Source organism: Pongo pygmaeus, chromosome X, assembly GCF_028885625.2.
Source record: "Pongo pygmaeus isolate AG05252 chromosome X, NHGRI_mPonPyg2-v2.0_pri, whole genome shotgun sequence".
Lineage (NCBI taxonomy): Eukaryota > Metazoa > Chordata > Mammalia > Primates > Hominidae > Pongo > Pongo pygmaeus.
In genome coordinates, this window is record NC_072396.2 from 74,247,751 (window position 1) to 74,364,697 (window position 116,947).

Genomic DNA, 116,947 nt, shown 5'->3' on the forward strand with positions numbered 1-116,947 from the left:
ATGTTGGCCAGGCTGGTCTCAAACTCCTGACCTCAAGTGATCCGCCTGCTTCGACCTCCCAAAGTGCTAGTATTACAGGCGTGAGCCACTGCACCCGGCTGATCCTACAATTTAAATGCAGTTATAAATAGGTCTTGAACTGGGATTTGGATGTAGAAAGTTACGGAGATGAAGAGGTAATGGGTAATTACCTCTAAGCTGCTGCTTGGAGCTTGGGAGACTGGGTAGATCAGGACAAATTCAGAGCCAAATTCAGAGATAAGGGTAGCCAGAGGATAGGGGTGTGTGTGCAGGAACAGATAATGAGTTTGGGACCTGTTGAATGAGAAGTGAAGCCGTTGGAGATGTGAACCTGGAGAATATCAGTGTTGAAGGGAAAGCCAGAAGAGCCAGTGGAGGAAACTGATTGGTAAGTGAGACCTCACTGTCAGTGGGAACTGCATATGGCGGGGATGAAGGCGGGTGGAGGGAGGAGGAAGGGGGTGAGGAGGAACACCACCGTGGGCTAACCATTTGTTTATGTTACACAAGCCCCCAACCCAACTCTCCAACGTGCATACATCCTATTTTCTAGTCAGTTCCTTGCTTCTTGCTTCTTGGTCTCCTGCATCTTGAAGAGAAGAATTTTTTCCCTTTTGCCCTCTCCTAAATGAAGGAGGGAAAGGGCTAGCACCTCTCAATCTGGTCACGTAGGCGACTCCGAATCACAAGGGAGACGATGGAAAGGGGGAAAGGGCGAAAAACGATTCTTAAGAAAAGAAAGAGTCCGCGACGACTTCTAATAATTAAAGTTCCACCTCGTTATATCCTGCCACGCCGCTCTCCTGCCGCCGTATCGGGCTCCTGGCCGCGAAGCAGGACGGGAGATGTAGTCCTCAAGAGTGACCAGGGTGGCACGACTGCAGAACTCGGTTTCCCAACTGGCTTTCGAGGCGCGTGCGCAGATGGCTGCCCCGGCGAGTGGTAAACAGAGACGTCAGGAGGGAGCTGCTGCTTGGAGCAAAACAAAAGGGAAACCCGGGGGGCGGGGGGTGGGGGGGGTTGATAGGGGAATCGGTGCGGGAATAAGGGAGGCCGCAGCCGCGGGGACCCGGACCCTATTAAGAGTGGCTAGAAGGGAAGAGGCGGGGGAAGGGGGAGTCAGGGGAGGGGCAAGTGACGCGGGGGAGCGGGGCGTGGGGGAGGGCAGCAATCCGGGTGGAGGAAATTTGGGAGGAGTGTCCGGGGGGCAGCAACTTAAAAGGGGGAGGGAACTGCGGCTAAGGAGACGTTCGGTGATGGGAGCGCAATGTATGAGGGGATACCCTGCCTCAGGTTTAAAAGAGCAGGAAGCTGAGTGAAAGGTTGCAGAAAAAGTGTCTTCGCTCGGCAGAGGTTACAGGTGGCATCTCGGAAAGAGCTTTGAGGCTGCAGGCTGTAGTCGGGAAGGGGATCGGAGAACTGTGTGAAGGGACAGCTTAGGGACTAGCGTCCTGGGACTAGGGGGAAGTTCGCGACTTTCTGAAGACTGGCAGGAATGTGCCTCCTGGCCCTCGATGCTTCCCCCCTGAGGGGAGGCATCGTGAGGGACTGTGGCAGGCTTCACTGAACGCTGAGCCGGGGAGGTCCAACTCCACGTATGGATCCGGGGAATGAGAATTCAGCCACAGAGGCTGCCGCGATCATAGACCTCGATCCCGACTTCGAACCCCAGAGCCGTCCTCGCTCCTGCACCTGGCCCCTTCCCCGACCAGAGATCGCTAACCAGCCGTCCGAGCCGCCCGAGGTGGAGCCAGGTCTGGGGGAAAAGGTACACACGGAGGGGCGCTCAGAGCCGATCCTGTTGCCCTCTCGGCTCCCAGAGCCGGCCGGGGGCCCCCAGCCCGGAATCCTGGGGGCTGTAACAGGTCCTCGGAAGGGAGGCTCCCGCCGGAATGCCTGGGGAAATCAGTCATATGCAGAACTCATCAGCCAGGCCATTGAAAGCGCCCCGGAGAAGCGACTGACACTTGCCCAGATCTACGAGTGGATGGTCCGTACTGTACCCTACTTCAAGGACAAGGGTGACAGCAACAGCTCAGCAGGATGGAAGGTAATTATGACCCTCTTACCTTCTTCCCAACACCATCTACCCCCTGGACCCCCTAGCCTCCCTTACTTCTACTCTGGGGCCCCTTTTACTACCTCCCACCCCCACCCCCTTTGGAAAGCCCAGAGATCCACCTTCAATCTCCAGTTAGACAAACATTTACTTAGTACATAGTATATGCCACACTCGGTGCTTGATGCTGAAGGATCACAGATGAATAAGACACTGTCCCTGCCCTGGAGAAAATTGAATTCTCTGCTCACTGCTCAACACTCGCAGCACTTTGGCTTGGGCTGCCCCAAACACTTATTCCCACAGAGAAGTCTTTATCCTATGTACAGCAGGAACTGTGTGGATTCCCCACATGAACCTACCCTTCCCTCCTCCCCCACCTCCCACCCCAACACCTTTTCTCCCATTCCTGTGGGATTACTTGGATTCCCTGCTTGCCTCCCAATACCTCAGTGTAGTGGTACTGTTCTAGCACTGCTCTACCCAGGAGGAGGGAGTGCAGTGGCAAAGGGTAAAAATAATAATATTCATGGGGAAAGGTAGCTGATCTTATGCACTAAGAAGAAAAAGGGCTGTGAGCTGCCACCTGTCTCAGTTTACCCTGTGCTGCCAAGAAACTCTCCCTTGTAAGGGGCTATCCAAGTTTTGGGGGGAAGTCATCCTTTACTGTTAAGGAATATTAGTCATGAAGAAGGAGGTAGGGCTCTGACTTTAGAGCACAAAGTTGGGAGTTCCCTTGGCCTTCTGTGAAGAAACTGTGAGGGAATATCTCAAAGGATACTCTGAAAAACTTGTCCTGAGAAATATGGGGCTGTAATCACAAAACTGGGGAGCTTCAAGCCCTATTGCTGGCTTGTACCTCTGTAGGTGGTGAGGTCAGCATATAAGCAAGTACAGAAGGTTGGATGAGCAGAGGAACTTCCCCTAGGTATAGGAGACTGAGGGATCAGATCTGTGCTATCCCTAGGGGCTGGGCAGAACAGAAGATAGGACAGCTGACTGAGACCCTTGGCACTATTTCTGGGTAGACTGCCACGCCACAGTCTCAGCTCATAAAAAGCTCCCCTCCTTGGACCCAGCCTACACAGCTGTTTTTCTTTTCCCTTAGGTTCATTTTCCAGGGTAGAGGAAATAACAAGTTGTTAGTTATATTGTGGGAGTATAGTCCGTCCTTATAATCTACACTTATGTGGGGCTTTAGAGTTTACAAAGTAGTTTTTAAAGTTTTTATTTTATTAATCTTTACAGCAATTCTGAGATTCCACATTTTACACATTAGGAAACTAGGTACCAAAAGATTAGGAAACTCACCTAATAACAGCAGGGTGAGGACTTGAACTCAGGTCTAACTATAAATCATATTCTCTAAAAAGAGCCTGGCTTGCTCTAATTGGAATGATGGCAAAATCAAATCAGGCTGAGCCTGGGACTTCAAGGCCCCCCCGCCCCTCTCTGAGGGGAAGTCTCATGCCTGAACTGGCCTCCCTGATGATATGCCAAGGTTACTCCCACCCCACCAGGGGGCGGCACTCACTTAGAACAAGAAAGTTTAGATTAGGTGGCTTAGGGAGCAATTAGCAGTCACCCCCACCACCCTGCCCTCCAACATGTAAGAGTTATGGGCTTTTGGGAAACTGACCTCTCCAATTAAGAGTCTGTATACCACTTGCTAGTTCCAAGGCCTAAAGAAGAGGAGACAAATGGGCCTTGTGGCTATTAAGTAGTAGGGAAAGGAATGGACCTTCTCAAGTAGATCCAGAATTAGAGGATAAAAAGAGGAGAAATCATAGTGCCAGGTCATGGTCATTGTGGTCCTTAGTTACTATGAGGTGAGGCCGGATGGACAAGTGCCACTCCTTGAAGGAACATCAGCACAGTTGAAATGCCATTACCTCAGGGTCCCAGGAACACAAGGAGTTCTTTGGCTAAAGAGCCCTGGAACAAGAAGCATCATTCCCCAGGCAAAGGGTCTCCTTATCTTAAGAGCACCAGTCAGAGAAACAAGTAGTTTCTGACCGTCCCATGGCCTCAGCCTCCTAGTTGCTCTAAGCACTTCTGGGCTCCTCCTGAATTTCTAAACTAAAGAGCTCCATGTGGGAGGTCAAATGCCCCCATGGTTGAAGAGTTTATGCACAAATTCCTGAGAAATGGGGGAAAGGCACTGGGAAGGAGGTAGGGAAAAGAAGGCAGGTTTCGGGAAGGGGGGTGGCCAGGGGAGGGCCAAACCCCTTGTGTAACTAGCCTGCCCCGCGGCAATCAGTAAATATAAGCTGCACTGGGGGCTGAAGAAGCTGCCAATCTCAGCTCCCTGGGCCACTGGAAAGCATCGTTTCCCTAGTAGAATGTCACCAGCGAGGGAGGAAGGGAAAACATACAGCTTCCAATACCCAAGGCACTGAAGAGCTGGCAGAGCCTCAAGGGGAGCCTCACCATTGTCAACCCAGGGGCAACCCACCAATCAGGTACAAATATTGATTATGTACTGTGAGCTTGAGTAGGTATAGAGTATGTGCTGTGAGCTTGGTGCTCTGGGAGGGCTCTGTTGGGGGATGTGGGACTGGAGGACATTACACTTGGCACTTACACTCGAGATGAATTACATGAAACCATAAGCCACACAATATAAATTGGGTGAAATTGTGTGGCGCAGATTTTAAAAATACTATACTAGAAATTTGGCTGCCAAAGTCAAGCAGCCGCTTTATAAAAGAGGTGGAACTGAAGCTTGGTCTTGACGGAACTAGTAAAACTTAGAGAGGGGAGATCCCTCCTCGGAAAAGAGAGGAGAGGAAGATTGCACCTCACGTATTTGAGGCACAGCAAGAAGCCTGAACCTGAACTGAATGTAGTTGAGGATGTGTGTTGTGGATTGGAAGAAATAAGGCTGGGATTCAGGGAGGGGGAAAAAAGGAATCTTTAAATTCTATAGAGAGCTGGGTGGCCCAAATGCTCTGTGGGGAATGGAGCACCTGCTGTGCTGAGATTCCAGCCCTTCAGCCTATTCAGAGAACTGGCTCCGGGCAGGGCGGGTCCATCCTGGGCTGGTGCTGTACCACTGTCCCGTAAACTCCACCCAAACCTGCACTCAAGGAAAGGGGTGCAATGCTCTTTCCCACCTGAACCTAGTTCTTGCTGGGCAAGGAGCACGTCTCCCCAATGCCCACCAGCCCCAGGTACCGCCCCCCCACCCCCCTCAAAACACACACCAAGCCCTGGGAGGAGCAGAGTACCAGGAGCTTTTCCAGGGTGGGCACCCCCGTGCCCTCTGCAGTGGATTATTACATGTTATCTCCCACCCGCTGTACAGAGAAGTCTGGAGCAGAGGCTGAGCAGCTTGTCTGGGAGCGGGAAATGTGTGTGGTCTTCCCTCACACCCCACCCCCACCCCTACTTCTACCAGTTTTCCCCCCTGGATTCAACTTTCTTTGAGTCACCAGGAATACCCCTGCTGTGTTCCAGCATCCTTTTATCTTTTATCTTTTTCTCTTTTTTTGTAAATTATTTAAAGTTTTTCTTAAACTTTAATGACCTGGGAAATGAAGCCCCGAAATAAACCCTGCTGCGGTGGTGGCGCCAAACCCTAACCCCTAGATCATCGGGGCCCAGCATCTCTTAGACTTGACCGCTGGCCACTGACCTCCCCTACAGTACCTCACGCCCCTTTCCTGCCATCTCTGCCCCTCCAGAACTCGATCCGCCACAACCTGTCCCTGCACAGCAAGTTCATCAAGGTTCACAACGAGGCCACCGGCAAAAGCTCTTGGTGGATGCTGAACCCTGAGGGAGGCAAGAGCGGCAAAGCCCCCCGCCGCCGGGCCGCCTCCATGGATAGCAGCAGCAAGCTGCTCCGGGGCCGCAGTAAAGCCCCCAAGAAGAAACCACCTGTTCTGCCAGCTCCACCCGAAGGTGCCACTCCGACGAGCCCTGTCGGCCACTTTGCCAAGTGGTCAGGCAGCCCTTGCTCTCGAAACCGTGAAGAAGCCGATATGTGGACCACCTTCCGTCCACGAAGCAGTTCAAATGCCAGCAGTGTCAGCACCCGGCTGTCCCCCTTGAGGCCAGAGTCTGAGGTGCTGGCAGAGGAAATACCAGCTTCAGTCAGCAGCTATGCAGGGGGTGTCCCTCCCACCCTCAATGAAGGTCTAGAGCTGTTAGATGGGCTCAATCTCACCTCTTCCCATTCGCTGCTATCTCGGAGTGGTCTCTCTGGCTTCTCTTTGCAGCATCCTGGGGTTACCGGCCCCTTACACACCTACAGCAGCTCCCTTTTCAGCCCAGCAGAGGGGCCCCTGTCAGCAGGAGAAGGGTGCTTCTCCAGCTCCCAGGCTCTGGAGGCCCTGCTCACCTCTGATACGCCACCACCCCCTGCTGATGTCCTCATGACCCAGGTAGATCCCATTCTGTCCCAGGCTCCGACTCTTCTGTTGCTGGGGGGGCTTCCTTCCTCTAGTAAGCTGGCCACGGGCGTTGGCCTGTGTCCCAAGCCCCTAGAAGCTCCAGGCCCCAGCAGTCTGGTTCCCACCCTTTCTATGATAGCACCACCTCCAGTCATGGCAAGTGCCCCCATCCCCAAGGCTCTGGGGACTCCTGTGCTCACACCCCCTACTGAAGCTGCAAGCCAAGACAGAATGCCTCAGGATCTAGATCTTGATATGTATATGGAGAACCTGGAGTGTGACATGGATAACATCATCAGTGACCTCATGGATGAGGGCGAGGGACTGGACTTCAACTTTGAGCCAGGTACAGTACCCCCTAATCACCACAGCACCTCATAGCCTGTGACCACTCCTAGATGCCCAGCTAGTCCCATGATCTGGGCGAAGGGGAGATTTAGGACAAGTGGTAGCCAGAGCTCGTGGGGAACTGGAGGGAAGATGTCATATTACAGTAGCATAGTTTCCAGATGGGACCTCCAGGCCCCTTAGCTGTGCCCACCCCTGCAAGGTAGCACAGAAAAGGTATGTGTGTGGAAGCAGGGTAGGTGCCACCATCTTCTTTGGTGGGAATCTGGATGATAGAATGTTGGCAAGCCCCAGATAAGCCTCTTACCTTGTTCTCCGTTTCTTCTTCCCACAGATCCCTGAGTCATGGCTGGAAGCTTTGTCCCCTGCTTCAGAGGTGGAGCCAGGCGTGTTCATATCTACTCTTTACCCTTGAGCCCTCCCCAGGAATTTGGGACCCTGCTTTAGAGCTAGGGTGGGGTCTGGTCACACACAGGTGTTGAAGAAATTATAAAGATAAAGCTGCCCCATCTGGGGACGATATGGGGAAGGAGATGGGAGGGGAAAGGGGAGAGGGTTTTTCTCACTGTGCCAATTAGGGGGTAAGGCCCCCTCTCAGGAGCCATCATCGGCTTTCCCCATTCCTACCCCCTTAGGCTTTGTAGCAAGATGAGCAATGCTGTTGGAAATGTGAAGTCACCAGTGGCCTTACCCCTGCCTTTGGGAGCAGGATTTTTTGTAGAGAGTCTTATCTGAGCTGAGCCAGGCTAGCTGGAGCCTGGGATTTCTATGCAGTGGCCCCTTAGGCCAGTGATGTGGGGTGGGTGGGCGGTTTAGGGGATCTGGAAGGGCCAAGGTCTGAGCACTGGAGTGGCTCGCCAGGCCAAATCACCCTTAGAAGGCTGCAGATAACAGAAAGGCTTTTTATAAACTTTTAAAGAAATATAAACACAAATATAGAGATTTTTTAACCATGGCAGGGTGCTAGTGGTGGGCAGAATGCTTTTTTTCTTTCTGAAGGCTTTGTGATAGTGACATGATACAAACACTACAGACAATAAATACTAGGAGAGACACAGGGAAGTGGGGAGACATGGGGAGTAATAGTAAACACAGGGAAGAGCTCCCCTATGGACCAGGTATAGAGAAAGGTCTATGCAGAAATAGGTTGGAGTTTCCCTAAGAAAAAAGCTAACCCAGGTCCCCTCATTCCTTCAACTTGTGCCTGGGAGTGTGTGGTGTTGGGGTGCAGCCACACTCTTCTATGACCCAGCATGGGTTAGTGCTATGGTGGGAGAGTACATTGAAGGCCTGGAATTAGCTTGGGGCCAGGGAAGGGACTGGGAGGGGAGAGAAGAGAAGGAGGGAAGGATTTAGGATGGTAAAGTTAGGTACAGAGACCTCCCTGTTCAAGGCCCCTGACAGCTGTCCCTGCCCTTCTTCCCCTTCCCTGACTGCAGGGGTTATGTGGAAGTGTGTGTGGCAGCAGGCAGCGGGGAGGGGAGGAACAGGGAAGGGGGAGCTGGGGAGCTTGGCTGAGGGTCTGGGAAATGAGCAGGGATGGGGGGGAATGTGGATCAGGTTTACTAGCACCTGCCAGGGAGGCCATCTGGGGCTCCTTCTCCATCCCAGCCCCCAAAGCAGCCCTTCCCCCAGTGCCCTTTGCATCGTCCCCTCCCCCACCCCTGCTGTGGGTTCCCATCATTTCCTGTGTCAGCGCCTGGCCTACCCAGATTGTATCATGTGCTAGATTGGAGTGGGGAAGTGTGTCAAATCAATAAATGAATAAATTCAATAAATGCCTATAACCAGCTCTGGTTTCTGCTGCCTTGCTTCTCCCCTTGGATAAGGGGGAGGGACGGGGAAAGGCAAAGAGCGGGAGGAAGAAACTGCCCAGAGGCAGAGACATGGAGGAGGGTGGGGGAATTTCAGCCCGGGGAGGTGGTGGAGTGTGGGGGTGGAGGGACACCTAACCCCTGCAGGAGTAGGCGGGCTGTGAGATAGGCCTCCCAAGGGGAGGTAGTCTGGTTTGAGAAGACCCCACCCCCTACTCCGTCCCTCAAAGGCTCATTGTACTAGACTTCACAGCCTTCCTCACCCCCACCCATGTGCTTGCCCCAGCCCTCTCCTGCTGCTCCCATCCACCCTCAGAGCCTCCTCGGTGCCTAGGGCGTACGTACTCAAGCCTTAGTGCAGATATTGGGAGAAGGAGTCTTTCTACAAAAAGAAATCTCACGTTAAATTCCAGTAATTTCACACCCAGTATTACTTCTTTTGCTTTGTGGTTTTATTGAGTTGGCGACCTTTATTCTTCCTGAAGTCTGGTCTGTTCCTAAAGGTCGGAGACTTTCGAGTGGACTTCTTTTTGTCTGATCGTCCTGATTGCTTGGACTAGAAAAAGAAAGTAAGTAAACAAAGAGGCCCCTACAGGGAAGGTTTCTACAACCCAGGGCCAAAGGAAGGAAAAAAGAAATTGGAGGCAGGAAATTCATCTCAGAGGGCTGGGGTGTAGGAACATTCAGTCGGCTAGTAGGGAAAGGGGGGTGCTGGGGCAGATCACATTTGGCAAGTCTTACCGGGACACTCGCAGGGGGTTCAATTATAACGACCTTCTTGGCTTCTTTCATTTTAAGCATCTGAATTCGTCTCCTTTCCAGGGCATCACATTGTATGCGCAGTGCAACTAAGAACAAGGAAAAGGCACCTGCACCTCTGAGAACTAGAGACCTTACCCTTCCTGGTGCTCCCATTCATTGTTCAAACCATCAGCTGGAGCCCCACTTGGCCTAAGATGGAAATGATGGAATGGTGATAGGGAGATATACGGAGAAGATGGCCAAGAAATGGGGGAAGTGGGGAGTAACGCATGCACATTCCACCTGGTGTGAGCTAAACGTCCCTCCTAAAGTGGACCTGGACCCTGCCCCCCTTTTCCTAGGCTCCTATCATCTGACCTACCATATCACGCTAGTCCCACCCTACATTCTCCATCACACAGCTATATACTGTACCCTTCATGTTCTTCCCTCCCCCATCTCACTTCTTACCAAGCAGCCGAGGCTCCGGATTCTTGAGGAGAGGCACAAAAGCTCTGTAAGCATTCTCCAGCCTGGTTCCTGTGAACATAGCCGTGTGCTATCTCCAGCCCCTGTCATCCAGTCTCCACCCTTCAGAAGCCCAAGATTCCAGGACCTAACACTAAAGACTACCCGCCAGACGCGGTGGCTCACGCCTGTAATCCCAGCATTTTGGGAGGCCGAGGTGGGCAGATCACTTGAGGTCAGGAGTTCCAGACTAGCCTGGCCAATTCAAGACTAGCCTGGCCAATTTGGTGAAACCCCATCTCTACCAAAAAAATAAAAAATAAAAAAAAATTAGCTGGGCATGGTGGTAGGCGCCTGTAATCCCAGCTACTCCGGAGGCTGAGGCAGGAGAATCGCTTGAACCCAGGAGGTGGAGGTTGCAGTGAGCCAAGATCATGCCACTGTTTCAGCCTGGGTGACAGAGCAAGACTCCATCACAAAAAATAAAAATAAAAATAAAAATAAAGACTACCTTGCCGGGCACAGTGGCTCACGCCTGTAATCCCAGCACTTTGGGAGGCTGAGGTGGGTGGATCACCTGAGGTCAGGAGTTCAAGACCAGCTTGGCCAACATGGTGAAACCCCGTCTGCACTAAAAAATTAGTTGGGCCTGGTGGCGGGCGCCTGTAGTCCCAGCTACTCAGGAGGCTAAGACAGGAGAATCGCTTGAACCTGGGTGGCAGAGATTGCAGTGAGCTGAGATCGCGCCATCGCACTCCAGCCTGGACAACTGGACAACAAGAGCGAAACTCTGTCTCCAAAAAAAAAAAAAAAAAAAAAAACCTACCTTGAGCTGGTGGATATTTCTTCCCCTTAGGTATGGACCTAGGGGAGAGTATGTGTGAGGTAACCTATTATTATAGAGGCAGTGCCCTTCCTTAGGCTGACTAGAGATGGTCAATTTGGATCTGGTTGAGGGTGTTCTGTTGTTTGAGGGTGTTCTGTTTTTTGTTTTAATTTGGTTTTGGTTGTTTTTGGTTTTGGTTTTGGAGGCAGAGTCTTTGTTATGTTGCCCAGGCTGGTCTCAAACTCCCGCCCTCTATCGATTCTCCCGCCTTGGCCTCTCAAAGTGCTGAGATTACAAGCATGAGCCACTGTGCCCAGCCTTGGATGCCTTGTTTTAAAGATAAGGTTCATAATCTATCTTGAAGGCCTTATTCTATTTCTGGGGAACACTCCTGAGCCTCTACCTGGCGGCCCACGCTCCACCTTACAAATGTAGTAGGTGCTTCGAGCTGTAAGGTATTTGCTGGCATACTCTGCATGGTTGGGCTTCATCAGGAAAAGCATCTTCATTTTCCCCGTTTGTTCACACAAATCGATGGTGTCTGGAGGGAGATCGGAGATCACAGGGTAATTGGGGCAGCTAAGGAAAGAGAGTGGGAGCAAAAGGGGCCAGTGATCCTATACAGAATGGGTTGGAGGAAGCTGTAAGGATATGAGAAACTCCATTCTTGCCAGGAGGAGGGCTTGGGGGTTAGAGATGACCCAACTCCTTCTGACCTTTGGCCATTAGTCCCCTCCCCAAGCTCCTCACTTGTTTTAGGCAACTTTACTTTGCTGCGGATGTAATACAGCAACACGACGACAGCACAGTTGGTATTGACCAGAAACTGCTGATTATCTGAGAAGAGATAGGATGGGACACATGGGCCCATTTCTGTGATCTCCACTGCCCTCAGATCCCTCCACCCCCTTCCACAGACTCTAGTTCTGTGCTGCCCCTCACCTCCATGTTTGATGAAGATGAACATGCCCTCAAGATCGCCTCACTCTTCACAAAGTGCCCTGATGAGTCATGCAGAAGGAGGGTGTTCTAGAGGCCTTGTGTGGGGCAAATAGGCCTATAGGGTTGGTGGACTGGAGAGGAAGATGGATTTCATAGGCTGAGAATGCCCAGGCTGGACAGGCAGGAGAGAGCTGTTGATAGTTGTGGATAACCAGTATCCCCAGGGGTGGGGCCTGAGGCTGCAGTTAAGGGATTATGAGGTCAGAAGTGGCAGGTGTGGCCAAAAAGTGGAGTAAGGATAAGGAGAGAAAAACTCGGGTGGGGTATGTTAAAGATTAGTTGGAAAGGAGGGGCAACATGGTAAGTCTAACTTTTTTTATTTTTTTAGACGGAGTCTCCCTCTGTCGCCCAGGCTGGAGTGCAGTGGCACAATCTTGGCTCACTGCAACCTCCACCTCCTGGGTTCAAGCGATTCTCCTGCCTCAGCCTCCAGAGTAGCTGGAATTACAGGAGCACACCACCACGCCTGGCTAAGTTTTGTATTTTTAGTAGAGACGGGGTTTCACCATGTTGGCCAGGCTGGTCTCGATCTCCTGACCTCGTGATCCACCCGCCTTGGCCTCCCAAAGTGCTGGGATTACAGGCGTGAGCCACCACACCCAGCCCATTGTAAGTCTAACTCTAAACTAAACCCTGGAATGAGTGCAGGGCACCTGGAAAAAAGTCAGTTTCCAGAACAGTACTCTTTTTCTAGCGAATTGGTAATACTTCTGCCTCCATAGCATGAATGTACTACTCCTTTTTCTTCCCCTCCCACCCTCATTGTATCCCAGGCTTCCCCTGCTCCCCACCCCCAAGACAGACATTTTTGATGATTATCAACAGAAACTTTATTTCTCATCGGTTCAGGAATAATTGGAGGGTAGACGGAAAGAGGAAGGGAGGGAAAGAGGGAGGGAGGAAGAATCCTGCGAAAAGGAAGGGCCAGACTGAGGGAGAAGAAAAACATGTACAGGGCAAAAGCGTAATTCTCAAGTGGGGAATGCCAAATGAAGGCGCTTACATGGGGGCACAAAATTCCAAATCAGCCACAGTGGAGTGAGGTGAGTATGAGACGCAGATGGGTTGAACGAAGGAAAGTTAGTGCCACTTAGGGCTACAGGACCCTGGGGTTCTTCTGTCAGAGGATTGGGGTTCAGGTTTCAGGCTTCAGGGTGTAACATGGGGGGGCCCAGTAGGGGCTATGCTGGTTGCATGGGGAGGCCCCAGGCCCCTCCCCGAGGACCCCTCCTTTTGGGGGAATCTCACTGACGAGGCAGAGTCGTTCACTGTAGTCTGGCTGCAGACTCTCAGCCAGTCCCTTAGACACACCACTCCAGGCCTAAAGACAGATATGTCCAGGTCAGGGGTCAATTAGGGGCAGGAAGTAAAAGACCGAGCTCTGTGCCAAAGGAGTACTCATGATGTCTGCAACCACTGTAATTGATTACAGAAGGGATACACAGGCTCCTGGGCCCCCAATACCAGTTGCCATCTGCCTCATTCAATCTATAATCTGCACTTCTGTGTGTGTCTCTCTCTGTATAGTCCATCCCCCATTTGGTCGGCCACATCCTGACAGTTAGTGCAGGGCCTCCTTCCCTCTCCTCTCTGCCCCCACCCCCACACTCTGTCTGTGTTGCTGGCAGGCAGTTGGCAGTTGATAGACTGCAGCATGCTTATGACAGCGTTCTCACCGAAAAGTTCCCGTGGTATTCAGTAACAAGATCCTCTAGGTTCTTCAGGGTGGGAATTCGGGGCATCGTCCTGACAGGGAAGAAAGAGGGAGCAGGAGCACATAGGTTAAAGCTTTTTTATCACCCTTCTCCCAGTTGTCCCATATGAAATAAAGTGATTCTGTGTTCTCTGTGCCTGTGGCTTCCTTCCATCACCAAACCCTCTTGGGTAATCTCTCATTCTTTACTGTCTCATCCTTTACCCTAAAGACCCTGCAAAACCCTCCTCTGCTATTCTCAGCTACCGTTCCCCTCATTCTTCTGGGCTTCTCCAAATCTCACCGTTCCAGCCAGAAATACACACAGAGAAGGCTGATAATCAATCCCATGGAGCCAACGGAGATAACCACGGCTTCCAACGCAAACAGGAAAGGATTCTCTATAGAAAAAAGAAAAGCAAAGTGGACCTTATATTTGTTGTGCACCTACTACAATGCCAGGCACTGGTGCCAGGCACTGCGCTAAAGACGTACTCTCTGTTTAATCCTCACAACAGCTCCTGTGAGGCAGGAACAATTACCTCCATCTTACATCTCAGGAAACAGAATCCAAGAGTTTAGTGATGTGCCCAAGGCCAAAGAGGTAGTATGTGGCAGAGCCTAGATCCAGCTGGTTCCAAAGCCATCTTCACCTTGCAGGCTCTCTAGGAATGCTTCAGGGAAATCCTATACATTCTATAGCCCCCTTGAGTACCCCTCAACCTCCTTCTCAATCCACCCCCCCTACTCTAACAACACACTAACCCAATCCTACACAGAAAAACCTTGATTTCTAGAGGTTGGGGTTAGACAGTGTGGGGAGATGGGGCACCAAGTTTGGGGGCTTTAGTGATAGGGAAGTGGAGCAAAGGACAGTGGTGTTAGAAAGGCTGGGGTGTTGGGCTCATGGATTGGGTCATGTGGGCCCATTTTACCTTTTGAAGTATTGCTCCCCCAGTGGATTGGGTGGCTCCATTCACTCCAATGCTGAGCACTTCCACAGAGTGGGTTAAAGCGGCTCCGAACACGAAACGTGTAGCGTTTCTGCCCATCCACACTAGGCAGGGAGAACTTATGTCTATAATCCACTGATTGTTCCTTGAGGAGAAAGAGGATGAGGGAAAGTGGGTGTCTATGAGAGAAGGGAGAATTAAAACATACTCCTGAACACCCACCAGTGTCATCTCTGCTACTGCCCAGTTTCTCTCTCGTCTCTTGACTACTCAAGCCACACTGCTCCCTTCACTGACTTGAATCTAATGCCTCCCCTCTGGATCCCCTTAATGGCTTCCTTTTGTTTACTTGTCTATCTGGTATCAGGAAGAGTATGGGTAGGGAATCCCTAATGAAAACTCACTGGTGTCAGGCATGGTGGCTCACGCCTGTAATCCCAGCACTTTGGGAGGTCGAGGTGGGCAGATCACCTGAGGTCAGGAGTTCAAGACCAGCCTGGCCAACATGGCAAAACCCTGTCTTTACTAAAAATACAAAAATTAGCCAGGCATGGTTGTGCATGCTCCCAGCTACTTGGGAGGCTGAAGCAGGAGAATCACTTGAACCAGGGAGACAGAGGTTGCAGTGAGCCCAAGATCGCCCCACTGCACTCAAACCTGGGCAACAGAGTGAGGCTCTGTCTCAAAAGAAAAAAAGAAAGAAAGAAAGAAAAGAAAAGAAAAAAAGAAAACTCACTGGAGAAAATAGGGGGGAAAGGAGTCGGAGGAGGGAGCGTAGGGGGTAAGCAGAGAAGCTGGGAGGCAGAGAATAGGAGCTTGATATTAGGTCCTCCTATCTGTCTGGTTGAATCCTTTAGCCCTACTTGCTTGGCCTTAGCTGCTACATTCATGTCCCTAGTCACTCACAGTCCAGCTGTGGTCCCAGTCAGTCCGGTACTGCACCAAGTGCTCCAAACAGTGGTTCAAGAATCTGTTGTTCCAGTTCAGTTCTAGCTGGGATTCACTCAGTTTGTGAAGTGTTAGGTTCTCTGGAGCCCAGGGGATCACTGGAGATATGTGTGCATATGTGGTCATTCCCCTGGCCTAGACAAGTCAGGATCCTGAAGGTAGTGCCCCTAATACCTCCTCCCTTCCCATCCTGATCCCCTACCTCCTTTTTCTGCCCATGTACCCTTATGATAAAAGAACACTACTCCGTAGACTCCAATGTCCCACAGTATCCCTGGTCTCTTGACCCTTTCTTTCCAAATTACCCAGATTCTGCAGTTTTAGCATCTGTGTGGCCTGTCTCCTGGGTTCCCGTGGGTCCTGGAGCTGAACAACAAATGTTTGGTAGAGGTGGATCTCCTTTTTTTGCAACTGACAGCCAGAAGTGATTTCTTCAGAGAATAGATAGTGGCTGCACTTCTGGACTTTATCATTATCTGAGTTCTTGTACCTAGAGGAGAAGGGTTGGAAGGAAGAGGAACAGTGGGGCCAATCTGGGTACTGCAGATATCCAGAGCCTAGCCTCATCTCCCCTCAACCGACTTGTGACTTACGCCAGGAGAAAACAGTGGGGCACCTGGGAGACTTGCTACCCTCTTTCTTGGTCTCTGATCCAACCCACCTCTTCTTCTTCCCCTCCCCTTCTTCCCTTCTCATACCAATAATGCAGAGTGAGGTTGGTAGGCTGGGGCTCAGAGCTGCTGTTCCAAGTGCAATTCATGTACTCGACATTGAACACAAAACACTGAACCTCTGGGAGGGGCAGAGTGGAAACACTGAGGGAGTCAGCGGGCATAGAGGTCAGGAAGAAATCTAGATTGGGGAGAAAATGAAGGCAGGGAGGGAAAGAGAAATGATGGTCAGAAGGAGGAGGCCAAGCACGGTGGCTCATGTCTGTAATCCTGGTGCTTTGAAAGGCTGAGGCAGGAGGATCTTTAGAGGCCAGGAGTTTGAGACCAGCCTAGGCAACATAGTGAGATCCTGCCTCAAAAGAAAGAAAGAAACAAACAAACAAGAAAGAAAGAAAGAAAAAGTAGCATGAGGCAGGGAACCCTTCCCCTTGCCCTTCCCACTCTACTTTTCAATTCTGCCCACATGACTGTAATGGCCAGTGGCAGGTACCAGATTTCTGTACGGCCCTTTCACACAGCCACCCTTCTCACCAGCCCCCTCCAGTCCCAGATTTCCCACCAGCTGTGGTGTCTTCATTCCCATTGGGCGTCAGAATTGTCGTGTTCAGCCCCACTCCCAGCAGGGGCAGCTGCAGGAATAAGAGGGATCTGAATGGTAATGATGGCTTCAACATGGCGCTTGCTCTTCATTCCCTGGGTGTAGTCTGTCTGTGTCAGGAACCTGGGTCCCTCACCCACTACCCCTCCCCACCCACACATTTCCTCTGTCATAGCTTCCGGTGGAAAGAACCTTATAAACCAGGGCTTTACAGAGGGTGTGGCAAATGTGTGCTGTGCGACACGGGCTAAGTCCTCTAGGAGATTAGGTGCTGCTGTAAGGTGGTAAGCAGAAACTAAAGCTGGATATACAATAGTGTCACAGACTCAAAAATCCTCAGCCCACCTAGATCCTGGGAAGGATCTGTTTACTACCACTAGCACCATTCTCAACCACCTTCTCCTCTAAATCATTACCTTCTATAATGGAAGTTCCGAACCCCCACCCCCGACATCACCGTTCTATGCCATGCCTCCTCCTTGACTCGGTCACCCTTAAATCTCTGTCAAAGCTCTACTGTTTTGGGAGGATGGAAAATACCGTCTTGGCTCTGTGGGCACATATACAGCTGTCTTTCCTCTGATCTAATCCAAACCAGAATACCCACCCTTAGCTGCTGCCTGAGCTGGGTCCCTGTTGAGACTGGCGAGGAAGTGTGACTTATAATACAAAAATATTCTAGAAATGGAGGAACAACAATACTAGCTTCAAGCTTCCCATCTTCCCCCAACTCTGCTTCTCTTCCTGCCTTCCCCACCTCAGTCAATGGTATCGTCACCCTCTCAGTTACCCAGACTTGAAACCCCAGATTCAGCTTCAATTTCTCCCCCTCTCTCACCCAGAGAATATAACCCACTCCGCTTCTGTGGTGTTTCTCCCAACAGTTTCCTCCTTTCCATTACCACAGCCACTCTGCTAAATCAGTCTTTCATTAGCTCTAGTCATGATTCTTTCTAGACTTCACCAACTGGCCTCCCTTTCTAAAGGCCCTCTGCTCTCTAATCCATTCTTCATCCTGTTGCCAGTTTTACCTTCCCCCAAAACACAGAGCTGATTGGAGAAGCCACTTACAGAAACTATTTATTCAGCAAACATTTATTAAGTTTTTAATATGTGCCAGGCACCGTGCTTATGTTCTGGAAATAGACCAACAAGACATCCTCATATTTCTAGATGCTCACGGAAAAGTGGGGAAGACATAAACAAGTAACACAACATAGTGTAACAAGTCCTATGGCATAAATGTAGAGATACTACAAAATATGTGAGCACAGAAGAGGAAGTAACTAAATTTACCAAGATGGAGAGGGGGATAGTTTAGTGAAGGCTGTGCTGAAGAGGTGCTATTTCAGTGGCATCTTAAAGAATTAGTGTAATTTTACCAGACAGAAAGTGGGGTAGGATATCAAGCAAAGAAAAACAGCACTTGCCTGGGAGTCTCAGGAAAACTGGACTATACGGCCCAGCTTAGTATTTAGTATGTATCTTTAGTATGTATTAGTTTGCTAGGGCTGCCATAAGTTATCCCCAAACTGAGTGGCTTAAACCAACAGAAATTTATTCTCTCGGCCGGGTGCAGTGACTCACGCCTGTAATCCTAGCACTTTGGGAGGCCAAGGCAGGTGGATTGCTTGAGGAGTTCGAGACCAGCCTGGCCAACCTGGTGAAACCCCGTCTCTACTAAAAATACAAAAATTAGCCAGACATGGTGGCGCACACCTGTAATCCCAGCTACTCGGGAGGCTGAAACACGAGAATTGCTTGAATCTAGGAGGCAGAGGTTACAGTGAGCCAAAATTGTGCCACTGCACTCTAGCCTGGGCAACAGAGTGAGACTCCGTCTCAAATAAATAAATAAATAAATAAATAAATAAAAATTTTACAAAAAGGAAAAAAAAGACATTTATTCTCTCACAGTTCTGGAGCCCGGAAGTCCGAAATCAGTGTGGCCAGGGTTGGTCCCTTCTGGAGGCGCTGAGGAAGAAGTTGTTCCATGCCTCTCTTCTAGCTTCTGGTGGCTGCCGTCAATCCTTGGTGCTCCTTGGCTTGTAGACACATCATTCCAATCTCTGCCTCCATCTTTGCATTACCTCTTCTTCTTCTCTGCATCTCCTTTATCCTTCTCTTCTCTTACAGGGACACTTGTCATTGGATTTATGGCCCACCCTAATCCAGGGTGTTCTCTCCTAGGAGCTTTGCCTTAATTATAGCTGCTAAAAGCCTTTTGTCAAAGAAGGTGACATCCACAGGTTCCAAGTGAACATATCTTTTTGGAGGCCACATTCAACCCACTACAGATGGCATTCTCCAACTCAAAAGTCTTCAAAAGCTACTCACGGCCTTCAGAATAAAGTCCAAGCTCTAATGATCAATTCCAGCCACACTGGATATGTCATACGCATTTACTTTCTCTGGAATTAGCCTCTTCCTAACTTTCTGTAGGCTAAAATCCTTCAGAAGGCAAAACCCCGTCTCTACCAAAAATACAAAAATTAGCCACGTTTGGTAGCACTCACCTGTAGTCCCAGCTACTCAGGTGGCTGAGGCACAAGAATCGCTTGAACCCAGGAGGCAGAGGTTGCAGTGAACTGAGATCGCACACTGCACTCCAGCCAGAGTGACAGAGCAAGACTCTGCCTAAAAAAAAAAAAAAAAAAAAAAATCCTTCAGGGTTACATGCCTATTAGAATAGCCAAAATGGGCTGGGCAAGGTGGCTCACACCTTGCCTGAAATCCCAGCACTTTGGGAGGCTGAGGCAAGTGGATTGCTTGAGCCCAGGAGTTGGAGACCAGCCTGGGCAACACAGCAAGATCCCATCTCTTGTTTAAAAATAAAAAAAAAATGAGGCCGGGCACGGTGGCTCACGCCTGTAATCCCAGCACTTTGGAAGGCCAAGGTGAGTGGATCATTTGAGGTCAGGAGTTCAAGACCAGCCTGGCCTACATGGTGAAACCCCATCTCTACTAAAAAATACAAAAATTAGCCAGGCAGTAGTGGCACATTCCTGTAATCCCAGCTACTTGAGAGGCTAAGGCAGGAGAATTGCTTGAGCCTGGGAGGCGGAGGTTGCAGTGAGCCGAGATTGCACCACTGCACTCCAGTCTGGGTGACAGAGTGAGACCCTGTCTCAAAAAAAAAAAAAAAAAAAAAAAATTGCCCAAATCCAGAACACGGACTACACCAAATGCTGGCAAGGATGTGGAGCAACAGGAACAACTCTCATTTGTTGCTGGTGGAAATGCAAAAATGGTACAGCCTCTTGGGAAGACAGTTTGGCAGTTTCCTATAAAACTAAACATACTCTTTCAGCAATCATGTTTCTTGGTATTAACAAAGGAGTGGAAGACTTGTGTTCACATAAAAACCTGCAGACGGATGTTTATAGCAGTTTCATTCATAATTGCCCAAACTTGGAAGCAACGAAGGTGTCTTTCAGTAGGTTTATGGATAAACTGTGGTACATCATGAAAGTGAAATATTATTCGGTGCAAAAAGAAATGAGCTATTAAGGCCGTGAAGAGACATGGGAGAAAACTTAGATACATATGACTAAGTGAAAGAAGCCATGCAGAAAAGACCACCTACTATAGGATTCCAACTATATGACATTCTAGAAAGGGTGAAACTATGGAGACAGTAAAAAGATCAGCGGTTGCCAGGGGTTGTCGGAGAGGGAAGGATGAATAGGTGGAGCAGAAAAAGTTTTTAGGTCGGTGAAAATATTCTGTAAGATACTACAATGGTGGATACATGTTACTCTTTTGTCCAAACTCACAGACTGTATAAAATAACATCAAGAGTGAACTCTAACGTAAACCATGAACTTTGGGTAATGATGTTCAAGGTAGGTCCATCAACTGTAATGAATATACCATTCTGGTGGGTTTGTTGTTGTTGTTGTTGTTTTGTTTTGTTTTGTTTTGAGACAGAGTTTCACTCTGTTGCCCAGGCTGAAGTGCAGTGGGGTCATCATGGCTTACTGCAGCATCCACCTCCTGAGATCGAGTGATTCTCTCCCCTCGGCCTCCAGAGTAGCTGGGACTACAGGCGCCCGCCCGTAAACCCCACTAATTTTTTATTTTGTTTTTGGAGAGATAGAGGTTCCACCATGTTGCCCAGGCTGGTCTAGAACTCCTGGGCTCAAGCAATCCACCCAATTCGGCCTCCCAAAGTGCTGGGATTACAGGCATGAGCCACCATGCCTGGCCCACTGTGGTGGGGGATGTCATACACAGGTTATCTATGTGTGAGGGCAGACAGTATATAGGAATTCTCCATACCTTCCTCTCAATTTTGCTGTGAATCTAAAACTGCTCTAAAAAATTATTTTAGGCTGGGTGCTGGCTCACGCCTGTAATCTCAGCACTTTCAGAGGCCGAGTTGGGTGGATCACTAGAGACCAGGAGTTTGAGACCAGCCTGGGCAACATAGCAAAACCCTGTCTCCACCAAAAAAAAAAAAAAAAAAAAATTAACCGGGTGTGGTGGCCAGCGCCTGTGGTCCTAGATACTTCGGAGGCTGAGGTGGGAGGTTTGCTTGAGCCCAGGAGGTGGAGGTTGCAGTGAAGTGAGATTGCATCACTGCACTCTAGCCTGGGCCACTGAGTGAGACCCTGTCAAAAAAAAAAAAAAAAAGAAAAAAAAAAGAAAGAAAGAAAAGAAAAATTATCTTTTAAAAATATCCTACAGGTTGGTGGCTCACGCCTGTAATCCCAACACTTTGAGAGGTGGAGGCAGGTGGATCACCTGAGGTCGGGAGTTCGAGACCAGCCTGACCAACATGGAGAAACCCCGTCTTTATTAAAAATACAACAACAAAAAAATATTTAGCTGGGCATGGTGGTGCATGCCTGTAATCCCAGCTACTCGGGAGGCTGAGGCAGGAGAATCGCTTGAACCAGGGAGGCAGAGGTTGCAGTAAGCCGAGATGGCGCCATTGCACTCCAGCCTGGGCAACAAGAGCGAAACTCAGTCTCAAAATAAATAAATAAATAAATAAATAAATAAATAAATAAAATATCATTCAGGCTGAGCATGGTGGCTCACGCCTGTAATCTCAGCACTTTGGGAGGCCGAGGTGGGCAGATCACTTGAGGTCACGAGTTGGACACCAGCCTGGCCAACATGGAGAAACCCCGTCTCTACTAAAAATACAGAAATTAGCTAGGCGTGATGGCGCAAGCCTGTAATCCCAGCTACTGGGGAGGCTGAGGCAGGAGAATCACTTGAACCTGGGAGGCGGAGGTTGCAGTGAACCGAGATCACGCCACTGCACTCCAGCCTGGGCAACAAGAGTGAGACTCCGTCTCAAAACAATAAATAAAATAAAAAATAAAATAAACAAAAATAAAAATATCCTTCAGAGTTAGTTCAAATGTTACCTCAGCCTCCCGAGCAGCTGGCATTACAGGCGCCTGCCACCACACCAGCTAATTTTTGTATTTTTAGTAGAGATGGGATTTCACCACGTTGGCCAGGCTGATCTTGAATTCCTGACCTCAGGTGATTCGCCCGCCTTGGCCTTCCAAAGTGCTGGGATTACAGACGTGAGCCACCGCTCCCCGCCTTGAATTACTTTTTCTTTCCATTGTGATTAAATAGCATTTTGTTATTTTTGTTACTGGTGTTATTTTTGTTTATTGTTATTTGTTACTTTTGTTATAGCACATTGGCTGTCTTTTCTCTAAAAGGCAATACGAGGCCGGCACAGTGGCGCACGCCTGTAGTCCGGGCTACTGGGAGGCTGAGGCGGGAGGATCGCTGGAGTCCAGGAGGTTGATGCTGCAGTGAGCCGTGATCGCGCCACTGCACTCCAGCCTAGGCGACAGAGGGAGAACCTGCCTCAAAATAAATAAACAAATAGCAATACGACAATAGGATATTGGCTCTGGAATTGAGAATCTTAATGCCAGCTCTGTTACTCAGTAGCTGTATAATACTGGGTAAGTGAATTTTCACACTTTGAAAACCAGCTTCCTCATCCGCAAAATCGAGCCAATAATAATCCCTAACTCATGAGGCTGTGAGCAGATTGAAGGAGATAGTGTCTGAAAAGCATCTGACACAGTAGGTGCCTCTTTAGCTAGACCAAGGGTTCTTAACCTGGAGTTCATGGACCCTTAGGGGATACATTGATGAACTTCAGGGGATCTAAGAATCTAAAGTAACATTTTGCATGTCAATATATGCATATTATTATTATTATTATTATTTCTGGGAAGAAGGTCCATAGCTTTCATCAGCACCTTTAAGGGTTTGTGAATCAAAAACGTTAGTCTGCGGTACCCTTGGGCAGAAAAAACAAACAAGAAAAGGTTAGACAACTCGATGGTAGACCTTGAGGGATTAGAGCCAGCCTTTCAGGGTTTAATAGGTTCTTTCTCATGCATACATAGTTTCTAATGTTCACAATAGCCCCTTGAAGGAGGTGTTAGCGCACCTATTTTTCAGATGCCGGAACTAAGAAAAGAACTGATCTGTAATAGACGGAGTTCCTAACCAATGCAAATATTATTGAAGACTTTTCTAGGCCAAAACCGAGCTAGGCTCTGGGAACCGAATTCCTGTCAGAACTCAGCACCGCAGAGGCCTCCCTCTTCCCTGGTTTGCATCCCCAGCTCACTCTGCGTCTCCGGAACGTTTCATAGATTTTTGCTGAGTGAAATCGACTTGCCGCCGCCACCACCGAAAAACTCCCGGGGCACAGAGCTCCGCCCCCACCGGGCCAGGCCCCACCCCCTCTGCGGTCGGTATTGTCCGATGGTTCCCGGCGTCCTTCGGCTTCCCTCGGTAGTTTCCGGCAATGGTCGAGAGTTTCTAACGTGCCCCCTTGTTGTCTCTCGGCCGCCGTCCTCTCAACCACCGCCCCCCTTTTCGGCTCCCTCTCCCCCTTCCCGTTCCCCCAGTCAGCCTGGCCCTGCTGGCGCCTCCGGCGCTACGGGCTGGGCAAGATGGCGGCCTTCGGGATCTTGAGCTACGAACACCGGCCCCTGAAGCGGCCGCGGCTGGGGCCTCCCGATGTTTACCCTCAGGACCCCAAACAGAAGGAGGTGCGTTCCACAATCGGGGCTCTGGAGGGGCCGGGGGCACGCGGTCAGCCTAGGAGGAGGCATTGACGGCTGGGAATGGGGGGCGGGGCGGTTCGGTGAGAGCAAAAGTCCCGAAAGGGGGAAGAGTAAAGTGGGCTGGCGTGGGAGGGCAGGACGGGGGGCGGTGGGGGGTTCCAAGGTATGAATAGGGGGTGGTGTAGGGGCCGCACCAGAGACGCCCTCCTCCACACACACCTCAGAAAGTTGTCTGAGACAGCTTGGTGGGGTACGGCTGCTCGGCTGTTCGCAAGAGAAGAGTGATGTTTGAGGGCGCGCTGGGTGGCTGGGAATCCTAGTGACCATGGGAGTGAGGGTGGGGTCCAAGTGAATGTAAGGGCCCAGCTTTAAGTAACGATCTGTTCTACACGGAACCCTCCTCCTGCCCTTTCACCTTGTTCCTTCTTTTCTCCTGCCCTACTCTCCCACCCCTTCCCCCTTCCCCTAAGGAAAAAACAACTAAACGCCGCTTTCCTGCCTCAGGATGAACTGACGGCCTTGAATGTAAAACAAGGTTTCAATAACCAGCCTGCTGTCTCTGGGGATGAACATGGCAGTGCCAAGAACGTCAGCTTCAATCCTGCCAAGGTGAGACGACTCTGCCAGGCTGAAGGAAAAGGCTGGAAGAATCTGAGAAGGAGCAAAGGCCCTGGGTTGGGAAGACTTATAGGGACAACCTAAGTGGCTGAGTTTGCCTTCATGACCTAATGCTATCTCATTGGCATTTGCCCAGCAAAAGGCAGGACCACCTGTCTGCCCCTTCTTCCCACCCTGAGGTACAGTTTTCTTCCCTCAGATCAGTTCCAACTTCAGCAGCATTATTGCAGAGAAATTACGTTGTAATACCCTCCCTGACACTGGTCGCAGGAAGCCCCAAGTGAACCAGAAGGACAACTTCTGGCTAGTGACTGCACGATCCCAGAGTGCCATTAACACTTGGTTCACTGACTTGGCTGGCACCAAGCCACTCACGCAACTAGCCAAAAAGGTAAGGTACTGTTTCCTGTCCTTCAGGCCAAGGAGGGAGCATGGGGTACCAAGTACCCTCCTATTCCCATGTTAAGCTACATGGGTGTCAGCTCATGGGGATAATAGAGACCTCACTATTTGCAATGTCCATCCAGGTCCCTATTTTCAGTAAGAAGGAAGAAGTGTTTGGGTACTTAGCCAAATATACAGTGCCTGTGATGCGGGCTGCCTGGCTCATTAAGATGACCTGTGCCTACTATGCAGCAATCTCTGAGACCAAGGTTAAGAAGAGACATGTTGACCCCTTCATGGGTGAGTAACTCCTAACACCAGGTGTACTGCTGATGGCTTCAAGGAGTGATAGAGACACCCTTGGAACCATCCTCCTTCTTAATCTAGATTCCTTGTTCCTGCTTGTTTCTTGCATTTGCTTGATCAGTAAACTGAGAAATTTGAGTGTCTACTGTGCGCATATACTGGGCTACAAAGACGTCCGGTGCATAATCTCTGCCCCTAGGATACTAGTAGTCTAACAGGGCTGCTAAGGTGTATGTACAAATAACATAATTAAATATAGAAAGTGGTGAATGTCAAGCTACGAGCAGAAGGTTCTTTGAGTGGACAAAAGATTACTTTCTTATGGGGATACCCAGAAAGGCTTTAGGAAGGTGGGATTTGACTAGAGACTAAAAGGATGAACTGAATTTACAAATATGGTGATTAGGGGTGGGGGTAAGGTATTCTAAGTAGAAGGATTTTTTTTTTTTTTGAGACAGAGTCTTGCTCTGTCACCCAGGCTAGAGTGCAGTGGCAGGATCTTGGCTTACTGCAACCTCCACCTCCCAGGTTAAAGTGATTCTCCTGTCTCAGCCTCCCGAGTAGCTGGGATTACAGGCGCCCACCACCGCGCCCAGCTAATTTTTGTATTTTTACTAGAGACGGGGTTTCACCATCTTGGCCAGGCTCGTCTCGAACTCCTAACCTCGTGATGCACTCGCCTCAGCCTCCCAAAGTGCTGGGATTACAGGCGTGAGCCACCACACCTGGCCAGTAGAAGGATATTCTAAGCAGAAGGATAGTATCAAATAGCCCTTTTTCCCTCTTTCCTCCAGAATGGACTCAGATCATCACCAAGTACTTATGGGAGCAGTTACAGAAGATGGCTGAATACTACCGGCCAGGGCCTGCAGGAAGTGGGGGCTGTGGTTCCACGATAGGGCCCTTGCCCCATGATGTAGAGGTGGCAATTCGGCAGTGGGATTACACCGAGAAGCTGGCCATGTTCATGTTTCAGGTAGGGAGTAGGGCATGCTGTGTGGGGCATTGGGTTGAGCCTGAACTTGTACTCTGCCAGTAGAGAACAGAATCTGCCTGCCACCTTGCCCCAGTTGTGGTTCTCTTCATCTTTTCATTTACTTTATCTACTTCATTCTAATAGTCCCCTCTTCCCTCCCCTGGTACCCATAGGATGGAATGCTGGACAGACATGAGTTCCTAACCTGGGTGCTTGAGTGTTTTGAGAAGATCCGCCCTGGAGAGGATGAGTTGCTTAAACTGCTGCTGCCTCTGCTTCTCCGAGTAAGGCTTGGAATTTTGGTGGTGGTGGGGCAGGGGGAGTCTAAGAAGGATTTGAGGAAGAATAAAATGTTAGAGCAGGGTCCCCTGGAGAGAACTAGGGGCTCTGATGGTCGTGTCTTCACAGTACTCTGGGGAATTTGTTCAGTCTGCATACCTGTCCCGCCGGCTTGCCTACTTCTGTACACGGAGACTGGCCCTGCAGCTGGATGGTGTGAGCAGTCACTCATCTCATGTTATATCTGCTCAGTCAACAAGCACGCTACCCACCACCCCTGCTCCTCAGCCCCCAACTAGCAGCACACCCTCGACTCCCTTTAGTGACCTGCTTATGTGCCCTCAGCACCGGCCCCTGGTTTTTGGCCTCAGCTGTATCCTACAGGTAGGTACTAGGTGGGCCCAAGGAAGCATTGAGAGATGGCCTGAGAAGAATCAGGTGCCCATCCCAGAGAATGGGGTAATTCCAAATTGGATGTGGGAGTAGGTGCTGAGTACTTGCTTGGAGGTTGTTGTTTCTTGGTAATGGGGTGTTAGTCCCCTTTGGGGGTTTTGACCAGCCTCTCTCTCCCTTCCAAGGCTAAATAGTGGGCCCAAAGCCTTTTAGGAAAGTGAGTGAAGGGAGGGGATCAGGGGTGGAGTGATGCCTTTCTTGGGGACCCAGACAGAATAACTTTGGATCTGGAATCTACGGGTTGGGTCTTAGAATGGGATTCCAGAGGGGTAGCCATGGTGAATGAGTTGGACTTAGCTGTTTCTATCTGGCAGACCATCCTCCTGTGCTGTCCTAGTGCCTTGGTTTGGCACTACTCACTGACTGATAGCAGAATTAAGACCGGCTCACCACTTGACCACTTGCCTATTGCCCCATCCAACCTGCCCATGCCAGAGGGTAACAGTGCTTTCACTCAGCAGGTATGTCTGACCACTAGCCTGGTACTCTCAGATTGGGCTATGAGGCTAAATTACTCTTTCAGAAGTAGTGATTTGGAGTCTGGTACTGTTCTTCTGGCCTGGGGCTCTGGCCTTTTATATGCCTTGGTACGTCCTTATAGCCTTCCTTTTTAACATTGCAGGTCCGTGCAAAGTTGCGGGAGATCGAGCAGCAGATCAAGGAGCGGGGACAGGCAGTTGAAGTTCGCTGGTCTTTCGATAAATGCCAGGAAGCTACTGCAGGTATGTGTCAGAGAACAGATAATAGGAAGTATGTTTGAAGAAAGGATGGGGATAGTAAGGACATGTAGATCTGAGAGCCAGAATGTACCGGGCCTCTGGTTCAGTCCCCTTTACCACTTTTCCTCCTTAGGCTTCACCATTGGACGGGTACTTCATACTTTGGAAGTGCTGGACAGCCATAGTTTTGAGCGCTCTGACTTCAGCAACTCTCTTGATTCCCTTTGTAACCGAATCTTTGGATTGGGGCCTAGCAAGGATGGGCATGAGGTAAGTGAGAAGGGGACTAGAAGGAGCGAAAAACATTGCAAGAGCAATAATATGTCTGAGGGGAAAGTCATGGTGAGGCATTGAAAGCAGAGCATATCTGCAGAAATGATCTTACTGGGCCCAGAATGTTTTATGATAGAGCCCAGTCTTTAGGAAATTGGAACTCATTTCTTTGTCCCCACCCCTACCTTACTCCTCCTTCTCTTCCTTTGGTCTCCAGATCTCCTCAGATGATGATGCTGTGGTGTCATTGCTATGTGAATGGGCTGTCAGCTGCAAGCGTTCTGGTCGGCATCGTGCTATGGTGGTAGCCAAGCTCCTGGAGAAGAGACAGGCGGAGATTGAGGCTGAGGTTAGAGGGCAGAGATAAGAGAACAAGATTGGCCAATGGGAAGGAATTTGTTGGGGTTGGAGACCGAGAGATGCAGGTGGTGGAGGGACCAGAGTTGAAGGTGTGAGAACAGAGTAAAGAAGTGGAAGAGAACCTAAAGGCAAAGTTACGGACGTGAGGCGAAAGTAGAGAAGAGTGGATTGTTGTAAGAGTTAGAGATAACATCAAGGCTTCAGTTGGGAGGTGGTAAAGAACATGGAGGTCAGCAGGGGAATGAAAGAGAAAAGCATGGGGTAGAGGTCAAGCAGGTGGTAGTTTAAGGCCTACACATTGAGGAGTGAAGAATCAGGTAAAAGTCAGTTCTACAATTTGTTTTGTCATCTTGCAGCGTTGTGGAGAATCAGAAGCTGCAGATGAGAAGGGTTCCATCGCCTCTGGCTCCCTTTCTGCTCCCAGTGCTCCCATTTTCCAGGATGTCCTCCTGCAGTTTCTGGATACACAGGCTCCCATGCTGAGTACGGACCCCTACCACTCTCTAGTTACCTCTGCCTAGACTCAGTTACCCGCCACTGTCATCAGAAAGCATAATCAACAGCCCTCTGGTCTATATTTCTCTCTTGGGCTCTATGCAGAATGACTTTTAGATGTAGTTCTAGTGATCCTCTTTAACTGATCATCTTACAGTTAAACAGAGTAGAGAAATACAGAGAAGGATAAAAACAAGAGCTTGTGATTGAAGCATTTTCGCTGCATAAATCGCAACAAAGATGTTACATTCCTTTCTGAGATGGTGTGTGGGGCAGCATGTGGGGTAACCAACCACACTTTGTCCCTCAACAATTTCTGGGATTTCTATTTGATCACTTTTATTATTGCCTTAGGTGTGTCCCTCTCTCTTTTGGCCCACCTTTTTGTGTTCTCCTAACTCATGTTTCCTCATTCCCTTCCTCCAGCGGACCCTCGAAGTGAGAGTGAGCGGGTGGAATTCTTTAACTTAGTACTGCTGTTCTGTGAACTGATTCGACATGATGTTTTCTCCCACAACATGTATACTTGCACTCTCATCTCCCGAGGGGACCTTGCCTTTGGAGCCCCTGGTCCCCGGCCTCCCTCTCCCTTTGATGATCCTGCCGATGACCCAGAGCACAAGGAGGCTGAAGGCAGCAGTAGCAGCAAGCTGGAAGTGAGCGGGCTTTTCCTTGCCCTAGATGGTTTCTTCTGACGTTTCCGTCTTCATGGCTCCCAGAGGCCTCTAAGAGCCTCTTTTGCCTGGGGCAGGGGGATCGTATTTTCTTAGCACTTGGTGATTGACCAAGCACTCTCACATCAATTGCTTCATTGATTCCTCCCATCAGCCTTGTGAGGTACTCTTACCCCATTTTCAAGCTGAAGAAAACAGAGGCCTATACTGGTTAAGTGATTGGATGAGGCTTGACTCCAGATTCTGTGCTTTCCCCAATCTGGTCTTCTCTCTCCAGTTCCCCCGTGAAGTTTTCTAGATGGTGGGAGCCACTCCCTAGGGCTAAAGCAACTTCGCTTATGTTCTATACCCTCAGGATCCAGGGCTCTCAGAATCTATGGACATTGACCCTAGTTCCAGTGTGCTCTTTGAGGACATGGAGAAGCCTGATTTCTCAGTAAGTTCAATCCTGAGCGTGGCAGAATCTGGCTCCTTGGATCTTCCCATTATGTCTGCTTTTGGCATTTCTTTATGCCCCCTCATCCCCTTTCCTTCTTCTCATGTTCTGCTTTCTCACCTTTCTCTCAGTTGTTCTCCCCTACTATGCCCTGTGAGGGGAAGGGCAGTCCATCCCCTGAGAAGCCAGATGTCGAGAAGGAGGTGAAGCCCCCACCCAAGGAGAAGATTGAAGGGACCCTTGGGGTTCTTTACGACCAGCCACGACACGTGCAGTACGCCACCCATTTTCCCATCCCCCAGGTACTGTTCCCCAGCACCTTGTGATGATCTGTTTTGAACCCAGATTGCTGTCCAAGGAATTTGCTGAGGGATTGGAGCTGTTCCTGAGGATGTGGGTTGGGAAAGGGAAGGGCTTTAGCATGTGGATGCTGAGGGGTGTGGAGCATGCTTTCAAGAGGAGGGAAGGAGATCGGTGCTGGAGTCTGATGGTGCTGCTGGGATGCAGGAGGAGTCATGCAGCCATGAGTGCAACCAGCGGTTGGTCGTACTGTTTGGGGTGGGAAAGCAACGAGATGATGCCCGCCATGCCATCAAGAAAATCACCAAGGATATCCTGAAGGTTCTGAACCGCAAGGGGACAGCAGAAACTGGTGGGTTTGAGGCTCCTTAAACAGATCTCCCCCAAAGAGTGCCCTAGTCAGTCTTCCCTTCCCCAGTATAGGGAACTCCCCAGTCATGTCCCAATGTCCTGTCTCTTGGAGTCTCCTGAGAGCTCTAGTCCTTTTGAAACTTCCCCCCTCATTCCCCCCCTCTACAGACCAGCTTGCTCCTATTGTGCCTCTGAATCCTGGAGACCTGACATTCTTAGGTACCTCACAGTAAGCCCCATACTGCCCTCCCTCCCTCTCCCTTCCCTCCCTGAACCTAGCACCTCCCTGTACATATTCCTTTAAGGTCCACATAGTCTGTGGTCCTCTAAACCTTTGCTTCACTGTCCCCTTCCCTTCATTCCTCCCCCATCCCTTCCTTGACCCTCCCTTCCCTGTTTCCCTCTTCCTTCCTTCCCTCCCTCCTTCCCTCTCTCCCTACCTCCCTCCCATAGCCTTCTCTCCATACCCTACTCCCCACCCCTAGTCAACTAGTTATCTTCCCTGTCTTGACTAGTCCCTTTCAACTGTCCCCTCAGGTGGGGAGGATGGGCAGAAGCGGCGACGCAACCGGCCTGAAGCCTTCCCCACTGCTGAAGATATCTTTGCTAAGTTCCAGCACCTTTCACATTATGACCAACACCAGGTCACGGCTCAGGTGTGGGCCTAAGCCCAGCCCCTTTCCCACATTCTGGCCTCCTGTCCTGTTTTCCTTTTCTTCCCTATCTTCTCCCCGCTAGGCAGGCTAAGCCTCCTGGTCTCATCCCCTTCCAGTGTCATCCTTTCCTCCTTCCCTGGTTCTTTCCTCTCTCCACTCCCGTCTCACTCCCACTGCCCTTATCAGGTCTCCCGGAATGTTCTGGAGCAGATCACGAGCTTTGCCCTTGGCATGTCATACCACTTGCCTCTGGTGCAGCATGTGCAGTTCATCTTCGACCTCATGGAATATTCACTCAGCATCAGTGGCCTCATCGACTTTGCCATTCAGGTGGGGAAGTTGGGGAGATGAGGGTGGAGGAAGGAGTTCATGCCATATAGCGGCTACGGAGGGTCATAAGGACAGGGGTAGAGGCTCCAGCCAGTTTCCCAAGCTATTTGAAGGGGCAGAAAGACTAGCACGGGGGGAGTGGCACATGAGCTAAGACTGCAGGAATAGAGACTTAAGTGCTCCCTGGGGAGGCCAAGAGGCCGATTAGAGCACTGGGCACAGACCATCCTCCCACTGTGGAGTTCATAGAACTGTATCCTGGACACTGGTTAGAGGCGTTGTTGACAGAATAAACTATCAACAATAAACTATCAATATAGGTGTTGTTGATAGACTGTGGCATAGGATAACGAGCCCTTCTATCCTGAGGTGGCTCCAGCAGGAAGGGGCTCAGGCCCAGCCTTGCCAGCGTCCCCACAGGAAGGTGGGTTCTATGTAACACAAGGGGCCTCTTTGCATTTCTCACTCCCGTTTACTCTGCTAGCTGCTGAATGAACTGAGTGTAGTTGAGGCTGAGCTGCTTCTCAAATCCTCGGATCTGGTGGGCAGCTACACTACTAGCCTGTGCCTGTGCATCGTGGCTGTCCTGCGGCACTATCATGCCTGCCTCATCCTCAACCAGGACCAGATGGCACAGGTCTTTGAGGGGTAAGCAGAGCTTCGAAATAACTGAAACAAAGCTCTGGCGAATGCTGGTGGAAGTGGCCTGGGAAGAGCATGCACTTCCTCACACTCTGGGGAAGTGCCTGCTGCTCAGGTGGGAAAGGAATGGTATTTCCCAGAGGCTTGAATCTGTTTGGAGGAGCCCGCATACCATCTGCTGACCCTCCCAACCTTGCTTCTTCATGCAGGCTGTGTGGTGTCGTGAAGCATGGAATGAACCGGTCCGATGGCTCCTCTGCAGAGCGCTGTATCCTTGCTTATCTCTATGATCTGTACACCTCCTGTAGCCATTTAAAGAACAAATTTGGGGAGCTCTTCAGGTAAGAGAGGTGGAAGGTAAGGGGTAGCGAGTGGGGCCTACTCCCTTCTTCCCATGACCACCCAACTCAGGAGGAGAGGATGGCCCGGGACCCTGCTGCCTGTCTAGGGTCATTTGTGGACTGTGTCCTCCACATACTGTTGTGTTACCAGGAGTGGGCCCTCTTCCTCAGCAGGCTTGCCCCCCGCCTATATCTGTGGGGCCCACCCTCTTCCCCCTCTTCCTCACTGCCTTCAGAGGCCCCAGTTCCTTATTCCCATGTGGTTCCTTTCCTGCCCAGTCTATTTTGTCCCATCTCCCTTTTCTTGTCCCAAGATCCTTCATCCCTCACTTTGTCCTTTTTTTCTTTTCTCCCCTTTCCTGACCATCCCTCGACCTCAGCAGACCTTCTTCAACACTACTGTCTCCTTTCCTCCATCCCTGCAGCGACTTTTGCTCAAAGGTGAAGAACACCATCTACTGCAACGTGGAGCCATCGGAATCAAATATGCGCTGGGCACCTGAGTTCATGATTGACACTCTAGAGAACCCTGCAGCTCACACCTTCACCTACACGGGGCTAGGCAAGAGTCTTAGTGAGAACCCTGCTAACCGCTACAGCTTTGTCTGCAATGCCCTTATGCACGTCTGTGTGGGGCACCATGATCCCGATAGGTATGGGGTGTACTGAGTGAGGAAGGGCACCATGCCCCCATCTGAGATAGGGAGGGCTGAGGTACCCGGGAGGTACTACAACCTTGATTATTTAGTGGGGCAGAGATGAGAAGTTAATGGGTCTGAGGTTTTGTGGAGCAAGGTTTTTCCTGAGGGCATTTGTACTTTTCCCTAGGGTGAATGACATCGCAATCCTGTGTGCAGAGCTGACCGGCTATTGCAAGTCACTGAGTGCAGAATGGCTAGGAGTGCTTAAGGCCTTGTGCTGCTCCTCTAACAATGGCACTTGTGGTTTCAACGATCTCCTCTGCAATGTTGATGTGAGACTTGGGGTGGAGTTTTGCTAGTGGGGCAGTGACCAGGGCAGGGGGCTGGTTGTGATCCTCTGACCAGGGACAGAGTTCCGTAGAGTGGAGGCACACCACTTTGAGTGGGCCTCCACACTGAGTCGTGGTGTCTGTCTGATTTTTCCTCCAGGTCAGTGACCTGTCTTTTCATGACTCGCTGGCTACTTTTGTTGCCATCCTCATCGCTCGGCAGTGTTTGCTCCTGGAAGATCTGATTCGCTGTGCTGCTATCCCTTCACTCCTTAATGCTGGTGAACTACCAATCTGTAACCCCTAGCATTTCTAGACCTCAAATTTCAATACACACTGGACGGCCATCCTCTCATTGTTCACTGTGGGAGACCTTGCTGCGGCTCCCTGGCCTTCCCCAGAAGGCCAGTCCTTTGGTATGCTGAAGGCTAGAAGAAACCTGTTTTTTAGCCCTGGATTTGCAGCCCTGACCTTTCCAATTTCTGACCCTTCAACTGCATAACAGTTCTCTGCTCTACCTCGCTTTCAATATTATCTTGCTTCTTCTCCTTTCACTTTACCTCATCTTCTCTCCCATGCCCCTGCCATACACTTGCATGCATGCAGGCACGCACACACATAAACCCACATACAGTTTAACTTCATCCCTTCCAGATCTGTTTTGTCTTCCTTTTAGCTTGTAGTGAACAGGACTCTGAGCCAGGGGCCCGGCTTACCTGCCGCATCCTCCTTCACCTTTTCAAGACACCGCAGCTCAATCCTTGCCAGTCTGATGGAAGTAAGTGACCCTGATCTGAACCAGCCAACAGTAGAAAGTGTGGTTCCCCTGCCTCCGTGGATCCTACTTTTGCTTCCCCTGACTTCATCGCCTTCCCCAGACAAGCCTACAGTAGGAATCCGCTCCTCCTGTGACCGCCACCTGCTGGCTGCCTCCCAGAACCGCATCGTGGATGGAGCTGTGTTTGCTGTTCTCAAGGCTGTGTTTGTACTTGGTACGGGGGTAGGAAGGGAGTGGTGCCAGAAGTGTGTATAGGGTGGAGTGCCAGCTAAACTACAAGGGACAGTCTTTCTCCCTTCTGAAGGTGGTCTCTCTGACCTTTGGGGAGGAGGAGAGGGAGAGAAGTATATTTCTGTCCCATAGGGCAGGATTTGGGGTGTTTCTGCCTCTGTGGGCCCAGGGTGGGTCTCCACACAGTGTTCCAATCTCACTCTGCCCTCCCTATCTCCCACCCGTGAACCACAGGGGATGCGGAACTGAAAGGTTCAGGCTTCACTGTGACAGGAGGAACAGAAGAACTTCCAGAGGAGGAGGGAGGAGGTGGCAGTGGTGGTCGGAGGCAGGGTGGCCGCAACATCTCTGTGGAGACAGCCAGTCTGGATGTCTATGCCAAGTACGTGCTGCGCAGCATCTGCCAACAGGTCAGTTTCACCTTCCTCCCACACCTCCTAAATGCCTCTGTGTAATATAGTTCTGTTTCCAGCCCGTGATCACAGCAGCTCCCTACTATACATTGTGTTCCTTACCAACTCCAGTCCATCCCCCATATTCCTAACCCCCTCACTAGTTGTTCCCAGTCCCTGATTGTCAGCTTCCTCAGGAATGGGTAGGAGAACGTTGCCTTAAGTCTCTGTGTGAGGACAGCAATGACCTGCAAGACCCAGTGTTGAGTAGTGCCCAGGCGCAGCGCCTCATGCAGCTCATTTGCTACCCACATCGACTGCTGGACAATGAGGATGGGGAAAACCCCCAGCGGCAGCGCATAAAGCGCATTCTCCAGGTAGGCCAAGGCCGTGGGGGCTGTGGAGGAAGCAGTGGGCCCAGTCTGTGGAGAAACAATAGGAACCTTGAGAAAAGGAGAGGGGGAGTTAAGTAGAGAGGAAGACAAACAAGGATATAGGGGAGGGGAGAGGTAGCGAGAGAAACAGCTCCAACATGGGCTGAGGAGTAAGTCCAATATGGTCTAGACTCCAGTGTAAGAGTATTAGGTAAGGGCATAGCTATCTGGAGTGAATCTAGCTTATCAATGGGATGCATAGCATCTGGGAGGCCTAGGTGTGGGCCGTGTGTGTTTGGCATTTTGGCCATGGCTCAGGAACTGAATAGTAATAGCTACTACTTGCTGAGCATGTGCTTTGTGCCAGGTACTGTGCTAGGCACTCTGCACACATATCCTCATTTAATCTTTATGACCCTATGAAGTAGGTGAGCCTCCCTGTTTGACCGATGAGGAAACTGAGGCTTGAAGAGGTTAAGTAACTTGTCTAAGGCCACATAGCCGATAAGTTTAGAGTCAATATGTGAACCCAGACATGTCTGTGCACTTTCCACTTCACATTGCTTCACACCTTCAGATGACCAGAGAGTGGAAAAATAAAGTCGTTGAGGAAAAGCTAAAGGAATAAGGTCTCTTCAGCCCAGAAGAGATAGTGTTGAAGAGAGATTAGCTAACAGTAGCTTTCTGGTCTCTACAGGACTTTGAGAGATTGTCTTATAAAGGTCCTGTCAGGGACTTTGAGCAGCTGGTCTAAAACAAGAGAAGCAGGCTTCAACTTTAACATCAAGGGTTTCAAGGTTAAGCATTAAGCAGAACTTCCTGATATGAAGGGATGGGAAAGATGTGAAATCTTTCCTGAACTATTTTAAAAATTGGAAAGATTTTTAACTGGTTTGGACTATGTAAATGTAGTCTTTTTTTTTTTTTTTTGAGACAGAGCCTCGCTCTTGTCACCCAGGCTGGAGTACAGTGGTGCGATCTCAGCTCACTGCAACCTCTGCCTCCCAAGTTCAAACGATTCTCCTGCCTCAGCCTCCCGAGTAACTGGGATTACAGGCGCCCATCACCAGCCCAGCTAATTTTTGTATTTTTAGTAGAGACGGGGTTTTGCCATGTTGGCCAGGCTGGTCTCGAACTCCTGACCTCAGGTGATCCGCCTGCCTCAGCCTCCCTAAATGTAGTCTTTATTAAAGATGGGGACATAGAGGTCCCTTTCAGACCTCCAGGAGTCTGTGATTCAATGTTGCAGGAGATCAGGAATTGGCCTCAGATTGTTGGGTAGCTGGGGGTAACACGATGATGACTAGCCTGGGTGTGGGGCCTCTATCACAGAACTTGGACCAGTGGACCATGCGCCAGTCTTCCTTGGAGCTGCAGCTCATGATCAAGCAGACCCCTAACAATGTGAGTAGTGCCTGGACCCTCCCTCTCCTGTGCTCATGTTCAGCTCCATGTGTCAGGGAGGCGGTCCACCACAGAAGAACCTAGATCCTACCCTTGGGCTCTTGAGCTGAGAGATAAGAGGGGATGGGAAAATGGTGAACAAGTGGAGCTGATGATAAGGGAAATGGGTTGAGAGTGTTGGAGCTCTGAGCTGTGGGGAAGCTTGGTGGTGGTGGTGGAGCCTGTTTCTCTGGCCATAGATGTAAGGAGGTATGTAAAGGAGAAGATAGTGAGGAATTGGAGAAATATGGAGGTACTAGAGGGCATGATTCCCAACAGAGTTGGGTTCCTATCTCCCCATCAATCTCCGCCAGTGTTGTCCTTCTCCCTCATCTCCGATCTCTCCTACCATCTGCGTTCCTTCACCCTTAGCTATCTATTTTAGCACTTCTGTGCCTTTCATCCTCCCCAGGAGATGAACTCCCTCCTGGAGAACATTGCCAAGGCCACAATCGAGGTTTTCCAGCAGTCAGCAGAGACAGGGTCATCTTCTGGAAGTACTGCAAGCAACATGCCCAGCAGCAGCAAGACCAAGCCTGTGCTCAGGTCGGATAGAAACATGTTAGGACCCATCCCCTTAGGAGTTTCTCTGCTGGTAGCATGAGTGATGTCAGATGCGTGAAGATGCCAGCATGTCCATCAGGGAAAGGAGAGGATGGATTGTTCCAGCATTGCCTGGCTCCCCTGTGACCCTGTGTCCTCTGTCTGTTCTCCAGCTCTCTAGAGCGCTCTGGTGTATGGCTGGTGGCCCCCCTCATTGCTAAACTGCCCACCTCAGTCCAGGGTCATGTGTTAAAGGCTGCTGGGGAAGAATTGGAGAAGGGTCAGCATCTGGGTTCCTCTTCACGCAAAGAACGTGATCGACAAAAGCAGAAGAGGTAAAGAGGCTTAGGGAGTGGACCAAGGAGAAGAGGCAGGCCCGGGGAAGAATAAAATGGGCCAAGGAGAAGCATCATAGGAAAGTGGAAAATCAGAGGATAAGAGTGGGCATGGCTGAGCAAGAGGCTAGATCTTAAGAGAGTAGTCTGGAGAATGAGGTTGGAAGTTGACTCCCAACCCACAGTCTCCCTTTTCTCCTCGCCTCTTCTCCCCTCTCCTCCCCTCCCCTCCCCTCCCCTCCCCTCTTCTCCTCTTCTCTTCTTTCTCTTGTCTCTAGCATGTCCCTGTTGAGCCAGCAGCCCTTCTTATCGCTGGTGCTAACATGTCTGAAAGGGCAGGATGAACAACGCGAGGGACTCCTTACCTCCCTCTACAGCCAGGTGCACCAGGTACAGATCTCTGGGCCATGGAGGTGGGCAGGAGGTCAGGGAAGTATGCACCTGAGGGGTGACTCTGTACTTGGAAACTTCAGTACTTTCTGATAAACATATTGGCTGCTGTGAGATGGAAACACGAAGATCCCTGAGCTGCATATTTTATTTGTTTCTATTCTAGATTGTGAATAATTGGCGAGATGACCAGTACTTAGATGACTGCAAACCAAAGCAGCTTATGCATGAGGCACTCAAACTGCGGCTCAACCTGGTGAGAAGGCCAGCTGGGGAGAAGAAGGAAGAGGGTAGGGCTGGAGATGTGGAGTGCGAAAGCCTCAGGTTGGAGAGAATGGGGGTAAGGATAGAGGCCCCAGGTTATTCTGAGTCTTGAAAAGTTTTTTTTTTTTTTTTTTTGGAGTCGGAGTCTCACTCTGTCACCCAAGCTGGAGTGCAGTGGCGCCATCTCAGCTCACTGCAACTTCCACCTCCTGGGTTCAAGTGATTCTCATGCCTCAACCTCCTGAGTAGCTGGGATTACAGGTGTGCACCACCACACCTGGCTAATTTTTGTATTTTTCATAGAGATGGGGTTTGACCATGCTGGCCAGGCTGGTCTTGAACTCCTTACCTCAAATGATCCATCTGTCTCGGCCTCCCAAAGTGCTGGGATTACAGGCATGAGCCACCGTGCCCAGCCTGAGTCTTGAAGTATTAACCTTGTTCTCTGAAAGGATGCAGGGACTGAAAGTGGTTAAGGGGGCTGGATCACTGTGGTCATGGTCCAATAGGTTATGTACCCTGGATCCTTGCAGGGCCTCTGCCTCAGTATCGTAGATTCTGACTGGGCCCTAGAAGCACTGGAAACCCATTGTGGAATGTTGAATGGAATCCTGGAAATCATTCCGTCCAATTCCCATCACTTTCTAAGTATGGAAACAGAGGCCCAGAGATGTCAAGAATTCGGTCATTGTCTTGAGATCATGTAGCAAATCATAGGCTCAACTCAAGCGTGGCCGGGAGCGGTGGCTCATGCCTGTAATCCCAGCACTTTGGGAGGCCGAGGCGGGCGGATCACGAGGTCAGGAGATCGAGACCATCCTGGTTAACACGATGAAACCCCGTCTCTACTAAAAATACAAAAAAAATTAGCCGGGCGTGATGGTGGGTGCCTGTAGTCTCAGCTACTCGGGAGGCTGAGGCAGGAGAATGGCGTGAACCCGGGAGGCGGAGCTTGCAGTGAGCCGAGGTCGCGCCACTGCACTGCAGCCTGGGTGACAGAGCGAGACTCCGTCTAAAAAAAAAAAAAAAAAAAACTCAGGCATGAACTCAGGCGTCCCAACTCAGATTGGAACTAAGCTTTCCTTAAACTCTGGCCTTTGTCCCTGAGCCATCTGACTGACTTGTTGTGGCCCTGGCAGGTGGGGGGCATGTTTGACACGGTGCAGCGCAGCACCCAGCAGACCACGGAGTGGGCCATGCTCCTCCTGGAGATCATCATCAGCGGCACTGTCGACATGCAGTCCAACAAGTAAAGCATCCCCACCCGCTCCCTGCAGTTTCATACCCAAGAAGCTCCCCCTACTCCCATGCCAGGTGCACCCACTGAGATTGGTGTGGCTGTTACTGTGGACTCCGTGGCCCTGGGCTCCCCATACAGTTTTGGTGCCCTTGGGATGACATATTAAGCACCTCTCCCTGCTTGTGTCCTCTGCTGAGGCCTTTTTCTATCTTCACCTCTTCTCTGGTTTTCTCTCTGGCTTCCTGTCTCAGTGAGCTCTTCACTACTGTGTTGGACATGCTGAGCGTGCTTATCAATGGGACATTGGCTGCAGACATGTCTAGCATCTCTCAAGGTAGCATGGAGGAAAACAAGCGTGCATACATGAACCTGGCAAAGAAGTTGCAGGTAAGCAGAGGCAGGGGCAAGGTTTGCGGTTACTGGAATCTGCTGTCCAGCCTCAGGAACTTGCTTCTGGCTGGAGCCCTCTACCTTTCCTTCTCACGTGTGTCTTTTCTTTGTTACTCATGCCGTGAGCATTTACTGAGTGGGGGTCTTCTCTGTGCCAGGTTCTGTGCTGTCCCCTGAGACTTCCCATCCCTGTTTTCTGTATCTCTGAACTCTTGTCCCATCCTCCTGTGCCTGCAGAAGGAGTTGGGGGAGCGCCAGTCAGACAGTCTGGAAAAGGTTCGCCAGCTGCTGCCGCTGCCCAAGCAGACCCGAGATGTCATCACGTGTGAGCCACAGGGCTCCCTTATCGATACCAAGGGCAACAAGATTGCTGGCTTCGATTCCATCTTCAAGAAGGAGGCATGTTCCATTGTCTGCCCATGTCCCTTGCTTTTTTTCCCCTTTGGGCAAGAACTTTCCCTGCATCAGCTTTGTTAGCTCCAACAGACTCATCAGATTCAGGAGCCCATCAGTCTCCGCCGGTGAACACCATCTCTGGGGTTTTGAGCAAATCACTTAACTTTCCTTACATTTCATCTCCATCTTTGAAGTCCCACCCTCTTTCCTTCACCCTGCCCTCACCTTTTAACATACCACCCATTTTTCAATACCCTACCCTCCTCTTTCCTCTGCTCCACCTGCCCCATGTCCTACCCCACCCATCTATCTGGCCGACAGCCCGTATCTCTTTTATTTCTGTGTTTCTCTCCCTACACCCACCCATCTCTGCACACTTTTATCTTTTCCCTCTCTGTCAGTTGCAGTATTTGTTGAGTAACCATAATTATTGTGTATAGTTTAAAACCCAAAGTCTAACTCCTTCATATATACATTCTCTTCATCTGTCTTCCTAGTCCATCTGTCTCTTTTCCTCCGTCTCTGTCTCTCTCACTGTCTGACTCGCTTGCCTTTCTTTGTCTCTCCACCTTTTTGTCTCTCTCTTCCTGTTTCTCTCTCTCTGACTCTTTCTCGGCCTGCCTTCCTCTCTCTCTTTCTCTGCCTTCCTTTTTCTGTCTTCCTCTGAATGTCAATCCCTCTCCCTCCCCGCTCCCTCTCTGGCTTTCTCCCCAACCCCTTTCTCTCCCGATCTCTCCCCACACGCCCCCCGCCCCGTTTGTTCACCTCTTCTCCTGCTCTGGGCTGGCTTCATCTTGCGCCTCCACACCTCTCCCTGTCCCCCACCCTTCACTCTCTCCCCGCATAACTCTCTTCTGCACGTATATGTGTATCCATGTCTGTCTGTCTGCTTCTCACCATCTCTCCTGAATCTACCTATGACTTCTTTCTACCCACTCCTACAAATGCTTGCAGCCTCTCTTCTGTTTTCTAAATCCCAGCAGCTTATTGTTTTTCATTTTCTGGAGCAGGGTCTACAGGTTTCCACCAAACAGAAGATCTCGCCCTGGGATCTTTTTGAGGGGTTGAAGCCATCAGCACCACTCTCTTGGGGCTGGTTTGGAACAGTCCGAGTGGACCGGCGAGTGGCTCGAGGAGAGGAGCAGCAGCGGTTGCTGCTCTACCACACACACCTGAGGCCCCGGCCCCGCGCCTATTACCTGGAGCCACTGCCACTGCCCCCAGAAGATGAGGAGCCGCCTGCTCCTACCCTGCTAGAGCCTGAGAAAAAGGCTCCAGAGCCCCCCAAAACTGACAAACCGGGGGCTGCTCCACCCAGTACTGAGGAACGCAAGAAGAAGTCCACCAAGGGCAAGAAACGCAGCCAGCCAGCTACCAAGACAGAGGTGAGCGCCTCCCCCGTGACAGTTCTCCCACAGCCTCTCACTTCATGATGCTCCAGTTTCTGGTTTGTGGGAGGGGTGGGGGCGCATAAGGAAGGGGTGCCATTAGAATCATAATAAAAATTAACCATATACGAATCCAGCTCCTCTTTACCTCATTCTCCCCCAGCTCCCCGACCCCATTCAGCTACAACCCACTCACCCTCTTCCTCTGCCACTCACACAGGACTATGGAATGGGCCCGGGTCGGAGCGGCCCTTATGGTGTGACAGTGCCTCCGGACCTCCTGCACCACCCAAACCCTGGTTCCATAACCCACCTTAACTACAGGCAAGGCTCCATAGGCCTGTACACCCAGAACCAGCCGCTACCTGCAGGTGAGTGCCAGCCACTAGGAATGCTGGAGGGACCTACCTGTACACTCCTCCTGCCCAAAGGATGATGCCATTCCCCTGAGGAGCTATGGATGTCAAGGACACTGAGCAAGAGACAGAGGGATGAGGAGCCTAGAGGTCAGCCCACTCTCCTTTCCAGGTGGCCCTCGTGTGGACCCATACCGCCCTGTGCGCTTACCAATGCAGAAGCTGCCCACCCGACCAACTTACCCTGGAGTGCTGCCCACAACCATGACTGGCGTCATGGGCTTAGAACCCTCCTCTTATAAGACCTCTGTGTACCGGCAGCAGCAACCTGCGGTGCCCCAAGGACAGCGCCTTCGCCAACAGCTCCAGGCAAAGATAGTGAGAGGGGCAGTAGGGAGGGCTGTCAGGGAGAGGGGCTTTTGAGGGTCACAGGACTGAGGAGACACTTGGGATCTTCACAAGGACACTCAGGGTGGGAGACACAAGAGATGAGATGGCAGCAAGCATTTCCTGAGTTTGAGTTGTTCTCTTTTCTCCCTTTAGCAGAGTCAGGGCATGTTGGGACAGTCATCTGTCCATCAGATGACTCCCAGCTCTTCCTACGGTTTGCAGACTTCCCAGGTAAGGGCCTGGGATTGTGAGACTAGAGGGATGAGGCAAGCTGCTCTGCATACTCTCGGCCCTGATTCCCTCTCTCCTTCTTCCCTCCAGGGCTATACTCCTTATGTTTCTCATGTGGGATTGCAGCAACACACAGGCCCTGCAGGTACCATGGTGCCCCCCAGCTACTCCAGCCAGCCTTACCAGAGCACCCACCCTTCTACCAATCCTACTCTTGTAGATCCTACCCGCCACCTGCAACAGCGGCCCAGTGGCTATGTGCACCAGCAGGCCCCCACCTATGGACATGGACTGACCTCCACTCAAAGGTACCCAAAGTAGTGGTGAGCTAGGAAGACATGCAGAGGTATAAGGGAGCATTTGACTTGGGAAAGCCTGTGCCTGAAAGTGATGGGACTGGTCAGAACTTTCGGAGACATCAAGAATACTTATCTGGCCACATAGCCCATAACCACAGAAGTCTCGAGCTGTAAGGGACCCTGGAGACCAATAGTTTCATGTCTACTTCCTTAACAGTTCTATGAGGCCCAGAGAGGGGAAATTGTTTATCTGACTCAAGGAAAAATCTGGGCTGGGTGTGATAGCTCACACTGGTAGTCCCAGCACTTGGGGGCCCAAGGTGGGAGAATCAGTTGAGTCCAGGAATTCGAGGCCAGCCTGGGCAACACAGGGAGATCCCATCTCTACAAAAAAAATACATATTTTTTTGAAACAGAGTCTCACTCCATTTGCCCAGGTTGGAGTGTCGTGGCATGATCATGGCTCACTGCAGCCTCGACCTCTGAGGCTCAGGTGATCCTCCTACCTCAGCCTCCCAAGTAGCTGGAACTATAGGCACACACCACCACGCCCAGCTAATTTTTTGGATTTTTAGTTGAGGTGGGGTTTCGCCATGTTGCCCAGGCTGGTCTTGAACTGAGCTACCACACCTGGCCAAAAAAAATTTTTTTTTAATTAGACAGGCGTGGTGGTGCATGCTTGTAGTCCCAGCTACTCAGGAGGCTGAGGTGGGAGGATTGCTTGAGCCTGGGAGTTTGAGGCTGCAGTGAGCTGTAATCGCACAATGAGCCGAGATTGCGCCACTGCACTCCAGTGGTGACAGAGTGAGACCCTGTCTCAAAAAAAAAAAAAAAAAAAAAGAAAAGAAAAGAAAAAGAAAAAAAATATCTGGAGTTGATAGATGAACTACATGATAAGGAGTCATAAAGCCAGTACCGGCTTTGAATACCAGGATGGACTAATGAATGAATCCTCCCACCATGGTTAACGTTAGTCAAGCCTTAGTTGAGGCCTTGTAACCATGTATAGAGACTCTGAAGCTTAGGATTAAGAACACTGGGGAGTGGGCTAACTGCCCATTGTGTGGCCAGCACTATACCAGGACTGGGTGAGGTGAAGAAAGATAGCAAAAAAAACCCACGATACATAGTTCCTCACTACAAAGAATCTTTACTATAGCTGGGGAGATGAGACTTACAGAAGAATATTGAGAGAACACTCTGAGCAAAGATATAATCAGGTATGCAGTTGTATGCTATGAGGTAAAATGTGGATTGAGAAAAAGTACGGGGTAATATCTGTGGGCCTGACTCATCAGAGAATGTTTCATGAAGGAGGTCAGACTTGAGTTGGCCTCTGAAAAATAGCTGTAATTGGGATTTGTAGAGAAGAGGAAAAGAAAGGGCATTCCAGGTAGAGGATGTAACATGAACAAAGACATGGGGACCAGAATGAGGATGGTGCCTGGGGAGAAGGGCCTGGATGGAGTGTAAAATCTGTGCTGGGGAAGTCACTGGGGCTAGGCTAGGAGGGGGCAGGCTGAGAGATGGCCTTGAATGCTCAGCCGAAGAATTGAGACAGTCCCAGAAAGGGCTCTTTTGATCAGAAGAGTGATAGGAGGAGTTGGGTGTGTTGCAAGTTTCCTTGGAATGAATGGATAAGATGCGTACTGGAAGGTGCAAGAAGACTTCAGGCCGGGCGCGGTGGCTCATGCCTGTAATCCCAGTACTTTGGGAGGCCCAGGCAGGCAGATCACCTAAGGTCAGGAGTTCGAGACCAGCCTGGTCAACATGGTGAAATCCCGTCTCTACTAAAAATACAAAAATTATCTGGGTGTGGTGGCATGTGCCTGTAATCCCAGCTACTCGGGAGGCTGAGGCAGGAGAATCACTTGAACCTGAGAGGTGGAGGTTGCAGTGAGCCGAGATCGCATCACTGCACTCCAGCCTGGGCAACAGAGTGAGACTCTGTCTCAAAAAAAAAGACTTGAGACGGGGAGCCTGGCCAGTAGACTCTTGAAGTGATATACACGTGTAGTAGAACAACTTGAAATGTTATTTGGGAACAACAAGAGCAACAGCAAAAAACCTCAATGAGTGTTTATAGAATGCCTATCTTGTGCTAAGACTGTTTTTTTCTTTTCTTTTCTTTTCTTTTTTTTTTTTGAGATGGAGTCTCGCTCTGTCATCCAGGCTGGAGTACAGTGGTGCAATCTTGGCTCACTGCAACTTCCACCTCCCAGGTTCAAGCAATTCTCCTGCCTCAGCCTCCCGAGTAGCTGGGATTACAGGCATCCACTACCACACTCAGCTAATTTTTTTTGTATTTTTGCTAGAGATGGGGTTTCACCATGTTGCCAGGCTGGTCTGGAACTCCTGACCTCAAGTGATCCACCCGCCTTAGCCTCCCAAAGTGCTGGGATTACAGGTGTGAGCCACCGCACCCAGCCCTGTTTTTCATTTTTGTAGGAGAAAAATAGCTAATGCAGAATTGAAAAATTCCTAACCATTAAGGTTATGAGACACTAAAATAGAGTATCATCTTATGCAACTTATTCCCCAGACTGGAAGTCTGGTTAGTGACACGAGGAATGAATGAAATAACCTGCTAACGTTTCTTTCAGGTCAGGGACCCAAGGTTTATACTGACCCCCTCTCTTCACCTCCCTCATGCCTTGACCTCTGACCCTCTTGTCTTTGGAGGTTTTCACACCAGACACTGCAGCAGACACCCATGATAAGTACCATGACTCCAATGAGTGCCCAGGGCGTCCAGGCAGGCGTCCGCTCAACAGCCATCCTACCTGAGCAGCAGCAGCAGCAGCAACAGCAGCAACAGCAACAGCAGCAGCAGCAGCAACAGCAACAGCAGCAGCAGCAGCAGCAGTACCACATCCGGCAGCAGCAGCAGCAGCAGATCCTGCGGGTAAGGCACTGGGATTTCATCTGGGACCTGGGAGCCCGGGGAGGAAGAGAGGCACAAGTTCTTCCCACACAGTTACTGAGACTAAACAAGGCAGTGTACCAAAACACCTAGCAGAGCGGCTGGCCTCTAGTGGTGCTGGAGAAGTTAGTTTTCTACCCTCCCCCTTTTTGTTTTCTGGGGATCATAGTGGGAGAGAGTTGGACATTGTCTGCTGGGTACCCTAGATTTGGTTTCTTTCTGGGCAGCTGTCTAAAAAGGGAAGGCAGTAGACCCCGAGCTCCCACCCTGCTTCCTCATCCCCTGCACTCAGCCCTCTAGTTCTGAGGCTTAGCTTCCTCCCTCTTCTCCTTCTGAAGTATCTTTTATGTTCTTATAGCAACAGCAGCAACAGCAGCAGCAGCAGCAGCAGCAGCAGCAGCAACAGCAACAGCAGCAGCAGCAACAGCAACAACAGCAACACCAGCAGCAACAGCAGCAACAGGCAGCTCCTCCCCAACCCCAGCCCCAGTCCCAGCCCCAGGTAGCTGCTGGACTACAGCCCCAGGCTCAGGGACAGCTGCCCAGGTTGGGCATGCAGCCAGTGAACTGGGCTGGAGACAGTATGGAATAGGGTAGAGGTGGGAGGCAGGGCATGGCACCCTGAAAATGGATTGGGAGACCAGGCGCAGTGGCTCACGCCTGTAATCCCAGCACTTTGGGAGGCCGAGGTGGGTGGATCACTTGAGGTCAGGAGTTTGAGACCAGCCTGGCCAAGGTGGTGAAACCCCATCTCTACTAAAAATACAAAAAATAATAATAATAAATAAGCCGGGCATGGTGGCAGGCGCCTGTAATCTCAGCTACTCAGGAGGCTGAGGCAGAGAATTGCTTGAACTCGGGAGGCAGAGGTTACAGTGAGCCGAGATCGCGCCACTGCACTCCAGCCTGGGGACAGAGCGAGACTCCGTCTCAAAAAAAAAAAAAAAAAAAAAAACGGATTGGGAAAGGAGGTTGAAGAAGGAGAAAAGTTCGACTTCAGTCTTCCACTTCCTATTTCCACCCAGTTCCAGCGCCAGGGGCTTCAGCAGACCCAGCAGCAGCAACAGACAGCAGCTTTGGTCCGGCAACTTCAACAACAGCTCTCCAGTAAGCCTGCCTGCCTTCCTGAGGAGAACCCCATGGAATAAATTTAGGGGGCGGGGTGGGCCAAAGTAGCTGAAACGATGGCTTCAGGCCCAGGTTATGAGAGGAGGCATTCCATTCCATCCCCTTCCCTTGATACCTGAACAGCTTTCCTCGTGCATACCCACACCCCTGCCTGGTCTTCCATCCCTGATAATCTCTGGTTTTTCACAGATACCCAGCCACAGCCCAGTACCAACATATTTGGACGCTACTGAGCCACCTGGAGGAACTGCTTGTGCACTGGATGTGGCCCCACCCTTTCTTCTTAATTCCCAATCCCGTTCCTGGGCTAGCACCAGTAGTGTTTGGGGCCCTCCCCTCAGGCTCCATTTTTAATAAGTTTTTAGTATTTTTGTTAATGTGAGGCATTGAGCTGTTGGGTTTTGTATATTATTTATATAGAGACCCCAGAGCTGTTGCACCCAATACACAGAGCTTCTTTGCAAAGGGAGTGTGCGAGTTCTGCATGTCTGGGAAGGGTGGTCTCTTGGGAGAATGCAGGGGGCTGGACCAACAAGTCAGAGTCTTCATTCTATTCCGACCATCTCCCCTGTTCACCTTACACTCTAAATTTATTTTTTTTCTTTTTCTTTTTTTTTTTTTTGAGACAGAGTCTTGCTGTGTCGCCCAGGCTGGAGTGCAGTGGTGCGATCTCGGCTCACTGCGACCTCCGCCTCCTGGGTTCCAGCAATTCTCCTCCCTCAGCCTCCGGAGCAGCTGGGATTACAGGCATGTACCATCACGCCCAGCTAATTTTTGTATTTTTTTTAGTAGAGACAGGGTTCCACCATATTGGCCAGGCTGGTCTCGAACTCCTGACCTCATGATCTACCTGCCTCAGCCTCCCAAAGTGCTGGGACTACAGGCGTGAGCCACCGTGCCTGGCCTAAATTTCTTAATTCTAATTGGATTGCTACCCTCTCTTCCTCTTCTTCAACATGGCAACACATTAAGGTATAGGCCCTTAGTCTCTTTTTATTTATTTTTGAGACGGAGTTTTGCCCTTGTCGCCCAGGCTAGAGTTCAGTGGCGCAGTCTCAGCTCACTGCAACCTCCACCTCCCAGGTTCAAGTGATTATCCTGCCTCAGCCTCTCAAGTAGCTGGGATTACAGGCATATGCCACCACGCCTGGCTAATTTTTGTATTTTTAGTAGAGATGGGGTTTCACCATGTTGGCCAGGCTGGTCTCGAACTCCTGACCACAGGTGATCTGCCTGCCTCGGCCTCCCAAAGTGCTGGGATTACAGGCATGAGCCACCACACCCGGTCCCTTAGTCTTTTAAGAAGGGGCAGTGAATGTTCTCAACTAAATGTTGGAGCTTCTTTACAGCTTTCCTCCATGGGGGATAGACCGCTGGGATTGAGGAGGGGCCGTTAGGCCAGGGGAAACATCAATAGAACCTGATCTTCTTCCACAACACCCCAGATGTTGGGCCTCAAACAAGCTGGGGAGGGTGGAGACGACAGACACTGCCTACCCTTCTTGTCATCTTGTGTGGTCCCATCATGCACCAAGTGGCATACCTTTCATAGGACAGAGAACTTCCCTGAGAGTCACATTCCTGGATGAAAAATTGCCCTCCATTGGCATGTGCCATCATAGACTAGGTCGTGGAAGGACCGTTTGGTTCTAGGAGGAAGAGAGACCAGTAAAAATAAGCACCCTTTCTCTCTCTGCCCTGCTGCCAGAACTGCCTGTTCTCACGTGACCCACCTTGGCAGTTACCCAGGATGACTTGCTCGCTCCCATTTTACAGTAGAGAAAACTCAAAACTGTTGCCCCAGAGTCACATTTGGAGCTGCGGCAGGGCCATTCTCGCCTTCTTGCTTTTCAGTTTGAGTTCTAGATCCAGGGCTGTCCAGGAGAGCCAACTGGTTTACTACAATGGAGTCTTGGAGTCTTCTGCCCTGCCTAGCTAGGGCTGGAAGAGGATCAGCCTCAGCCTTGTGAGTGGGTGGTACAGGATGATTTGACAACTTAAGGATAACATGCAAGCCATAGTTGCACCCTATTACTGGGAAGTGTCTAGTGTGCTGGCAAAACCAGGAGCACCAATCAGTACCCAAGTTATAAAAAATAAAATAGCCCTCTTTGAGGCCCACGAAGCCCTTGCTTATATGGGACTTACCAAGTTTAAGAGTTACGTGCACAAGGAATGGAACTCCCCGACAGTGTAAAGGCAAACATGACTGAAGCTTTCTTCTCACTTATTCTATCCTGACATAAACATTCTGAGGAGCCACAAGAGTACAGGCTTGGCTGGGATGAGGGACATTCAGAGGGGCTTGGGGGTTGCTAAACAAATGGCAGGTGCGCCACATAACAAAAACACCAGACACAAAGACACTGAACCTGGAGGGGAGAGACTGAAATAGACAACTGGCATGCTGACAGTCTGACATGCCCCAGCAGAAGCCCCAGAAGGGAACAGCATTGACCTTTGGGAGAGTGACAGGATGAGAGCAGAGTGGCCCCACTGGTTGCTGCTTGGGTAGTGCTGGCGCTGAGAAATAAGGGATGCTGATTGAGGTGGAGGTGTGTTTTTGTGTAGTATGACTGAGGGTTCCTGCAGGCAGTGCCTCAGTTTCTCCCTTTGGGACAAGGTCTCAAGCTTTGCAGGTAAAGTTTGAGCTAGCTGCCCTGGAAGATCACCTGTCTGATAGCTTGCAATCTGAGGTGTGTGTGTGTGCGCGCGCGTGAGAGAGAGGGAGCGGAACGTGCCTGAGCATGGGGGGAATTGGGCCATGCCCCAGGACTTGAGCCATCTCTGGCACAAAAGGAGTTAATGGCAGGGACCGCGCCCCCCCGTGTCCGGGCACGCGCAGCGCGCCCCCTCGGTGCGCGGGCACAGCAGCCAGGCTGCCGGAGAGCTGATCTCGGGGATTCGGGTGCGGAGCCCTTGGCCTGGAGGCGATATGGGTGGTCCGTGGCCCGGTTCAGTCGCTTGCAGCAGCCCGGGGAACAGGTGAGGCCGCCTGCCCCGGTCTCTCATCCTCTAGCTGCCCATACCTTGCCCCCATCCTAACCCCTCGCAATCCCAGGCTCCTCCACTCCCCAGCCAGTGGCCCCCATCCCTCTCAACCCCATGTTCTCCATCGGCACCCCTGACCCCCGATCCTCCCCCGCTTCTGTTCTCTCCTCTACCTCCTCCCTAAATCCCGCATCCCTATCATCCTCCCGCCCATGGTCCCTCTATTTCCACAGCCCATCCCGCATGCTCATCAAAATACCCCTATTGAGGGCCCCCAGCCCCATCCCGGGATTGCACATTGCCAGTCCCCCCTCCCCTGCAGTGCAGCCCCATCCCCCTTCCATCATAGCATCTCATAGCCAGGCTCCCTCCCCCACTCTCTGCAGCCCCCCCACCCAATGGAGGCCTTTATCCTATCCTCCCCCATTCCAGTGCAACTCCATCCCCCAATCCATTCCAAGCCCTCGTAGCCCCCAGTACTGCAGTTCTCAATATTGGTCCATTCCTGCACAATGCCCCGCGCCCAGCACCGCTGCAGCCCCAAAAGTACCCCCAGATGCCATTCTCATCCCCGGCATTGCTGCCTCCTCTTGTCTTCTCCCAAATTGCAAGTTGGACCAGGATGGAGATCTTGGCCTTGGGGATTCACAGTGGGTCCTAGGGTACAGAGGGCGTTTGGGGGTCGGTCCGATTGTCTAGGTGTTCACGGGGGAGGGGCTGCAGGGAATTGACTCAAAGGAGAATTTGGCATTTGGCGCCGAAGGGTTACTGGAGAGGGGGGCATCCCGAAAGGGTTAATGGAATTTGTGGGGTGGGGGCAGCACCGAGGGGGTTAATGTGGGGGGGTTGCTGGTGGGGAAGCTGTGTGAATGAGCGGTCTGTGCCCTGGAGTTGCCATGGAGACGGTGAATGGGGGGATTGTGTGAACTCAGCTGCGGACTATGCCCCCCCCAATACACACACCCACCCACTCCCTCCTGCCCCACCTCCCTACTCCTACCCCTTCCTTCCCCTTCCCCTCCTCCCCCCACCCGGGTGCATTCTGGGCAGTGTCTGGGATCTTACCCCCCATACTTTGCTCCCCATTTCCTCATTTCCTCTGAGCCCCCACCCCTTTAGCCACTTTACCCGCCCTCCCTCCTCTTCCTTTTTCTTCTCTCTCTCTCTCTCTTTCTCTCTCTCTCTCTCTCACACACACACACACACACACACAGACACACACACACACATTCTCATTCCCATCTCGTGGTGGCTGATTGCCGGGCGTTCCCAATCTCCCTCCCCCACCCCTTCAGCCAGTTCTTAAAGGAGCAGGCCTGCAATCTGGGAAGGCGGGAGAAATGGAGGAAAACTAAATGTGCATGTGGCGTGAGTGTGCGTGTGTGTGCGAGAGCATGCGGGAGTATCTGTGTGTGCCTGTGTCTATGTGTTGACTGTAACTGTGTCAGAAGGCCTATGTGTCTGAGTGTGTTGCTATTTCTGTTTCTGTCTCCACCTATGTGTCACCATTATGCTGCATGTGTCTGGATATTTACCTATGCGGGTATGTGTGATTATATTTCAGTAAGTCTCTGTGTGTGTCTCTGAATGTATCACTCTGTGAGACTCTGGCTGTGTGAGGTGATCTGTCTCAGAATGTGGGACTATATGAGGGGATCTCTGTGGGTTTGGAATGTATGTCTCTGTGAGTGAATATCGCAGTGTCTGTGATCCTGGCTTGGTCTCTCTCATTCCCTCTTTGAGTCTTTGTGAGTTTATTTCTATGAGTCTCTGAATATGTGTTCCCCATGCTCCGTTGTTTATTTTATAATACACCGGAAGAGCATCCACAATGCCTAGGGTGCTAGGCAGAACTCTTTCTGCCTCACTTCTGGAATTCGGTGTGAATTAAGAGAGAGCCAGCTGAAAGGACCAAGGCTTAAGGATTTGGGAGCAGTGAGGGCTGAGGAGAAATGTACAGGAGGGGCGCAGGAGGGTCCGAGGAGGACTCCGGTGAATGGCTGTCCTGCCCTTTGCCCTGCCTGAGGGTGAGAGAGTCTTTCTGTGGGACTCTGCCGATTTGCTGCTTTCTGTTCTTGTATCTTAGTGTCCCAGAGTGAGGTTGACAATCCCACCCTGTCCTGAAGTGGAGGTCCCTGTGTGGGCTTACCGGGTCCCAAGGGCTACACAGCTCTGTTCAAGCAGCATGCCCGGGGACCTGAGCTCCGTCTTTGTTTCTCCCCACCCCCTGGCTGTCACATGCTATTCTGGCTCCAGCCGACCCTGATGAACCCCTTTGGCTGTGGAGTTGAAGTTGGGCACCGGGAACTTGCAGTGGCAACAACTGTCACTGTCAAACCCCTTGGATTTTCCAGCCATGGCCAGGCACATAGAATAGTTCCGATTGGCAGTGGATCATCTGTGAGTCCCTGGGCCCCTGGGCATGTGAAACCTCTCCTACCTATAAGAGAATAGCCCAAGCCCAGCGGGGCCCCCAAAGACCAACTCTGTTGCCCTCCCAGACCATCTTGGATGACGCATACTTCCCTCTTTCCACAGGCCTGTCTGGCCCTGAGGGAGTCCCCTTTCTGAAGCTGTGGTGCTTGGACGACCTGCTCTCTACGTTGCTGGGCACCTGTAGGTGTCCCTCGAGAGCTCAGTTTTGAGGTTCAAGTCAGTGTGGCCATGAAGGGGCTGCCTGTTGGGCTGATGCTGTGACCCTGGAGTCTGCCTCTCCTGCCAGTCCCCCTGCCCGGAACATGTGGCTGCGGCTTGGCCCGCCCTCGCTGTCCCTGAGCCCCAATCCCACGGTTGGCAGGAGCCTGTGCCTCACCCTGTGGTTCCTCAGTTTGGCGCTGAGGGCCAGTACCCAGGCCCCAGCACCCACAGTCAACACTCACTTTGGGAAGCTAAGGGGTGCCCGAGTACCACTGCCCAGTGAGATCCTGGGGCCTGTGGACCAATACCTGGGGGTGCCCTACGCAGCTCCCCCGATCGGCGAGAAACGTTTCCTGCCCCCTGAACCACCCCCATCCTGGTCGGGCATCCGGAACGCCACACACTTTCCCCCAGTGTGCCCCCAGAACATCCACACAGCTGTGCCCGAAGTCATGCTGCCAGTCTGGTTCACTGCCAACTTGGATATCGTCGCTACTTACATCCAAGAACCCAACGAAGACTGTCTCTACCTGAACGTCTATGTGCCGACGGAGGATGGTGAGTGCTGCGGCCAGGCACTGTGCCCTCCCTGCCTCCTGCCTGCCCTGCTGTGTTTGTGGCTTGCATGTGGTTGTGTGCCCTGCAGCATGCGTCTGTCTGTCTGTGAAAATGCTTCTAACCATCACTCTGCTTGGCCTCCCACCCCCCTCCCTGTTCTTCCCTCTCCCAGCATTGTCCGAGCTCCCATGTGTGAGTGACACTGTTGCCAGGAGGGGCCTGGCCCGGCCTGAGAGCTCTGACGGGTCTAGGTCCAGTGCTGGATGGGGGTCCCCTGGGGGAGTATGGGTCACGGCTGGCAGCTGCCCGCGGGAGGATGCTGGCTCCACCAGGCCCCCCTGTTGCCATTCCACCTGCTTCGAAAGGTGGTAGGTGTGTGTGGCCAAGGGCACTGGGTGTGTGGGGGGCGGGGGGGCAAGCCTGGTGGGTGATGCTTAGGTGCCTCCTCTTTTACTAGCTGATGCCTCCTCCCGCGGGGGTCACACTAAGGTAAGTGACAGAAACAAGGAGATGGTGGGACAGGCTCTCTGCCATGTGCCGCCTGCAGAGCAGCTCAGCTCTTGGGGCCTGGGGGGTGGGGGGTGCATGCCCCTGGGCAGAGGCCTCCTGTTATTTTTTAGTTTTTTATTCATTTTACAGTAAAGCGGATTTCCAAGGAATGCGCCCGAAAGCCCAACAAGAAAATTTGTAGGAAAGGAGGTAGGTAGCGAGCCGGCGGGGAGGGAGAGAGAGAGAGAGGGAGGGCTGCCTGCCCACCTGCCCTTGCCCCCAGGACCCAGCCTTCCTCCAAGTAGCCCAGGCTCAGGGGGCAGTGAGCAGGCATAAGCGCCACCTCATCCGAGGGCCCTGGCTGCCTTGCAGGGAGGATTTGGTGGCCTAAGGCAGGCTCAGAGCAGAAGCAGCAACCCTATTTCTTCCAATCTTCCCAGCCCCAAATTCCACCCTAAAGTGTGTGCCAAAGGCAGAGCCAGTGGCTCTCTCGGTGACACCTCAGGAGAAACTCTAGGAAGCCAAGATGGTGCCAGAGGCTCCACCCTTTTCCTAGTGGGTGGAGCCAGAAGACCATCCCTTCTGTGTTCTTTCTCCTGGATTGAAGGTCTAAACTCAATTTTCCCACCCTGAAGCTTAGACCAAACGTGTACACAGGTTTAGTAACTCCTGCCATACACACCTCTGCCTCCCACCCCACTACCTCTGGCCAGAGTGTAGCTGATAGACCCAGGCTGCTCTGGTGGCAGAACTTGGGGATCTCTGGGAACTATGGACTTTAAAGAAGGCAAAAGATCCTAAATTTTAAATTTACCCTTATGCTGAGAGGAGTTTCTCCCCCTGTATAATAATTCTTCCTGTTGGAATATCACTTTATGTTTCCTGTAAAGTGCCTTGGCATTTACCTTAGAGAATCCTCCCTGTATCTCTGGAAGCGTCTAAGGCAGGAATCAGTATCCCAATTTTACAGATGAGGAAACAGGCCCAGGGGAGTGACTTGCTGCTGCTCAAGGCCCCCGTCGCTGGTCTGTGGCAGAGCTGGGACCAAAACCTGGGTCTCTTGACCCTCAGGGCGTGTTCTTTCCACTGTAGCACACAGAAGCGACTCCCATCTGCTCATTCCCATCTCCCCAATTCAAAAAAATGGTGAGATGTGGCTGGGCTGGGGAGAATTGGAACAGTAACAGCCTAAGGAACAGGTGGAAAAATCACAGCTTGATCCCTACAACCCTCTGGCAAGCTGGGAGTTTGTTTTCCTTTGATGTCCTAGGGCAGAGTTTCTCAGAATGGGGTTGTCAGGATTCCTGGGATGGGGTGCTCCTTACTGAATAAGAATTTCTGTGGGCAGAGCCTGGGAATCTATATGTTGAACATGAGCCCTGAGCGCTTCTAATGCCCACCCGAGCATGGAGTGAGACCCGCTGCTCTAGGGATAGTATTTCACCACAGCCCCAAACCCACCCAGGACCTCACACACCATAGGCAATTGATGTTTTTTGTGTAATTCAGAAGCATCATGGTGCTGCAGAAAGAGTACAGGTCTGGGAAGCACAAGGCCTGAGTCCCAGCTCTGCTGCCAACTCAGTGAGACCTTAGGCAAGTCTTTTCCTTCAAGAACCTCTGTTTCCACATCTGAGGTTGGTAGGGTACAGTTCTGGCCTTAGCATTCCATTAGCCTGTAAATGAATTCAAGAAGAAGGTCTCTTAAACCTGCAGGAGAGGCCGGGCGCGGTGGCTCACACCTGTAATCCCAGCACTTTGGGAGGCCGAGGTGGGTGGATCACGAGGTCAGGAGATCGAGACCATCCTGGCTAATATGGCAAAACCCTGTCTCTACTAAAAATACAAAAAATTAGCCAGGCGTGGTGGCGGGCGCCTGTAGTTCCAGCTACTTGGGAGGTTGAGGCAGGAGAATGGCATGAACCCGGGAGGCGGAGCTTGCAGTGAGCCAAGATCGTGCCACTGCACTCCAGCCTGGGCGACAGAGCGAGACTCCATCTCAAAAAAAAAACAAAAAAAAGAAGAAAAGAAAAGAAAAGAAAAAAACCTGCAGGACAGATGGCATTCACATTAACCATTTCTTAGGAAGAATGATCGCCCAGTAAGAGCCTTGGGCTGTCCAGTCCAGCCCTGAGAGTGTGGCCAGAGAGCAGACTGGAAGCCCTGGCTCAAACATGCACATTTACTGATCGTGATTGTTGACTGTGGGCAACGCCATGTGCTAGGTGTTGTTGGGATGTGGAGGGATGTGAGGTAGAGGAAAGATTTAGAAATGACTAAAGGCCTAATCACTGCTCTGAAGAAGCTCTTAGCCTTGTATTAAAACTCAGCTGGTTTGGCCGGGTGCGGTAGGTTATGCGTATAATTGCAGCACTTTGGGAGGCCAAGACGGGTGGATCACTTGAGTTCAGGAATTCGAGACCAGCCTGGCCAATATGGTGAAACCCCATCCCTACTAAAAATACAGGTGCATGGTGGCACGCACCTGTAGTCCCAGCTACTCGGGAGGCTGGGGCAGGAGAATCGCTTGAACCCGGGAGGTGGAGGTTGCAGTGAGCCGAGGTGGTGCCATTGCACTCCAGCCTGGGCAACAAGGGTGAAACTCCATCTAAAAAAAAAAAAAAAAAAAAAACTCAGCTGGTTTCCCTAAGTCCCATGGGCCAATCAGGAAGTGGGTTCCAGACAGTGCAAGGGAAGGCATTTGGTCATTTCACTGTTCAAATTAGTTCCCTACCCAGGACCTGGTGGCCATTTGGAAGAGTGACAAATCCCGCCTCTTGAGGGAGACCCATCCCCGGAGGTCGTTAGGGTTGTGGTGTGCAGAGGTCTGGGGACCGGCCTGGCTGGGATCCCTCAGCGGCGCAGGGTCTGGGAATGGTGGTCGGCAGTCAGGCTGGCCTGGGTGAGACGCATGGCAGCTAGGAGCTGCTCAGCAAGTGCTAGGCTGAAGAAGCAGAGGCATCTGTGTGAAGGAGGCTGGGACAATGCAGCAACCCAGGGACAGTTTCAGAGGGGTTCACAAGGGACGTATCTTCTAAGTCAGGGATGATGGGAAATGAAGGTTTTCCTGGCGAAGACCTGCCCCATCTCCCCAACACGCCACCCCATCAAGTTGGAAGGAATTCGTGTCTGGGGATGAGCAATTCCTTTCCGTTTGGTAGGCTGTCCACAGTGTGAGGGATGATGCCCATGTCCCATTAAGGTTTCTGAGGACAGCACTGGCAGGTGTTGAGCTAATGTGTTAAGACGGTAGGTGCCACCGGAAGTTCAGGGAGCCAGAGGCAATTTCTCCCCTAGCGCTGTGCTCTTGTCCTAGTTGAAAAGCCATTTTGTAGGATGAGGGCAGTTCCTGTTTTGATGAATGGCTGTAAGGAAATCTAGTCATCAGAGTCCAGACCGGCTGGGAAAGAGGGCTCTTTGCTCCCTCCAGGCTGAGGGTATCTGATGTCATAGATGCCTGGGGTGGCAGCACAGCCCCCTCTGTTTCCACACACTGACCAGCATCCAGACAGCCGGTCCTCTCCCTCCACAGCCATCGCCAGGATGCACTTCTAGCCTCCTTAGAACAGGAAGGAGAATTTGTGCCGGCTTAGCCCCAGATCCTAAATGTCTCCCTTCTCACCTCTAGTCTCTTCTTTTTTCTCTTCCCCTCCTTTCCCCTTCTCTCCCCTCCCCTACATGCCCCACTGCTTTTCTCATCTATTTCTTCCCTCCCTTCCCCTTTCCCCCACCCCAGAAAGGTGGCATGATGCAGTGGAAAGACCATGGGCTTTGGAGTCAAGCAGACCTGGGTGTGAATCGCACCTCTAGCACTTCCAAGCTGTGTGATCTTGAGCAAGTCACTTTACCCCTCTGAACCTCAGTTTCCCCATCAGTGAAACAGTAATAAGGATAGGACCTATCTCACTGGGGTGTAAGGATCAAACAATATGGCAGAAGTAGAGTGTCTGGCACATGGTGAATATTCAGTACATGGTTGGAGCTGTGACCATTATTCCTATCTCTTTGTTTCTCTTCTATTTTTTTTTCCCTCTCTCTCACCATCCCTTTCTCCTCTACCCCTTTCTTCTGTCCCTCTCTCCCTCTCTGGCTCTCTCTACATCTCAGAGCAATGCTTGCTGCTCTCAACACTGGTTCCTGTGGGCAGGAACCCCATTTGCCATTAACCAGAGCAGGGGCTCCAACAAGGAAGACCAGAGGGAAAGCTTCATCTCCCATTTTCTCCTGTGGGAATCAGGGTCAGCTGAGGCCCAGCTTGAGCCTGCCCACTGGGCCCCAGGAGCTCAGGCCTGGGGTCCCTGTACACGTCTCTGCCCTAAGTACCTCGTATCCACAACCTCCACACTTGCTGGCAATGTCATCCCTCACCCTTGGTACCTGACCCTGCTCTCCAGCTCGACCTGCCTGTGTACACACGAGCAGCCCCTTCCACCCAGAATGAATCCTTCCCCTGAGTGGGTCTCTGGCTCTGTGCCCTGGCCCACTTGCTGCTACCTCCTTCCTCACTGGAAAGGTAGTTGGTTGAGATGGGCTGCTGGGGACAAGGAGGCGGGGCAGGGCGGTGCAGAGAGGCCAGCACAGCAGGGGCCTGCAACACCATCATCCTGATGAAGGTCTGGGCCTCAGCCCACCCATTCCCTCAGTTCTTGCCATCCCTCCTGCCTGTCCTGGGCCCAGGCCCGGAGCTGGCTTGCTGGGCCACACTGCAGTCATGCTGTTTTTGAATTCTCTCTCTGTTTTGTTCTCTGTTCTGTGCTGTTGTGTCTCCCCGTGTCTGGTCCCCAGGATCCGGCGCTAAGAAACAGGGCGAGGACTTAGCGGATAATGACGGGGATGAAGATGAAGGTATTTGGGGGCTGCAGGGCGCGGCGGCTGGTGCATGGCACAGAGCCCCTCCCCTTCTCGATGGGGAGAAGCCCCGTCTGTCTGTCTGTCTGTCCGTTGGTGTGTTTCTGTTCCTGTACAAGGCCGTTGGGCTATTCATCTGTCTTTGGCCCTGTTGGCCACTGGGAGTTCCGGGGTGATGGACATGGCTGGCAGGAGCAGGGGACCACAAGCAGAGCCATGGGGAGGACATCCTCCTTGCCTGGGTCTCCCGCCTCTTCCCCATCTTCTGTGGTTCAGAGGCACCTGCCCCTACTGAGCAGCAGGGAGAGTGGAGAGAAAGCAGGACCACTGAGGGCGGGGAGAGGACAAAGGCAACGGAACGGCAAGGAGATTACCTGTGTTTCAGTGAAGAGACCCCTGTGTCTCACAGGGAGCCTGGCTTCTGAGAGAGGGGCCCCGCAGGATGGTGAACTGGGGAGTGAGGCAGTGACAACCAAAGGGCCTGGAAAAGCAGCACCAGAACCTCCCCAGACTTCTAGAAAAGAGAGAGATGGTCTCGCGGCTAAGGGCTGCAGTAGGTACAAGACAAGGCCAGAAAGACGGAGCTAAAATGCCAGGCTGAGGCCAGGACACCACAGCCATCAATAGATAGCATAAGATCCTTGGGCAATGATCGGACCAGCCTTCCTCCTTGGAGAAACAAGTTCTGTTTGCTCCGCAGCAGAGAGCATTCCCTTCCTCCTCCATGCCCCGGCCCTGCCCCTCTGCCCCAAAGGGGCCAGGCAGCTCAGGGGAGCCCAGTGGTGATGGGTAGGGCTGTGCTGGCATGGCAGAGAGTATTGGTCCAGTTCATGGACTGACAGGCTACAGGCAGAGGTGATCAGGCCTGGAGCCTTCTCTTGACTGCCCCAGCCCTGATGCCGTGCCGCCTGGGCTCGGGAGCAGCCGCTTGATGGTCCCTTGTTGAATGGCCTCTGGGGAGGCTCCATCTTCATCTTGGTGCTGACTGGGAGCAGGCTCTGTCATTGTTTGTTCTGCCCCATCCCCAGTGCTTCTGGTTAAGTCTGCCCAGGGAGAATGGGGAAATGGGCACATGGCTAAGAAACCATGTCAACAAGGTTCCCCCCACCCTATCTCTGCCATTCACTCCCCTTTCCCCACATCCTTCCTTGTTCTCTCCCTGTGCCACCCCTTATTCCCACACCTCTTGTCTCTGTCTGCACTGGGGGGCCAGCTGCTGCCAGTGGCCGTTTTTCCATGTAACTGGTCTAGTCTTGGGGGTTTCAGGGCTCCCCAGCTCCTGCTCTCTAAAGCCATGTCAGGTCCCAGGACTCCTGGGTGCCCAGGGCAGCGACTCACCTGATGTGGCTAAAGGACCAGCCCTTCCGCTTTCTGCTGCCCCCCACCCCCAGGGCCCAGCCATGGCCCACTGAGGCCTGGCTGTGTCACATGCCTGGCTGCCTTCAGCTGGGAGGCACTTGAAACCAGAGCCTTTAAAAATATCACTGAAGCCCCACTGTCTCGGGCTGATGCTTGAGCTCCAGATTGAGCAGCCCCATGAGTCCTGCCCTCAGGGATGGCGGTGGTGTCCTGGCACCTGGGATAGCTTTGCTGCCCGCACCCACCCCCCAGGCTGGCAGGGGTGGGGGAGGAAGGGCATCCCACCCAGCCTGTGTCTCACCCCTTCTCCTTGCAGACATCCGGGACAGTGGTGCTAAACCCGTCATGGTCTACATCCACGGAGGCTCTTACATGGAAGGGACAGGCAACATGATTGACGGCAGCGTCCTCGCCAGTTATGGCAATGTCATCGTCATCACCCTCAACTATCGGGTTGGAGTGCTAGGTATGGTTCCCTGCCTGGTGCCTGGAAGGAAGACTGGCTTCGCAAGGGGGGAGGAAAGAATGCTGGAGAATTTAAAAACAGATAGCCTTGCTTCTCTAGCTGGTCCTAATAACCACAGTCAAAATGGTGTTATCCTCTGGCCCCTACCCAAATGCTAGGGGCTTCCCCATATCCCCAGGCCCTTTCTTGGAAGGTTTAGATGCCACCGGAAATTCAATTCAAACTTCACACCTTCTCTCAGGTCCCAAGCCAGGTCTCTGCTTCCAGACTTTCACTTGGCTGAGTTTTGTAGGATGCTTCAATTTTCCACTGTCCTGTCTTCACCTCTACCCACCTGCCCCACATCTCTAAACACCCCACACATGCACAGATATTCCTTCCAGTCCACTCCATGGCCACACACCTATTTACCTTCATGTGTTTACACATCCACCCCGCCATGCACCTGCAGGAAGACGGTGCTTTCTCACTCACCCCCATAAAGTACACACACCTAGCCCCACATTCACATCTCCAGGCCCCTCACACGTAGACACATTCTCCCAGCACTCCAGGTAACTCCATTCACATAGTCTCTCCAGAACACATATCCACATACCCACACGGTCTGTGTACTCCACGTCTGCACCCCGCAGATGGCTCTCACCCTCCGCATATACACACACACATGCTCATATACTTCTCCCCATGTCTCTGTAGCCACATCTACACCCATACCCACGACGCATACACACCCACACTCACACTTTACCCCCATATTTACAGCCCACACAAAAACCTACACCCTGCACATCCATGTTCACACCCAAACTCCACACATATACACCTTAAATGTATATAAATATTCCTTCCACCCACCCCCCACAAATACCTACACATGCCCGTATCCCCCTGCACACCCCACTTCCACATCCACTTTACACACCCACCTACTACCACACACACCTGTCCCTCACTATCTCCTCAGAAACACAAACCAACATTCCCCTTCCCTACACACATATACTCTTACCTGTTTGTCCACACTGTCCCACCCCACACATACACAGATACTACACACACACCATATCCACATCTACATACATCCCACACACTGCCCTTATGTCATTCCCCTACACATACATTCCCCCACACAGACATCCACATATGCATGCACGCATATACATGCGCACACTCTTCCATACACAGCCTGCATATGTACACCCAGCACACACCCATGCACTTCTCCCCTCACCCCACCCCACAAATATATACACATCCGTGTACATGGGGCTGCACCTGTATCCATACATGCACACACACCTCTACCCAGGCCCAACCGCATCCCCCAAGTCCCCCCACACTTCCTTACCCCGTATATGCACATGTACACACTCTTTGTACTCTAAGCATGTCCCCTGCACACTCCCACCCATCACACACACACTCCCATGCATATGCACCCATTGCCCAAATGCCTCCTCATATGTACCCATACACCTCCCCACCCCCGCATTCTCTGCTCTGCACAAGCTTGTGTCAGTCATTTAGGCTGCCCTTGAACCCTGTACCTTCCTTGGTGACCGCCCATGCCTATCTATGGCCAAGGTCCTGAGGTAAACGAGTGCCTCAGAGAGGGTGACTAAGCACACAGGGCCCTGCTCATGCTCCCCCAAGCCCCGCATCCCTTTAGTGGCATGAAGAAGCCAACTTCTTCCTGGAGGAAGAGTTTCAGCGGGAGTGTAGGCTCTTGGTCAGGTCTGTAGGCATATGGGTGCTAAACCAGCAGTGAGGCATGGCTTATTCCATGACTACTTAGGGGACACGACCGTATTTTATTTCATTTCATTTCATTTTCATTTAATTTTTGAGACAGGGTCTCACTCTTGCCCAGGCCAGTTTTGAACTCCTGAGCTCAAGTGATCATCCTCCCACTTCAAGGGCCTTATTTTAATTTGCTTATTTATTTATTTATTTATTCACTTATTCATTTATTCATTTATTATTTTTATTTTGTTTTTGAGGCAGAGTCTCACTCTGTCGCCCAGGCTGGAGTGCAATGGCACCATCTCGGCTCACTGCAACCTCCGCCTCCCGGGTTCAAGTGATTCTCCTGCCTCAGCCTCCTGAGTAGCTGGGATTACAGGCACCCGCCACCATGCATGGCTAATTTTTGTATTTTTAGTAGAGACAGGGTTTCGCCATGTTGGCCAGGCTGGTCTCGAACTCCTGACCTTAGGTGATCTGCCTGCCTCAGCCTCCCAAAGTGCTGGGATTACAGGCATGAGCCACTGCGCCTGGCCCTTAATTTTCTCTTGACTATATTGCTTTGTCAGTTCCAATCTCAGAGGCTCCGGGGCTGTATTTCACTTCTGGGTGCAGTTGTATGCGCAGAACGGCAATCTTCTCTTGGTTTACAATTAATACTATGTGAGATAGGAAGACACCTTTTTGGGGTTCAAACTGCAGAAATGATGTTCCTTTAAAAAAGCAAAGTCTGTGTCCCCTTCAGTGGCGTCCGGGACACTGAATATGGAGCATGCAGGCCATTCACGCTGGTCTCCCCACGATCTGGTAGGCTTGGGATATTGGGATGTCATGGTTCTGCCCCCGCCGCTCTGTCTTTCTGCATCACCTCAGACACCATGGTGAGGCTCTTGTAAGCTGTTCTGTCCTGTTGAATCTCATGGTACCATGAAGGTGGCTGGAAACTCACACACTAGGGCTGCACACTTTCTTTTTTTAATTAATTAATTAATTAATTTTTTTTTGAGACAGAGTCTCACTCTGTCACCCAGGCTGGAGTGCAGTGGTGCAATCATGGCTCATTGCAGCCTCGACCTCCCAGGCTCAAGTGATCCTCCCACCTCAGCCTCCCAAGCAGCTGGGATTATGGATTACAGGTGTGCACCACCACACCCAGCTAATTTTTGTATTTTTAGTAGAGACAAGGTCTCACTATGTTGGCCAGGCTGGTCTGGAACTCCTGATCTCAAGTAATCCACTTGCCTTGGCCTCCCAAAGTGCTGGGATTACAGGCATGAGCCACGCGCCCAGCTGGGCTGCACAGTTTCTAGAGAGGAATGAACGCGCAAATGTAATCATAAACAGATATACAGACACATGTACACGGTAGTTCAAAGCCAAAAGTAATTTTGCTACTTTCTTTTCTTAGAGTGACAGAAAACATTCAACTCAGCTGCTTAAAAAAATATAAACACAATGCTCTATTCTATAAGGTTTATTGGAAAATACAGAGCAGCTAGGAATGAAGAAAGAGAGCACGGAAAAGAGGGCGAGAGAGAGGAGAAAGCAAGGAAGAGAAGAAAAGGAGAGGACAAGAGAGAGTCAGGGAAAGGAAGCAGAGAGGAGACAGAAGGAGAGACTTAGGATTTGGGGAGAGACTCGGCATTTCACGTAGGATGTGAAGTCTCCACAGTGTCAGTTGGGAACTGTGGGCCGCACAGAAGGCTGTTGCTGGTGAGCATTCCGTATGATATCCTGATTTGCTGATTACTTCACAGTCCTTCAGCTGCTCTAATCCTTAAGCTTCTACACCAGAAGTTCTTAACCTTTTGGGGGATCTTGGACCCTTTTGAGATTCTGATGAAAGCTATGGACTCTCCCCTGGAACAATGCACACATGCGTGCGCACACACACACACGCTTAACAATTTTACAGGGCCGGGTGTGGTGGCTCACGCCTGTAATCCCAACACTTTGGAAGAACGAGGTGGGCGGATCACCTGAGGTCAGGAGTTCAAGACCAGCCTGGCCAACTAAACCCTGTCTCTACTAAAAATACAAAAATGAGCTGGGTATGGTGGCACGCGCCTGTAGTCCCAGCTACTCAAGAGGCTGAGGCAGGAGAATTGCTTGAACCTGGGAGGCAGAAGTTGCAATGAGCCAAGATCGCGCCACTGCACTCTAGCCTGGGCAACAGAATGAGACTCCATCTCAAAAAAAAAAAAAAAAAAAGAAAAAAAAAGAAAAGAAAAGGAAAAAGAAAAAGAAAAGAAAGAAAGAAAAAACAATTTTACAGATCCCCCTTAAGTTCATCCATGAAAGTCAGGTTAAGAACTCGCACTTGACAGCCCCCTGTCATTTGGATAACCAGAACAGCACATCTAGGGGGCAGGAACATTCTTCTTTGGGCTTAAGCAGTTGATGATGAAATATTACCGAAAATTCAGAAGGAGTCCTACACTGAGATTTGCTCAGAAGTTCCTCACCACTTCCTGCATACCCTTCAGTTCCTGTTCTGGAACACAAATGTAATCAATAAGCCCGTATTGGATCCTGGGTACATATAAGATGTTTTTGTCTCTTGACACCAGATGTAGAACATGGGTTTGTCCCTGATGCTTGGGAATTTTCTTTTTCTTTTTTTTTTTTTTTTTAATTGAGACAGTCTTGCTCTGTCACCCAGGCTGGAGTGCAGTGGCACAATCTCAGCTCACTGCCAACCTCTGCCGCCGGGTTCAAGCGATTCTCATGCCTCAGCCTCTGGAGTATCTGGGATTACAGGCGCGCACCACCAGACCCAGCTATTTTTTTTTTTTTTTTAAGTAGAGACGGGGGTTTCGCCATGTTGGCCAGGCTGGTCTTGAACTCCTGACCTCGGGTGATCTGCCCGCCTCAGCCTCCCAAAGTGCTGGGATTACAGGTGTGAGCCACCGCGCCCGGCGGGGAATTTTCCTGTGTAGTGGGGCCTTTGTTGTTTTGTTGCCCAAAGCATCCCAGAACAGGTGGTTCGTTTTGGACCCCAGTCACAGGTATTCATTCACTCTCCTTCCCATCAGCTTTCCTGAGCACTGAACCCGTCAGGCAGTTCACTCTAAGGTGCTTATCTTTTTTCTTTCTTTCTTTCTTTTTTTTTTTTTTTCTTTTTGAGACAGAGTCTTGCTCTGTCGCTCAGGCTGGAGTGCAGTGGTGTGATCTCAGCTCACTGCAACCTCCGCCTCCCGGGTTAAAGCAATTCTCCTGCCTCAGCCTCCCAAGTAGCTGGGATTACAGGCGCCTGCCACCACGCCCGGCATATTTTTGTATTTTTAGTAGAGACGGGGTTTCACCATGTTGGCCAGGCTGGCCTTGAACTCCTGACCTCAGGTGGTCCACCTGCCTCGGCCTCCCAAAGTGCTGGGATTACAGGCATCAGCCATCACGCCCGGCCTCTAAGGTGCTTTTCTAGATATTTTGGGTGATTCATCCATGTTGAGAATGTCACAGGCTAATCCATGGATCCTCTCCAAGGCAGAGGGGTAGCTATTATTTGAGAAGGCCCCACTGGGCTTGAGGCCAACAAAGAAAGGGACTCCAGCAGGATATAGGATGTGGAAATCCCTGAGGCTGAGGAAGCAGGCACTTGCCAAGTTTTACTCCAGGTTCCAGAATTGAATCCTACATGCTTGCTCAGGTACCCTGCAGGCAAACCGAAAACCCAGTAAACATCAAGCCTTGAGTGACACAAATATCTGGTTTTGTTATAGTCTGCCAGATTCCCCCATCTTCTGTTGACGAGCAGTTTACCGTGAACTGCAGTATAAACTTGGGCCCAGGGAGACTGGCTCCGATTTATTCTGACAGTTTATGGAGTTTGGTATTTCAGCCTTCATTCTTACATGGTTTCTGTGGATGATTGAGTTACTGGGGAACTAGCAGTGAGTGACCTCTCCCAGAATGCCAGATTTTGTGTGCTTGTGGTTGGTCAGGTTTGCTGTCATCTTCCTGAGCCTGTTGGAGATAGTATTTCTTTTTTCTTTCTTTCTTTCTTTTTTTTTGAGATGGAGTTTCATTCTTATTGCCCCAGGCTGGAGTGCAACGGCACTATCTCGGCTCACTGCAACCTCCGCCTCCCAGGTTCAAGCGATTCTCCGGCCTCAGCCTCCCTAGTAGCTGAGATTACAGTCATGTGCCACCAAGCCCGGCTAATTTTGTATTTTTAGTAGAGACGGGGTTTCTCCATGTTGGCCAGGCTGGTCTCGAACTCCCGACCTCAGGTGATCTGCCCGCCTTGGCCTCCCAAAGTGCTGGGATTACAGGTGTGAGCCACTGTGCCTGGCCTGGAGATAGTATTTCAAGCAGGACTCTTCGTGGAGTAGGGATCATTGACATGGCATCATCCACATGCTTCGGGGCCCCTTATCCAGAGGCTCATAGGATCTGAGGGAGCAGAAAGTGATGGTCAAATCCTCCATCCAATCACCTGAGGTCAGGAGTTCAAGACCAGCCTGGCCAACATGACGAAACCCCATCTCTATTAAAAATACAAAAATTAGCCAGGCATGGTGGCAGGCACCTGTAATCCCAGCTACTCGCAAGGCTGAGACAGAAGAATCACTTGGACCTGGGAGGCGGAGGTTGCAGTGAGCCGAGATCATGCCATTGCACTCCAGCCTGGGCGACAAGAGTGAAACTCCTTCTAAAAAAAATTAAAAATAAAAAATTAATAAATCCTCCATCCAGCCCTTTCAGGCCTTTGTTCCTAACCCAGGAAATTGGTACGCTGGAGAAATCTGCTCTACTACATCCAAATGCAGGCTTTGCCTGCTGATTAGGGCAGGCATGTTTGACACATTTCAGTAAATGATGCCTTGGCAAAGGCTGAAGCCAAGACCACTATTGCCTAAATGAAAGAAAAGGAAAAGAGAATACAGGGGAAGGAGAGAGGAGGGAGGGAGGACTAAAAGAAGGACAGTGATTTCTGCCAGAGGGTCCCAAGACTTGGGCAGCTGGGTAGGATCATGGTCAACAGAGTTGGGGTTTTGAGGGATTTTTTTTTTTTGGTTGCTTTTTTAGAGATGGAGTCTCATTCTGGCCCCCAGGCTGGAGTGCAGTGGGGTAATAACAGCTCACTGCAGCCTTCACACCTAGGCTCAAGTGATCCTCCAGCCCCAGCCTCCTGAGTGGCTGGGACCACAGGCATGCACCACCACAACTGGCTAATTTGTTTTGTTTTAAAAATAAAAGGAGACAGCGTCTTGCTACATTGGCCAGGTTGGTCTCAAACTTCTGACCTCAAGTGATCCTCCCACCTCAGCCTCCTAAAGTGCTGGGATTACAGGCGTGAGCCACCATGCCTGGCCAAGTTTTTCAGACTCAAAGGAGCAGCTTCAATTTCTGAATGGGCCACGCAAAGGAAAAGCTGATTTCCTTGTCTGGAAGAGCAAGGGTTCCTTCATTCATCCTCATGCAGGCTTTCTCTAATTCATTCTCATTTCCTCCTCTGGAACCTGGGGCTAAAGAGGACTTGTGACTAGGGCCTGGGAGAAATAACTAAGCACTTTACATACTTAATTGTACCAGAGGTAAATTAATAACACACTTGAAGAGGATGAGATGAGCTCTTTTGCAGAAGCTAGGTACAGAAGGACTTGAGAAAGACAGTGGTGAAGTCTTGTGACTGCTTGAGTCTATTTGAATTCAGCCTCTGCCTATGGACTGCAAGGACCGCCAGAGAACTCCCCATGAGCTCTGGGAGTCTTCTCCAACATGGCCTCTCACAAAGTTGATTCCAGGTGCTGTGAATGAGCTTTTAACTGGGGAGTAAAAAACACTGATCCAAGTGTGGGTTTCCAATGTGTAGGAGTTCCACAATTACCCACCTCCAAAGACTTCTTCCAAAAGCCTAGGGCAGGAGAAGACAGAGCCTTCCAAGGGACCCAAGAATTCAGGGAAGAGAGACGAAATAAGGCCGCAGGCTCAGTCTAAAATGGAAGCAGAGTAGGGGGGAATATAGGACATCTCTGTGGGATAGCCAGCAGGTGGGCAGGAAGGTAGTCTCCATGGCAACAAGTCTCCACAGCAGCAAATCCCAGCAGGTGGGTGGGAAGGTAGTCTCCATGGTGACATGTCTCCTCAGCAGCAAATTCCAGTGGGGGGGCGGGAAGACCTGTTTCTGTGGTAACGCACTGCGCTACTTCCCCATTTCTCCACCAGATGAAAAAGATGGTCTGACCCAGTGGTTTCTCAACTTTAGCAGGTATCAGCATCACCTGGAGAGCTTGTTAAAAACACAGATTGCTGGGCCCCACCCCCAGAGTTTCTGATTCCTTAGGCCTCCAAGGGAGGGAAATGAGGACCTGCCCTGAAAATGACGGGAAGGGGGCCATCAAGGCCCCGGAAAGAAGTGGAGAGGGACTGATTTGAACAGGAAGGGCAAGGAGAGCTTAGGGATTGTTGCCTCTTGGGATCATCTACACTTCCTTCGGAGAGAGAAGAAAGGGGAAAGAGAAGTAACTATAGAGCTGCAATGTGCCCAGCATGTTATAGATGCTTATGTTCATTTTATCCTTGTTACAACCCTGTGAGGTATTTTATCCCCATTTTACAGAAGAGGACACTATGGCCCAGAGATTTTAAATTAAGTGCCCAAGGCTACATGGCTAAGATGTGATAGAGCCAGGATTCAAATCAAGGACCGTCTGACTCCAGGGTTTCCATTCTATCTTGCCAGATGTTAGGGTAAGGTCCCCAATAGTACATCAGGGCAGGGAATGCTGAGTTCTGGACTTTTGCAGTTTCAGCAGTTTGTCTCCCACCTGGAGGCATCCACTTCAAACAGTCTGCAGACCGCTCCTTCCAAGCTGGATAACAGGTGGGAGGCAGGGAGCCGACCCCTCCTCTGTTGACAATGCTGGACATTGCAGAAAGGAGCACTGGTTTAAGTTAATAATGTGGGAAGAACTACGCTGCATGCTCATTCTCTATCCCCACCTCCCCTGTTGACCCTGCCTGCCGTCATCACCCAAATCCTCCATCCCTCTGCCTTCACTGTCTTCATGCCCTTTGTTGAATCCAGGTTTCCTGAGTACTGGAGATCAGGCTGCCAAGGGCAACTATGGGCTCCTTGACCAGATCCAGGCCCTCCGCTGGGTGAGCGAGAATATTGCCTTCTTCGGGGGAGACCCCCGCCGGATCACTGTCTTTGGCTCAGGCATTGGTGCATCCTGCGTCAGCCTCCTCACGTTGTCACATCACTCAGAGGGTGAGTAACTCGTGGGGCAAAACATGAACTAGCCAAGTGCCGGCTGTCCCAGCATGCCCCATCCACGCCCCAGGGCATCCAAGGGAATCAGCCAGCTCTCTTCTACCAGCTTGGTATCCCTTTGGCAAGAAGTGGAAGACAAATATTTCTCTGGGAGAAGTACTTCTCCCAAAGCTGGAGAGGGAAGGAAGAGAATCCCATTTATGTCCCGGGAAAGCAAGTTTCTCCTTCTGATGTGGGAATCTTATTTGGGGGAGTGAGAATAGAACAATTGTCCCCTCAGAGGACGAGAGGACGATAGTTTGACAGGGGTTGGGGAGGATCTTTCAGTATGGGAAGGACATGTTACTTCGCAGTAGAGATATAGGGTGGAAATTGGTTTCTAGGTCTAAGAAACACCCATTCTCTGCCTTTCTCTCTGAAGAACAAGTCTGTACAAGAGAGGAAACGTCCTAGAGGGGGAAGTGCGTCTGAAATGAGAGTCACTAACCCATGAGGTGGGCTCCTTCCATAGGACGATGGTCTATTATCAGACTCCAGACCTCTTCCCGGACTGTGCAAGCTGCCGGGGAGATTCTCATTTTTGGCCTCTCTCCTTGTGGTGGGTCCCTTTGCCAGTGACCCTTCCAAGAGAGCAGAATAGGTCCTTTTTGCTCGGCAGGAAATGTTTTCTCCACCTCTGGACTACAGGGAACATTTTATCTCTGAGAGGCAAAGCTGAGCTTCTCATGAAGAAAAGATCTTCCTGAAATAGGTGCCCTTTTCTGAAGTAAGGAAATCTGTGAGCGAGGATGCTTTTTTTCTTTTTTAATTGAACACTAACCCCCTGAGTTAGGGACATTCTCACAGGAAGACTTTCCATCTCTCTGAAGAAGTTCTGTCTCTCTGAGAGAGAACAACCACCTTCGTTGACCTAGAAATTCTGTCTTTGCCCCTCCAGGGACTACCCTGGTGAGGGAAGACTTAGGTGGGATCTGCATCTCTAAAGAGAGAGACTGTGTTCCTAGGTGACCATAGTGGGAACAGGAATCTTCCCTTTTTCCCCAAAGGAGGGCGAAATGACGGGCTGCAAGGGTGCCTTGGCCTGAAAAGACGTTCTGTGCCTCCTCTGACTGGGGACTCCTCCCCCAGGAGAAGAAAGCCTTTCCTGGAGTGGTGCTATGCTTTGTCTCATAGGGGGCCTGTGTCTCTGGAGGTTTGACTTTTTTTTTTTTTTTTTGAGACAAGATCTCGCTCTGTCCCCCAGGCTCTGTCCCCCAGTGCAGTGGTGTGATCACAGCTCACTGCAACCTGCTCCTCCCAGGCTCAAGTGATCCTCCTCCTGCCTCAGCCTCCAGAGTAGGTGGGGACTACAGGTGCATGCCACCATGCCCGGCTAATTTTGGGGATAAATTTTTTTTGTAGAGACAGGTTTTCGCCATGTTGCCCAGGCTGGTCTCGAACTCCTGAGCTCAAGCGATCTGCCTACCTCGGCCTCCCAAAGTGTTGGGATTACAGGCGTGAGCCACTGTGCCTGGCCGAGGTTTGACTTCTTTAAAGATCTGTTCTCTCTGTTTTTCTGTAATTGATGCATGGAAAATAACCTTTGGGAAAATGAGGCTGTCTTTTAAGTAGTAATCTATCATTTCTTTCCCTCTCTTTCCACTCATGCAAACTGGCTTTCTCTTAAAGGAATGGAATTATGTGCCTGAGGGACAAATTCTCCCTTGGGAATGTTGGGGCCAGGGAGAGAATGATATCCTTTTTTTTTTTTTCTAGAGGGGAAAATTATCTTCTTTTTCAGTTTGGGGTACTGGCTCCCTCTCTGCTAGGGGAAAATCTGAATTTGAAGTATCAGTAGCTTCAGATAAAGGGGAAGTCTCTGCCAGGCGCGGTGGCTCACACCTGTAACCCCAGTACTTTGGGAGGCCGAGGCGGGCGGATCACCTGAAGTCGAAAGTTCAAGACCAGCCTGACCAACATGGTGAAACCCCGTCTCTACTAAAAATACAAAATTAGCCAGGCGTGGTGGCGCATGCCTGTAATCCCAGCTACTCGGGAGGCTGAGGCAAGAGAAACGCTTGAACCTGGGAGGCAGAGGTTGCAGTGAGCCGAGATCCCGCCATGGCACTCCAGCCTGGGCAATAAGAGCAAAACTCCATCTCAAAAAAAAAAAAAAAAAAAAAAAACAAAGTCTCAGTGGAGACCACAGACGGGGAGCACAGGTTCCCTGGAGACTTTCAGACCCCAAGGCCTTTGCCCTTGGGCTCTTTCCCCAAACCCTCAGAATGTGGGGCTCTTGCCTGCCTGCATTTCTCATCTCTCATGAAAAAGACTCCTTTGTGGTGCAAGTGCCAGCTCCCTGGTGGTGCGCTGGCACGGAGCTGGGCCCAGCTGGGCAGGAAGCAAGAGGGGAAGACAAGGAGAGATAAAGAGAGGCGGCATAAGGGGGCTGATGTCTGGGATTCAAGGGGTTAATTCTTCCTGACATTGCCTTAACCCCTAAGTTACCAGCCATCGCACCAGGACAGGGAAGGGATGGAGGAAGCTGTCAAGGAAGCTTTGGCCCTACATCATCCCCTGCCAAAAGAATTGTTCCCCCTTCCTAGCCCATTTAAACCCTTCCTAGCCCCTTCCTAGCCCATTTAAACCATGGGGCAGCCTCAGAGACAAAGGAATGAGGGGATTTATGGCTATGTATGACACGACAGATCTGACCTGGTGCTACCTGTCTTCTGTAGGACTTTTCCAGAGAGCCATCATCCAAAGTGGCTCTGCTCTGTCCAGCTGGGCTGTGAACTACCAACCAGTGAAGTACACCAGCCTGCTGGCAGACAAAGTGGGCTGTAATGTGCTGGACACCGTGGATATGGTGGACTGTCTTCGGCAAAAGAGTGCCAAGGAGCTGGTAGAGCAGGACATCCAGCCAGCCCGCTACCACGTGGCCTTTGGCCCTGTGATTGATGGTGATGTCATTCCTGATGACCCTGAGATCCTCATGGAGCAGGGCGAGTTCCTCAACTATGACATCATGCTAGGTGTCAACCAGGGCGAGGGTCTCAAGTTTGTGGAAGGGGTGGTGGACCCTGAGGATGGTGTCTCTGGCACTGACTTTGACTATTCCGTCTCCAATTTTGTGGACAATCTGTATGGCTATCCTGAGGGTAAGGACACCCTGCGAGAGACCATCAAGTTCATGTATACAGACTGGGCAGACCGTGACAACCCTGAGACCCGCCGTAAAACACTGGTGGCACTCTTCACTGACCACCAGTGGGTGGAGCCCTCAGTGGTGACAGCCGATCTGCATGCCCGCTACGGCTCGCCTACCTACTTCTACGCCTTCTATCATCACTGCCAGAGCCTCATGAAGCCTGCTTGGTCAGATGCAGCTCATGGGGATGAAGTACCCTATGTTTTTGGGGTTCCTATGGTAGGCCCCACTGACCTTTTCCCCTGCAACTTCTCCAAGAATGATGTTATGCTCAGTGCTGTCGTCATGACCTATTGGACCAACTTTGCCAAGACTGGGTAAGGAGAAAATAGGGTTTTTTTCCTCTTTGAGACCCCAGCATGCCCTCCCCTCTGCTCCTCTAGCTAAACCTCTTCCATCATATCCCTTCCTAAGATATTCCCAAAATCTTGCTTGGTACCCCTTCACTCATCTTCCTACCTCCCTTTCCTGAGTCTTTCATGCCATTTTTCCTTCCTTCAAAAATGTTGTTGAGGCCCAGAACTCAGTTAGCATCGGGACTAGGAAGGAATGAGAGTTACTGGAAGAACTATGGGATTTAGCCAGGCCCAGTGGCTCACGGCTGTAATCCCAGCACTTTGGGAGGCAAAGGCAGGCAGATCACTTGAGCCCAGGAGTTCGAGCCCAGGAGTTCAAGACCAGCCATGGCAACATAGAAAGACCCTGTCTCTAAAAAAAAAAAAAAGCATTAGCTGGGCATGGTAGTGCATGCCTGTAGTCCCAGGTATTTGGGAGTCTGAGGTGGGAGGATCGCTTGAGCCTCGGAGGGTGAGGCTACACTGAGCTGTGATCACGCCACTGTACTCTAGCCTGGGTGACAGAGTGAGACCTTATCTTAAACACATACACACACACACACACACACACACACACAATGGGATTCAAGGTTAGCTGGTCACAGGCCATGTGAAATAGGAATGCAGTACTTCAGAAAGAGCCTTCAGGGCCGGGCGCGGAGGTTCATGCCTGTAATCCCAGCACTTTGGGAGGCCGAAGCAGGCGGATTGCCTGAGCTCAGGAGTTCGAAACCAGCCTGGCCAAGATGGTGAAACCCCGTCTCTACTATAATACAAAAAATTTGCCAGGCGTGGTGGCGGGCACCTGTAGTCCCGGCTACCTAGGCAGGAGAATTGCTTGAACCCAGGAGGCAGAGGTTGCAGTGAGCCGAGGTTGCCCCACTACACTCCAGCCTGGGCAACAGAGCGAGACTCTGTTGCAAAAAAAAATAAAAATAAAAAAGAAAGAAAAAGAAAGAAAAGAAAGAAAGAGAGAGAGAAAGAAAAAGGAAAGAGAGGGAAAGAAAGAAAGAAAGAAGAAAGAAAGAAAGAAAGAAAGAAAGAAAGAAAGAAAGAAAGAAAGAAAGAAAGAAAGAAAGAAAGAAAGAAAGAAAGAGAAAGGAAAGAAAGAAAGAAAGAAAGAAAGACTTCGGGTTCAGCAACTTCTGCTTGCTTAATAAAAGAAAGAGCCTTTATTAGGGGGCTCCTGGCAAAATTGGGCAGCTGAAAAGATTGATAAATGCTCAGTAGCATATGCAAAGAAAAAGCGTCTATAGCCTTAATCTTAAAGGATGAGCGCCGGGAAGGAGGAGATAGGAGTTCAAGCCCTGGGGAAGAAGCAGGTGTGGGCAGAGCAGGGGGACCCTGAAAAAGATGGAAATGGTAGGAAGTTCTGAACTGGGAAAGAGGTTTGGCTGTCAGAGGAAAAATGCTGGGCCTTTTCCTCATCCAGATAGAGTGGTGACCCCAGATTTCCATGTGGTATTTCAGGGATCCCAACAAGCCGGTCCCCCAGGACACCAAGTTCATTCACACCAAGGCCAACCGCTTTGAGGAAGTGGCCTGGTCCAAATACAATCCCCGAGACCAGCTCTACCTTCACATCGGGCTGAAACCAAGGGTCCGAGATCATTACCGGGCCACTAAGGTGGCCTTTTGGAAACATCTGGTGCCCCACCTATACAACCTGCATGACATGTTCCACTATACGTCCACCACCACCAAAGTGCCGCCTCCGGATACCACCCACAGCTCCCACATCACCCGCAGGCCCAATGGCAAGACCTGGAGCACCAAGCGGCCAGCCATCTCACCTGCCTACAGCAACGAGAACGCCCAGGGGTCCTGGAACGGGGACCAGGATGCAGGGCCACTACTGGTGGAGAACCCTCGTGACTACTCCACTGAATTAAGTGTCACCATCGCCGTGGGGGCCTCCCTCCTCTTCCTTAACGTTCTGGCCTTCGCTGCCCTCTACTACCGTAAGGACAAACGGCGCCAGGAGCCCCTGCGGCAGCCTAGCCCTCAGCGGGGAGCCGGGGCCCCGGAATTGGGAGCTGCTCCAGAGGAGGAGCTGGCAGCGTTACAACTGGGCCCCACCCACCACGAGTGTGAGGCCGGTCCCCCCCATGACACACTGCGCCTCACTGCATTGCCCGACTACACCCTGACCCTGCGGCGCTCCCCGGATGACATCCCACTCATGACCCCCAACACCATCACTATGATCCCCAACTCCCTGGTAGGGCTGCAGACATTGCACCCCTATAACACCTTTGCCGCAGGGTTCAACAGTACCGGGCTGCCCCACTCACACTCCACTACCCGGGTATAGCTCCAACTCAGAGCACAGCCAATCTCCCGGCTCCCTCCCTCCCAGATCCAGGAACACATGCACACACACACACACACACACACGCAGACACACATACACACACACACACACACATATATGTATACGCACGCACCCACACCCTACAGCAGATCCACCTGCACAAACATAGACAGATGTGGACATGCACCCGCATGTACAAAAACACAAATACGGAAGTAAACCTGAACAAACCCTTTAAATGGGGACACAGATGAGTCCTCGGTAAACCGAGGACCCATGAAACAGCAGCTGAAGCCAGCTCCCTGAGTCTGACCACAGACACTCCTGGGGGGCCTGAAAGCAACAGCTGGACACCCCCTTGGTGCTCGCCTTCGGCCTCTCTTGGAACTGCACCACCGACCAACTCCAGACTTGGGAGCTTTAAAGAGCAGGATAGCTCTTCCTCCCCAGGACTTGGTCTTTTTTCTGGGTCTTGTTTTGTTGATTTTTCTTTTTTAATTTTGGAAGAAATGCTTTTCCAATCCATGAGTGCTAAGAGGCTCTGGAAGGGAGGGCTTCAGGCCCGAAGGTCTCTCTGGCTCTAGGATCCCCAGTGCTCACACAGTTAGACCAAGGAACAGGACCCCCAGGAAGGAAACAGATTCAAGCAAGACCATGGGGTGGAATGAGAAAGGGGCTAGCAATGGATGGGGCTGGAGGGCGGTAGGGGAGAGATCTCCACCTCTCTCTGTGTCCGTGTGGAGGGCTGCAGAGCCTGCAGGGTGACCTGCTTCCCCAAAGGCCAACAGCGTTGGCCTGGCCAGACCAGGGGACCTTAGATTTGGTGAAAAACGTACTATGGAAGCCACATCACTATTGGGCCCCCAGGTCTGATCTGGGTTTTGCCTCTGCCCTTGGGGAAATGCTACAGAAATTCGCCCCATTTTCTTTACAGTCTTTTGTGTCTGTCATTTCTCTTTCAAAAAGGCGGTGTTTTTTGTTGTTGTTGGCTCTCTTTTTTTTTAAAGAAAAGTTCTTAAAACACTAACGGAAACCCATGGAGTTTGTCCTTTGTAAAAATTTTAAACACAGTGTCTTGATATAAAAATAAAAAATCCAGTTAGCACTCCCAACCTGCCTCAGGCCTTGCCCCAACAGACCTCCGAACAGGGTGCCTCTTCAGGCTAGGAATCAGGCAATCAGGCAGCCTCCCCCTGCCTCCTGTATCTTTAAGTTGATACAAGTCTGGGCTGCACTGTGCGGGGTTGGGGGTTGGGGGTTGGGGGTTGGGGGCCCCTGCATGAAGGCCTCTCCAATCTTAATCAGGTTGCTCTTCCCATCCCCCTGCCCCCAGCGCGCTGGGTTCCTGCAGCTGAAGCCTCCTCTCAGCACTTCAGGCCTCCTAATGAAATGGCAAAAATACTTCCTTCCTCCTCTGCCACCGCTGCGGCCTCCTCCTCCTCTTCCTTCTCCTCCTCCTCCTCTGCTGCAACCACCCTGCCCTCACCTTGGACTGGGGACTGGGAGGAGGTTTGACCTCTAACATGCTGAAATTCTTTCTCCTATCTGAATCCAGTGCAGCGTCAGACGTGGACTCCCTGGCCTTGAGTGACTGACAGAGCAGAGGCCCTCTCCTTCCCCAGGGATACTTGTTTGCTGCTCTGTGAATTAGAACTGGAGAAGTCCTTGGGGCCCTGGGAGAGATTTTTCTACAGGATTGTGATCAGTGACTCCCTGTCAACCATGGGGCATGGATTCAGTGGGGCCCCACAGGGTTAGCATTATGGGATTTCATATTATTCTCAGTGACTTGAAAGACTGAACTGGGAGTGTGCTCGGCAAGTATGATAGTTGGATGGGGTTGCTGATACCTCAGAAAGCAGGAATAGAATTCTTCAAATGACCCTGACAAAGTGAGGGAGATGAACCATCACAAGGAGGACCATGTTCAGAGAGGACGAACACAGGTAGTGTGTACAAAGACCAAAACCTAGAACTAATACACTAATATGGTACACTGGGCAGTGATTGACTTGACACAAGTATAGTTAAAAAGAAGAACTGGGAAGATGGTGTCAGGGTACATCACAAGTGAGTCCATGGTGTAAAACTGGTTTTTCTCCCTCCTTTCCTCCCACCCTTCTTTCCTTTCTTTTTTCCAAAACTAATGTGGATCCTGCATATAGTAACAAAAAACACAGCATGGAGGGTCTGAGAAGTCATCCAAGTGTGAGTTTTAGAACCAGAAGTCATCCGAGAGTCATCTAGTCCAACCCATTTATTTTATAGTTGAGGAAATGGGCCCAGAAAAGCCTGTCACAGTTAGTATTAGAAACAGACCTAGAATGCCACCCAGCACTACATGACCCTTGCCATAGTCCCACTCAACTCGTTCCACTCTACCTGCCATTGGTCATACCTTTCAAAGCATGATGGGTCTACCTTTGGCCAACACATTTTTAGCATAAGTGGAAAGCTAGAGAGGGTCTGGAGAAGAGCATAAATAATGCCACAGGACTAGGTGCTGTGTGTGCATGCATGCGTGTGTGTGTGTGTGTGTGTGTGTGTGATATAGAAAGGAAAAAGCTGATGAGGTAACATTCAATGGTTGTAGAGCACCTACCATGTGAAAAGTGTGCTATACCCATCTTCAAAATTTAACTCCTAAATAAGGACAGAGCTGATGACCTGTTCTCCATTTCTTTTGAGAATGATAGAGGGGAAAATGAGATCAAGTCAAATACAAGGATAACTTTGCTATGAACAGGAAATGATCACAAGCACCTAGTAAGTTCTCAATCACAGTTGCCAAATTGAGTGAATGGCTACTAAGGGAAGCACTGGTATTTCTCATCTTCCTGAAAGCAGAGAGCTAGATTCTATGACTTTTTTTTTTTTTTTTAACAGAGATGGGGTTTCACCACGTTGCCCAGGCTGGTCTCGAACTCCTGGGCTCAAGCAATCCTCCCACCTCGGCCTCCCAATTGACCTTTTGAGGTCAATTCAGAGTCTTTGTTCTTATGTTCCATCCTTTGATTGCTCCATTTGAGATATTACGTGGCCTCCTATTTGAGACCATACCTGGCCTCCTGTTCTGTAGTGGGGAGTGTACCTCCAAGTTAGGAGTGCTCTCTATTTTGGGACGATTTAGACACTGCCTCTCCTCTAAGAACTCAAGGCACCATAGCAAAACCAGCTCCAATTCTATTAGGGACCCATCAGTGAGAGATTACAATTGGTCTTCACACCTTTGAAAGGTCTAGGTGGAAGAGGTGACCTCCAAGACAGGCATGATTTCAATCTAATTGACAGTCAGTTCTGTGCGCATGTAGCCTCAGGTTCTCAGCCCTGTTGCTGATGGCCAGCCCTGGGTTCAGCTAAAATGCCCAGCTCCTTGTTTGAAGTGAAGCTGAGGATATACTTGGATTTTATTTAACAATGCAAAAAGCATTAGTGCCTAGATTGGGTCAGTCCACATCCCTAGACTTATCTGGTTTCTATTTTAGTCCTTTAAGGAGCTGGACACAGCTATCATATGATCTGAATTTGTAGTGTGTGTGAAGGGTCAGAGGTTGGTCACTGTGGAAATCTCCATAGCTTGAAGTATGGTTACCAGGACTGTAGGCTTGGCCTTGTGCTAGTTTACATACTGTGGGGGATAGAAGACACCTATTTTGGGTTGTGTACTGTCAGGAAGACAAAACGGAACCACAATCAAATGAATGAAATGCATGTGCTTCAATTATGTGGTAAAGGTTAAAGGGATTGGAGAAACTGTAAGAAAGGCTACGATGGGATTGGGATGGGTGGGTAGAGTAGTGGGCATTCCAAATTGGAGGGAAACCTCAGCCAAATCATGGAGATGAGAAGGTCTAGGTGTGCTTGAGGCAACCAGCCAAAATGGTGGGAAATCAGCTTGGTAAGGCAGCTCATGAAGATCTTCACAGCAGAAGAGTTTGGCTATTATTGATTGAGCAACTGGACACCCTGACTGAACTCTTTTGCAAATGGTTTTATGGTGGAAAAACAAAACCTCCTCAGCTCCTCTTTCACTCCTTCTCTTCTGCAAGGAAAATGATTTTCAGACTAGAAAGGACAAGGTGAACACCAGAGAGAAGCTCCTGAAGGCAGTCTAGTCCAAGAGAGCCGTAAGCTGCCTTGAGTAACTCCATCTTATTGTCTGAGTCAGTAACATCCCAGGGCACTTAAGGACTTGCAGCTCAAATTGCAGGACAACTGGTGGTGGCCCTGAAAACCCCATGAAGAAGGGAAGAGATACGTGCTGCAGCCTAGAGATGGGTAAACATAGCCCCACTTTGACAGATGGGAAAAGGTAAACTCCACAAATTATAGATCAATACATTTGATATTGATTGAGGGCAAGATTCTAGGACAAATGATTAAAAGGGTGGTTGGTGAGCACTTACGAAAGGAAGCGATGATCACTCAGTCCCCACATGGATTCAGGAAAAACAAATCATGCCCCACTGGGTTCATTTCCCTTGACAGAGTGACTGGACAGGTAGAGGAGAGAAAAGTTATCACCCACAGCGTATCTAGAGTTCAACCAAACATTCTCTCAATGCTTTTGGGACAACATGTATACATGTGGGGTGGGTAAAGGTAAACCTAGGCGAATTCTTAACTGGTTGAATGACTACATACAAAATAGTTCTGTTTTAATGTTTATGAATTACACAAAGTTGGTAAAGTCCCTTATTTGAACTTCAAAATGTGGCAGTACAAATGTAAGATGTGAGAGACGTGGCTTAGAGGGGTTTTAGAGTGAATGAAATCTCATGAGTTGAAAGTGTGGTTTGGTTGCTGTAAAAAGTATTGTGACCTTGGGCCATATTACTAAGAGTACAGCTTTCAGAACAAAGGAGGTGATCATCTTGTGCTACTTTGCACTGATCAGACCACATCTGATGCCCAGTGTTCAGTTATGAGCACCAGACTTCAAGGGAGATGTTAACAAAAGTATAACCAGAGAAGAGTGAGAAGACTGAAGAATCCCAGGAGAAATTTGTCTACTGTCAGTGAGTAATTACTGGGCTCACAGTAGATTTGTTCTGCGTGACTTCAGGGCTCCAAGATCTAATGGATGGAAATTATAGGAAAGCAGATTTGGGTTCAACATAAGGAAGATGCTCCTTTTCCTTCCTTTTTTATAATGAAAAATTATAATAAAAGTTTCAGCTCCTGATTCCAGCCTCTTGAATTCCTTTAAAATGTATTACCAACAGTTTCAAAAATAGAAGAAAAATGTCCTAATCCCAACATCTAAACATAAGCATTTTGCTGTGTTTGGGAAGAACTTTCTTCTAGTACTAGTAGTACTCTCTGCAATTAAAATGGACTGCCCCTAAAAGTAGGCAGTTCTCCATCACCAGAAATATTCAAGCAGGGACTCTATGTGGATGATGCAGACAATGAAAGCATCTGATAAAAGACTGAACCAGATGACCTTTAGGGTTACTGAGATTCTATCATACTTGAGTTGGAAGGTCTCATGGTAGAGTATTCAAGAAAATATTTCTAGAGCCTACGTGCAAGGTGAGTTAGAGGAGGAAAGACTGGAAGCAGAGATAATAACTAGTTCAGAGGTACCTACTCTGAGGGCTACAACTATTTTCGCCTCCAACCATCCCCCCCCACTTGAATTTCAAAATTATAGTGTCAGAAGTAGCTTTAGGCTAGGTGCGGTGGCTCACACCTATAATCTCAGCACTTTGGAAGGCCGAGGTGGGAGGATCTTGAGCCCAGGTGTTGGAGACCAGCATGGGCAACATAGGAACACTCTGTCTCTAAAAAAAAAAAAAAACAAAAAATTAACCAGGCGTGGTGGTACATGCCTGTGGTCCCAGCTACTCAGGAGGCTGAGGTGGGAGAATCACTTGAACCCAGGAGGTCGGGGCTGCAGTGAGCTGTGATCGAGCCACTGCACTCCAGCCTGGGTGACATAGAGAGACCTTGACTCAAAAAAAAAAAAAAAAAAAAAAGAGGAAAAAGAAGAAGCAGCCTTAATGGTTACCTAGTTCCCCTCCCTTATGATCTGGTGCTTGATTCTCTTCTGCAATCTCTTTGCCAAGTAGTTATTTTACCTCTGCTTAAATATTAAATACTTCCATTGATAGGAAATTCTTGTCCTCCCCAAAAAGACTAGTGCATATTATAGCATCTCAAACCATTATGAAGTTCTACCTTATGTTGATTCAAAATCAGCCTTCTCACAGCACCCACCCATTGCTCCTGATTGCATGCTGTTACAAAGCAAAACAAGGTGAATCCCCCTTCTATATGAGGAATCTTCCAATACTTGTATTGTTTTCTCTTTTTAAATTTTTTTTATTTATTTTAATTATTATTATTTTTTTTTTAGATGGAGTCTTGCTCTGTCACCCAGGCTGGAGTGCAGTGGTGTGATCTCGGCTCACTGCAAGCTCTGCCTACTGGGTTCAGGCAATTCTCCTGCCTCAGCCTCCCGAGTAGCTGGGACTACAGGCACACACCACCACATGCGGCTAATGTTTGTATTTTTAGTAGAGATGGGGTTTCGCCATGTCGGCCAGGATGGTCTCGATCTCTTGACCTCGTGATCCACCCACCTCGGCCTTCCAAAGTGCTGGGATTACTGGCGTGCGCCATCACGCCCAGCCAAAATGTTTTTTAATATTTTTCTAGAGAAGGGGTCTCGCTATGTTGCCCAGGCTGGTCTCCAACTCCTGGGCTCTTGTGATCCTTCCACTTCGGCCTCCTAAAGTGCTGGAACTACAGGCGTGAACCACCTTGCCCTACCCCAATATTTCGAACCTGTATTTGAAAACTGGATCCTGAACCACCATCATCACCCTGTCGATCCCTACTCCAGGTTAAAGAGCTCCAGTCGTTCATACACAATGATTTTCAAGTCTTCCCACACTCCTGGTCTCTTGCTTTTTGTACATGCTCCAGGTTGCTAACATCCCTGTTCATATATGGTAATCCAAGGCTAAAGACAATCATCCACTGTGGTCTAATGAGCAGAGAGGAAAGCAGAACTGTAATCTCCCCCATTCCAGACCCTAACATATTAGCATTTGGGGCAGCTAGCATCAAAAATAATGAGGTTACAATCACCTCAAACACTTAAAACCTTTTCACACGTCTCTCTTACCTTGCACGTAAGCATTTGGTTTTAAAAACTTGATTATGAAACTTTACATTTCATCTTCCTGGTTCATTATGGACTCTTGGGATCTTTCTGAAGCCAGCTTCATGTCATTTGCAAATTTGATCAGCGTGCCATCAATGTCCTCATCCAAGTCATTAATTAAATTATTGGCTAGGCAAAGGACCTCCCTCCAGGCGGACAAAGATCCATTAGTCACCAGCTGTGAATACACCCAACTGTCCTGTCTTCACCCCACATTTTTCCTTCTTATCTACAAGGACATCTCACGCCAGGGCATTCTTCAACAAAACAAGATTGCATTCTGAAATTCTTTTTGGAAACAGGGAGTGGGGAGGAGAAGGGAGTGGGAACGAAAGGAGAGGAGTTTGACCTTTAGATCTTCTCCTCCCTTCTCTCCAGGCCCCAGGATGAGCCCTGTGGCTTCAGTCTCCAAGAAGGAATTTTCCAACCAACAGCTCAGATGTAGAAAGTTAAAATAACTGGACTTAGGGTCAGAAAACCTGCATTCAGATCCATTTCTGCCTCTTCCTAGCTGGATGACCTTGGCTGAAGGGTTTAACATCTCCGAGTCTGTTTGCTCATCTGTAAAATAGGGACAGGACGATTACACCTACCTCACAGAGTTGTTGTGAGGATTAAATGAGATGTATGTGAATGTGCTTCGGAAACTAAGCATTATACAAATGTAAGATATTATTATTATGACTGAGTGCCTACTGTGTTCCTCAGTATAGGCTATAAAAAGATAAATACGACATAGTCTTTGCATTCAGGGAGCTCACAGTTCTGTAGCAGAGATATGTTCGCAAATAGCCGTGGTATAAAGTATAACAGGGCAAATGGCCCAAGTTGTTACAGTAATTCAGAAGAGAGAGCAGGCCCTTCAGACTGGGGGGAACCAAAAGAGAGGCTTCAAAGAGTTTGATCTGTACTCTGACAAATGGGATGGATCTGACAGATGGACACGGCTAAGAGAGGACAGCATTCCAGGTGGAGGAGTCTAGGGATGGGTATTTATGGAACGCGTCTGCGGTGCTGGAAGCAGGCCTGTTTGATTGTAAGAAGTAATGAGGCTGGTCAGCCACATCACAACTTTTTTAGACACGGTCATTTTCAGCATGCCCAGGGTAGAGCATTCAGTCCTTCAGAAGGAGGACTAGAATTTAAGCAGAGCCTCCGAGGTCTCATGTCTGTTGTTCAACTCATCTCCCTGGAGAAAAACAACTCTTCTGGAACAGAAAGGTTCTAGGAAAATCACCTTTTTCCTTTTCTGAAGCTGAAAAATAGGTCTCTGGGAAGAACAGGGACTAAGGCCACATTTAAATCCTAAAAATCGGCCAGGCACGGTGGCTCACGCCTAAAATCCCAGCACTTTGGGAAGCCAAGGCGGGCGGATCACCTGAGGTCAGGAGTTCCAGACCAGCCTGGCCAACGTGGTGAAACCCTGTCTCTACTAAAAATACAAAAATTAGCTGGGTGTGGTGGCGGGCACCTGTAATCCTAGCTACTCAGGAGGCTGAGGCAGGAGAATCGCTTGAACCCAGAGGCAGAGGTTGCAGTGAGCCAAGATCATGCCATTGCACTCCAGCCTGGGCCACAAGAGTGAAACTCCATCTCAAAAAACAATAATAATAAATCCTAAAAATCTTCAGCTGGAAGTGGCTCTGGCTTAAGAATTCAAGAGTTTTCACTGAAGGAGGGTCATCCACCATATCTGAAAGGCTTCATATTCTTCAATTTCATGTGGGGAGTGGGGAGGGAGAGGAAAATAGTTCAAGGGCTCTCAAGGTCCATTTCCTTATGGTTTCTTTGGACCTATGGTTATGATTTGGTGCCATCTGGTGTCCGAGACAGAATATAGCGCCCTTGTGTAGAAGCCGCCTTCCCCCTCCTTCCTAAATCAAGAGCATTGAACTGCTTCCCAGCATCTAGGGATGGGGCTATCTTCCTTCCAGTAGGATAGAACCAGCCATTCGGAGGCACTCTGGGGTCTGTGTAAATGGAAAAGAAGAGGAGGAAAGGGAAAGTCCTGAACCAGGCCTCATAGCCATCCTTTCTTATGTTACCAAAGTTTATATTTTTCCCCAGAGTACCCCTGGGGTAAATAGAGTATCTTCCCCCAGAGTACTTTCCCCAGAATACTACAGGATTGGGTTTGCCATGTCCCTCTCTCTCCACCCCCACACATTCTCTTATGATGACTTGAGTATCCACAAAAGATTATTACAACACCTCTCTCTCAGACGTGACCAAGAGAAATTGTCATGATTGTCTAGGGTGGCCAAGGGAAGAACAGTAAATGAGTCTTGTTCCCCCCTGAGCTCAAGTTTAAATGTTGTTTCTTCCTGAGTGGGCTATACTATTCTAGAATGACTGAGCTAGAATAGCTCCTCCATAAGAAACCTGTTTATTGAAACTACACTTAGAATTCCTACAGCCCCTCTTAAAGGTTAGGGGAGGGAGAAACGGTGCCTCAGATAATAGAACAGATGGCGGCCCCCTTTTCCCTCAAATCCCATTCCTAAATAGATTCAAAAGGATCAATAAAACTGACACTGAGGCTGGGTGCGGTGGCTCATGCCTGTAATCCCAGCACTTTGGGAGGCCGAGGTGGGCGGATCACTTGAGGTCAGGAATTTTTTAGATCAGCCTGGCCAACGTGGTGGAAACCCATCTCTACAAAAAATACAAAAAATTAGCTAGGCATGGTGGCGGGTGCCTGTAATCCCAGCTACTCTGGAGGGTAAGGCAGGAGAATCACTTGAACCTGGGAGGCGGAGGTTGCAGTGAACCGAGACCGCGCCACTGCACTCCAGCCTGGGCAACAGCCGAGACTCTGTCTCAACAACAACAAACAAACAAACAAAAACTGGAGTGGTCTGATGATGCCTTATAAAGGAGTATTAGTAGAGCATAGTTTGAGGGGATGGCTTGAACTGGGATGGTCAGAGCTGAGCAAGGACAAGACTGAGCTAATGAAAAGGTTAATCCTTCTGCCACTACTTCCATTCCTAGGTACCCTTAAAGTCTGAGTTTCTGTGGTGCCCACTCAGGCTCTTCTGGGTGCTGGAGAATCCTGGACCAGCTCTCAGTTTGGATTGTCAATTGCAGGTGAGGGGCATGAAAATGGCAGAAGTGCAAAAGAAAGAAACCATCAGCTAGATTTGAATGCTTCGATTCATGGATCACTACTTTTATTTGCCTCAGTTCTTCCCTGGTCCCTACATTACAGGGCTGCCAGAGTGCATGCCCTCTAACTGTACCGGCTAAGAAGTAAACAAATTCCTTTTTATCTTTTAGTTAAGACAAGGCCGCAATTTTTGAAAAGTAACATTTGCTAGGACACTAATGAATAAGAAAGTAACCAAAAAAGGTAACAAGAGAACAAACAAATGGGCTTAAAATGTTCACATTTCTTATCTTGTATCAACTAAAGTTTAACCATAGTTGGCCAGGCCTGATGGCTCACACCTGTAATCCCAGCATTTAGGGAGGCCGAGGTGGGCAGATCACCTGAGGTCAGGAGTTTGAGACTAGCCTGGCCAACATGGTGAAACCCTGTCTCTACTAAATAAAAATAAAATAAACCCCATCTCTACTAAAATACAAAAATTAGCTGGGCATGGTGGCACACTCCTGTAATCCCAGCTACTCGGGAGGCTGAGGCTGGAGAATAGCTTGAACCCGGGAGGTGGAGATTGCACTGAGCTGAGCCACTGCACTCCAGCCTGGATGACAGAGCGAAATTCCATCTCAAAATAAATAAATAAATAAATAAATAAAGCTTAACCATAGAGGAGGCCAGGCGCAGTGACTCACGCCTGTAATCCCAGCACTTTGGGAAGCTGAGGCAGGTGGATCACCTGAGGTCAGGAGTTCGAGACCAGCTGGGCTAACATGGTGAAACCCCGTCTCCACTAAAAGTACAAAAAAATAGCCAGGTGTGGTGGCAGGCACCTATAATCCCAGCTACTTGGAAGGCTGAGGCAGGAGAATCGCTTGAACCCGGGAGGTGGAGGTTGCAAGGAGCCGAGATCGTGCCATTGCACTCCACCCTGGGCAACAAGAGTGAAAACTCCATCTCAAAAAAAAAAAAAAATCATAGAGGAAGTTATCTGGTACAATGTATAGGGCACCTAAGCAAATCCTTTTTTGCCAGGGTAACCTTTCCCAACTCATGAGAGGTCAGAGGTTAGACAAAGCTGCGTAGACCCGAACCTGAAGGTTGGTGCAAAAGTAATGGCGGCTTTTGCAATTACCTTTAACGGCAAAAACCGCCATTACTTTTGCACCAGCCTAACAGATTTAGTGAGTTTCACGGTCCCTGGTGGAATCGGTTTCCCATACTGTTCTCAGTGCAGAGACCCTAGTGGGTGCCTTCTGTCCTGGCACGTGCTGCTTTCCGGTTCTGCGGTCACCCTGGCCCTTGGGTTTCCCCCACCCTCCTCCCATCCTTTTTAGGCTCCTGGAAAGAGAAGACCCCCAGTGAAATTCCACCCCTTCACATAGTTTTGATGACTTAGGACATGTGTTCGGACAAATACAAATAAATGTGCTTACGATTCTAATTAGAAAAAGACACTTAGAATTGAGACTGCTTCTGAAAATCTGATCCTGTGCTGGCAGTTCCTGTTCTCAGCTAGTATTTCGTTTTAGTCCCCTAAAGTGGCCATGTGACCTTGATAGCAAACGCCATCTTTCTGCGGAGCCCGCCTGAGCTGCATCAGGCTGCTCTGACGGCTCGCTCGCGATCTGCCTTTTCCGATTTCAAAAGCTTTAGACCGCCCACCAAAACCCTTTTTCCGGTCGGAGAGGCCAGGCAGGCTCTCAGGTCATTTGCGGAGCAAACGTGATTGACACCATCTGCGTCTAATGAATGTTCGTCTGCTTCCCAGCTCGGATTACTAGTTCCGCTCTCTTTCCCAGTTTCTTTTTGATGACTCATCCCTCAAATTCTTCACACACTCGCCTGATTCCCGCCCCTCCCGTCCTCTCTCCCGTCGCTCCCACTCGACGCCCACCCCCCACCTCCGCCGCCTCGCCCTAGGGAAGTGGATTTGGTGAATCCTATCGAGGATCGTTTTTTACAGTGTATTTTGAACATATAGAAGCAAAAAGCACAATTTCCGCACAGGAAAGAGGAGGTTCATTTCCTTATAAGGAGCTTAACCCCTCACTGTTCTTTGAGTTTTTCTCTTCCACAAGATCGGGGTGGGGGCAGGGGCAGGAGAAACGACAGCGGGGCTTTTGCCTCTCAATTTCCAGTTCAATTCCAGACACCCCGCAGCTCTGAGTCCCTAGCAAAGGTCAGCTGCCTTGCCCCAACAGCCGGCCCCACTGAGGGAGGAGTCCGGGGAAGTACAGTCAGGGTTGAAAGTTTACAAACATTTCTCTGGGTCTCGGGCATCTGCAGTGGGCACCTGCGGTGGGCACGTATAACAGTTTTGCCGGGGACTGCAAATGCAAAATTGCAGCCCTGAAGAGGAAACAGACCTTCAGTCGTTAATAGGAGGGGGAAAGGAAGGGGGAGTAAGAAAAGTAGGGAGCTGAGACTGAACTAATAAGCTGTTCTGGACCCAGACCCCTGAAATAGGCGAATGAATGGACTTCCACCTGCACAAGAAATCCTAGCTTTCCTGGATAGGGTCAAATGAAGCCAATAGAACATCCATAGTGAGAAGTTGGCAAGAGACTGGCTAAATTTGCCCCCTTTGGGCTGCTTCTTGTAGTCTCATTTGCTCTTTGATGCTCACACAACCATCACCACTTCTCTGCTGTGTCTCTTTATCCCACAGCTAAAGCATGTGATTGAAAACTTGCAGTTTGACCTAAGTTTAACACTGCCTTGTATAGGGCTTTGTGAATAATGGGTGCAGGATCAATTCCCCGGGGCCTGAGTATCATATCAAAGGCTAGAGACTCAGGGGCCTCCCAGTCTGCAAAGTGCTCTCAGACTCAGGCACATATTCTGAGGGAGCTTTTGCATTTTGGTATTGGATCTCCAGGAGAAGAGAGGAGTTTGCCGATTGGGAAAACAAAGAAGGTGCTAAGAAATAGGTGACCACCTTATTTTTTGATTCCCTCCTAAGCAGCCCCGCTGCTCTCCCTTTGGAGGCCCCTTGGCTAAGTCTCATCCAAAGTTCATTTGCATTGTCCAGCTTGCCCCTCTGGCCTCAGAGAGGAATGTAGCCAATGAACAGGAAAGAGGAGGCATGCTTTCTGTCCCTGCTGGGGTGAAGAGTAAGTGGAGACACAAATCCTACCCCCTCCCCAGTTTCTGCTTCCAGCGCCTCTCCTTCATCTTCATCACAAAACATTTCTGAGGCATTTCTCTGTCCAAGACTCTGTCCACATTAGTTTACACGTAGTCGTTGCCTTGACAATCAGAGACAACAAGGGCTGAGTGACACTAAAATGCAGAAAGCGGCCAGGCATGGTGGCTCATGTCTGTAATCCCAGCACTTTAGGAGGCCGAGGCAGGTGGATCACTTGAGGTCAGGAGTTCCAGACCAGCCTGGTCAACATGGTGAAACCCTGTCTCTACTAAAATCACAAAAATTAGCTGGGCATGATGGTTCATACCTGTGATGCCAGCTACTCAGGAGGCTGAGGAGGGAGAATCGCTTGGACCTGGGAGGCAGAGGTTGCAGTGAGCCAAGATCGCGCTGCTGCACTCAGTGAGACCCTGTCTTAAAAAAATAAAATAAAAAGGAAAGAAAATGCAGAAGGCACATACATGCAGGGTGGGGAGAAGTAGGTTCATGTGTAAAATGTGTAATCCACAAATGTTCACACCAGCCACACATCTGGGGTCAGTGCAATTTCAGGGGGAAGGAATCAGGATAAATGCGTGTAACTGAGATGAAAAGTGGGAGTGGGCAATTGTGAGAGTTTTTTATTTATCTAGGCAGATTGGGACCAGGAAAGCTATTGGCTCTCGACTGCAAAGGATTCCTAGAGGACATGGGATTGCAGAAATAGCTGAGTGACAGAACCAAATGGTGATAAGGTATTTGCCTCCCGAGGTGGGAGTGGGATTAGCAAACGGAATCGACTTTGATCAGGAAATGGAATAACCAGTGATTGTTATTTATTTTCCTCCTCCCCTCTCAACACACATTTGTTGAGTGCCAATTCTGTCGTAGATACTGGAAACATAAAAACAATAATGATAGAAAATAGTTCTTGGATATTTACTTAGGTGCCAGGTACTATATTAAGCATGTTATCTTCTTTAAATCTCACAGTGACATTCTGATGTAGGTATCTTATTATGCCCATTTTGCAGATGAGCCAGCTGTGGTTCAAAGAGATGAAGTGACCTACCCCAACACCACATAACTAGCTGTAAGTGAAAGAAGTGGGATTTGAATCTAGGAAATTAAAGTCTAGAGCCTGTGCATTTAATCAGTATGCTCTACCTTATCTTTTAGAAGGACTGATAGAAATTGGATTCCTTTGGTGACAGGGGATGCTAGAACAGGGAGGGTCAGGACTTTGAGAGCAGACAGATGGTCCAGGGTAAAGCAGAAGATCCCAGAAGTAGAAGCAGAGCCTCAGCCAGCTATTTAGACAGGCAGGTAGAGCAAGCATCTGGGTAACCAGGATGCAGCAGAAGCCAGGAGGAAGCCCAGACAGGCAGGTGGTTGGCAGCCAGAGTGTCTGGCAGCCAGTGACAGAGGCCCTGCCATGGGGCCTGGGCTTCCAGGGAAGGATGCCAGGTGTCAAAAGGTCTGGCAAGAGCTAGACAAGCACTATCCCTGTGAAAATGAAGGTGCCAGATAGGGTACTAAGGTAGGACGCAGGAGCTGGGGGCACCAGAACAGGTGCTTCAGGAAGGGGCTTCTGTACAACAAAGCAGGAAACAGTCTACAAGAACAGGGACCAACTTCACTTATTCACCCTTCCATCTACTCTTTCAACAGCATTTTTTGAGCTCTTGCCGTGTTCCAAGTACTATGCTAGGCTCTGAGGTAACACACAGTCCAGTAGGGGAGCCAGACCTGTTTTACAGGTATCTCCAATACTGTGTGATAAGTTCTATATTAGAGGCACAGACAGACTGTGTGGGGATGGGGGTGGGGAATACTAACTTATCCTGACAGAGTTCGCAAATAATTTTTTTTTTTTTAGATGGAGTCTCACTCTGTTGCCCAGGCTGGAGTACAGTGGTGCAATCTCGGCTCACTGCAACTTTTGCCACCCAGGTTCAAGCAATTCTCCTTCCTCAGCCTCCCAAGTAGCTGGGATTACAGGCATGGGCCACCACGCCCAGCGAATTTTTGTATTTTTAGTAGAGACGAGGTTTCACCATGTTGGCCAGGCTGGTCTTGAACTCCTGGCCTCAAGTGATCTGCCCGCCTCAGCCTCCCAAAGTGCTGGGATTACAGCCATGAGCCACTGGGCTTGGCCCACAAAGAATATTAACTCTGAGCTGGGTCTTTAAAGAAGAAGAGCAATTTTGGCCGGGCGCGGTGGCTGACACCTGTAATCCCAGCACTTTGGGAGGCCGAGGCGGGTGGATCACGAGGTCAGGAGATCAAGACCATCCTGGCTAACACAGTGAAACCCCGTCTCTACTAAAAATACAAAAAAAATTAGCCGGCCATGGTGGCAGGCACCTGTAGTCCCAGGTACTTGGGAGGCAGAGGCAGGAGAATGGCGTGAACCCAGGAGGTGAAGCTTGCAGTGAGCCGAGATCGCACCACTGCACTCCAGCCTGGGTGACAGAGTAAGACTCCGTCTCAAAAAAAAAAAAGAAGTAGAGAAATTTTCCAGGCTCAGAGTGGTGGGGAGGATTTCAGGCAGAGGGAATAAAGTTTTTAAAGAGTAAGGCACATTTCGGGGACAGTAAGCAATTCATACAGGACAATGGGTACATGGTAGGGAGGGGTGGGGAACATGAATCTGAAGAGGACCTAAGGCCAAATTATAAAGGCTTTTCTGAGAGCTGCTGAAGATCTTGGATACTCTCCCATAGGCAAAGGGGAGCCAACTGTGGTCTTTATGTCAGCAAGTACCTGTATTGCACTGGGGTGTTTTAGAAAGACCACAAGGGACAGTATCCAGATGCACTGGAGGCAGGCAGATAACTCAAGAGGTTCTTGCAATTGTGCAGGCAAAAAAAAAAAAAAAAATGATAGGAGCGGCTGGGCGCGGTGGCTCACGCCTGTAATCCCAGCACTTTGGGAGGCCGAGGCAGGCAGATCACAAGGTCAAGAGATCGAAACCATCCTGGCCAACATGGTGAAACCCCATCTCTACTAAAAATACAAAAACTAGCTGGGCTTGGTGGCGCACGCCTGTAGTCCCAGCTACTCGGGAGGCTGAGGCAGGAGAATCACTTGAACCCAGGAGGCGGAGGTTGCAGTGAGCCGAGATTGCGCCACTGCACTCCAGCCTGGCAACAGAGAAAGACTCCGTCTCAAAAAAAAAAAAAAAAAAAAAAAAAAAAAATGATAAGAGCTTGAACCTAGATAGTGACAGAGAGGATTAGTTCGGAAAAACATTTCTGAAGGAGAACTGACAAGACTCAGTGATTGATGTGGTCGGTGAGGGGGGAAAAAGGAGTCAGAAACAACTCAAAAAATTTTTTGCTTGAGAAACTGGGCCTGTGGTGACATCATTCACATAGGGACTGGGAATCTAGGATGGGGAGCAGGTTTTATGGAGGGAGATAAGTGATTCAGTTTGGCATATGTTGAGTTGGAGGTATCCAGTGATGTGCTGGAAGACATTTAACTACTGGTTCTAGATGGTGGGAAAAGCCTTGATGAACCAATTTCTGTGGTAAATACTACCACCCCTAATTTCAAGCCACCCCTAATGTGACATCAATCACTCAAAAAATTCCTAAAATTTTAACAATTGGTCTCAGAGACCCATGGAAAGAACTATACCAGATACTTTGAGAGCACAGGCTTCTGATGGCATTGCTTAAATAACTTTGAGACTGTACCACTGGACTAAGTCGAGATTTCCAGAACTCCAGTGGAGAAGCCGATGGGATCACAAAACTGCTAACCCAATATCTTAACAGAGCAAGAATTAATTACATAGGACTGAATAAACTGATGAAAGATTATTATGGTTTTTATTTAGAATATTGCTGCTGGATTTAAGAAAGCCCTTTTTTCTTTTCAGTTATCTATACTCATAACAACTAGTAGATTATACTTTTATTTTTATTTATTTATTTATTTATTTGAGACAGAGTCTCGCTCTGTTGCCCAGGCTGGAGTGCAGTGGCACGATCTCAGCTCACTGCAAGCTCCGCCTCCCGGGTTTACACTATTCTCCTGCCTCAGCCTTCTGAGTAGCTGGGATTACAGGCGTCCGCCACCATACCCGGCTAATTTTTTTGTATTTTTAGTAGAGACGGAGTCTCACCGTGTTAGCCAGGATGGTGTCGATCTCCTGACCTCGTGATCTGCCCACCTCGGCCTCCCAAAGTGCTGGGATTACAGGCATGAGCCACTGCGCCTGGCCTACTTATTTATTTATTTATTTTTGAGATGGAATGTCACTATGTCGCCCAGGCTGGAGTGCAGTGGCGCGATCTTGACTCACTGCAACCTCCGCCTCCCAGATTCAAGTGATTCTCCTGCCTCAGCCTCCCTAGTAGCTGGGATCACAGGCGGTGTCACCACACCTGGCTAACTTTTGTATTTTTTAGTAGAGACGGGGTTTTGCCATGTTGGCCAGACTGGTCTCGAACTCCTGGCCTCAGGTAATCCACTCACCTCAGCCTCCCAAAGTGCTGGGATTACAGGCATGAGCCACCGTGCCCGACTTTTATAAACAGAAATGAGATATTTATCTTCTCTCTCTGACTGATTCCTATGGAATTTGGGAACTCTTATTGAGTATTCTTATTTTCATGGCAATATAATTATCTGCATAAATCCAATAAGAATCTGTCCTCCTTCTAACAGGACATAATTGAAAACATTGGTTCTATAACCAAGACTCTGACTGGAATGTCATATTCAAGAATAGTATGCATAGAATGAGATATAACCAAACAGTTTTAAGGAGCTAAGGTTGACTTTATGGACCAAATGATTACAAAGCCCTCATGAGAAAAATGACCTGGTACCTGGCTTATAGGGATCCCAGCCTTATTCTTGTTTACAAAAGAAGCCTGGTCTCATTAGATTCAGTGTTATTTCCCTGGCACGGTGGCTCATGCCTGTAATCCCAGCACTTTGGGAGGCTGAGGCGGTGGATCATTTCCCCAGGTAACATACAAGGTCACTTCATGGCAGGCAGGCTCAGGAATCTTAGGATATTTATGGGACCTTGAGAAGAGAGGAATTCACCCAAATTTATAAGTACTGCAGGTAAAATCTGGTCACAAGTTCTTGGCTTGGCTTCCTAGCCTCCAGAAGGCTTTTAAAAATCTGAGACTCCAGGCCAGGCACCGTGGCTCATTCCTATGATCCCAGCACTGTGAGAGGTCAAGGTGAGTGGATTGCTTGAGCCCAGGAGTTTGAGAGCAGCCTGGGCAACATGACAAAACCTCATCTCTACTAAAAATATAAAAAATTAGCCAGGGATGGTGGCATGCACCTGTAGTCCCAGCTACTAGGGAAGCTAAAGTTTCAGGATCACCTGAATCCGGGAGGTCGAGGCTGCAGTGAGCCGAGATTGCGCCGCTGCACTGCAGCTAGGGCAACAGAGCAAGACCCTATCTCAAATAAAAAGAAAAGAAAAGAAAAAACTAATATGAGTTTCCTTATTAAAAGTTACAGCAAAGCAAACTGAAAAAGGCCTATGTGGCCACATACCATTCTTGCTGCTCTTATGTAAACAATAACACCAAGTTATTTATTTATTTATTTATTTATTATTTATTCATTTATTTATTTTTGAGACAGGGTCTCACTCTGTCACCCAGGCTGCAGTGCAGTGGCGTGATCTCGGCTCATCACCACCTCTGTTTCCCGGGTTCAAGCGATTCTCCTGCCTCAGCCTCCCAAGTAGTTGGGATTACAGGCATGTGCCACCACACCTGGCTAACTTTTGTATTTTTTAGTAGAAACAGGGTTCACCATGTTGGCCAAGCTGGTCTCAAACTCCTGACCTCAAGTGATCCACCTGCCTCCACCTCCCAAAGTGCTGGGGTTACACGCATGAGCCACCATGCCCAGACAATAACACCAAATCTAATGAAACCAGACTTGGTTTGTAAACAAGAATAACCTTACTGGCCGGGTGTGGTGGCTCACGCCTATAATGCCAGCACTTTGGGAGGCTGAGGCAGGTGGATCACCTGAGGTCAGGAGTTCAAGACCAGCCTGACCAACATGGAGAAAACCCGTCTCTACTAAAAATACAAAATTAGCTGGGCGTGATGGTGCATGCCTGTAATCCCAGCTACTTGGTAGGCTGAGGCAGGAGAATCGCTTGAACCTGGGAGGTGGAGGTTGCAGTGAGCCGAGATCGCACCATTGCACTCCAGCCTGGGCAATAAGAGTGAAACTCCATCTCAGAAACAAAAACAAAAAAGAATAACCTTACTTTGATTATCTTTTTTGTTTGTTTGTTTTTGTTTTTTGTTTTTGTTTTTGTTTTTGAGATGGAGTCTCGCTCTGTCACCCAGGCTGGAGTGCAGTGGTGCCATCTTGGCTCACTGCAAGCTCCACCTCCCAGGTTCACGCCATTCTCTGCCTCAGCCTCCCAAGTAGCTAGGACTACAGGTGCCCAGCACCATGCCCAGCTAATTTGTGTGTGTGTGTGTATTTTTTAGTAGAGATGGGGTTTCACCATGTTAGCCAGGATGGTCTCGATCTCCTGACCTCGTGATCCACCCGCCTCGGCCTCCCAAAGTGCTGGGATTACAGGTGTGAGCCACCGCACCTGGCCTGTTTTTGTTTTTAATTGAGACAGAGTCTCCCTCTGTCACCCAGGCTGGAATACAGTGGCGTGATCTCGACTCACTGCAACCTCTGTCTCCCGGGTTCAAGTGATTCTCCTGCCTCAGCCTCCTGGATAGCTGAGATTACAGACACATGCCACTATGCCTGGCTAATTTTTGTATTTTTAGTAGAGACGGGGTTTCACCATGTTAGCCAGGCTGGTCTCGAACTCCTGACCTCAGGTGATTCCCTTGCCTCAGCTTCTCAAAGTGCTGGGATCATAGGCGTGAGCCACACCGTGCCCGGCCTTGTTTGTTTGTTTGTTTTTAATCCCCCCTTCTGCACACTGATTTTGGTTGTCATTGATCAAAAAGGGGGGTGACTGTAGAAAGAAATTTTATATTTCAATAGAAAACTTTAGCACACCCTTGTGGGTTACTAGATTCTAGTCCTGTTCATTGTCTTTGAAATATTTTTCACCACTTGACAATCTACATTTTACATTCTACTTTGTGATCTACCTGTAAATTGGACTAGATTCTGCTGTCTTGTGCATTTTTAGTCCTCAACAAGTTCACAATTCTTCCAGTTTCCTTCAATATCTAGCTACAACTCTCTAAATTGATCTTTCCAATTTTTTTCCCACCCCCCTGACTTGGTGACACTGGGAACTAAAACCTGACTGCCTAGATCCTTATTGGGACTCTAGGTTGTCTTGTAGTTGACTTTCTTTCTCCCCAGGATCTAAAGAAGCCCTATAAGCTAAAGCAAGACACCTTGATATAAACCTTCAAAGGAGTCGTCACCAAAGCAGATCATGTATGAACAACCTTCGTGTCTGCTGCTGTGTGGGCCACTCAGGAAGTTCAGTGGAACTTCCATGCTCTTCCATGCTTTACTCCAGGAAATAACCACGCAAACTGCAAACCAGAAAATCCCTTGGCTTGCCACTGCTGTCCTCACTCCACCATCTAAAGATGCTTCAAGCCCAGTGTATAGAAATCTTCTCAACTGGTTGCCCTCTGGACTCATGAATTTATAGTCTGCTCCAACCATCAGTCTTTTTTTTTCTTTTGTTTTCACAGAAACCACCCTCATTAAATACCTGATTGCAAATATCCTCTACTATCAAGTCTCAACACATGGTTCAGCTGGTCCTTAATGAACAAAAGGCTACTGAATGAGAAATGACTTAAATTGTTCAGAGGAAAGAAGAATGTCACTTCCTGCCTTGAACAAGAGGAGGGACTGACAAAGAATCTCTCATTGACCAAACTTTATTTAGGCTCCTCTGAGCTCTGTTTTTGACTAGACCTCTACCTTGGCCCTTGTCCTGTCTTTGTCGTGCCCAGTCAAGTCTTAGCAGGGAATCCTGCCAAGTTATCCCCCTACCATTGATACCTGATCAAGTTCTTCATTGCCCCACTTTTTGTTTTGTTTTGTTTTTGTTTGGACTGTTTGTTTGTTTGTTTGTTTTGAGACAGAGTCTCGCTCTGTCGCCCAGACTGGAAAGCAGTGGTGCGATTTTGGCTCACTGCAACCTCTGCCTCCTGGGTTCAAGCGATTCTCATGCCTCAGCCCCCGAAGTAGCTGGGATTACAGGTGCCCGTCACTACGCCTGGCTAATTGTTGTGCTTTTATTTTATTTTATTTTATTTATTTTTTGAGACAGAGTCTTGCTCTGTCGCCCAGGCTAGAGTACAGTGGCATAATCTCGGCTCACTGCAACCTCCACCTCCCAGGTTCAAGCGATTCTCCTGCCTCAGCCTCCTGAGTAGCTGAGACTACAGGTTCCCACCACCAAGCCCGGCTAATTTTTGTATTTTTAGTAGAGATGGGGTTTCACCATATTGGCCAGGCTGGTCTCGAGCTCCTGACCTTGTGATCCGCCCGCTTCGGCCTCCCAAAGTGCTGGGATTGCAGGCATGAGCCACGGCGCCTGGCCTTATTTTTTATTTTATTTTATTTTATTTTATTTTATTTTATTTTATTTGTGGAGACAGAGTCTCACTCTGTCGCCCAGGCTGGAGTGCAGTGGCACAATTTCAGCTCACTGCAACCTCTGTCTCCCGGGTTCAAGCGATTCTCCTGCCTCAGCCTCCCAAGTAGCTGTGATTACAGGCGACTGCCACCACACCCAGCTACTATTTTTGTACTTTTAGTAGAGACGGGGTTTTGCCATGTTGGCCACACACGTCTCAAACTCCTGACCTCGTGATCCGCCCGCCTCGGCCTCCCAAAGCACTGGGATTACAGGCATGAGCCACCACGCCCGGCCATTCCCCTACTTTTGATCTCTAAATCCTTGGCCCTACTCTTGATGTCTCCTCTCAGTAATTGTCCATCCACTGACCCCTTACCCCACTCCTCGGCTATAAATAAATCCCCATATGTCCTTACTGTATTTGTATTGTATTTGGAGTTGAATTCCATCTTTCTACCCTATTGGAATAGAATAGTCTTTTCTCTCTCTCTTTCTTTCTTTCTTTTCTAGAGACAGGGTCTCACTCTGTCACCAAGCTAGAGTGCAGTGATGTGATCATAGCTCACTGCAGCCTTGAGCTCCTGGGCCCAAGTGATCCTCCTGCCTCAGCCTCCCAAGTAGCTAGGCCCACACCAGGCTAATTTTTTATTTTTTAATTTTTATCTGTTTATTTCACTATTTATTTCATTATTTATTTATTTATTTATTTATTTAGAGACGGGGTCTCGCCCTGTCGCCCAGTCTGGAGTCCAGTGGCATGATCTTAGCTCACTGCAACCTCCGCCTGCTGGGTTCAAGCAATTCTCCTGCCTCAGCCTCCCGAGTAGCTGGGACTACAGCCGTGCTCCACCAAGCCCGGCTAATTTTTTGTATTTTTAGTAGAGACGAGGTTTCACCATGCCAGCCAGGCTGGTCTTAAACTCCTGACCCTGTGATCCACCTGCCTCGGCCTCCCAAAGTGCTGGGATTACCAGGCTTGAGCCACCGCGCCCAGCCTATTTTTAAATTTTTATTTATTTTTCTTAATTTTTAAAGTATTTTGTAGAGATGAGGACTTACTGTGTTGCCCACCCAACTACTCGGGAGGCTGAGGCAGAAGAATTGCTTGAACTTGGGAGGCGGAGGTTGCAGTGAGCCAAAATTACACCACTGTACTCCAGCCTGGGTGACAGAGTGAGACTCCATCTCAAAAAATAAAATAAAATAAAATAAAAAATAACAATTGGCTGCCAGTACAAGCTGACTTCAGCACATCAGTAGAGGTGCCTGAGGAACATCCAAGAGATGTTTAGAAGACCACTGGAAACACAGATCTGGAGCCAGCAAGTTTGGGGCTGCTCTGCCTTTGTCCTCATCCTTGCCCTGCCCCAGCTGTTCCTGCCCATGATGAGCTGATGAGTCCAGCTGATGAGCCTGCCCATGCACCTGTACTCTTAGGATATGCTCCCCTCAGCCTTGCCTTAGAGTCCAGCAGGTCAGGATGAGGAATCTGTCCCCCGCATACCAACTAGATTGGTAATTTAACCTTTTCCGCAATTAAATGCAAGAGTATCTTGCTAGACTCTCCCAGGACACAGTTTAGCTTAGTTCTCACCTGAATATTCTGGCAACATTTCCCAAACTTCAGTTATTCAAGTATCACGTTCACAATTTTTGCTCTATTTGCATGACTACTTGTACTATTATTTACTTAACATTTTTCTTTAAATTGCCTTTAAATCAACTCCTTCCCTCTTTTTGTAATATTGCCTCTTCCGAAGCAACAATAATCTAACTCATCCTAAAAAAATAAATAAATAAATAAATAAATAAAAAATAAATAAAAAATCCATGAGGAATATGTCACACTAGAGACCAACATTCTTTCTCTCAAGAAATTCAACACAGTCATCTTGAGACAGATTTCTGTTTTTTTTTTTTTCGAGACAGAGTCTCGCCCTGTCACCCAGGCTGGAGGGCAGTGGCGCGATCTTGGCTCACTGCAAGCTCTGCCTCCCAGGTTCACGCCATTCTCCTGCCTCAGCCTCACAAGTAGCTGGGACCACAGGCGCCCACCACCAAGCCTGGCTAATTTTTTGTATTTTTTAGTAGAGATGGGGTTTCACCATGTTAGCCAGGATGGTCTCGATCCCCTGACCTCATGATCCACCAGCCTCGGCCTCCCAAAGTGCTGGGATTACAGGTGTGAGCCACTGCGCCCAGCCCTTTTTTTTTTTTTTTTTTGAGATGGAGTCTCGCTCTGTCGCCCAGGCTGGAGTGCAGTGGCACGATCTTGGCTCACTTCAACCTCTGCCTCCCAGATTCGAGCGATGCTCCTGCTTCTGCCTCCCACTTAGCTGGGATTACAGGCATGTGCCACCATGCTGGCTAATTTTGTATTTTTAGTGGAAACAGGGTTTCATCGTGTTGGTCAGGCTGGTCTCGAACTCCTGACCTCAAGTGATCCACGCACCCTGGCCTCCCAAAGTGCTGGGATTACAGGCACAAGCCACCGCGCCCGGCCTTATTTTCTTTTTTTTTTTTTTTCCTTTTTTTGCTTTTCTTTTTTTGAGATGGAGTCTTGTTCTGTGGCCAAGCTGGAGTGCTGGAGTGCAGTGGCATGACCTCAGCTCACTGCAACCTCCACCTCCCGGGTCCAAGGGATTCTCCTGCCTCAGCCTCCCGAGTAGCTGGGACTATAGGCACACGACACCACACCCAGCTAATTTTTGTATTTTTAGTAGAGACGGGGTTTCACCATGTTGGCCAGGATGGTCTCAATCTCCTGACCTCGCGATCCGCCCGCCTTGGCCTCCCAAAGTGCTGAGATCACAGGCGTGAGCCACCACGCCTGGCCCATTTTCTTTTTTTTTTTTTTTGAGATAGGGTCTTGTCTTGTCACCCCTGCTGCAGTGTAGTAGCGCAATCTAGGCTCACAGCAGCCTTGACCTCCCGGATTCAGATGATCCTCCCACCTCAGCCTCCCTAGTAGCTGGGACTACAGGTGCATGCCACCACGCCTGGCTAATTTTTTATATTTTTAGTAGAGATGGGTTTTTGTCATGTTGCCCGGGCTGGTCTCAAATTCCTGGGCTCAAGCAATCCACTCACCTTGGCCTCCCACAGTGCTGGGATCATAGGCATGAGTCACGGTGCCCAGACTGGAATCTCATATTAGGTTTTTAAAAGCCTTCTGGAGGCTAGGAAGCCAAGCCAAGAACTTGCGACCAGATTTCACCTGTGGTATCTATAAATTTGGGTGAATTCCTCTCTTCTCAAGGTCCCATAAATATCTTAAGGTTTCTGCCAAGAAGTGACCTTGTGACTTACCTGGGCAAGTAATCCGCCTGCCTCAGCATCCCAAAGTGCTGGGATTACAGGCATGAGCCACTGCGCCCGCCCGGGCAATAATACTGACTCTAATGAGACTAGGCTTGTTTTGTAAACAAGAATAAGGCTGGGATCCCTGTAAGCCAGGTGCCAGGCCAGTTTTCTCACGAGGGCTTTTTTAGCATTTGGTACCTAAAGTCAACCTTAGCTCTTTAAAACTGTTTGGTCATATCTCATTCTCTGTCTCAAAAAAAAAAAAAGAACAGGATGTGGTCATCACCCCCAGGATCTCATAGTGTAGTAAGAAACAGACATCGAGATCCAGGAGCACAAGAAGGGAACATAATTTCTATCAGAAGAAGGGGTTGGGAATCTGAGAAATCTTCACAGAGGAGATGACGTTGGGATTTGAAAGATGAGTAGAAGTTATCCCAGTGAAGAGTGGGGAGGGCACTCCAGGTAGAGGGACACATGAGCAAAGGCATTCAGATGTAAATGTCTGTGACATGGTTGGGGATGACTAACAGTTCAGTGCAGCTAAACTGCAGGCTGCTAGGGGCTAGACTGTGAAGGGACTCTTTTAGCCATGTTCAGGAGTTTGGACTTTATTCTGTAATCTAGATAATGGGAGCCTTCAGAGGTTTTCTTAAGCCGGATTGATCACATGTCCGGAATTGGAAAGGTAAAACTGCAAGTGGGGAGACCATTTGAGACACTTTCATAATTGTCTGAGCAGGAGGGGATGAGGGCCTGTTCTAAGCCAATGAAAAGATACTGGGGGAGAGTGAAGTAGAAGTAGAAATAGAGAAGTAAGGGAGGTGATCTGATTTGGGAAATAAAGATAATGACTTGATTTTTAGATCAATTATAGTGAAACTATTAAGCTTTCAGGCTGTGGAATCAGGAAGAATCTTGACTACATGACACCCCAGTTATGTGACCTTAGACATTATTTAACATCTCTGGGCTGGGTGCTGTGGCTCATGCCTGTACTCCTGCCTGTACTCCCAGCATTCTGGGAGGCCGAGGCGGGTGGATCACTTGAGCCCAGGAGTTCGCGACCAGCCATAGGCAACATGGTGAAACCCTGTCTCTACAAACAATAGAAAAATTAGCCATGCATGGTGGCAGGCACCTGTAGTCCCAGCTACTCAGAAGGCTAAGATGGGTGGATCACTTGAGTCCAGGAGACGGAGGTTGCAGTGAGCCACGCTTATGCCACTGCATTCCAGCCTGGGCAACAGAGCAAGACTCTGTTTCAAAAAAAGAAAAAGTCTCTGACCGTCAGCTTCCTCATCGACAAAGTGGGGATAATAAAATACCTACCTTGTAGGATTGTTATAGGATGTAAAGGAGGTAACATATGTGATATGCTTAGTACAGGACCCAAAATTAAGTACTGAGTGTTAGCTATTATCATTAGTATTATTAATTTTACTGCAAGCTAAATTTAATAATTTAAATAATGCTATTTAATTTAATACTATTTAAATTTAAATAATGCTATTATCATTAGTATTATTAATTTTACTGCAAGCTAAATTTCAGTGACTGGTGGAAATGTTCAACAGACAGTTGGAAATGTGAATTGAGGTGCGAAAGGAAGGTATGAACCAGAGATTTCTGATCCACCTTGTAGAGATAACAGTTGCTATGGGAGTGTGGTTAAGTCTCTCTGGAGGGCAGAGAACGAAATTTTTTTTTTTTTTTTTTTTTTTTTTGAGACAGAGTTTTGCTCTTGTTGCCCAGGCTGGAGTGCAATGGTACAATCTCAGCTCACAGCAACCTCCACCTCCCCGGTCCAAGTGGTTCTCCTGCCTCAGCCTCCCAAGTAGCTGGAATTACAGGCATGCGCCACCACGCCCGGCTAATTTTGTATTTTTAGTAGAGACGGGGTTTCTCCATGTTGGTCAGGCTGATCTCAAACTCCCAACCTCAGGTGCTCTGCTCGCCTCGGCCTCCCAAACTGCTAGGATTACAGGCATGAGCCACTGCGCCCAGCCAGAGAACGGAATTTTACAGAATGTTCACATTTAGAGATGGTAGGAGAAAGGTCATAGAAAATTAGTGGCTTGAGAGGGAGGGGTCCTTACCTTGGAGAGGATCTTTAAATTGCTAATCAGTGGCTTCATTTAAGTCCTCAGTCTCTGACACCTCTGCAGCACTGGATGCAAGTGACCTCTTAAAGCCTCCTTTCAGAATCTCTCTTCAGTTTCCATGGTGTTCTGTACACTTCGATCTTCTGTGATTATGCATAGATGTCACAGCTGAGAGCCTTATAGAGCTTACTTACTCCAGCCCCCTCATTTTACAAATGAGGAGACTAAAGAGCCAGAAAATGGAACTAGCTTGTTCAAGGCTCACAGTCAGTTGTTCCTTCCTTGTCTTCCCCCCACCAGCTTTTCTCACTTCCCATGGTTCTTCGCTCTTTGCTCTCATATACTCATTTCCTCTTTCGATAAACTCATCTGTCTGCATAGCTTCTAGTGTTGCTTTCAGGCTTTTGGTTGCCAAATCCGAAATCTCTCCCACCCTTGCCTGTCTTCAGAGCTGCTATCCCACCCTTTGTACAGTCAGCTAGGTGTTCCACTAACACCTCACACCCAGCATGTCTGCACATCATCTTTCCCCATACAACTAGCTTCCCTCTTTGACTCCACTATCCTAATCATGGCACCTCCATTTTCCTAGTTAGTTAATCCTTTACCAAGTCTGGTCAGTTAGTCCTACATAAAGCCCCATGCAGTACAGTCGTTAAGCACATTCCAGCTGTAGGAAACCTTAAAGGTACTTATTTCTCCAGCTTCGCCTTTTTCTTTTTCTTTTCTTTTTCTTTTTTTTTTTTTTCTGAGACGGAATTTTACTCTCGTTGTCCAGGCTGAAGTGCAATGGCGCGATCTCGTCTCACTGCAACCTCTGCCTCCCGGGTTCAAGCAATTCTTCTGCCTCAGCCTCCTGAGTAGCTGGGATTACAGGCGCGTGCCACCAGGCCCGGCTAATTTTTGTGTTTTTAGTAGAGATGGGGTTTCGCCATGTTGGCCAGGCTGGTCTTAAACTCCTGACCTCAGGTGATCCGCATACCTCGGCCTCTCAAAGTGCTGGGATTAAAGGCGTGAGCCACCACACCCAGCCAGCTTCGCCTTTTTCAAAAGAAAAAATTGAGTCTGTGGGAGGCAAGGCAATACAGCCTGTGAATGGAAGTCAAGACTAGAACCCAGGGGCCAGGCGCAGTGGCTCACGCCTGTAATCCCAACACTTTGGGAGGCCGAGGCGGGCAGATCACCTGAGGTCAGGAGTTCGAGACCAGCCTGGCCAACATGGCAAAAACCCGTCTCTACTAAAAATACAAAAATTAGCCGGGCGTGATGGTGGGGGCCTGTAGTCCCAGCTACTTAGGAGGCAGAGGCAGGAGAATTTCTTGAACCCGGGAGGTGGAGGTTGCAGTGAGCGGAGGTCATGCCACTGCACTCCAGCCTGGGCGACAGAGTGAGACTGTCTCAAAAAAAAAAAAAAAAAAGACTAGAACTCAGGGATATTGGAAACCCCATCCAATGTACTTTGTACCACAAAACATTGCCTCTTGCAATCTTATTAGATTCGTCACTTCCTTTTCATCACTATTGCCACCTCCCTAGATTAAACCTTCATAATCTCATGCCTAGATTGTTGACACAGCCTCCTACCTACCTTTGCAGCCTCTAGCCTACCTAGTCCCCAGTGCACCCTGTCACGTTAATCGCCCTAAAGCATTGTTTCCACCTTGTCATTCTCACTGAAAAGCTTTTAGTGGTTCCTCACTGCCTACGAAATAAAAAATAAAATTCAAATTTCCAAGCCAGGCACTAAAACTCCTCCAAAATCTGGTGCCAGCCCACCTTTCCATGCCTCATTACCCACACTACCCTTTTATACCCTATGGCCCAGCCATATCCAATACCCTGTGTTCCTTGAACAGCTTATGCACTTTCATGCTCTGTTGCCTTTTTACACAATGTCCTCTCAACTTAAAGCATTCTTCCTTTGATTTTTTCCTGATCCGATGTCTACTACTCCCTTCCAAGGCCCAACTCAAACGTCCTAGTGCATGAAATCGTTTCAGATTCCCCTAGTCAGAATTAATCTCTGTGAAAACATGTGTGACAAGACTTGCTGTCATAGGTGTTCAGTAAACGTGACTTCCCATCCCCCTTCCCCTTTTTACCTGTGTTCCCACAACATATTGCTAATACCTCTGTTTAACACCGATTTCACTTACCTTGTAGTAGAGCTACTTATTTAAACAACCAATGAGACTCATCTCATTCATTTTGCATCCTCCACAGCCCCTAACAGAGTTCCTGGTACACAATAGGTACCAGGAACTTAACAAATATTTATTGAAATGAAACCTGTGGTGCCAAGTTTCGTTAGTAATTCAGCAGTGCCCACTCCTGTTTCCAAACATGAAGTGATATGTTGAGAGAAGAGAATCTGGGAAACCTTGTTGGAAAATCGCCAACAATTTGCTTCAGAGCAGCCTCAGTAACTTTCAACCTGACAGTTCGCTTGAGGATGATGAGGTATGAGGTAGGAAGGGTGACAACCCAGATAAGGTTCTTGTCCATGCATTCTTTTTTTTTTTTTTTTGAGATGGAGTTTCTCTCTTGTTGCCCAAGCTAGAGTGCAATGGCGCAATCTCAGCTCACTGCAACCTCCACCTCTGGTTCAAGTGATTCTCCTGCCTCAGCCTCCTGAGTAGCTAAAATTACTGGCATGTGCCACCATGCTCAGCTAATTTTGTATTTTTAGTAGAGATGGGGTTTCTCCATGTTGGTCAGGCTGGTCTCAAACTCCCAACCTCAGGTGATCCACCCACCTTGGCCTCCCAAAGTGCTGGGATTACAGGCGTGAGCCACCAAGCCTGGCCTGTCCACGCTTTATTTATTTATTTATTTATTTATTTATTTTATTTTTATTATTATTTTTTTTTGAGACAGAGTCTCACTCTGTCGGCCAGGCTGGAGTTCAGTGGCATAATCTCGGCTCACTGCAACCTCCATTTCCCAGGCTCAAGCGATTCTCCTGCCTCAGCCTCCCAAGTAGCAGGGATTACAGGCATGTGCCACCAGGCCCGGCTAATTTTTGTGTTTTTAGTAGAGATGGGGTTTCACCATGTTAGCCAAGCTGGTCTCGAACTCCTGACCTCAGGTAATCCGTCCGCCTCAGCCTCCCAAAGTGCTGGGATTACAGGCGTGAGCCACCAAGCATAGCCTGTCCATGCATTCTTTAAAATCAGCTGAGGTCCAGCCAAGTGCGGTGGCTCATGCCTATAATATCAGCACTTTGGGAGGCCAAGGCGGGCGGAACTTGATGTCAGGAGATCGAGACCATCCTGGCCAACATAATGAAACCCCATCTCTACTAAAAATACAAAAATTAGCTGGGCGTGGTGGTGCGCACCTGTAGTCCCAGCTACTCGGGAGGCTGAGGCAGAAGAATCGCTTGAACCTGGGAAGCGGAGGTTGCAGTGAGCTGAGATTGTGCCACTGCACTCCAGCCTGGCGACAGAGTGAGACTCCGTCTCAAAATAAATAGATAGATAAAATAAAATAAAATCGGCCTTAGGTCAATGTAAGCCTATCATCCCAAGCCAGTGGGTTACAAGTAGCTGGAGAGAGCAGTGACTGGTGCTGAAGAGGTGAGGAAGTGGAAGCAGAAGCTCTTTGGAGCCATTTGGAAAAAGAGGCTACCACGATCCAGAAGTTAATCTTTCCCTGAAAAGGAATTCTTGACCTTGGAAGAGTGGGTAACCATGATGGAAGATGCAGGCCAAATAGGTTGGCATGTGTGACACACCTTTATGGTCTCTCCAGGCCATACTGGACACAGCTTTTATAATAGCTAAGGCTGCTGTGCAGATCATTCCAATTCTGGAAGTGCTGCCTGAAATGTGGCCAAGATAAAAAGATGACTGGATTCTCATGCTGACAGCTGAAGGACAGCTTAAAGGCCTCAAGTCATTTCTTTGTTGATCACCTTCATTCATTCATTCATTCAATCATCATCAAACATATTCTAAACACCTACTATGCACCAGGCACATAGGTGCTAATACAGAGATGAATGGCTCCGTGTCCTAAAAAGTATTTTGTCTAGGCCAGGTGCGGGAGCTTATTCCTGTAATCCCAGCACTTTGGGAGGCTGAGGTGGATGGATCACTTGAGGTCAGGAGTTTGAGACCAGCCTGGCCAACATGTTGAAACCCTGTCTCTACTAAAAATACAAAAATTAGCCAGGTTTGCTGGCACATGCCTGTAATCCCAGCTATTGGGGACGCTGAGGCAGGAGAACTGCTTGAGCCTGGGAGGTGGAGGTTGCAGTGAGCCAAGATTGCGCCACTGCACTCCAGCCTGAGTGACAGAGCCAGACCCTGTCAAAAGAAAGAAAGAAAGAAAAAAAGAAGAGAAGGGAAGGGAGGGGAGGGGAGGGAAGGAGAGGGAGGGGAAGGGGAGGGGAGGAGAGGGGAAGGGAGGGGAGGGGAGGGGACGGAAGGGAAGGGAGAAAAGCCGGGCGCAGTTGCTCATGCCTGTAATCCCAGCACTTTGGGAGGCCAAGGCGGGTGGATCATGAGGTCAGGAGATCGAGACCATCCTGGCTGACACGGTGAAACCCCGTCTCTACTAAAAATACAAAAATTAGCCGGGTTTGGTGGTGGGTGCCTGTAGTCCCAGCTACTCGGGAGGCTGAGGCAGGAGAATGGTGTGAACCTAGGAGGCGGAGCTTGCAGTGAGCTGAGATCCCGCCATTGCACTCCAGCCTGGGCGACAGAGTGAGACTCCATCTCAAAAAAAAAAAAAGAAAGAAAAAAGAAAAGAAAGAAAGAAAAGGAAAGTAAGAACAGAGAAAGGAACTCTGAGTAACAACATTTAAGGGGCACAATAAGAAGAAAGCATGGAGCAGTCACAGATACAAGAGAGAGACCAGTAGAGAAAATTATAACAAAAATCAAAAGAGAGCTGGAGGCAGCACTCCTGTAGTCCCTGTAGTCTCAGCTACTTGTGAGGCTGAGGCAGGAGGATCTCTTGAGCCCAGGAATTCAAGACTGCAGTGAGCTATGCTGGTGCCTGTGAAAAGCCACTGCACTCCAGCCTGGACAAAACCTCATCTCAAAAAAAAAAAAAAAAAAAAAATGTGAAAGGATTGGGAGGCCGAGGCTGGTGGATCACCTGAGGTTAGGAGTTCGAGACCAGCCTGGCCAACATGGTGAAACCACGTCTCTACTAAAAATACAAAGAAAAAAAATAGCCGGGTGTGGTGGTGGACGCTTGTAATCCCAGCTACTTGGGAGGCTGAGGCAGGAGAATCACTTGAACGTCAGAGGCGGAGGTTACAGTGAGCCAAGATCACACCATTGCACTCCACTCCAGCCTGGGCAACAAGAGCAAAACTCCGTCTCAAAAAAAAAAAAAAAATCAAAGGAGGCTATGCAGCCACTAAAAACCATGTTTTAGAGGCATACTGAATGACATTACAAAATGGTCATCAAAAAAGTGAAAAAAGCAGGATACAAAACAAAATATCTCGGTCGGGCACGGTGGCTCATGCCTGTAATCCCAGCACTTTGGGAGGCCAAGGCAGGTGGATCACCTGAGATCAGGAGTTTGAGACCAGCCTGGCCAACATAGTGAAATTCTGTCTCTACTAAAAATACAAAAATTAGCCAGGTATGTTGGTGTGCGCCTGTAATCCCAGCTACTCGGGGGGCTGAGGCAGGAGAATCACTTGAGCCTGGGAGGCGGAGGTTGCAGTGAGCGGAGATGGCGCCACTGCACTCCAGCCTGGGCGACAAAGCAAGACTCCGTCTCAAAATAATAATAATAATAATAATAATGTCTCATATGATGACAATTTTATTTAAAAAGCATATGTATATATTTGTTATTGAAAAATGAATTTAAGGGGCTGGGCACAGTGGCTCGCACTCCTGTAATCCCCAGCACTTTGGGAGGTCAAGGTGGAAGGATTACTTGAGCCCAGGAATTTGAGGCCAGCCTGGGCAACAAGGTGAGACCCTATCTCTACAAAAAATTTTAAAATTACCTGGGTATGGTGGTGCATGCCTGTGGTCTCAGGTACTCAGGAGGCTGAGATAGGAGGATCACTTAAGCCAAGGAGGTTGAGGCTGTAGTGAGCTGCGATCGTGCCACTGCATTCCAGGGGACAGAGCGACACTCTGTCTCAAAAAAAAAAAGAAAAAAAAGAAAAATGACTTTAAGGTTTCACATCTGTTAGTAATGTTTTTTGTTTTTGGGGGATTTTTTTTTTAGATGAAGTCTCGCTCTGTCTCCCAGGCTGGAGTGCAGTGGCGCGATCTCAGCTCACTGCAACCTCCACCTCCCGGGTTCAAGCAATTCTTTCTTTTTTTTTTTTTTTTTTTTTTGAGACAGAGTCTTGCTCTGTTGCCCAGGTTGGAGTGCAGTGGCATGATCTTGACTCACTGCAAGTTCCACCTCCCAGGTTCACGCCATTCTCCTGCCTCAACCTCCCGAGTAGCTGGGACTACAGGCACCCACCACCACGCCCAGCTAATTTGTGTGTGTGTGTGTGTGCGTGTGTGTGTGTGTGTGTGTGTGTGTGTGTGTGTGTGTTTAATAGAGATGGGATTTCACTGTGTTAGCCAGGGTGGTCTCAATCTCCTGACCTCGTGATCTGCCCACCTTGGCCTCCCAAAGTGCTGGGATTACAGACATGAACCAGTGCACCCGGCTGCTCAAGCAATTCTTGTGGCTCAGCCTCCAGAGTAGCTGGGATTACATGCATGCACCACCATGCCCAGCTAATTTCTGTATTTTTAGTGAAGACAGGGTTTCATCATGTTGGCCAGGCTGGTCTCAAACTCCTGGCCTCAAGTGATCCGCCTGCCTCAGCTTCCCAAAGTGCAGGGATTACAGGCTTGAGCCACCGTGCCCGGTGACTATTTTTATCGTCACCCTTATGATTTTGTTTTTTCTTTTTCTTTTTTTCTCTTTTTTTTTTTTTTTTTGAGACAGAGTCTCACTCTGTCGCCCAGGCTGGGGTGCAGTGGCACAATCTTGGCTCACTGCAACCTCCACCTCCTGGGTTCAAGCGTTTCTCCTGCCTCAGCCTCCAGAGTAGCTAGAATTACAGGTGTGTGCTACCACGCCCAGCTAATTTTTGTATTTTTAGTAGAGAGCGGGGTTTCACCATGCTGGCCAGGCTGGTCTTGAACCCTTGACCTCAGGTGATCTGCCTGCCTCAGCCTCCCAAAGTGCTGGGATTACAGGCATGAGCCACCATGCCCGGCTGATTTTCCTTTTTTAATTTTCAATTTCTTATTTTATTATAAACCATTATTTCTTCTTAATTTTCTTTATGTTTTAATTTTTATTTTTAAGTTCAGGGGTACATGTGCAGGTTGTTACATAGGTAAACTTGTGTTATGGGGGTTTGCTGTACACATTAAACCTAGTACCCATTCGTTATTGCTCCTGATCCTTTCCCTCCTCCCACTCTCTGCCCTCTAATAGGCCCTAGTGTGTGTTTTTCCCCTCTCGTGTCCATGTGATTTTCTTTGTACTTCTCAGTTTTTCTGTAAAGAATGGGCATTACGGCCAGGCACAGTGGCTCACGCCTGTAATCCTAGCACTTTGGGAGACCAAGGCAGGTGGATTGCTTGAGCTCAGGAGTTCAAGACCAGCCTGGGCAACACAGTGAAACCCTGTCTCTACCAAAACACAAAAAATTAGTCAGGCGTGGTGGAGTGTGCCTGTAGTCCCAGGGAGGCTGAGGCAGGAGAATTGCTAGAACCCAGGTGGCTGAGGTTGCAGTGAGCTGAGATCACACCACTGCACTCTAGCCTGGATGACAGGGTGACACTCCGTCTCTGAAAAAAAGAAAAAAAAAAAAAGGAGAACAATAAAAGGATGAAATATTTGATGAAGGTGGGAGCGGTCAACTGTATCAAACACCTCAAAGAGGTGCAGTGATGCTAGTCCTGAAGGGTGTCCATTGGATTTAGCAACAAAGTGACCTTGGCAAAAACTATTTAAATGAAATGGGGAGTGGTGGAGGAAGCCAGGTTGGAGGGGAATTGAAGAGTAAATAGGAAATGAAGAAGTGTAGACAGCAAATATAGAGGTGTCGTTGAGGCCAGGTGCAGTGGCTTGTGCCTGTAATCCCAGAATTTTGGAAGGCCAAGACGGGAAGATCATCTGAGGTCAGGAGTTCGAGACAAGCCTGGTCAACATGGCAAAACCCCGTCTCTACTAAAAAATAAAAAATTAAAAAATTAGCCAGGCGAACCAGGCACAGTGGCTCACACCTGTAATCCTAGCACTTTGGGAGGCCGAGGCGGACGGATCACAAGGTCAGGAGATCGAGACCATCCTGGCTAACACAGTGAAACCCCGTCTCTACTAAAAATACAAAAAAAAAAAAAAATTAGCCAGGCGTGGTGGCGGGAGCCTGTAGTCCCAGCTACTCGGGAGGCTGAGGCAGGAGAATGGCGTGAACCTGGGAGGCAGAGCTTGCAGTGAGCCGAGATCACGCCACTGCACTCCAGCCTGGGCAACAGAGCGAGACTCCGTCTCAAAAAAAAAAAAAAAAAAAATTAGCCAGGCATGGTGGCCTGGGCCTGTAGGCCCAGCTACTTGGGAGGCTGAGGCAGGAGAATCACTTGAACCCGAGAGGCAGAGGTTGCGATGAATCAAGATTGCACCACTGCACTCCAGCCACAACCAAGCGAGACTCCATCTAAAAAAAAAAAAAGTGTCTCTCAAAATATGTGGTTAAGAAGGAAAAGAGACAGGGCAGAATCCCAGTTTAAGATATCTTCCAGTTTGGGGGCCAGGCACTATGGCTCCTGCCTGTAATCCCAGCACTTTGGGAGGCCGAGGCAGGTGGATCATTTGAGGTCGGGAGTTCAAGACCAGCTTGGCCAACATGGCGAAACCCCGTCTCTACTAAAAATACAAACAAATTAGCCAGGCATGATGGTGCACACCTGTAATCCCAGCTACTCAGGAGGCTGAGGCACGAGAATAGCTTGAGCCTGGGAGGCAAAGGCTGCAGTGAGCCAAGATTGCGCTACTGCACTCCAGCCTCGGCGAAAGAGTGAGACTCCGTCTCAAAAAAACAAAAAAGATATCTTCCACTTTGGGAATCCCACACTATGTATGGTAGCTTTGGACATGTTGAAGGTTAGGTTATAAAGGTCATCTGACATCCAGATTTTCAATATAAGGGGTATATACAGCATAATGCGGAATTGGAAGTGGTAGCCAGCTCAGGGTATCAACATCAGAAATTGCTCCTCAGGCTCAGAGATAAACTTATTATAATAATAATTATTATTATTACAGGCACCCGCCACCATGCCTGACTAATTTTTGTATTTTTAGTAGAGATGAGGTTTCACCATGTTGGCCTGGCTGGTCTCGAAATCCTGACCTCAGATTATCCATCCACCCACCTCGGCCTCCCAAAGTGCTGGGATTACAGGCATAAGTCACCGTGCCCTGCCAATAAACTTATCATTATTAAAACTGAGCAAAACAGCTGGTTGTGGTGGTCACCCCTGTAATCCCAGCACTTTGGGAGGCCGAGGTGGGTGGATCACGAGGTCAGGAGTTCAAGACCAGCCTGGCCAATATGGTGAAACCCCGTGTCTACTAAAAATACAAAAATTACCTGGGTGTGGTGGCACGTGCCTGTAATCCTAGCTATTTGGGAGGCTGAGGCAGCAGAATCGCTTGAACCCGGGAGGTGGAGGTTGCAGTGAGCTGATATCATGCCACGGCACTGCAACAGAGCAAGACTCCGTCTCACACACACACACACACACACACACACAAGCCTCCTCGCCGCCCCCAGTCCCGCCTCCAGGGCTTGTGATGAGTATGAACTAGTTATGGAAGTTCATATGACTCATATGACAACAATAAGGCAATAAGGGCTTTTTTTTTTTTTTTTTTTTTTTTGAGACGGAGTCTCAGTCTGTCACCCAGACTGGAGTGCAATGGTGCGATCTCTGCTCACTGCAACCTCTGCCTCTCAGGTTCAAGCGATTGTCCTGCCTCAGCCTCCCAAGTAGCTGGGACTACAGGTGCCTGCCACCACACCTGGCTAATTTTTATATTTTTAGTAGAGACAGGGTTCACCATATTGGCTAGGCTGGTCTCGAACTCCTGACCTTGTGATCCGCCCACCTCGGCCTCCCAAAGTGCTGGGATTACAGGTGTGAGCCACCGTGCCCAGCCAATAAGGGCTCCTTTATCAATATGTGTAGCTCATTTACATAGACAATATTGTTTCTCTAGGAATAAGCCAAACCCCAGTATGTTCTATGGCTCGACCCAGCCCCAACGCTATGAAGTGGAATGTCAGCAGTGAGAAAAAGTTGTTTATGTTCATTGGAAAGCACTAGCTCAGATTCAGAAATCAGTAACTGCTTGACATTCTGCAAAGTGCCCTCATGCTGGCAGATGCAATGCCACTGAACACCCATTTCCTAGGAGACAGTGAAGTAGCTCAATTATCCTTGTCTTTTGTAGGAAGAAAACAACCAAAATGGAGGCGTCTTCAGAGAGCCTTCAGAGGCATCTTCAAAGCCCTTACTTTATATCTGAAGCAGGGGATCCCAAAATTGTGGAATTCTTATTCTGGATGTGTCTGCTTCTGGGATGAGCAGAGGGAGGAGGATCCTACGGGCATCCAGCTAGAAGAGCTTTTCTCCCGAGGAGGTCCAGGGTAGCAAAGCCATAGAGGAAAACTGTAGTTGTCTATCAAAGGGAAAGGCAAAGATGAAAATAAAAGGGAGGCTGGGCATGGTGGCTCATGCCTGTCATCCCCGCACTTTGGGAAGCCAAGGTGAGATGATTGCTTGAGTCCAGGGATTTGAGACCAGCCTGTGCAACATGGCAAGACCCCCCTCTCTACAAAAATAAAAATAAAAAACTAGCTGGACATAGTGGCATGCACTTGTGGTCCCAGCTACTCAGAAGGCTAAGGTGGGAGGATCGCTTGAGCCCAGGAGGTCAAGGCTGCAGTCAGCTGTATTCAGGCCACTGCACTCCAGCCAGGGTGACAGAATGAGATGCCCTCTACAAAAAAAAAAAAAAAAAGAAAGAAAGAAAAAAAGAAAGAAAAGGAAAGAAAGAAAAGAAAAACTGGCTCCTGCCTGTAATCCCCAGCATTTTGGGAGGCCAAGGTAGGTGGATGGCTTTGGCTCAGAAGTTTGAGACCAGCCTGGCCAATATGGTGAAACCTCATCTCTACTGAAAATACAAAAATCATCTGAGTGTGGTGGCGCCCACCTGTAGCCCCAGCTACTCAGGAGGCTGAGATGGGAGTGCCACTGCACTCTAGCCTGGATGACAGAGCAAGACCCTGTCTCAAAAAGACAAAGAAAAAAAGAAACAGGAAGATAAAATATTTGGCCGGAAGACTTGGGAGCAAGATTGTTCTGTTCAGGTGCAAGACAAAAATTAAGACCAGGCACAGTGGCTCATGCCTGTAATCCCAGCAATTTGGGAAGCAGAGGTGAGAGGCTCACTTGAGCCAAGGAGTTTGAAACCAGCCTGGCCAGTTTGGGCGACATAGCGAGACCTCATCTTCAAAAAAACAAACAAACAAACAAACAAAAAACAGATTGAGGAGAATAGGTTAGTTAGAAGATGAATGTAAGGTCCTGAGTCAGGCACCAGAGGGGAGAAAAAAGATGGATGTAAAGAATGAAGGGCGGGGCGTGGTGGCTCACACCTGTAATCCCAACACTTTGGGGGGTTGAGGTGGGCAGATCACCTGAGGTCAGGAGTTCAAGACCAGCCTGGCCGACATGGTGAAACCTCGTCTCTACAAAAATTAGCTGGGCATGATGGTGGATGCCTGTAATCCCAGCTACTCTGGAGGCTGAGGCAGGAGAATCACTTGAACCTGGGAGGCGGAGGTTGCAGTGAGCCATGATCATGCCATTGCACTCCAGCCTGGGTGACAGAGGGAGACTCCATCTCAAAACAAAAAAAAAATGAAGATGGGCCAGGCTCAGTGGCTCACACCTGTAATCTCAGCACTTTGGGAGGCCAAGGCAGGAGGATCACTTGAGCCCAAGGAGTCAAGGCTGCGGTGAGCGATGATTGCTGCACCACTGTACTCCAGCCTGGGTGACAAAATGAGACCCTGTCTCAAAAACAAAAACAAAAAAGAACGAAGATGTATTAGAGCTCCCGTTGTTTTTTTGTTTTTTTGGGGGGGTTTTTTGGTTTTTGGTTTTTTTGAGACAGAGTCTTGCTCTGTTGCCAGACTGGAGTGCAGTGGTGTGATGTCGGCTCACTGCAACCTCTGCCTCCCGGGTTCAAGCGATTCTCCTGCCTCAGCCTCCTGAGTAGCTGGGACTACAGGCGCCCGCCACCACGCCCGGCTAATTTTTGTATCTTTAGTAGAGACAGGGTTTCACCATGTTGGCCAGGATGGTCTCGATCTCTTGACTTCGTAATCTGCCCGTCTTGGCCTCCCAAAGTGCTGGGATTACAGGCGTGAGCCACTGCGCCCGGTTTCAACTTTGCTTTTGTTCTCCACTCCAAACTGTCCTTAGAGCAAATGGTACATGTCTAACTCTCAAGCGAATTGGGGCACTATCTGGTACAATTCTTCAGAAACCTCCTTGGAAAAATACTGATAACTCCCTCTAGTTGGCTTCTTCAAATAATATGAATTCCTGGGGCATAGATTCATTCATATAATCATGTGGCCTTTTGAAAAGGATTTGTGAAAAATAATACCAATTATGAATACAGGACCAATTCCATGTTTCCCTTGCACCTCTCACTGGGAACAGTTTGCATGATCTTCCACAGCCTGAGCTGGCGTGGGGATTTGGGAAATGTTCTGCAGCTTCTCAGGGTTAGCCATCTCCTTAAGCTTATGGACCCATTTGGGAAGAGTTTTTGCCTGTGTGTCATAAACAACATTTATATTGGAAGCTGTCCCTTTGATTTCTGAGTCATACAGCAATGCTGTCTCATTGATCAAAGCCATACAAAATGCCACATTTTGTTTGGTAATGAGGCCCAGGGACGGGCTGGATGATGGACTCCACATGCGAGGCCGTGCTGCTTCCTGCCATCCCAGAAAGCCTCAAGATTGCTGTTGCTGAGGCAGCTGCCACAACTCCCTGATGTAATGAGCAGAGCTCTCACCAGGCTGCCGACTCTGTTTATGAGGCCTAAAGCTCTGAACTATGACAATGTCGGTGGTAAGATGTGCTTTTAAATAATGTGATCGGTTTGCTCCATCAACTCTCTTAGTCTTCGGTGGAACAGGAATGAGGAAAGCCCTTGTTTGGGCTGATGTTTGAGCCATGCTGGAGACAGCAGGCTTGTGTTTAGGGTCTCTTACCGTGTATGTCTCAAGATTTAATGAAGATTTCCTTGAGTGAATCTCAAGACATAAGCAGACTGATTTTTTTTTTTTTTTTTTTAGACAGAGTCTCTCTCTGTCACCCAGGCTAGAGTGCAATGGCGCGATCTCGGCTCATCACAACCTCTGCCTCCTGGGTTCAAGCGTTTCTCCTGCCTCAGCCTCCCAAGTAGCTGGGATTACAGGCATGTATCACCACGCCTGGCTAATTTTGTATTTTTAGTAGAGACGAGGTTTCTCCATGTTGGTCAGGCTGGTCTCGAACTCCCGACCTCAGATGATCTGCTGGCCTCAGCCTCCCAAAGTGCTGGAATTACAAGTGTGAGCCACTGCGCCTGGACATAAAGTTTTTAAATATTCCCCCAAAACATTCATTGTAATGAGAAAGACTGGGTGGAGCACCTGTTATCTCAGCACTTTGGGAGTCCAAGGCGGACAGACCACTGGAGTTCAGGAGCTCGAGACCAGCCTGGTCAACGTGGCGAGACCCCATCTCTACCAAAAATTTGAAAATTAGCCGGTGTGGCAGCACGCACCTGTAGTCCCAGCTACTTGGGAGACTGAGATGGGACCATCCCTTAAGCCCGGAAGGTAGAGGCTGAAGTGAGCTGTGATGGCGCCACTGCACTCCAGCCTCGGTGACAGACCAAGACCCTGTCTCAAAAAATCAAGAAGAAGAAAGTCTGCTTAGGATTCCAGGTAGCAGCTGAATTCAGCTGCATCACAGATCACAGGAGCAAATGGATTTACATTGTTTGCTGTAGTAATTTTCCCTTTGTCCTCCCTCTTTTTTTTTTTTTTTTTTTTTTGAGACAGAGTCTCGCTCTGTTGCCCAGGCTGGAGTGCAGTGGCGTGATCTCGGCTCACTGCAAGCTCTGCCTCCCGGGTTCACGCCATTCTCCGGCTTCAGCCTCCCGGGTAGCTGGGACTACAGGCGCCCGCCACCAAACCCGGCTAATTTTTTGTATTTTTAGTAGAGATGGGGTTTCACCGTGTTAGCCAGGATGGTCTTGATCTCCTGACCTCATGATCCGCCTCGGCCTCCCAAAGTGCTGGGATTACAGGCGTGAGCCATGGTGCCCAGTCTGCTCTCCCTCTTTTCCCTCCGTTCTCTCTCCTTGCCTTTCTTCTCTCTAGCAGCCGCACTCCATCCAGAAGATGGGCTCAAGTAACAGTAAATAGGCAGCAGACAGGTCAATTCTAGCAACAGTATGTTTTATACAGCTACAGAGTATCCAAATAGACTTCCTATAGTTTAGAACTATAAGCACTACAAGGAAATCCTGCCAGAACTCCAAGGAACAATGAGTACACACTAATATTAACCTGTAGTTTCCCTTCCTAGGAACTCCGCTATATATAGGAGCTCTCTCTTCTGGTCAAACAGGTCTGCCTACCGTTCCCTAAACACGGCT

At 49.5% G+C, this 116,947-nt stretch overlaps 5 protein-coding genes across 13 annotated transcripts; 3 read left to right on the forward strand and 2 right to left on the reverse strand.

Annotated features, from left to right (window-relative positions):
- Positions 1-940: 940 nt before the first annotated feature.
- On the forward strand, positions 941-8,615 carry FOXO4 (forkhead box O4). Its single transcript, XM_054470775.2, has 3 exons — positions 941-2,071; positions 5,767-6,823; positions 7,160-8,615. The coding sequence occupies exons 1-3, from the start codon at positions 1,619-1,621 to the stop codon at positions 7,165-7,167; spliced, it is 1,518 nt and encodes a 505-aa protein (XP_054326750.1). The 5' UTR covers positions 941-1,618; the 3' UTR covers positions 7,168-8,615.
- Positions 8,616-8,972: 357 nt separating this feature from the next.
- Positions 8,973-12,088, reverse strand: CXHXorf65 (chromosome X CXorf65 homolog). Of its 2 annotated transcripts, XM_054470776.2 has the most exons (6): positions 11,617-12,081; positions 11,425-11,511; positions 11,078-11,215; positions 9,852-9,920; positions 9,381-9,487; positions 8,973-9,195 (listed from the first exon to the last, which is right to left on the reverse strand). In XM_054470776.2, exons 1-6 carry the CDS (start codon positions 11,639-11,641, stop codon positions 9,070-9,072), a joined length of 552 nt encoding a protein of 183 aa, XP_054326751.1. In that variant the 5' UTR covers positions 11,642-12,081; the 3' UTR covers positions 8,973-9,069. The 2 variants fall into 2 exon arrangements, with proteins under 2 accessions (XP_054326751.1, XP_063516509.1); XM_063660439.1 differs by lacking the exon at positions 9,852-9,920 and having other exon boundaries at positions 9,056-9,195; positions 11,617-12,088.
- Positions 12,089-12,473: 385 nt separating this feature from the next.
- IL2RG (interleukin 2 receptor subunit gamma) lies at positions 12,474-16,672 on the reverse strand. Its single transcript, XM_054470777.1, has 8 exons — positions 16,501-16,672; positions 15,969-16,122; positions 15,576-15,760; positions 15,229-15,368; positions 14,305-14,467; positions 13,674-13,770; positions 13,353-13,422; positions 12,474-12,997 (listed from the first exon to the last, which is right to left on the reverse strand). Exons 1-8 carry the CDS (start codon positions 16,613-16,615, stop codon positions 12,812-12,814), a joined length of 1,110 nt encoding a protein of 369 aa, XP_054326752.1. The 5' UTR covers positions 16,616-16,672; the 3' UTR covers positions 12,474-12,811.
- Positions 16,673-23,261: 6,589 nt separating this feature from the next.
- On the forward strand, positions 23,262-47,122 carry MED12 (mediator complex subunit 12). 4 transcript variants are annotated; one of them, XM_054470780.2, is made up of 46 exons: positions 23,370-23,588; positions 24,108-24,212; positions 24,421-24,612; positions 24,749-24,905; positions 25,706-25,887; positions 26,061-26,171; positions 26,296-26,550; positions 26,934-27,080; positions 27,242-27,341; positions 27,472-27,608; positions 27,829-27,960; positions 28,328-28,454; positions 28,893-29,122; positions 29,496-29,576; positions 29,708-29,878; positions 30,084-30,228; positions 30,396-30,446; positions 30,765-30,883; positions 31,070-31,213; positions 31,698-31,861; positions 32,065-32,196; positions 32,622-32,849; positions 33,025-33,169; positions 33,327-33,447; positions 33,843-33,944; positions 34,045-34,158; positions 34,410-34,585; positions 34,765-34,944; positions 36,274-36,345; positions 36,797-36,930; positions 37,101-37,262; positions 37,541-37,652; positions 37,819-37,908; positions 39,056-39,165; positions 39,408-39,543; positions 39,784-39,945; positions 40,953-41,327; positions 41,551-41,701; positions 41,859-42,064; positions 42,230-42,307; positions 42,398-42,452; positions 42,528-42,615; positions 45,289-45,511; positions 45,888-46,031; positions 46,555-46,636; positions 46,847-47,122. In XM_054470780.2, exons 1-46 carry the CDS (start codon positions 23,490-23,492, stop codon positions 46,888-46,890), a joined length of 6,471 nt encoding a protein of 2,156 aa, XP_054326755.1. In that variant the 5' UTR covers positions 23,370-23,489; the 3' UTR covers positions 46,891-47,122. The 4 variants fall into 4 exon arrangements, with proteins under 4 accessions (XP_054326757.1, XP_054326753.1, XP_054326755.1 ...); XM_054470781.2 differs by having other exon boundaries at positions 41,859-42,055; XM_054470782.2 differs by having other exon boundaries at positions 23,262-23,588; positions 42,398-42,615.
- A 114-nt stretch (positions 47,123-47,236) lies between these two features.
- NLGN3 (neuroligin 3) lies at positions 47,237-75,924 on the forward strand. 5 transcript variants are annotated; one of them, XM_063660441.1, is made up of 8 exons: positions 47,237-48,623; positions 52,187-52,843; positions 53,483-53,542; positions 58,118-58,177; positions 59,856-60,005; positions 68,785-68,970; positions 71,691-72,480; positions 73,969-75,924. In XM_063660441.1, the coding sequence occupies exons 2-8, from the start codon at positions 52,387-52,389 to the stop codon at positions 74,810-74,812; spliced, it is 2,547 nt and encodes an 848-aa protein (XP_063516511.1). In that variant the 5' UTR covers positions 47,237-48,623; positions 52,187-52,386; the 3' UTR covers positions 74,813-75,924. The 5 variants fall into 5 exon arrangements, with proteins under 5 accessions (XP_063516511.1, XP_054326758.1, XP_054326759.1 ...); XM_054470783.2 differs by lacking the exon at positions 47,237-48,623 and adding an exon at positions 49,511-49,642; XM_063660440.1 differs by lacking the exon at positions 47,237-48,623 and adding an exon at positions 50,970-51,675.
- The last annotated feature ends 41,023 nt before the right edge of the window (positions 75,925-116,947 follow it).

Coding starts and splice junctions, on each gene's coding strand:
- MED12 (XM_054470782.2), top strand. CDS start 23,490: ATGGCGGCCTTCGGGATCTTGAGCTACGAACACCGGCCCCTGAAGCGG. Junction 34,159..34,409: donor CAAGGCTGTGTTTGTACTTG/GTACGGGGGTAG, acceptor CGTGAACCACAG/GGGATGCGGAACTGAAAGGT. Junction 39,166..39,407: donor GTCGACATGCAGTCCAACAA/GTAAAGCATCCC, acceptor TTCCTGTCTCAG/TGAGCTCTTCACTACTGTGT.
- FOXO4 (XM_054470775.2), top strand. CDS start 1,619: ATGGATCCGGGGAATGAGAATTCAGCCACAGAGGCTGCCGCGATCATA. Junction 2,072..5,766: donor ACAGCTCAGCAGGATGGAAG/GTAATTATGACC, acceptor CTGCCCCTCCAG/AACTCGATCCGCCACAACCT.
- NLGN3 (XM_063660441.1), top strand. CDS start 52,387: ATGTGGCTGCGGCTTGGCCCGCCCTCGCTGTCCCTGAGCCCCAATCCC. Junction 53,543..58,117: donor GAAAATTTGTAGGAAAGGAG/GTAGGTAGCGAG, acceptor TCTGGTCCCCAG/GATCCGGCGCTAAGAAACAG. Junction 60,006..68,784: donor CTATCGGGTTGGAGTGCTAG/GTATGGTTCCCT, acceptor TGTTGAATCCAG/GTTTCCTGAGTACTGGAGAT.
- IL2RG (XM_054470777.1), bottom strand. CDS start 16,615: ATGTTGAAGCCATCATTACCATTCAGATCCCTCTTATTCCTGCAGCTG. Junction 16,123..16,500: donor GAATGAAGACACCACAGCTG/GTGGGAAATCTG, acceptor TCCCCAATCTAG/ATTTCTTCCTGACCTCTATG. Junction 12,998..13,352: donor AATACCACGGGAACTTTTCG/GTGAGAACGCTG, acceptor ATCTGTCTTTAG/GCCTGGAGTGGTGTGTCTAA.
- CXHXorf65 (XM_054470776.2), bottom strand. CDS start 11,641: ATGTTCATCTTCATCAAACATGGAG. Junction 9,488..9,851: donor TCCGGAGCCTCGGCTGCTTG/GTAAGAAGTGAG, acceptor CCTTGTTCTTAG/TTGCACTGCGCATACAATGT. Junction 9,196..9,380: donor AACCCCCTGCGAGTGTCCCG/GTAAGACTTGCC, acceptor TTCTTTTTCTAG/TCCAAGCAATCAGGACGATC.